The sequence below is a fragment of the Liolophura sinensis genome, chromosome 6, assembly GCF_032854445.1.
Source record: "Liolophura sinensis isolate JHLJ2023 chromosome 6, CUHK_Ljap_v2, whole genome shotgun sequence".
NCBI lineage: Eukaryota > Metazoa > Mollusca > Polyplacophora > Chitonida > Chitonidae > Liolophura > Liolophura sinensis.
Genome location: NC_088300.1, coordinates 19,795,610 through 19,939,788, shown reverse-complemented (window position 1 = coordinate 19,939,788; position 144,179 = coordinate 19,795,610). Strand labels below are relative to the sequence as shown.

General features: G+C 38.3%; 5 protein-coding genes across 10 annotated transcripts; 3 read left to right on the top strand and 2 right to left on the bottom strand.

Moving 5' to 3' along the window:
- The first annotated feature begins 20,924 nt into the window (after positions 1-20,924).
- Positions 20,925-28,477, top strand: LOC135468472 (protein dispatched homolog 1-like). The gene is made up of 4 exons (XM_064746752.1): positions 20,925-21,064; positions 23,618-23,738; positions 24,482-24,773; positions 25,400-28,477. The coding sequence occupies exons 1-4, from the start codon at positions 21,045-21,047 to the stop codon at positions 28,420-28,422; spliced, it is 3,456 nt and encodes a 1,151-aa protein (XP_064602822.1). The 5' UTR covers positions 20,925-21,044; the 3' UTR covers positions 28,423-28,477.
- A 19,713-nt stretch (positions 28,478-48,190) lies between these two features.
- Positions 48,191-69,204, bottom strand: LOC135466979 (kinesin-like protein KIF6). Its single transcript, XM_064744733.1, has 22 exons — positions 69,057-69,204; positions 64,027-64,136; positions 63,406-63,480; positions 62,797-62,839; positions 61,751-61,855; positions 61,276-61,385; positions 60,573-60,702; positions 60,163-60,281; positions 59,730-59,817; positions 58,431-58,574; positions 57,865-58,055; positions 57,353-57,458; positions 56,635-56,779; positions 54,906-55,187; positions 54,116-54,274; positions 52,863-52,913; positions 52,277-52,355; positions 51,923-52,061; positions 50,760-50,846; positions 49,856-49,998; positions 49,187-49,287; positions 48,191-48,204 (listed from the first exon to the last, which is right to left on the bottom strand). Exons 1-22 carry the CDS (start codon positions 69,114-69,116, stop codon positions 48,191-48,193), a joined length of 2,481 nt encoding a protein of 826 aa, XP_064600803.1. The 5' UTR covers positions 69,117-69,204.
- A 131-nt stretch (positions 69,205-69,335) lies between these two features.
- On the top strand, positions 69,336-107,840 carry LOC135466589 (disheveled-associated activator of morphogenesis 1-like). Of its 6 annotated transcripts, none has more exons than XM_064744146.1 (27): positions 69,336-69,429; positions 85,728-85,925; positions 91,081-91,170; positions 91,351-91,419; positions 92,246-92,334; positions 92,605-92,740; positions 93,159-93,356; positions 93,786-93,896; positions 94,258-94,361; positions 94,561-94,627; positions 95,890-96,007; positions 96,288-96,423; positions 96,537-96,663; positions 96,873-96,995; positions 97,868-98,111; positions 98,593-98,693; positions 99,184-99,228; positions 99,464-99,721; positions 100,475-100,581; positions 100,828-100,916; positions 101,481-101,695; positions 101,986-102,047; positions 102,366-102,426; positions 102,935-103,066; positions 103,752-103,922; positions 104,995-105,091; positions 105,687-107,840. In XM_064744146.1, exons 2-27 carry the CDS (start codon positions 85,767-85,769, stop codon positions 105,845-105,847), a joined length of 3,270 nt encoding a protein of 1,089 aa, XP_064600216.1. In that variant the 5' UTR covers positions 69,336-69,429; positions 85,728-85,766; the 3' UTR covers positions 105,848-107,840. The 6 variants fall into 6 exon arrangements, with proteins under 6 accessions (XP_064600216.1, XP_064600217.1, XP_064600220.1 ...); XM_064744147.1 differs by lacking the exon at positions 69,336-69,429 and adding an exon at positions 75,331-75,387; XM_064744150.1 differs by lacking the exon at positions 69,336-69,429 and adding an exon at positions 76,499-76,560.
- Positions 107,841-116,607: 8,767 nt separating this feature from the next.
- Positions 116,608-132,773, bottom strand: LOC135466249 (legumain-like). Its single transcript, XM_064743659.1, has 13 exons — positions 132,560-132,773; positions 125,963-126,060; positions 125,115-125,196; positions 124,549-124,634; positions 124,231-124,306; positions 122,625-122,687; positions 121,964-122,033; positions 121,501-121,619; positions 119,578-119,667; positions 119,296-119,388; positions 118,735-118,851; positions 118,212-118,376; positions 116,608-117,313 (listed from the first exon to the last, which is right to left on the bottom strand). Exons 1-13 carry the CDS (start codon positions 132,731-132,733, stop codon positions 117,206-117,208), a joined length of 1,341 nt encoding a protein of 446 aa, XP_064599729.1. The 5' UTR covers positions 132,734-132,773; the 3' UTR covers positions 116,608-117,205.
- Positions 132,774-132,923: 150 nt separating this feature from the next.
- On the top strand, positions 132,924-137,682 carry LOC135466250 (testis-expressed protein 30-like). Its single transcript, XM_064743660.1, has 4 exons — positions 132,924-135,152; positions 135,625-135,856; positions 136,274-136,325; positions 136,675-137,682. The coding sequence occupies exons 1-4, from the start codon at positions 135,136-135,138 to the stop codon at positions 137,316-137,318; spliced, it is 945 nt and encodes a 314-aa protein (XP_064599730.1). The 5' UTR covers positions 132,924-135,135; the 3' UTR covers positions 137,319-137,682.
- The last annotated feature ends 6,497 nt before the right edge of the window (positions 137,683-144,179 follow it).

The following is a 144,179-nucleotide window of genomic DNA, read 5'->3' as shown; positions in this document are numbered from 1 at the left end:
ACTGATGAAGATGACAAATAACATAAGGACCTGGACAATAAATCCATGGACACACCATTCGTCTGACTCCTGAAACTTGAATCGCTTACAATACGTTTCCCTTGTCCATAATTGTCATTTTTGGTGAAGGGATCAAAATGTATGACCATTCACTCATTTTTAAAAAGCTGGAAATAAAAATGATGACCTCAAATTCAACCCAGGTCATCTTTGAATCCTGCAAATAATCCTGATTTCAGAAGAGAAATGATTGGTATAACCTATTGCTTTCCATGTTATGTTGTAATGTTTCTGAATGGAAGTGAATACATTTCACACCTTTGAATCATATTGGATGACCTAAATATATGTTGAAGTCATCACTACAAAGAGCTGAGAAGATCAGACATTTTGTGCCTTGTAGTATATATACTGTGAAGAGTGAAAGTTGAATACATGTATCATTAATATCTAGAGTGCTTATATTGCCTGTTGAATTTGTCTGATAATTATTTGATTGATGCTCTGTACTACACATACTCTTGTGAAAATGCAACATTACATCTAAGTGCACATATTTGCACTGTGGTAATCTTCTGTGATGAAATACGATGGGGGATCAGTTGTAAATATTGATATGTATATATCCAGTTGTGAGCTTTGAGAGACAGATACATTAGTGTAATTATCATGATGTAGAGTGGTATACTGTGAGTTCATGTGTATCTGTTTTAATGTCCTGCCCTTGGGGAGTTGAGTCCAGAGGCTACTTACTCCTATCTCAACTCAGATGCTCTTTTTGCTTCTGCCACAGGGGACAATGTGTTGTAGTGATAATGCATCGATGAATTACACGTAAACCAGGGCTAGTCAAACAGGGGGAGATAGAACTATAGGAACTGCAGCATTACCACCTAATGTACTTTGTTACATGTAGAAGTCTCGACAATCCAGAATTGCTTCCACTAACCCTTAAACATTATTACATTTTAATGTTCCCAGTTGCAGCCATTTTCAGTGCAAATTTTGATTTATGGATTTATAGATCTGATTTGGTATTGTCATAAATAAATACATGTTATTTGTTGTATGGTGAAGAAATTCTGTTGGTGACAAGCATACATGTGGTATACTACATTTTACTCCTTATTGATTTCGGGGCATATATATGTGAAGATTTTGACAGGAAATTTCGGGAACTTTTGCAGAGATCACCATTTGCTCTCATACACTGTTCATATGCCTGTTTCAGATTTATTTGCATTACTTAGTATGTTAATCAACCTAATGTGCATAACTATCAGTATTTTTGTCACTACTGAAGTGATGTTGATAGGTTTTCAATTTCCCATGTTTAACTATAAGTGAGTCGCTAGGACTCGCAGGTGGCCAAATGAGTGGGTTCCCTGCAGAATAAGTGGATCTCGAATAAAACTTTTTTTCTTTGGAGTTAAACTTGTGTCCTCTCCGGTCGTACATGGGAAGGTCTGTTAGCAACCTGCGGATGGTCCTGGGTTTCCCCCGGACTCTGCTCAGTTTCCACCCACCATAATGCTGTCCGCCGTCGTATAAGTGAAACATTCTTGAGTACGGCGTAAAACACCAATCAAATAAATAAATAAATAAAAAAATAAATAAACTTGTGTGTGATTTTATCATTATAATACGGTAATTAATTGGATAGGTGAGGACTGAAACTGAACTGTGAATGTGAGATTTCTTCTGTGCCTGAAAGATGCCCTGTCAAGGCCATATCAAGAAAAAAGTTCTGTTCCGAAACTATGAAGGATGGTGACTGAATAGATGACTTGATTGCTACCTAGACCAGAAAATTTTCAGTTGTTCATTCTTCATACTGATAAATTTTTTCTTCAAATTTGAGATTAGGATTTATCGTTGGATGTGAAATCCAGAAATTGGTTGATTTCAAACCCTTATACAATGTTTTGCAGTTCGAAATATTTCTAGACAACAGTTTTGTATTTATGATATTATAGTTTATAAATAATACACGTCAATCGCTTAGGGATAGTTTGTATGTGAGTTATCACATTTACAGTGTTCAACAAGAGGTGAACACAGTGAATTTCCAAACAGGTCTTGTTTTAATATTTTTTCTGCATACTCTGGTGTGTCTCATTTGTGGTGTTCTTTGGCCTCCTAAACACTATTGGTAAATTTCCACAAAGATCTCAATAATTTGGCATTGTTCACTTGGTGCCACTCATACCTTGCCACTTACATTTATAGTCAGTATATGTAAATTTCCAGACAATGTACAAGTCAATTGGGAAATGTCATGGTTGACGGGGAAAAAGGTGTAAGTTTTGCAAGTCAGCAACATTTAATAATAGTGACACAAAATAAAATGTACCTATAGTATCTGTAAATATGAACTAGCAAATTTGACCCTGTCGGTTCATGGATATTTTTTACTTTAAGGTTCAGTTTGTTTACTTCTATGATTTCAGTAATGATTTGTTGTTCACATTGTGGCCTTACAAGGGGGAAGATCGGTGCGTCCCCTGGACACATTGATAGTGAAATTACTGCGCCCTTTCGGATTTTTTTTTTTTTTTTTTTTTTTCTTTTTTGCATCAGAGATGCAGATCAGACCTATCAACTTCACTGCCACTGTGTCTCAGAATGGACGAAATAAATGGAATTTTGCAGAAACATGAGTCCTTTGGCTTTTTTAGTCCTACAGATATATTAATTCATACATATTACTTAGCTTTATTCACACAACTGTTGTACTTTCATATCTCTGGTCCTGTTGAAAAGAAATTCATGAAGGTTTGCTAAAGCTGCATGAAATGTGCAAAGTAATTGATGCATAATGTGCTAAACAATAATCCCATAAACAATCAAAATGCGTAATTGTAGTAGCTGTTATAAGAGTGCTGGGCCACGCACAGTGGGCGTTAGTTTGAAAACCAAAAAAAAAAAAAAAATTGGAAACAAACATCATCTGAGTTTAATTCCTGAGAGTTGCACACATTTGCCTCCATGTTGCCTGTCTTTCCGGAGTCAAGTCTCATTTGACTAGAAAATCTGGGTATATTGTTCACAGATGGAGCTATTTTTCTCTTGATACTAGTCAAAAAACTTTTGACCTAATTTTTAGCAGTGTTTGGCTTCTTTGAGAGTCAAAAATATTTCCAGCGTATTGCCAAAAAATAAAAAAGAGAAGATGGTATGGGAAATGAAAACAGATTAAATATGAATTAGGTACATGTACATAATAATAAACAAAAATATTTTCTTCTGCTTCAAGTCTTGGTTTTCTTGCTAATGAAAGTTGGCGATAAATTACATGGAATTATTTCAACTGGGAAAATATTGCTTAAATTTATAAAGGTCTTGTGTAATCTGATGTTTTCCTTACACTTTACCATCCTTGGACTTGACTGTTTAAATCTTGACAGATTACTTTATCATGACGAGTGATAAATCAAGGCCAAGATTCACATATTATATTTGTAAAATTATGGCTCTTAAATCTTACATGCATTTAACTTAATAACAAGTACTTTAGAAATTATTGTGTGCTTACCATATTTCTATTTTGCATGTTTACAAAGTGATCTTTTACATCTCTCTGTCTCTGTGAAATCTTGATGTTGATAATCCCAAATAAGATAAATTGTTGCCATAAAAATAAACAGAAGATGAAGCTAGATAAGTTGCCCTTAAATAGGCAAGAGGGACCTCCGTGGCCCATAGGGTTAGCACACCAGCATGGTGCAGTAACCAGAAAGTCTCTCATCAATGCGGTCAGTGTGAGTTCAAGTCCAGCTCATGCTGGCTTTCTATCCGGTGTATGTGGGAAGGCCTTTAGCAACCTGCGGATGGTCGTGGGTTTCCCCCGGGCTCTTCCGGTTTTCTCCATAATGCTGGCCGCCATCGCATAAGTGAAACATTCTTGAGTACAGCGTAAAACACCAACCCAATAAATAAATATGTCATAACTATCGTAAGGTTGTAGAAATAAGGTACTTAAGAGCTCACAAGCTATGTGTGCATGTCAGTTTTTTGTCTCATACTGAGTAGGCCCTACTAGTAGATTTTTTATAAAGGCATAGTCGCAGTGAGTTCAGTTGCATTCATTTGGTACTTTTTGAACTGAAACATTTCACAATTAGTCTGTTCTATTTTTAGTCTTTCTATTGTCTTTTTATTTTGTTTATGGGATGCAGGTACATGCAGATATGCATGTCCTTGAGTTTCTTCCAGATGGTTTCTTTCTCCCATCATATCTATGTCTTATACATGTACCTAGCTACTGCACAAACATTATTGTTTCTTGTAAATGGCTGTATTATAATGTTAGTAAATCTTATCCTCCAAGCAGTGGTTTAAGTCTGCGTCTGTAGTTAAAAAAAAATTCCTCAACTGAAGCATGGGTGAATGGTTCAACCATATTCTATGTACACCTTATAAGGAGAGAAATATGATTTCAGTGGCTGAACGATTAATCTGCCAATTTGCCTGTAGCTTTCTGCTGAATTGACTGATGATGGCTTTGCGAAAACCAGCCCATGTGCATTGTTACGCATTGCTGCCCCATCCTGATGGGATGCTAACCCTTGACACAGCCTGTCCTGACTTCACAGCACCAAAAGCTTGCATCACAATATCAATCACTTGACCTCTGATATTTTCAAACCTGCTGAACTCTTTGGGGCTATTTATAGGGGGAATTTTTCCCCACTGAGCACAGCCAGTCCCACAAAAGCCTCGCATTAACTCAACCGGCCAGCCAATGATCCGGCACCTCAGCCACACAGCCGCGTCACTTTTACAGCAGTTCAGATTAAAACAAATACAGCTGATGGCAGGCCGGCATAAAGCCGAAGAATATTAACTCTTCCACAGTTCGAATGGCCTCCCTGGTCGACAGTGACTTGTGGCATAGGAACGGCTTCAAGGTGTTTGCTGCACGTAGCCACTGTACGTGACAGACCTGAATGGTGGCACTGAGGGGTGCGAGGAAGCGCTGTGAAGATGGGCGACATAGTGTCGTCAAGGGGATGGGTGCAAGGAGAGAGCTGCGTCATCAGGGACTCCTCCTTGGCAGGAATTATAATTGGAGAGTGGGCTCTATGGGATCCTCCAGAGCATCACTCCAACAGCTACAGCACCCCTCCATGACCATTACCCCTACCGTACCACCTCTTCACCAGACACTCACAGTGTTTGCCCCCAACCTCCACAAGATCTCTCCTATCTCAGTATTGAACATCTTGGTGTGATCTGTTTGTAGAACATTGGGGGTTGTACTCCACAGAAACAACCAGACATATCATGTTCGGTGCAGTCCATTATTGTAGTATACATGTGTCTTACCTGAATAGCACAGAAATTCTCCACTTACAAACCTGTACCTGACTAATTCTTGATCAAGGGTTGAAACACCAATCCAAATAGATACATGCCTATAAAAGCAGAGGAGGTTCAAAACACTGATATGTAAATATAGGACTTAATGAAAGGGACCGATAGGATCATTATGTCAGAATTGTCAAAGTTTTCCACTGGTTCGACCATGCCACTCAGTATTAATATTTCATTGCCTAAAGCTTTATTGGGGGAAACTAATATCCTGGTACAAGACGGCAGACAGCATTATGGTTTGAGGAAACCAGGCTTAAACTGAAAAATAATCCAAAGGCTGCTTGCAGACATTCCCACGTATATTGCTGGAACAGAAGCCGGATGTCTCTATAACTGAGATAATCACAACCAAATATTCAACTGGTGTCATTCATGTTGCAGATAGACAACCCCATTTACTGTTATATTGAAACTGATTTAAAAAAACTCTGGATGTTCAGAAATTATGTGTTCATATGTATGCAAAGCTTGGCTCTAAAGAACAGTATCTGATTAGTAACACTCTCGGATTGACGATTCTGTAAGGCTAATTAGAGCATAGAAAGCTGTTCTGTAGAAATCAGGAACTAGTGGATGTGTATCAGGTATGAGGTACATGTAGGTTGCGTTGGAGAACTTTTAGTGTTGAGGGAGTTGTTCATTTGTAGGTCTTCCATGGTTGACATGTCTCACTAATCCTGTTCAGAAATTTTGTAGTATAACCATATATTGTGACCAGGTATATCTTATCTGTAATATTTCGTTCCCTGGATGATATACCGGTTACATGTAAATGTATATTAAGTAATTAAGGATTATAGAATTTTGTGTCAGATTTCATATGAAACTTTGTTGAATGTTCCATTGAGGGCATTAGTTCCCTAAATGTCCATACATGTGTAAATTTCGTCCATGATTAACTTGCCCATTTTTCCTGATTCTGAGAGTTCTTTTGATTTTAGAAAGGTGTTTTGCTTGGAACATGGGATAATATTCTACTAGAGAGCTGTAGGTTTCAGCACCGAAAATAATATTTTGTGACATTTCTTTACCTCTGTATTTGGGGCAGATTTTTGTTCATTTAGGGTAATCATGGTAATCAGGATGTAATCAGCTAAGATAACAGCAATTTACATCAGATTTCCTGTGAAACTTTGTGATGAAAAGAGCTTAAGAGTTCAGCATAACAAAATTTTATGTGAGATTTCTTCTGAAACTCTTTGTGATGAAAAGGCCATTAAAGTAACAGAAATAACAGAATAATTTTGTCATTTAAGTTATCGAACTGTAGTTAATACACCATTAAAGTTCAGACGACTTGTCCTGAAATGTCCCTTGCTTAGGGGCTTTACCCACTTAAAGTAATGCACATGCATGTATTCTGAGATATATTAACCTCTGCTCTTTCAAATCCCAGCCCTGTCCACGTCAGTGGGTCTTTCGTAGTTGTGACAGGAGTGTCTTGTGAACCTGTGTAATAGGTCACCCAGACACTCGACTGTATAGCTAACCTACAGCAGGTGATATGTGGGTTATTAGGTCAGAGAGACAGAGATCTAACCATTTCCTGGAACAATTGGTGTGACAAGATGCATCGGCCTGTCTAATACAGGTCAGTGCAATCCAGTGCAAACCTTTACGCACACTATCTGATTCCATTAAGGAAAGTCCGAAGTGCACATAATAAAGCAATTCTTGGTTGCGTGATGAAATCTGTCATCTTTTTTTCTGCATCCAATAATGTTAAGTGTTGAAGTTGAATCAGAACACATGTGAGCTGAATCGTTGGAAATATTCCATGGAATTAAAAACAGCAAAGAAATCAGGGTTTACTTTCACGAAACTGCGTGAATGCATTTTTATCGTAAATGATCTTTCCTCGTAGGCAGTCATTTTTAAGGAAAAAAAGGGTTGTCGAGAAGGAATTTGCCAGGAAGTTGAGTGTAATTTGCCCAGATGTATTGTATATAAGCTGATCACGTAGGATTTGAGTAATCCACTCCCGTTACATGTACAAGTAGATGTGGACCATGACTTCCAAGTGTAACACATAGTCCTAAGATTCATCTGTCTTATACTTTTCAAATCAGTGGGATCTTATACATTTTGTTACTTGGCTTGGTAACTTTTCTGTACTGACTTGTACTGTACAGTAACTTGTCTCTACATTCTGTGTATCGGCTTTATGATGTGCATCTCTAAGCATGTTTAACATCACGAATTTCACAAGTAGTTAACTGATGATGGAGGGTATGGTGTTTCAGAGGTGAGCGCTATTGAGATGTAATAAGATGTGGAAATGAATGATCTACTGCGTCATTGACTTGCTATAGCCTAGGATTTTGAAAGTTCCAGTCCAAGATACATTTATTTTAGTTTTCTGTTTTTCTCGGGTTGTTCTAGGTTAACTCATTTTTAGCCAGCCCAAATTAAAATTTGCCTGTCAAAAGGCCGGATGGAGGAAATGTGGCTAACACCATGCTTAGATGTATGCTGTGCTTACATGTTGGGGTTGGGTTTGGGGGGTGGGGGTTGGTTGAACACAGATTGTCGATCTTTTGTGTAATATAACTGTCTGTTGTCGCCGTGCAGTACATGTATGTGACGGTGATTCAGTGTCTGATGAGCCCCCCCTGTCCACAGCATGCAGATAGGCAGTCTTACTTTGCTGATCACCCCTGGTACAGCCCATCTCTTCACGGGCCCAGCCTCTACTGTGTCGTGTTGGCTCACAGATATTGATCCAGGACGGTTATTATTAAACGTGGTGACGGCCCAGCAGCGACTGGTGTGAGGCGACCACAGCCCAAATTACCATTTACACAATTTATTAATATAGCATATTGGCACCAGAGCCATGTAACGAGACTGATCATTGTGGGATTAGGAAAACAGAGGACATCGTGTAGCCGCACGTCGGCAGAGCACGGCCAGCAAGACAACGTTAAAGTGTCCGGCAGACATGATGTCTACCACTTGTTGAGGCTGCGCGCTGCTAGTGACCATTGGCGTCGCCTGGCTGCGGCGTGACCGGTCACGGGCTCCTGTCAAATACAGCGGACTGCCAGATTAGCTGTCATATCTTGATGCGCATGGCACTCGCATACTGTAACAACTGAACACCTAGAGCAGGGGGTTAGACAGCACATCAAGGTGACACGTCACGTCAGCAGCAGCTAGTGTCACTGCCTGTACTTCTCTCCCCGCCTGTCACCTCCTCTCTCTTTCTAATCACCAGGTGAGATTCCAGGTAAGCATGACACCTGCCTAATTTTGCCAGCATTTCATCTGCCATAACCTACATATGTGGTTAAAGTCCGATTGTCTTATACTCATGTATTGCTGTTAGGTCTGAAGGTGTGAATGTGGAGTGGAATGTTCGGGCAGTGCTGAGTGTAATGCCACATGTACCTGCTGCTGATCCGTAGGTCAGAAACCATTGAGCTTTATTCAGCTTTACCTGTATAATGACAAAACAACAAAGACGTGCAATGGCTCCATCTTGGCTTGCTTGATTCCATTGTTTGAGTATCTTATAGTCGTGTACAAAGAGGATTTATCAATCATGTATCATTTTCCTGAGTTTTATCAACCATGTTTTCAGTTTTAAACTGTGGACATGTAAGCTGTGATACTGTCCATGTACATGTAGGTGTGGAGCTAAGACAAACCCATGTGTAGAGCATTGTAGATGTAAACATGTGTATTATCTAGTCTCTAGATGGCGTTAGCTCCGTATTAAACTGAGCACAATACATATAGGTATAAACTGTATGTACATGTAATAGACAGCAATATCAGACTGGTGTAAAATATGAACTGGTTATAGATCAGAATCTTGGCATAGTTTCCATGGTAACCTGTGGAAATGAAGACAATGTGGTATTGTGGAGACAGAGAGTGGCTGACAGGAGAGCTGTGACAATACCCTGAAGACAGTGGTGTGGAGGGTACATGTAGCTGTAGTGGACAGATGTGACCAAGGGTCACTGTCTGACTCTGGGTCAAGGAGGACATGGCTGATACATGTGCCCAAGGGTAGCTAGCCTAACCCACTCTGCAATGTATCTCTTCACAGACACAACACGTATATGCAAATCTGACCAAGGATCAGAGCAAACCTATATGCATGTAATGTTGCTGTCATTAGCTATTTTTGCTTGCATTCTTCTTTCTTTTCTGTTGTCAGAGTTGACCATTGGAACAGTGATTCCTCGTTGATGTTAAGATGACTGTCTAGTATCTAGACACACATTGAATTTAAGGATACAATTGTGCCTTTGAAGTTTCTTTGATTGTGGATGGTCTGTGTCAATGGAGGGAATGTTCATTGAGTATTGTTACATTAGAATAAGATATACTCTGTATAATTGTATGCTTATTTATATGTAGTGATTGGATTGTGTGTTAAAACTTGTCATTGAAAGGTTTGGACAGAATTTTATGCCTTGAAATAACATTTGAAGTGTCTATATTTTCTATAACGTGTTACCATGGCAATTGGATTCATCATTAATAGAGTAAGATAGCTGCATGGAGCAGGGCTGATGATGGAAGGGAAATGAATATGGTAGGGAAATGACTAAATTGTACAGCAAGCCTTTAATATAAAATGAGTGGACAAAATCAGGCAGAACCAAGAGGAAACCTGGTAAAGCAAAGAGAAAACCACACCATACCTCAGTTACATGTAGCCAACATGTTAGTGAGTGTTTAGCATGTGGATGTATTTTCCTTGCCAACTTAATGAAAAAACTGTACACTGTTCTGTAGATTTTCAACTATTAATTTGATCAAATGTTGAAAGTGTTGATAATTTATGATCATGTGGATTTATGTTGTGTTTCTTGTGTATGTCTAGAAAGACTAAGATTGTCCATTACTTTGTAACATGAACTACATGTAAGTGCTCTTGGAACGTTTTACATTATTGTGTAAAAGCGCGATATCCATGTGCCATCTGCTGGCCGAAGCAGTCAGACTTCAGAGCATTAAGTGCGTACTAAGAACATGTACACACTTGAAATTTCTTCGCGTGTTACAATGAGCCAGACAAAGTGCACTTTGCCTAAGTGGAAACAAAAGCATGGCCAATTGCATGTATCTTTTTGTCCTTGGTTAAAGTATTGTATAATGGATAATTCTTTTATGGTGATATAATGCATTAAAGTAAGCTTTAGTTTTAATTGCATCGTACGGAGGCTGTACCAGTGAATGTGCCGGTTATTTGTGCATTTATGTATTTTGTAAGTTGACACAAAAAAGCCATGATTCAGGTTTTAAAAAACAAAATTTTACAACAGTCTTGGCATAGTATCACTTTGAACTTGAAAAATTTGATAAATTAATTACTAATTGATTACCTTTTTCTCTACAGTGTTCATGCATGAATCAGAGTCTTAATATAAGTACAATTCCAACTGGTATTGGTACATGTATATACTGCAATACCCTTCCAACTGGTATGAACTGAGATTTTAATAGTCTGTAACTTGTTACAGGCCTTGAAATGCAGATTTAAGTGTTGCACTGTAGGTTCACATCTTAAAGAGCTTGCTACATGTACATGTATTCTCCCTCATTGGTGTACCTCCCACGCCTGTATTAATATCGCTGCCGTCTTTCAGTTCCATGGTGGATCTAAACCAATGAAAGATAATCAGATTTTCCCATCTGGCCACTTGTTATGAGTTGATAGTTATGAGCTTAAGACATACATAAATTTACATGTAAGCAGCCCTTGTCTCCTGCTGTATTAGAGCGTGGTGATAGATGAAGAAGCCAGAGAGACATGACCATGGCAATTTACAAGACACTTTTTGGATATCATCTCAAAGTACATGTATTTGTGGTCTCAAAGGATAAAGACAGCACCTGGCTAAAACATTTCAATCAAAAACAGGATTCTCAAGCTTTCTAAAATGTATCATGTTTATTATTTTAATGAGATTTCACCGAGTAACATGTAGAACAAAATGTCAATATTGCACAAATGTCCAGTTTGAATAGAGGCAGACATCTTGAGAATTTTATCCAATCAAGCACTTTGCTATCCGATCCTGCGGCCTAAGCTTGACGTAGCCTTTACCATTCACTCGATGAAATAACATATGGTAACACACCACTACTGCATAAGACATCATTTTCGGACCACCACAGATGTAAACTCAGTTGATTTACAAGCCATGTAATATTCAACAATGGTGTCACAAATTTTATCAGACAGAAGCATACAGTCATGGCCCAAACCGCATTCATCTCCCCAGTAGACCCAAGACTTACTTAGACACCGCTGTTCCAATTGTACAAATACATTTTGGTCATTCATTTTACCGTTCAGTCAACAGTTTCTAAATAACAAATATCAGAGTCAGCGAAAAATTCATTAGGGATGCCGAAGTGTTATTTGGAATGAGAAGACGGCATCTCAGCAGACAATGCTTAAAATTAATAATCTCTTATGATATAATTTTTTTTTAAGTTTATGAGAAATGAAGAATTTAAATTTTGCTCCGTTGTCTTTCTTGCGTACAAGGGATGATGTTTTTCTGTTTTCTTTTATGAAATGCAGTAAAATTATTGTAATGCTTTGTTCAAGCCAAGGTGCTTTCTCTAACATCCACAATAACTAGATCAGCACTGCTCTCGTCCTAAAAGCCACCACCACAAAAATGAAGCGTAACATTCAGCGACAGTCGAATGTCTAGATCAGCCTCAGTGGTGCCAAGATTTATTTCCGTTTGATTTAGAATTGAAATAATTTTGTAAATACACTGCTCCCACGAAATAACGGGCTCATCGGGACTCAAAAGATTCATATGTTATACTCAAATCCGCGCAAAATCGAATCCTGACAAGGGAGATAATTTGTAATGGCTGGAATAAAAAGAATTCTGAACAGGACTGGCGACAGTTGTACGGTATGATACCAAATGTACACAAGAATATGGGGTATAGGTGTTGATTGAGTTACCCGGTTTAATAACGCACTGACAGTTATAAACATTTTTGCATGTCTCGCGATGAAGTCTTGAAATAACGGAGCATTATCACATGTGAAGTGAATTACCATTGCATTTTCAGCGAAAATCAAGAGTCTGTTATCTTCGAGAAAGGCAAACACCATTCGGTGTTTTAATAAATGTACTGAAAACTAAATGCACCAAATGGACTGTACCACATACCTGGAGAATTCATAATTGTGCGCAGAATGTCACGCCGCCAAATTAACTAAACACATGTGCAACTGTTGAATTTCATCATTGAAGCTTTACGTTGTAGAAAAAAAAGGTAAACAACTTGGAATTCACGGCAGCATCATGTGGAGGGTTTAATAGCACCCAATAAGCGTGGAGGGAAGCAATTCAGCTGAAATCACGTTTGTTCCTAGGCTCCCGCTCTAGCATGTCTCACTGTTTACCCAGGTGTGGTAGGATTACGATTCTCAGCACAGTTTTTATTTATCATATTCGGAATTTACATTGATAAAAACTTGTTATAAACTCAGATCTGATGAAAAGTGATGCCTACTTGTGACAACTTTCTCTCATGAACATTTTGATACTGGTACGAGAAAAGAAAACAAAAATAGGGGACACAACACCATGTTAATTCAGATTTCACTGTGAATCGATCCAAAATTCAAGGGAGCAGCGTATGTAATAGGGGTCAAAATCACCAGCACAACTCCTCCAGAGGCTACGACCTGAACCAGGAATACCCCGGCTGTGCATCTGCAGGTTATTTAAACTGTAAATGATACAGCAGGCTTACTGTATTAACAGTTCAAGTAGTGGAAGAAATATCCTTCCAGTATGTCCAATTTCAGAGAAAGCTATTCATCACTTGGAATTTCGTCGCTGAAGTCCATAACAATTATCCGCCATAGGCTACTGCTTTGACAATAATACAGAAAATACCTTCAGCCTTAGAGAGCTGGAGTAATTTTGACATCACTTTGCTGTCATTAATGGAGACGCGCTGAAGCAGTGTGGAGACAAAGTTTCGCTAAACTTTACTGGGTTGAAAAAAATCTGAGAAAACATTTAATGCCAGTTTATGATACTTTGAATGGTAGTCGTTCAGTGGACATAAACGTTAGTCAGGTCCTGTCTTTCATTTTAAGCTCCATCAGTTAACATTTTCTGATGTTTTTGGGATCAGCATTTTGTTGCTTGGCATGTTAGGGGTGTGCTAGTGGTGTGCTAGGGGTAAGCCACTGTATAAGCTTCACCTTGGTTGGTACCATGCATGTCCATGTAAGGTGTACAAAGCTGCTGTCTCTTCATTGAAAAGCACGTTCAGTTTCCCTAGGATAATGAGCCATAACAGCTTTAGTGATGCTGTATATATAAAGAGAGGGCCCTCCGTGGCCAAAGTGGTTAGTATGCTAGCGTGGCGCAATAACCCAGAAACCTCTGACCAATTTGCTGGCTTTGAGTTTAAGATCCAGATCATGCTGGCTTCCTCTCTGTGGGAAGGTCTCTCATCAACCTGCGGATGTTTGTGGGATTCCTGGAGCCCTGTTTCCTCTCACTATAATGCTGGCCGAAGTCATATATAAGGGAATTATTCTTGGGTATGGCGTAAAGCACCACTCACATAAATAAATATATGAAGAGAGATTCGCACATATACTCCACCCAGTTTTTACTACATGTTCATGCTTGTTGTTGCTCCTCATATATTTAAATGTCATTATTCAATATTTGATCTGCAGATAGAGCTATTCATCAGAAAAACATAAGCTTGTATTAGCTCAGTGGTGTCTGCCAAGGGCATGTCAAGAAATCTGTCGAAGTGATAGTTATTCCTCCAAATCCAGTATGTTGATCGAGCGAGTAGCCGTCATCTCCTGGAGTTGCTTTATAATGATGGCTGGAATGGTCCGTATGCCTGTGCCTTTGTGTCAGTGTTGGTAGGACAGTGGTATTTCGTCTGGGTTGTGGTGTGGGGGTTGGGGAGGGAATGTTTAGATGATCACGGTCAGCTGATGGCTTGATCAGGTTAATCCGTATGTGATATGCCTCCAAACTGGCCTAGGTCCAATGCACTTGGCCGAGAGCATTCAGGCCAAACGGCACCAATTCAGAGTTGCAGTTTGCAGCAGCTCAATACGTCCAATTGATTAAGGCTAGTGGTTTGGCGGAGATGGGGTATTCATGAGACAACGCCCACGCTCAGCCTGCGTCTCATTACACTGCCTGCCCGGACCACAACAGGCCTTTTGTCTGCAGCCAACTGCTTTTGTACAAGTAACCAAAACATGGCAAACTATCACTAGTGTAGTGTCACTCTTTTCTTGATTAACTGTTGTGCTAATTAATGGCTTCCCTGTTTTCTTATCCTTGGTCCATGATTTTGACAGAAATCGTTGCTCTCTGTAGTTGTCCGTTGTCTGTCTGACACCAGTCACGTAGACATGTACATGTGCAAGATATTTGCATTTTTTTTTCTCTATCTGAAATACTGATCGAAAGCTCATCCAGCACTATTAAACCATAAATGTCAAAAAGACACCTCCTTAAAAAACAAAATCAATATGTTGTTATGGTGGCGAAAAAAAAAATCTTCTTAGCCAGTTCATGGAGATGTGAAGAAGCTGTATATATGTATATTACTTTTAAACAGGGGCTTCCAGTACATGGCATTTGCCTGTCTCTGTAGAGGCCATGGTTTCTTAACCCAGCCGATTGCGTGCCTCAATCTAGTTCTAGGTAATTCAACAAGAGATTTGTCAGGTATAGTGCAAGGTAAGATGAGCCCAGAGAACCCAGTTTCCTCTGTTCATAAATATGGCCACTGTCAAATAGCAAAGCATTTCTGAGAACAGTGTAAAAATTCAACATGTGACAACATATGGTCACTGCTCTGCATCAGACTTGTCTCCTTGTGAAATACATGTACATGCAGGAGAGATTGGCAGGTCAAAGTCCATGACCATAATGGCTCACCCAATTCCATTGTACCGCTTTGAAGAGTCACTTAACTCGTGAAAAAGCTAAGACATAGTCCAGATAAAGAATGTTTTCTTGTTCCTACAGACAAATGATGATTGCGAAGGCATGACCCAGTCTCCAACACAGGGTCATCCCCTCAGTCTCTCTTGACACCAGTAAAGGGGCTTAGGGTAATCTTCAGAAACAATTGAACCTCCATAGCTTTGCATTTTTGGACTGACATTCCATCTCCAAAGGTTGTCGGTTGTGAGGGACAGGCAGGAATTAAGTCCTGCTCTACCTGACTGAATGCAGAGGGCAGGGTTTAAAGACTTCGTTATGTGCTGCCCCGATGACCTAGTGAACATGACCCATCCCATCATTACAAAAGCTAAGGACGAACATATCCATTCTAAATTTCTCAGCAGTCCTGTTGTTTTTAAGATGCGGCTGCTTGAGACCTCATCTCATTGTTAACAAGGCAGGGGGATGGTTTGTGTCACACTTTTTGTATTGTCATGCATCAGTGAAAGCTATGTTGGAAAGTACTTCATAGAAATTTAATGGTGAAGAAGTTTGTGCTATGGCTTAATGCAGAAGCTCATAAGGGTGGGTGCAAGAACAAGGTTTATGTTCTGAACACTGAACATGTATCAGATGGTTGTGTTTACAAGGACATTGTACACATTTCAGATGGCTGTGTGTACTTGGTCATTGTACATGTATCGAATGACTGTGTCTACTTGGTCATTGTACATGTATCAGATGTCTGTGTCTACTTGATCATTGTACATGTATCAGATGGCTGTGTCTACTTGGTCATTGTACATGTATCAGATGGTTGTGTCTACTTGGTCATTGTACATGTATCAGATGGTTGTGTCTACTGGTCATTTTACCTGTATCAAATGGCTGTGTCTACTTGGTCATTTTACATGTATCAAATGGCTGTGTCTACTTGGTCATTTTACATGTATCAAATGGCTGTGTCTACTTGGTCATTTTACATGTATCAGATGGTTGTGTCTACTTGGTCATTTTACCTGTATCAGTTGGTTGTGTCTACTTGGTCATTGTACATGTATCAGATGGCTATGTTTACTTGGTCATTGTACATGTATCAGATGGGTGTGTCTACTGGTCATTTTACATGTATCAAATGGCTGTGTCTACTTGGTCATTTTACATGTATCAAATGGCTGTGTCTACTTGGTCATTTTACATGTATCAGATGGTTGTGTCTACTTGGTCATTGTACATGTATCAGTTGGTTGTGTCTACTTGGTCATTGTACATGTATCAGATGGGTGTGTCTACTTGGTCATTTTACCTGTATCAAATGGCTGTGTCTACTTGGTCATTGTACATGTATCAGATGGCTGTGTCTACTTGGTCATTGTACATGTATCAGATGGCTGTGTCTACTTGGTCATTTTACCTGTATCGAATGGCTGTGTCTACTTGGTCATTGTACATGTATCGAATGGCTGTGTCTACTTGGTCATTGTACATGTATCAGATGTCTGTGTCTACTTGGTCATTGTACATGTATCAGATGTCTGTGTCTACTTGGTCATTTTACCTGTATCGAATGGCTGTGTCTACTTGGTCATTGTACATGTATCGAATGGCTGTGTTTACTTGGTCATTTTACCTGTATCGAATGGCTGTGTCTACTTGGTCATTGTACAGGTATCGAATGGCTTTGTCTACTTGGTCATTGTACATGTATTAGATGTCTGTGTCTACTTGGTCATTGTATATGTATCAGATGTCTGTGTCTACTTGGGTATTGTACATGTATCAGATGGCTGTGTCTATTTGGTCATTTTACCTGTATGGAATGGCTGTGTCTATTTGGTCATTGTACATGTATCAGATGGCTGTGTCTACTTGTTCATTGTACATATATCAGATGGGTGTGTCTATTTGACCATAACACTTGTATCGATGTCTGTGTCTACTTGGTCATTGTACTTGTACAGAATGGCTGTGTCTATTTGGTCATTGTACATGTATCAGATGGCTATGTCTATTTGGTTATTGTACATGTATCAGATGTCTGTGTCTACTTGGTCATTGTACATGTATCAGATGTCTGTATCTACTTGTTCATTGTGCATGTGTCAGATGGCTGGGTCTGTTTGGTCATAGCACTTGTATCGATGACTGTGTCTACTTGGTCATTGTACATGTATCAGATGGCTGTGTCTATTTGGTCATTGTACATGTATCAGATGTCTGTGTCTGATCATTGTACATGTATCAGATGGCTGTGTCTATTTGATCATAACACTTGTATAGATGTCTGTGTCTACTTGGTCATTGTACTTGTACAGAATGGCTGTGTCTATTTGGTCATTTCACATGTATCAGATGTCAGTGTCTATTTGATCATAGCACTTGTATCATTTTGCATGTATCAGATGGCTATGTCTATTTGGTTATTGTACAGGTATCAATCCTTGTGCCTGCTTGGTCATTGCACTTATATTGGATGGCTCTGTCTATTTGGTCATTTCACATGTATCTGATGGCTTGACCTGTGATCTTGCAGTGCTTGACCCATGGCCTTGCAATGCTTGACCTGTGACCTTGCAATGAGGTTGCAGTGCTTGGCTTCTGAGATTGTTTTGCTTTATCTGTGACCTTGCAGTGCTTGGCCTGTGAGATTTTATTGCTTGACCTGTGAGATTGTAGTGCTTGACCTTTGAGGTTGCTGGGGTTGACCTGTGAAGGCACAGTTCTTGACCTGTGAGGCTGCAGGGCTTGACCTGTGAGGGCACAGTTCTTGACTTGTGAGATTGCACTGCTTGACCTCTGAGGTACCAGGGTTTGACCTATGAGGTCACAGGGCTTGACCCATGAGGCTTCAAGGCCTGATCTGTGAATATTGCAGTACTTGACCTGTGAGATTGCTGGGCTTGACCAGTGAGGCCACAGTTCTTGACTTGTGGGGTTGTGCTGTTTGACCTGTGAGTTGGTTGCACTGCTTGACCTCTGAGATCACAGGGCTTGACCAGGGTTTGACCTATGAGGTCGCAGGGCTTGACCAGCAAGGTTTCAAGGCCTGATCTGTGAATGTGCAGTACTTGACCTGTGAGGTTGCAGTGCTTGACCTATGTTGCAGTGTTTTTTCTGTGCTGTTGCAGTGCTTGATCTGTGAAGGTCATGTAGCGACAATTGGTCTGCAGCTTTATAATGTTCATAGCTACTTCATGTACATGTATAAACTTCCATCCCCTAAGAAAAGTTCACCAACAAAATAGGGTAAAAAATACTACATTGGTTGATCCCAGTTTACATACAAGAGCATAATATTACAAATTTATCTGATGGAATTGTGTCATGTTAAATAGGATGAATGGTAAATGGACATATCCCAGTTACCGTGTTCGAGTTGAGCTAATGGGCTGTCCACACAGTATGAACTGTTCTTTCATGTAACACAACCATTTATCTTCCCGTTAATTTACTTTCTCACTTTCCACAAATTGGATGACCTTCTCAATGCTCTAGCAAGCCGATTAAGCAAATTTCCTTTTGCTAAGTTGTAAATTATAGGGTTTAATTATATTGTAAGCCTGGAGGGAAAAAATTGACATTTACAAAGTGTGGAAGATGTGAACTTAATTGAAATGACGTCACAGCTAATAAACAACCACAAAGAAGTTAATGTGAGATTCTTCTGCTAGAATGATTTACAGGATGTCAGGCGATCTGCCTGATGGAAGTAGGTGAAGGGAAACATGTACTATTAGTCATAAATGTTGATAGGATGATTCCAAGCTTATGGAGTAATAATTTTTTTTTTCCTCTTTCCCCAGGTGTTGTCTACAGGGATACAATAATGGGTTCCATGCCACTGTATAGATTATGTTGCGTGCTGCTGAATATTTAGTGGATGAACTGAAAGAGATGTAACAATGGCGTCAAGAGTGCATGTCTGCCTTAGAAGTGGATATATCACTATACACTGAATCAAGAAATATGTAAAAGGTGTGTATTTGATTTATATTATTAAGGTGTACCTGGTACAGGTATGCATGAAGTGCCTTACCACAACCTCCATGTACAGGTGTGGTTGATGTTACAGATCATCATGAAATATTTAATAGATTTTAGATTTGAATCAGCTGTGGGGAAGTTTGTCATTAACTTTGAAATAGTCTTTGATCAACCCTGGGTGCTCCAGTTTCCTCCATATAAACAGACTAAAATCATGTGAGTGGACAATTCTTGAGTTATACAACAATTGATAGTGAATAAATGAATGAATGGATTTCAACCAGGAACAAGTTCTTCCTAAATTTATTTTCTAAATTTGACCTTAAGATAAGTTAGACTCACGACTGAGGAGAAATGCAGTTGTTTTCCCATGCTTTGTTGAGTTTGTGATGCTGCTAGAAAAACTTACTATCTTTGTATGAACACCAAAAGAACAAGTTTCTAATTTGTCTACCTTCCACTCAGTCACGTCTGTCAGCGTTAATCATGTTATTCATGCTATTCACAAATTACTCAATAAAATGTTACGTTGGTCTTGTTTGAGTGACCGATCACTGGGTACAAGTTGCCTGTTGTATTTGGCTTTGATTTTAATGTGTTCCGTCATCATGTTACACAAATGATATTGAGACATGTTTTCAAACTTGGGATTGGTTGTCAAACATGTGCATATAGCAATATATACATGGGCACGGCCATTTTTGCTGTCCAGTTGTCTGTACAATAACTTAGAACATTATGACCAATTGCCTTCAAAGCAGTCATGGCAGTGGACTTCTTGATGCATGGTTGACACTATCAAGTCGTTAACTGGAATTAGTTTCTGGCATATTTATAAAACAAAATTGTCACAGCGGCTGTCTTTGATTCCAATCCTCCAGAATGCTTTGACTCATTGGCTCTAAATTTAAGAATTGTTTTGACATCAGTGGGAGGATGGTTCGAATTTCTTCTTATTGATTGTCATAATAAAATATGTCTGCTACTGCCATGTTTGTTGCTATTAAACTTTCTATTAACTTCCTATTAAACTTTGTACAAACATTGTACAATCAATGAGATTCCTGTGACCAGTTAATGTCAGACTGTAATGGTACATGTGCAAGTACAACATCAAAGAATGACGGGGTGGGAGTTGGGGGGGGGGGGGGGGGATTGGTGCAGGGTGGAGAGCCTTTGTGGCCTGATGGTTAGCATACTAGAACAGTACTATGGCCAAGGAGCCTTTCACCAATTGGAGTCCAGCTTGTGCTGGCTTCCTCTCCAATCCAGTCATCAAGCTGCGGATGGTCGTGGGTTTCCCCCAGGCTCTGGCAGGTTCCCTCCCACCATAATACTGGTAACTGTCATATTTAAGCAAAATATTCTTGAGTAAGGGGTAAAATACTAATCAAAGAAATAAATAAATCAACGACTGAGACTTTCCAGGCATGCTGTTACATGTTTTTGTCCATGCAAGCTGTTTATCCCAATGGGATTGTGTGTGTTACACGCACTTTTTGTTTTCTTCTGATGTGAATGTCTGATGATTTGAGAGATACGTGTACAGACTGATTGATGTATGGGAAGACACCTACCCACTGATGGCAATGTTGTTGTTGTAGTGGTGTGTTGAGCGCAATAGCTGTGTGAACGTGTAGCTGTGGTTGGTCAGTGTTGGTCTGCAGTGGAGGATCAGAACTGACGGCTCTCCCTGGGTTCAGAACCAACCTCGACCCCTACAGAGCCCGCCAAGCCAAGACAATGACCTCTTCAACTTCAAGGTAAGCCAGCGCTCCGCACAACTGCATAGATGCCAGGAAAATTTGTTATTTTTGTTATTTGTTTACCAAGCCTAGTTGTGCATATTAGAAAACATAGAAAACAAGCATGACATCATATCACTTTGTAAAATTTTCATGTTTCCTTTATTTGTTGCCCCTTATCCAAAGTACTAGTATGGGGGAGCGTAGGGAATAAGTGGAAAACACATCTGACATGTGCACAGTATCTAAAATTATACTGCACATTGTTTTTTCTTATTTTAACTGATGTTGGATTGGCTTTTGAAACACAGATTTTTTAGTAGATGCTTTCAAGATACACTCAGTATCTTCAATTATGCTTTAAGTTTCTTTTCTGGCAATATTGATTGATGTTTTACCCTATTCCCAAGGATTTTTTCGTATGAGGCAACCTTCAGGTTAAAGGGTATTCAGCATGGTGCTGGAGTCCTGATAAAAGCTTTTCACCTTGCAAAGTACCATAGAGTACAGCCAACATCAAAACGGAAATCCCAACGCATTAGACCCACTCTACATAGAAGGTAGAAAGTCGAAAGACACCCTGTAGCAGCATGATATCTCGTACAGAGCTGATGCAGTATGCCCCCCATGCAATGCGCTCAGGAGTACATTTCTCGTGGAAATGTAGTGACCCATGTGTGCCTACAACGCTCCACGTATGGTCCAACTGCTCACGGGGCACACAGAAATCTGTTTTAAGTGGTATGTGGCCTACCAGAATGTCTATCATACATTTAGGTTATCGCTGACCATTATTCAGTTTCATTTTCACAGGTATATAATAATTTGAAAAAGAATATAAGAAAGGGACGAACATATGTTTAGAACTGCTGAAGAAACAATTAGTCTGCCCACCACCATGTAGATGACCTTGGAAAGTCCTTGCAATTTTAATGCACCAAGTTTCCATTTAATACGTACACATACAGCAGTGTATGAACGTATTCTTGTTCAAACTTCATTACGTAATCCTCAGGTTTTGTTTGAAATGAACCAAAAGTGAAAAATGAAATCTATGATACAAATGATGTGTGCAATTATTATTTTGTTGTCATTTTTTCAGGACTTTCTTATTACATCTGTTCATCAGAAAGGTGTATCCTGACTGCCACTGTGGCTCTACTAGAATAATGTCCCCCAAACATAACAGCAGATACCCGAGGCCGTGGTTGAAGCAGAATAATCCTGGAAAATCCTTGAAATTTTAATGCACCAAGTTTCCATTTAATGTGTACAAATGTAGCAATGTATGAACATATTCCCGTGAAACTTTGAATCTTGTACAAATTTTGTTAACTGGACCTCAGAATATGAGATTACATAAGATGAGTTTGAACAGCCGTAACCAAGATACACTTTTGTCTTTGACGAACATTAATTTTTTTTTTTTTTTTTTTTGTTAGTTTAGATGAGTTTGGAATTTTTAATTACATAGAACTGGAATGCTCACATTATTAGTTACGAGATGGTTCGGATATGTACATATCAAGAGACCGGCCCGGATAGTACAGTTGGTAGAGCGTCCGCTTCAGGAACGGTAATCCAGGATCAATTCTGGGTCGAGTCACACCTAAGACTTTAAAAGAGGAAGTTGTAACTTCCTCGCTTGGCATTCAGGATGAAGGGGATAGTGCAAAGACTGGTTGACCCATATCAGTATAATGGCTTGGGCGGGGCAGCTTACTTGCCTTCAGTTAGTCGTCTCAGTGAAGCAGCACTAGATAGAAGAGTGGAAATCAGTCCTGCGACAAGGAGGCACATTACATACACTCTAAGGATTCCTTCGTTGTCATATGACTGAAAAATTGTTGAGTCTGACGTTAAACCCCAAACACTCACTCACTCCACGTCAAGAAGAGTTTTAAGCTTGAAACACATCCTCTATACACTCAGACATCCACTATGGCGGTAAACCGTCTCGGTAATATAAGTTAACGGGGGAAGGGGGAAAACGAGGTAAAATCGAGAGAGACAGCCGATAGATAGTAGGTAGAAAACCTGATAACTTTTCATTTTGATCTGGGCTGTACTCTACATTATGATATAATGAGTATAATGAGAAACGAGATACAAGTATCTACAGATGACTCTTCTCCAGCCTTCATTATCCTCTACAAGATGACTGCTATGAAGTTTAATTCTGTAAGATGGGTCGGAAGTTGGAGGTCACGTGACCACCCTTTTTTGTGTCTACAACAAAATGGCAGCCCAGTGTTAAAGCATTGGGGAAAAAGCCACTTTTCGTCACTTTGCTAGTGACCAGTAAGGCTTAGTTGTACAAAATAACTTCACGAAAGCTCTGCAGAAATACTCAGGCTATCTGCAAGACTGAAAATTATATAAATCCAACAGATACAAGACAGCTGACAGCAATTCAAAATAGGCATTTTCCTATGCAATAACGTTGGGAGGACCGTTTTCTTCACCCACCCCGTGGACTCCAGCTTCCGATTCATTTTATAGAATACAGTTTATATCAAGACATGACACTTTAGGTCAGTTAATACGTAAAAAATGCTTTTGTGTTGGCAGCTACGCGAGGATACTAGCCCACTACCCGTATGTTGTCATTGCTGTAGTGTTTGTGGTTGTGGACCTGCCTCGTGGTCTCTATCACTGTGGGGGACAAACGGACTTCGAGGATCCCAGAGCTGTAAGCTAGTACTCGAGTATTTTTATCATGCACACGATAGAGTGTATTGCGCAATCCTTCATGATTTTACCAGTTATTCTATTTGTTTCTTCCAATATGTTCATATGCATGTGTATGAAAATTGGTATGTTCAGTTCATGGTGTCCAATTTTGTGTTTGAACTTACATGACTGAGTGTATTGTGTATTGATGTAAATATGTAAATCCGTGGCCTTAGCAGAGTAATTATGACTACAGTTATGTGAAAATAGAAACATAGATGAAAGTTCCAAATTCTAGTTACTACTCCTTGTATATAAGGAAGCTGTTTTATGACATTGGTAATGAAACATGCTGTGAAATAAGGTTAGGTGTCCAGAAATGTGTTTAAAGCAGTCAAAAAATCATTTTCCCTTCAAGTTAAGGATTTTTCAAATCACACATTTTGCTGGATTATGATTGGTTCTTTCATTTTATAGGCCACTTGAGTGAAGTCTGATGCATTTCTTATCAGACAAAAGTGTTATCATATTAAGGTCTTTACGGCTTTCTGAAAGTGCATATTTACATATCAATCTTTAGGTGAAGTACAATAAAACAGTTTTTGCACAAATCCCCTACCTTTTACAGGGGATACAGGTTTTTACTTAGCAGTCAGTGTTGTTAGTAATAAATGCAAGGTAATGGAAACAGTATTATCAAGTCACTCTTAAATGTCGCAAAATCACTAATTGCAAACTAAAAAGTAACACTTTAATCTGTAGGGATTTGAGTCGCGTGGAACAGAAATCAGCGATCGCCTTATAACCTACAACAACCTGCTGATGGACCTTGATAACCTGGTGACCTTGACCCCATACCCTTACCAGCAAAATGACAACATCAAACAGCGTACACGGCAAAACCAGCGCAAAGGAAATAAGGCCCGCAAGCGGAAGAAACAGCGTAATCGTCTGCAAGGTCAGAACAGCACCAATGATGAGGACGAAGAGGAGGATGACATGGCAAACAAATGGAACAACAACTTAGACAGAGGATTCTGCGCAGACACGCCTGGTACGATATTTGTTCAGTGTCATGACAAGTGAAATTCAGTACTGGTTCATGTCCTATGCAGATGAAGATCATATCTTTGTACAGGATCATGCAGGGTAGCACTAACCCAGTCAAACCTCTTATCACATCTTGGTAATGTGTTTCTGCAGTAACATTCACATTGAAATTCTGAATCAGTGCTTTCTCAGTTGACCATCACCTTATTCTGCCTGGTAATATCTTTGTACAGTAACATGCCCAGTGGTAGTGGGTCAATCAGAGTTACCCAGATTTCACTCTGTCTAGGTCGTGTCTCATGAAGCCAAACAATATCCAGTTTAATTAGATTTCAACTTCTCTGGACATGGTGGTACAGCCAGTAAGTCTTTGGGAGAAGCATAAAGAATGTATCAGAAGTGGAGGAAATGCTAATGGGTCAATTCTATAATTTAAACTAATTACCCTACAAGTGAAACATGATGGTAGGTAACTCACCAAATATGATTAACACCATGATCAAACTTTTTGGAGAATAAGTTTGCATTCAAAGTTGCAATAAGGTTGAAGAAATACATGTAGTGTATTATAAAGGAAATTTTAGATGACACTAATTTCGACTAACTAATCTTTATGTGTTTTTATTTCAGATGCTAACTATGCCAGAATTGTTTTCTCTGCTGTGAATGAAGAGAGCCTTTTTACCTTATCAAACATCCAGTCCATGTGCATTTTGGAAAACCGACTACAAAAGTCTTTCTCACGGCGGAAAATCAACCAAATCTGTGACAAGCTTGGACGGAAGTGCTGCCTAAGCTGGTCTCTAGGCAACTACATCGCACTTCTGAGCAACAAGACGTTTTGCGAGGATATTGTGCAATCAGATGTGGACAATGTAATGGAACTTTTGTTGTCATGTGCAGATTTTTACCACAGCGGCCAGCTGAACAAGCCATGTGAACCTGGAGCTGTCTGTGGGAATGCCTCATCACAGTGTGTCCAGCATCATGCTGTCTACTCCATTCTTCATTACCTTACAGACATTCACTTCCTGCGCCCTGATAGGGATAAATCCAAGCCTCCTCAACTCACTTTCTCTGTGACTTTTCTTCCCATCGCTAGGAGTATAGCTGCTGTGGACTTATACCGCCATTTAGAAGATCAGCAGAACCGTCATAGAAACGTTCACATCACAGGTGCCAATTTTGGGGTGAAATCTTTCCTGTTTGATCAGTACCTTATCGCAGATTCATTGTGGCTGATAGTGGCCGCCTGTGTCATCTTCATCACCATTTGGCTTTACTCTCTGTCCGTGTTCATCACAGTCATGGCAGTCTTGTCCGTGTTTTGGTCATTGCAAATCGCCTACTTCATGTACATGTTGGTGTTTGAGATTAAGTTTTTTCCATTCATGAACATGGTGACGGTGATAATCATGATCGGGATAGGTGCTGACGACGTCTTAATCTACTGCAAAGTCTGGCAACTGTCCAAGTCTGAGCGGAACAACGGAACCCTGGAGAAAATCATCACAGATACTCTTAGACATTCAACACTTTCCATGCTAGTCACAAGCCTTACGTCAGCTGCTGCTTTTTTTGCAAACTACGTCAGTAACATTACTGCTATTCGATGTTTTAGTGTGTTTGCAGGCACCGCCATGCTGGCCAATTATGTTTTCATGGTGACATGGATTCCAGCCACAATTGTTGTGTACGAGAAATGGTGCAACTGTTCTTTTTGCTATGGACCAGAATTTTATACCTCCAAGAGCGTAGTATGTGGCTATATATGTCAATTTCCTTACCGAGTGTACAACTCGTTTTCTGATTGGTCAAGGATATTGTTTGAAAAGCTATTACCATGTTTAGTGATTAAATTACGTTGTTTCTGGATCATTACCCTTGGATGCCTTGGAGTCTGTGGAATCATTGTGATATTTTACTATCCAAAGTTACAGTTGCCTTCTTCCAGAGAATTCCGGTTATTTGCAGGCGATAATTTGATGGAGGTATATGACTTTGAAATGGTTAAACAGTTTGACTTTGAAATAGCCAGAAGTGAAACTATGTCCCAGATGCCTATCAGGATCATTTGGGGCCTTCGTGCTGTTGACAATGGCAACCATCTTGAACCCAAGAATCAGGGTACACTACAATTTGATGGTCAGTTTAAGCTGAGCACACCCAAGGCTCAGCGTTGGCTGCTGGAATTCTGTCAGCGTTTTCGACGACAGGACTTTTACCAATTATCCCCAGGAATGCAGCTAACCAATTGTTTCCTGGAAAACTTCATTAAGTACATGGACAAGCCTTGTATGGGGAGCTCAGATGTTTGCTGTAAGGAAAATCCATTCCCGTATTCCGAGGATGTCTTGAACCGCTGTCTTAGCCACTACATTCCAAGTCTGATGGACATGCCGTGGGTCCACTACACCAGGCAGTCCCCGGGACCACGGTTCACCAATGGCAAAATCAGTGCCTTGATTGTAGAATTCACCAGTAACGTTCCCTTCTCGCTCTCTTATGACAAAATGAGTGAGTTTTACACCAGAGTAAACCGTTGGGCCACAGAGGAAATGATCAGTGCCCCAAAGGAAATGAATGGAGGTTGGTTTGTCAGTGATTTTGCCTTCTACGACCTTCAGAACAGCCTGGCCTATGGCACGCCGCTGGCCATTGGGGTCTCGGTGGCGGTGGCAGCGGTGGTCATATTCTTCACCACACTTAATGTGCTGATCAGCCTCTTCGCAGTACTCACCATTGCCTGTATCATATTTGCCACAATTGGTTCTCTAGTACTGCTGGGTTGGGAACTGAACGTCCTAGAGTCTGTAGTGATCACTATAGCCGTGGGCATGTCTGTGGATTACACTCTCCATTACGGGGTCGCATACCGCCTCTCTCCGGACCTTGACAGGGAAATGAGAGTGGTATGTTCTATAGGTCACACTGGGAGTGCCATAACCATGGCCTCTGTTACTACATTCCTGGCTGGGGCACTCATGCTACCCTCATCTGTCCTAGTCTACAAACAGTTCGGTACGTTTCTGATGTTGATGATGTCTATTAGCTGGATCTATTCCACGTTCTTTTTCCAGGCCTTGTTACGTAGTTTTGGACCACAGGGAGGCTTTGGCCAGTTTCATTGGCCGTCCCTGGACTGCTGCTCACCTTCTCATCGCGAACACGTCGACAAGACCATTTATGCCTTATCCGAGTCGACGCTGTCCAGCTCAAGCACGAGTTACCCAAACCACCCGACCAGTGAAAGCCACGAGTTGGAGCCCCTGACTGAAGGGCTTGACACAAGGCACCATCGTCATCACCACCACCATCATCAGCCTCAGCACCATTCTAACCGGCACCGCCAGCGCACATCTTATACTCGCACCCACACCCAGGATAGCCCCGTTCTTCCCAGACGAGAAGTCCATGTGACGTTTGAGACTCAGACACCCAACTTAAACAAGGAAGGTGTGTGTGACCTGGAGAACCACACCGGGAACAGAGAGCAGACATTGATCCTGGACCATTGCCCTGTTGCTGTCTTCACCACGCTTAACGGAGCCGACACGGAGTCTTGTGTCACACCCATCACAGCTGATGGTCTCATCAAAGCAGACAGTCTTCCTGTTAAAGACCTACCACTGGTAAAGCCTCAGTCTGCCTGATGATAGACATTTGTCACTCTTAGAATCCTTAGATATGATGTGCTGAAACCTCAATGTCAATCTTTTCTTAATGCTGCCTGTACATGATTTGTTGTAAATCTGTCTTTGGTAAAACCTCTATCTGATCAGGTGTGATACCAGCCTTTGTAGAGCAACTATTCAGTCTGATTTCTGCTGATGTTAAACTCTGCCTGTATGTGATTTGATGTGGGTCTGTCATTGGTAGATTCCTTTTCTGGCTGATTTGAGGTGCCACTTGATACAGCTGTCTCTGTCTGTTTCTCTGATCTGATGTGGGATCTGTCACTGACACAACCTACTTGTCTAATCTAAGGTAGGATCTGTCACTGATGGAGTCATCTATCTGATCTGAGGAGGGATCTATCACTCATGGAACCTCTGTCTGATCTGAGATGTATCACTGATGGAACCTCTAGCTGATCTGAAATGGGATCTGTCATTGATGGAGCCTCTGCCTGATCTGAGTTGGGATCTGTCATTGATGGAGTCATCTATCTGATCTGAGGAGGGATCTATCACTCATGGAACCTCTGTCTGATCTGAGTTGGGATCTGTCATTGATGGAGTCATCTATCTGATCTGAGGAGGGATCTATCACTCATGGAACCTCTGTCTGATCTGAGATGTATCACTGATGGAACCTCTAGCTGATCTGAAATGGGATCTGTCATTGATGGAGCCTCTGTCTGATCTGTGATTGGATCTGTCACTGATGGAGCTGCTAAGTAATGTGGAATATGTTACTGATGGTGCCTCTATCTGATGTGAGATATGTTACTGGTGGAGCCTACATGTCTGACCCTTAGGTGAGATCTGTCACTGATGGAGCTTCTAACTAATGTGGGATATGTTACTGATGGTGCCTCTATCTGATGTGAGATATGTTACTGATGGAGCCTACATGTCTAACCCTTAGGTGAGATCTGTATGTGATGGAGCCGACATGTCTAACCCTTAGGTGAGATCTGTATGTGATGGAGCCTCTATCTAATCTGGGATATGTTAGTGATGGGGCATACATGTCTAACCCTTAGGTGAGATCTGTGTCTGATGGAGCTGACATGTCTAACATACAGGGGATTGTGTAATATAAGCTGTTATCAATATGCCCTGGCTCTCAGCTGTGATACTCATGGCCTCAGCTGTGTCTGTGCTGTAAAATGCTTCACTATACCCACATTTGGTTGATGACAGACTTATCAAAGATTTTGTTACTAGTCCTGAACCAGCCTTACCAAATACATGTACCTTTGTCTTAACGAGCAGATAGATAGGCCATTTGGATAAGCTGCGTCATAATATGATTTACGCCATTTTCAAGGTCATCATAATATGCTTTCACAGAGGACAAACTGTGGTTTATATGCCTTTGTGCAGTGACATTTTTTTTCGGATATAATGTTCATGGTAGATATGAAGAGATGTCCACATTACTTATTTCTCATGATTTTATCGCATGCCGTTGAAGGGCTGCCGCTTTGTCATGATTGACTGCACTCTTAGGTGTATGACTGCTACATTTATATAACCCCATTACTGTGTTACATTTTTGTACAGTGTTGCAAGGAGATTAAATGCTACATTCAGGGACTTAAATCATGTAAAATCTTTTATCATGTACACATGTGCTGTACTTGACATTTCTTTTTTTTTTTTAAAAAAATGCAGGTGTATGTAAGCTGATGTAAATACTCAACTCGTTATACATTAACGTTCAGTGAAAAAGGTACATATCGACCATTGTCTACTTATTAATACTGAAAGTGACTATCAAGTGCAGCTATGATCATGCTGCTGGAGATACATATTTACTGTTATGATATGTAACTTTTATATTGTAGTCAAAAGACTAATATCTGCCCAATGAAGAATTGTCTGTGGATATACAGACACTAGTGAGTGTGAGCACATTCCTTTAATATCACAACGTGTACCCTCTGCCCTCTGATATTACCCTCAGCTTGCACTGGGTTGGCAAAGTGTATTGTGATATTGTTGATGTTCCAAGCACTGCACAATTTTCTCCATGGCCAGTTCTTGCGAGGAGGGTACTGTTGAAGCATAAATATCATGGCAACATATTTTCACAGTATGTGTGGTCATGATGGTTACTGTCTTTGTAAAACAGGTCAGATAGAGTTTTAAAGTTCACTTGCCTATACATTTCACAACAATTTTTCCCCAATAATGGTAGAGGGTGTGGCAGAGAGCAGAAGGCTACACATTTGTTTTTAGCATGACACAGCTCTATGTACTAAGAATTTGTAGTGAACCGTCATTTTATGTAAACAATCCATCAATACATGTATGATTTTTTCACCCTACCGTCAGTGCTGAATTGTCAAAGTAAATGTACAGGGACAAGAATTTTTAGCTGATCTGTTGATTTTAACGAAGTCAGGATTTACAAAGTATTTAATCTTCGACCAAGATAGGTATTTAAAAAAATCTGTCAAGTTTTTCTGATTTTCTCATTAATATAGATACAGACACAAATATAGATACCAAATGAGAATGTTCACAATCAGATACATGTAAATTGTGAGAAGATAGATGTATGGAGCTCTGAATTGTAATCTGAAGCCTCAGTACTGTGGAGAGATGAATAAGATCTTCTGGGTATACGCAGTGAACAGTTAATACTGAACTACCATAAATATTCCTTGTGTAACCACAGCATCCATCTTGTGCCAGATCAGCGTATCACCATGCTTCCAGGTCATTTCCTGGTAGAAACTGTCCATCCGATATAACTTCATAGGTACATTTCTATTGATTCAAAGGCCACAAATACAGTCTTCAAAAGAAAATCGTAAATTTCAGTGGATCAGCTGTCTAGGTATCTACCAATCAAATAAGATCATGAAATTCAAATTTCAAATTGTGAAGCATATGATGTTACTTCAAAACTACTTTATAGTGCACCTGTATGAAATAAAAATGTACTGTGAGGTGGGGGAGGGGCGCAAATCAGAGGGTTGCAGTTGCCACCCATTGTACAAAGATAGCCAATCATCAGTAGCAATTTGCATATCAAAGACCAAGAAAGTTTTTTTTTACCTCATAGCTCAACATTTACTCAGCCATTCACAGGGTTGCAGTTGCTACCCGTAGTACATAGATTGGCAAATGCAGTTCACGATTTGCATATCAGAGACCTCTGCGGTAAATTTGTGCACGAAATCCCCCCAGTGTCTTTTACTTTTCTACAATCTTCACACATACGATAAACAGTCATAGATGTGACAGTATAATAATTTTGGCCTTTCTTGTTGATTTAATGTCAACATTTTAGTCGTCATATGACTGAAAAATTGTTGAGTACGACGTTAAATCCCAAGCACTCACTCAAGATTTTAGCTCTAAATAATCAGAGAATAATATCTGTGTATGACAATATCAATCACGCTACTTTATCTTGGTTTAAAGGTCAATGTTTGAACGTATCACATGACTCGAACATTATACAGTTTTATGAACTGCTCATTTAGGTGAGCTATCTGTGTTCCCTGAATGCCTTGTTGGGGAAAGCAAGATGGCCATCTAAATGTACAATGTTAGGTTTGTAATATGAACAAACCAGAAGGGTTGGTCCTATATTGTAGGATGTCCTATATTGTAGGATGTGAAGTCCCAAACCACAGTCTCCTTATTTTTTTTTTTTTTGTAGCTTTGTTATCATAACAAGAAGAAAGTAAGTAATATCTGTGAATCCATATCACTTGTTACATATAATGATTTTTGTTGTGCTTTACAGAGATAAGCAGTGGTTGGGGTGTTGAACACGTTTATCAAGGGACATAACTGTACTTGTTAAACTTCTAAAATAACCCAAGGTGTTACCCCCTTGAATAATATGACCGGCTTGATATCAAACTTGACACCCCGTGTTAAAATCGTGCTTTCTGCCATCGAAATTAATCTCAGTATAGTCGCATATTTTTACTCATTTTATGTGTTGCTTATCTTTTGTGCATGGTTAGAATTGTGATGCTACATGTAGCAGTTTAGTTGTTCATGAGCAGCAAAATGTAGCAGCTTAGCAGCTAAAAGGAGATTTGTCATGTTGGGAATGGTTAGTAAGGTGCAGATTATAGACAGCTGAAGATACCGAAGCTATTAGGAAGGACAGCAAGTTCAAGAAACAATGTTTTTCATTGGTGGAGAGTTGACTTTCAGATGTTTAGTGCTTTGATACTTGCCCTTATCTAATGGTATTATCTCAACAACTAATGTGCATGTAGCCAATCATGTTATGAGCTTGTTCCAAAAATTTGAATATTTCTTGTGCCTGTTTCTGACTTTTATCCTGTCCCTTGATGCAGACTTGTTCAAGTCTTGTGATCTAAGTTTTGCCCATAAAGAATCAAACATACATCTAATTGGGGACCATTTTGATATTTTATTTTATATTATCAGTTTGACAAAACCAAGGTAAATCACATGTCTCTGCATGTCATAAGTAGGCCATAGTTTTCCCCTTCTCTTTTTTACAGTTACACTGTTGTGGTAAGGTGAGGGGTAATTGTTTTTTGCTTTTTGGGGGTTTTTTTTCTGTCTTTATAAATAACTCTGAAAGCCAATTAAAGTCTGTGATGAAATCTTTACCAAAGGTACTCTGTTACCATCTTTGGTAAGTGTATCAACAACCATGTACAGTTGATGTAAATCTCATGCCTCCATCTCCTGATAACATTATATATATTGTTTTTACTGGAACTGTAACAATTTTAACCATGTTATACTGGCTGATGAAGATGATGTATATTGTTAATGTAATATGAAGCTTTACTTTTTATTGTTACTTCATTATATCAGTGTTTCAAGTATATTAAAACAAGACTTTTTGTTCATTTGTCACTGTGTTGAGGTTGAATCCTTGTCCATGAGAGTATTTTAGAACTACAATACCTCTTTTGCGTGTGAGCTGTGGTTAAGGTGTAAGTGTGTTCTAAGGCACTTGCATGGGTGTCAGTCAAAGTTAATTTATGCAAAGCTGAGTGGTTTGTTCACAGGAAGTTTTCTGAAAGATGAAGCGTTCTTGCAGCTTCCTGGTTTGTGTTCTTCGTCTATTGTAGAGTTGTAAGGAAAGGTCTTCTTTGCTCACCGGGTTGATTCTACACTCCACAAGAATTTTTCACTTACATAATTGCAGTCAGTTATAAAAGACGGAGAAAACCAGAGTTTAACCTTATGCAAATGAAGTCCATTATTTCAAGTGACCAGATCTTGAGTAGTTGAGGATTAGCGAATGTTATTAAGTGGTTTACCCCCATGCCAACATTAGAAATGGGTTTTCGAGCTACACTGTTTAAAACAGTGACCTCTCTGCATGTGTGCTTTTCTATCACCAATTGTATTATTCAACCTGTGTTCTAAAAATTTGTGACGAGTATAGGAAGAAGACAATTGCGAGTGCAAGACGGTGTGAACAGTCCCATGAGCCTGGCGATTTTCATCATGGTCCTACAAACTTTGAAAGCGGAAGAATGTAGAAACCATGTTTTGAAAATATGGACTAGAATTACACAGTTAGGTTGTACTGAAATCAAGAATAGTACAAATGGCTTCATTGACTGGTTTGAGTCAAATGTTAGGTTGAGAACAATAAATGGGCATGTGAAATCAGCACGATCAGAAAAATGGTCGTTTCTGAAAAACAAAAGCAAATGCCATCATCTTCATCTCGTGCAATGTACTCCTCAACTGCTTTCGGCATTCTTAACCAATTAAAGAGCTCCACTGGTCATACCGTATACCGTCTCGGAGTAATGAGGTATACATCTGCACGCCAACCTCCCAGCGAAATAGTAAAATATTTCGTGCATGACCAGTGAAAACATCTGCTATCTGTGACGGAAATACTCACTTGTGCTATAGCCTTGTTTTCAATTCTGACTATCGCCACGATATGGCTGAAATATTGCCGATGTGGCGCTAAGCCATAATCATTCATTCATTCAATTCTGACTATCACGTGTCGCGGTCCTGGTTTTACTCCCTGTGCAGTTGGCCTATAGTCTGTCATGTTATGAGGAGCTAAGACAACAGAAATATGATCTGATGGAATACCATGTGCCCATGACGTGTGCCCATGAGAATTTGCAGATACATCATATTTATTGATGCACAATCCAGCTACTTACATCCATGTATGGTAACGCAGAGGTATCAAGCCTCAGGATCACAAAGCGTGATTTTTGTTTTATACTAAGTCTAAGGTGATTAATAATACCACAAGTTTAGACTAAGTCAGCGACAGCTTCGTAACCCTCAGGCCTACTGAGTTTCATTGGCGCACTCCTATATGTACGTCCATTGAAGACCACTCGTGTGCCACCAAACTAGGGGGAAAATCTGTATACTCTACTGTATTGTTTTTCATCAACTTTCCGTAGGTCAGCGTTCGGGTTTATCCCAACCCACAAAGCTGATCGTCATCGTATACGATGCCCTGTTGAATAAACCGAAGATCACACGTTAACGAAAGAGGTGCAGCGTGTTTAAATCATGGCCCACGGAGCTAAATGCGGCGTTTCTTTAGAACAGTTTCCAAATATCTGTCGTGGTGCGGTCTGCGTGGTTCTTATCGACGTTTACACCCATACACCTGATCAATCATGTAATAAAATACCAGTGAGGCTGAAAATGCCAATAAAATAAAAACACCTGTTGTCTAACCGTCACGCTAAAAAATATAAGTTTATCCAATGTAATGCCCCACCGCCGTGTTGATAACCTTTTGATGAGACAACCCTCTTGTGTGTTTGATTGGAGTTCGCCGTTCCTTTCATCAGTATTTCGGCCATGTCACGGCGGTGTCTCCACGTGTAGCAGAGTGGACACAATTTTTTTGATAGGTGTTTTACGTCGACCACGAGAATATTTCACTTATACATGTACGACGGCGGCTAGCACTATGATGGAAGGAAACCGTCCATAGCCCGGGGAAAACCCACGACCATCCACAGGTTTTTGGAAGAATTGGACACAATGCCGATATAGTGCTGCCTCACTGGAACGCCATGCCAAAAACATCAGGCATGATGTCCTACCCAGTCGCGTTAGATATTGACACCGAGCCGACAGGTACTTGGTCAAATGTGTTGAGCGTCAAGTGAGGTGTAGTTCTAGTTGTTATGAATTTCACTTCTCCATGCATTAAGCCTAGATGGCTCAACTCGGAACGATATGCATGTATGCTTGTGATTTTACGTTGTAGTTTACAATTTTTCAGTCACATGACGACGAGGAGTCATTAGGTGCGTGTACATATACTGGAGTACCATGCCAGACATGAAACTCGGAAGTGAACAACTGATATAAATAAACCGATAAGGGGAGAGAGGTTACGCTACAGCGCAGCCGGTTCAACCGTCTGTGACTTCGGGTTTTAAAATTTACTTTACAACTGATACAAGTTTATTTGGTGATATAAAAAAGAATATTACAATTTTTACTTTGAAAAATTTACTTAGGGGCAATCGGTTTCCATCATGTGTGGGAAATTGCACGCCTATAACGTGGAGGGAAAACTTTTCTTCATATAGACTTTTCTGGTAGTGGGTCGTGGCCGAGTTGTCAAGGTGCCATCCCTCCAGTGTCTAGGAACTCCAGACAGAGAATTTCTCACTGTTGGTGGGGCCTGAATGAGTGGTCGATGACAACCGTGAAGCTATTTATGCACTCTAACGTTCACTGAAGGTCATTTGTAGGATATGCTTATCTGTACATCACCTGTGGGAAAGTTCGTCATCAGCAACAACGGCCTACAACGGGATTTCCGGGTATCTCCACCGATGGAATTGACCGCCTTCGTTTTTACAGAATTTCTGCTGGATGAGCTCCCCAGTGGGACAGATTATAGCGGTCAATGTTTTCCTGCTGTGCATGCAGGCTTACATATGCGCAAAACCTATTTCTGGTCCAAAATTTGACTGTGAAGGCAACCTAGAGAAAACGGTAACTCCGGATAGATGTTCAAGCCTAGTGTGAACTTAACTCCAAGGCAATTTTAAAAACAAAACTGAAATACATTTATTAGCCCAAAAGGCCAAATGTATGATAGTCGAAAAGTTTATTTTCATATGGAAGCACAGTGTGACTTAAGAAACTATCCCATTGCTGTTGAGATCAAATGTTGCAGCGTGTGAAGTCATCACGTTCAGAAGACGTGTCTCACAGAAGCATAAAATAAAACTGAGTTGATCCACCCTGATTATAAGGCTGCAAGTCTTTTGGGTCCTGAAAATAGCAAACACAAGATACATAATCAGAACAAAAACTGTTGGGGACAATGAAAAATTTCTCTCACTGGTTTTCATTTCTAAAAGGAAATTGGTTTTCATGCCATCTGCTTCTTGTCTATCAAAGCCCTTCAGCATATCTATAGTACCCCATGTATTATTGTGTAAGGAATTTCCCAGTGTAATTTATCGTACATTATTTAGAGTACGGTAATGCCAGATAACCAGCATTAATGTCTGATATGACGAGAATCCCCGATGTGATCTTATATTATTAGAAGTCCTGTATTTATTTATTACATCATTAGAAGTGCTGTATTGCCAGATAACCAACATTTATGTCCGATATGACAAATATCCCAGATGTGATCTTACATCAATAAGAGTGCGTATTATCACCATACCTTGCAGTTTTGATGTCTTTCTTTATATGCTGTGATGGGTTTCTATGCCATAATGGGTGTCCATGCCATGATGGGTTTCCCAATGTGATATTACATTGTAAGGGGTGGCCATATTACCAACTTTTGAGCATTGGTGAATATATATGTGTATGGGACATGGTGGTTTTCTGGGAAAAGACTTTACCTGGCATAAACTCCGGCTGTACATAGTCCCTCATGGCTGTACTCACAAAGTTATCATCTGAAAACAAAGCATACAATACATGCCTTAGACTATGCTACACATGATGATCTGATAGGCTAGAGTAGTGTCCTGTTCGCTGATATATCTGGGTTATTACGTATTTTACCATTTTTGTTGGTTGGCAGACTGGACACGTGTCACAGAAATAATCACTGATTTACCCATAAATTATGTAGAGCCACGTCGATATAAACACAAGATGTTATTAAAGAATGTCCAACCACCCGTAAAACTTTTCACTCTAAAAAAGTAAAGGGATACAAACAGGTTGTTGCTCTTGTGCGCTACGCGGTAGTGAAACTTACTTCCGGTGTTGTCCATGTGGAAGAAGTGGGAGTTGGACCAGTGTTTGGGCAGACGGTCACACTGCTCTATACGTCTCTGCTGAGTGTCAGTGAATCTGTGCACATAGGAAAACAGAATCCGGTGATGTATCTGATACAAACTCTGGACCTTTTCCATAAGCAGTGTGGTTAAATACTCCACATGCATGCAACATAACTGAAAACATAAATTTGGTACAAATAATTGTGTTTTAAAAACAAAGGCGACTGAAATACCATGAGCGTCGCGGTTGAAGGTTTCTTTAAAGAAACTAAGTTTCCTGCAAATTCACTTTACCTTCTATTGGCTACATGTTTGAAGTCACTTTTCATCACGGACAAGTCGAATGCTGGCTCAATGTTTGACCTCTGATATCCGCACCATCTGGTGACAGGTTCTCCCATGCTAGGTTTGTATGCATCATTGGCGAACATGTCTTGTGTATTTTTACTGGCATCCAAATGGGCGAATTTCTCTTTGGAGATCTTTTCTATTTTACCAGCCGGAGGTACGCCTTGGTCATTCTTGGGCAGACCTGTGAACTGTAGTTTTGTTTCTGTCGCCTTTACTGGCAGGCTGTTGTCTCCGATGGTGAAGTGGGTGGATTTACCCTCCGCCACCCGTTCCTTACACTGAGTCTTTGACAGATGCCGGCGTTCACAAGCACTTGAGCCATACATGAAGGCACCGAAAAAGTTATCCTGTAAATTGTGCGAGTTTGTAAGTTCATATACATGAGGCATATTGAAAACCAAAAGATTCAGCATCAAACCATTTTCCTGGTTTAATGAATTAAAGGCAAAGAAAACATTAAAACAAAATATACGCTCGTACACCAAACTGTCCATGACAGTGGTTCAATTTATATTTTTGGAATTTTTCCAACGGAGTAAAATGGTTTTAAAAGAGGGTACTGTGACGTCCAATTTTTTTGCTTGAAATAGTTCGTTCTAAAGTCCATTCGGCGAATGAGTTCATAGATTTATTTATATATGCAGTCTAAATGATGAATGATGAAATCTAGCACTCGTGTGTTACCAGACTGACATACCTCACATTAATTAATGTTTTCTTTGCCTTTAAGACACATTAATTTAGAGAGATCACATCGTTTTAATACGCTGCTTCTCGGGATGGAGTTGTCCGGAAGTTTGGGTCTGAGAAATGAATAGGAAATTTCATAAACATCCGCCAACTCTGTACATTATATTGAACCATTGCCTCTATAAGAATTCCTTCACCATATAAATCGTGTGCATAACGGAGAAAACGGTTAAATTTTGACAGATATCCAGGCAGTCAACGATTATCGTGAATGAATTCACCAAATATTCATCATGTTGTGTCCACATATCCAGTCTGACTTATTATTAAGTCTTGCTTGATAGAAGTCCTGGGGCATGACCAGTGTTGCCATACCGTAGCTTCTGAGTTCTCCTTGTTAGAAGCTGTGTAGGGTAGTGCTGGGTCTGTCCGGAGATAATCCCAGTGTGCCCTAGTGGCTCTCCTGGGGGCCATGGCTTTGAAGGTAGACGGGGGTCCTCTATAGTTGTCATGCGCCACTGTAGAGACAGAAAACGTAACGCACTTCTACAACTTCTAAGCTTGAACTACGATAATAGTATAATTATTAGATGTTCAGCAGATTTTAAGTATGTGGATGCTTTTTGATCTCTTATAATGGACTATACTTATACAGTGGGACCACTGGGCAGTGTTTATGCTCTCAAAAACTAATCTGTTAAATTTAATGTCTGAAGATAGGATATTAGCTTGAATATGAAGAAACATTTTGTTGTGATGATAAAATACATTCTGGCGTCACTCAAAGTTAAATTGGAGTTTTCAGGCTTTCATGGTTTTCATGGTGTCTAGTGTTGTTGACAACAAGCGATGTAACTCACGAGACGACTGACGATCCTGCGCGTGCCTAGTGACATCTTCTGCCAGGATGGCGTTGTCCGTGACGTCATTTTTCATGCCAAAAGCCACAATCTGGAAAAAGAGGAGAAGAGATAAATGTTACAATGAGCTTCAAATTACGTGCATGTATGTTACAAGTAACAATTAACGCGGCATGGGTCTTTTGTGTTATAATCGTCAAAATAACAACCAATAACTACATGCACATGGCATGCCATATGAATTTATTACAAATACAAGAATTATTTTCATCGTGTCATAGAGTCCTTAAAATATGAAATGGCCGAAATGAAATGAAATATATACACCATTACGGTAGCCTTGAAACAAATATGCAGTTTAAATTAGTGTTACCGGTTTATTATGAGTGACGTGATAATTCCACAGACCTTATTTGGTAAAGCTGGCTGGTAGGAGAAATCCACCTGGGCTGAGGTACTCCCGGTGGGGCCAAACTCTGGGTCAAACTGCATTATCTGTTATAATGCCAAAAGAGCAGCCATAACCATCAAGTAAAAGTTGAATTCACATGGACAAGAATAAAACACGAAAAACGGTAACTCTGCGCAAAATGTACACCGTATAAATAAGCCAAAATAAATCTCACTGCGCATTTACTCTTGTCCACCCTGTACGTCTGTGAACTTTCTACTCTGCATTACTCACATTATTGGCTGAGGGAGTTTCCTTAACCATTGGTGGTCGCAAACCCGAAGACCCTGACACGAAATCCTTGTTATACACTGTCGCCATTGTCTCCGTATCGGAACCAAACTGTGGGGTAGAACAAAGGTATGCGAGTAACATTGTATTATCTAGTATTATCGGAATGGTCAATAAAGCTTGTTTCTCCCAAAGAGGTACCGTTTCTCGGGCAATGGCAACTGCTTGGGCCCTGTTCTGCTGTAATATGTGAGTATACTGCGTTATATACCAGTAGAGTTTGTCCAGCAATCATCATCGCAAAGGCGTGAATGGACAATACATCACACAGCTTGGACCTGAATTACTTTAAGCGGAAAATGTTCACCATTACTTCAATGGTCATTCTGAGAACCATACATCGCTGATAGCCTATAGGTCACCACTTATGAATAGCTTAATTATTAACCACATAGCCGTAATCGTAGAACGACCACTTTCAATTTAAAGAGTTTGGTTATATGATGTAGCCTGTGCAGTTTCGCAACAATATCTACCCATTATTTCTGACTATTGTGTTATTGTAGATAGGTTGACTGATTCCATATGGCTTGTGAAGCTATCTTCGCCAACGATATATCTGGTAGATGACAAGAGTCTAATCCCATGAAAATAGGTTTGTTCCAAGCCATTGCCTAAGGAAGGTATTGTGTTTTACCTGGAAATGAACATTCTCCTGGTATGACCTCTCTTGTTTTGCATCTGAAAAAAAAGTGTCTGTTGTGAAAGTAAATACATGGCCAATTATATCTGGTGCATATGTATGTTTGATAAAAGCTTGCACACTAAAAGCAGAAAGGCAATTACAGCAGATGTGCACATCCAAAAAGACAATGAAACTTTTATAACGCTGATTGATTTTCACTATTTTAATTCCCCTCTTACCTGAGAACACTCGAGGAACTACTGTCTGTCGCGCATATTCAATCAGCTTGTTCCCTGTCCCGTCCCTACCCTGAGATGACTTGGGACTGTCTGTAGAGAGATCGCTGTGGATAGAAACACAGCAAATATATAGTTTATAATAAAATAAATGGAACTTGTCATAAAATCACTTTTGGGTTTCATTCTAAAACACAATGCTTATACCGTTTATCAAAATGGCAACAAAAAAATCCCTGAAAATTGTCAAATCACGTATAGATTTCATTCAAAAGCGCAATACTGATGCATTTCAGGTATTACAGTCCGCTCACAATCTTGGCAAGTGGCTTGTCCTAACTGCAATTTCATGAAATTAAATTTTCAGACCTTAATGTTTACACTTTGAAATAATAATTCCCATCCATTTCAGTAGTTCCGTTCCAAAGATCCCACCTCTAACTATACAACACTTGGCTCTATATCTCTGACTTACTGTCAGTCTACTTACCCGAATCTAACCGTTTTCTTCACTTCATTTAAACCCACGGGTTTAGTTCTCGGACCGTAACCAATCGTGTTGGTCGATGTAAAATCTCCAGCTGAGGAGTCATAATGTGAAAATCATTTATTGTGATGACTGGCATGGAACTAATGCTGGGTTCCGCAAGAGAGTGTTCCTAGTTTACACGTAGACATATATAGTCGACATTAGTTCCTGTTCACCGGCACTGGTGTTTATATTAAGGATACACCAAAAACAATATATGCGTTATTACTACATTTAAATCAATAAATCAGAAATGAATTTAAAGTAACATAGAACAGTGTGGAATGATTCGCTAGATGGTATTTGTTAAATAGTTTGCCTCGTGCATGCAAGTGACTGCACTAGCTTGTACTATATGCGATTGTTTTCTATCCCCGGCGATAAGTTTTAGAACAGGCCAAGGTTTATCTATGAACCCTCCCCTTACCTATGCCATTGTAATCGCCGGCCCTGAACACGTGTGACGTTGTCCCTTCTTTCTTCATCTCTCGTGACTTCTCCATGACGTCACTGACTTCTCCGGCTAGGTAGTCGAGACCTTCCCGGCGCGTTGCTGAGGTCGCTCGTCCATACATCCTGCAGTTCTCACTCAGATACCTAAAAATGCAAACCAAATGCCCCTTCCAACATAAGCTGAACCCTTACGTAAGTGTACCTAAGCGGAGCATAAGTCATGCTAACAATTATATAGGCCTACTTTAGTGTAGAGCAATTTGTGAACTTGGAACTTCTCGAAGAGTTTGTATAGAATATAGTTGGCCACATCCAAAAATGATTTTTGTTGTCAACAACGAACCTCTACCTATACCAAACGCAACTCCAAGAACAGTTATTTAAAAAAGTGATTCACGGAATTTTGATAAAGTGGCCCTTGAAGTTTGACTTACCCGGCATCTTCAGTGCCTAGCAGGACATGGGTATTTTTCTGAGCTCCCTGTGTCTCCACATTCAGGGGTTTCTCCAGTTTAGCCGCGTTTATCCTGGGAAACTCGGGTCCCTTCAGGCCTTCATTCTGAAAACAAACATAATATTCCTTTCTCTGATTCTATAAAATCGCCCAAAAAACAAAGCTTAACTATATACATTTATTTTATCTGTTTTAATTTTTCTTGGTTCCATACAGGTTGCGTGCAGAAATGGACCGATCTCAAAAAAACTATAGGTCTAATACATTTTCTTGTAACTTAATGCGGAAATCACGCCATCTTAGTTTTAAACAGCACATCCAAGGCTTTTAATGGAACAAGCTAAATTCAAATAATAACCACAATTATAGGTAAGATTTCACTTCTTTGAACTGAATTAGATGCAGTTATATGCATAAATTCTAGGATTGTTTTATGCATCATATTGATAATCCTGAACGCCAATGATGTGAAAAGTTCTGACTTGTCTACTCAATAAAATGAGCTAATTCCAATATTAAATATAGAGTATTTAGACGTCGTCAAAACAAATTAAGAAAAATGAATGCAGTTTTTGACCTAGTATTATATGTTTTTCCATTGCTTGTGCCTCTATTCAGAGTGGCCCAGTGGTGCATCAAGAATATGAAAGATCACGGGACACTTTCCTGCGAGAAATGGGAAACGTTATAACTGTAAATGTTTATGTGCGATAGCACATGTATTTGTATACTCCGCCACCCTTACCATAAGCCCGATGGACCGGTACTCTGTTTCTCCAGTGGCCACCTGTCGGCGGTACTGTGGAGCCATGTCCTGAGGGAAGGGAGAAAACACAGAATTACAAAGAAGGTATACTGTATAGTTATGATGGCAAACTACGAGAAATTACCGCTCAATTGTCAGACATATTTTAGTACAGATATTAACATAAAACATGTCTTCTAGTAAAATTGTACTTATATATAGTTATAGTTTATAGTATGTATTGTGATATTATATGCTGTCCAGTTTACAAAGTGTGGACAGTATATAATTTATATTCAATAGGGCTTTTTTTCAGATTTATTTACTTACCGGCCAGTTGACGACTCGGTTACATTCCAGTATCTTTGCCTATAAAATAAACTGTTTTTCTTTACATTGGTCATTTATATAACTACTGTTACTATGCATTTAGCATTTACACATCATTACATATACATAGGCATAATAACTATTACTCGGGCACCAAGTTATAGAAAATGAGACAATTAAACACGATTCATAAATAAAGAATTGAAACAATTTACTATAGACGCATTGTGTTGGGTTTCAAGACTGGTTTGGAAGATTTTCTAATGAACAGAAATTAAGTATAAATTAGATTTATTCACGTTGTTGTTTGATGTCATACTGAAGAATTTTTCCCTCATGCCATGTCGGTCAGCTTCACGAGTTTCTCGTTCCAGCCGGAATACACCCAACATACATATGACTAAAACTATGATCAGATTTTTTAATAATAACTTCTTCGTAATATGCTCACCTTCTCAGCGTTTTTCTTGTCGAAGTCACCTTTGGTTGATGACAGCTTGTACGTGCTCTCTGGAATCTTTTCTTTGGCATGTTCCATATTGAAGTGGTGATCAAACTGTGAGAAACATAAATATCATTGGAAAATGAATTTAAGTTCAGGCAGTGTTTTTTTCATGCATTATAACCAAATTCCAACACAGTATACCTTGTCTTTATATTTCATAAAATATGAGTGTATATTTAACAAAATATTATTTATGAACAGAAAGTTTTAGGAAATGCTGCATCTTTAGAGATGATCGTGCTTTGGGCATTTTATGTTCAACCGCGATGAATACACACCTATATTGATAACGATAATGTAAAGTCAATCACTACATACCTGATTGATCTGGCTCACTTGAGACCGATAACCCAGATCTGGTACTGCCGACTGAAATCGACAAATTCCAATATTTAAGTTAGGTGGCAAATTTTGGGTGGACGTGAATCTTCTATTGGGTTGGACAAGCAACACATGGTGCATGGTTTCAGAGAAATGGACAAACAAAATCGATGACCTTCGTATTGGAACTCGGCACTTTTTGATAAAGGGATTAGGGATCGGAATGATCGATATTGTCAAAATGCCCAAGAACAGCTCTGGCCGCCACGCATAGGTTTCCTCCCGATTTGTCATCGAACTGGTAATAAATTCTTGCGCCGTTCGCAGGAAGTTGCGTGTACATACAAAGGCTGCGTTTAAACTTTCGTGACATGTTTTTAGTGCACACATATCGCCATGTGTGAGTTAATTACGTGAATCTGCATACAGCATATGGGCCATACTTTCACAGTTTGCGAGACAGGGGTCTCTGATCCCCTAAATGATTGTCACACGTATATCTGGGATATTAATTCACGAGTCACATGGTCATGAATGTACTCTTTAAGGTGACATCAACACTGGCGTGTAGATCTGAGATCTGTTTTATTCTTCCCAGCGTATAACTTTCAGAAATACAACATGAAAACTAAGCTGGGGACATACCCAACCTATCTCAGAGCTAACTGACTACGAATGTATAATATTGAGATGATTATACCTGCACATGATACCTGTCTCCAACAATAAATGAAACTTAAGAAAGATTAGGGCTTAATTCAACTTCGGCAATATTGCAGCCTTGGCGAGAACATGTCTCCCAAGATTGTCAATTCATTATTTTTAGACGAGTGCCACCAAAATTGTGAATGTTCAACCTAAATGTTGCCCTGATTAATCATACAAACAGTCGGACAACCATAAACTCCATAACAAAGGACAGCCTTGCCTTCTGGACGTTATTAAAAATGGGAAAGGGTATGGATAACTTTTCTTATCGTTCTACTAATTGCATAACCACTCATGGTGTTGACCAGTTCCATGGTTTAATGGCTACAGTTACTAATGTCCACCAGTCAATGCAGAAACAGGCACAAAATGTCGTCTTAAAATGATGGCCTCTTTGTTTAGTTTGAAAAATACTATCTTCCCAAATTCATTTTAAGTTCATCTCTCTATTGTTTTAAGTTTCAGACTGCCTATACTTGCCAAGAAATCCCTAGAAAGTGTGGTCATCCATACGTCTCCTTTCAAATTCTTGTTGGTAAAATTGTATTCTCCGTCCTGGAAAATGTTAGTTCTTTGGAGAACTTTCTTGATGGCTTCTGCTTGTTTCGTTCTTTCTGGTCCATAGAATTTTGTGCCATTTTGCGGTATAGAATTGTTATGGATTACGGTTGCCATTTTTTCAAACCAATCCGTTTCGTTTCGTGTATATGTCTTGCCTGGCGTAACGTTACAACCGTAGTGACCAGGGGTAGACTTTCGGTAAGTCACTAGTCGTGTTGATAATCCGATTAACCCTAAATAATTCACGTGCAACAAAAGTTTATGGCAAGTCCTGGCCAAACACAGGTGAACACGTTACGTATGGGGGACGTTCAGTTCAGTGATTAAGCAGATGTCCAAAGAATTTTCAACCAATCGTGCGCCCAGTGCCTATCTCCATGACTACCCATCAACCAATCACGACAGCATAATACAGGTATGACCATCTATCACGCAGCGCAGCTAAGGTACATAATCCACCGTAATCTACTTACAACGGTACTTCTGAGGTATAGTTCGTACGTGCGTAGATGTCTTTAGCAATAACATAAATACGGGACATTCAATGATCACAGCAAACAGCCAGGTTGCTGCTGGAAAATCACTTTTAACAAGATGAAACTTTAATAAGACTGAATTAAAATAGTGAAACACAAATGCCAACACAAAATCATGGTGTGATAAACTGTACATGTATTTAAAATTTTAAAAGATTTATCATATATACTTTGTACAAGAGATTTATCATATATACTTTGTACAAATCATACAAGATTTCTAAGTACGGGTAGATTCGTGTCCCAAATATGGTGCATATTAATGGACGGCGCTCTCTGCGCGTTCATAACATGGATCGCATATACATCGATCAGAATGGTAAGAAGCAACTTTAAACAAAGTAAATACTTTTGCGGCTTGATTTTCACGTGGTATGTATATCATGTAACATTAGCTATTTTATAGGTTTAGTTACATACGACATTACATGAACAGATTATTATTTTTACCATCAAATCATGGTTTTATATATGGCCATAAAGCCCAACTTACATTCTGAGCATTTTCAGAAAGAAAAATTTTTACAGTTTTTAAAGGTCGCTCTGATGATCATTACTTCATTTTTTGCTTTTCTCGTCCTCTAACGGTGGTGAGATTAGTGATTGGATAAAATCATCGCCACTTGCCCAAATCATGGTCCCTCCTGATGCGAGGATAAAAATAGATATATACCCTTTAGAAATAGTAATCACAGACAACTACAGGCCACGTGTTATACGTGAGTGGACAAAAACAAAAAATGTATATATACGTAAACTTCACTGTGGTAGATGGATTACCAACATTACAAATACATCACAATCAAAATAAAATGATTATGTGGTGCACGGAATTCAAATACCGGTATATATAGTGTACGCATGACACATGACCTTCAGTCTATGTCCTAAGTAAATGCGGGGGTAAAGACACCCACAAACACTTGAGTCTAAGATGGTGGGGGAAGGGAACGCATTTTTGTCTAAGACAAGACTATATATTTACACTGATCATATACAATCAAGACGTGGAACCTGAACTCAGATATACATGAGTAACTACTGAACAAACAGATCTGACATTTATCTCACATTTCACTAACTGTATTATGGTATACATGTATTCACAATGACTTTGTATGTATCATACAAAAATTGTGGTAAGAGGAAACTGGCAGAGCCCAAGGGAAACCCACAACCATCCACAGGTTACGAACAGGCCTTTCCACGTTCGACCGACAGGAAGCCAGTATAAGCTGAATTTGAACTCACAGAAATCACACTGGTGAGAGACTCCTGTGTCATTCTGCCGTGCTAGCACACTAATTACTCGGCCAGAAATGGAGGCCCCAGGAATGGTTGGTGGCAATAGAGAATTGAAGTGAATACACTTAGAGCATAATTAATGTTTAGCATGAAGCTGAAGGCTATTTCAATGATATCATGGCGGACAGATTTAATGGATGCAAGAAAACACCCCATGCACCAGACATGAGTGACATACCTCTGGACATAAGAATTCAATGTAATACTGTTAAGAAACAATAATCACAGACACCTACGCACCATGCACTTGTGATACAGGATTGGACAACAGAATATGGTAAATAAAATGTACAATGTGCCTAGTAAACATTTTACAGGTAAAATGATCAATTAAAAGCAAACTGTATTGCAGACACCTGGTGACGAAATAAAATAAATACAATATACAACAAAAACAAAGTTCAGCTTTATCACAAATATTCATTTGGGATTACTTTCACAAAACCTTTCCTGGCCAGATTTCGTGTAACTTTTTTGTAAATGATGTTGTCTGTTGTTATGGTTTATAGGATGACACAGTTTAATGAATCAATGACAATGGCTTAACATCACCTCAGCAATATTACACACATTGTTTATGGGGAAATTTCTGAAACAAAAAAAAAATTTAAGTTCTGTGAAAGTAGTCCCTGATATGGACGGACTGCAATATGTAGTACCGGTATACAGATAAGATGCAAGTTCTGAGATGAATCTCACAGAAAAAATAGTGCATACATATACCAAGTGGCCGAATTGGTGGGTTGATGATGAAACAAACACTTCACTATCAACCTTCTGTTCGGAACCATAATAACTAACAGGGCGTTACAAACTTTCACATTACATGTATATGCAAATCAATGATATTCTACCAGTAACATCTTCATCATAGCGCATGTGGTAATAATACATATATGCATTATTCTTTCACCTGATACAAATATACCATTCAAATCTACTGGAATTATTTCCACCTTATTTGCAAACATAAGGCAATTCTACAATATGTGCAGTTGTTAAATTAATTTCATGAGTTATGTCATATTGTGACATAAGGTTACGACTATACCCAACAACAAAAACAATCTTTTTCCACCTACATTTCAGAACAGGTACATACAATCTGCTTAGTGCTGAAAACTATAGCGTGTTTTTATTGAGAAGACGGGATCACTGCATTCTTTCCATACACTTCTGTGCACAGATAAACTGTTTTACATGATTTATTATAGCACCTCTAGCAAATGGTCAACTTCTGATTTTTCCAAAGGATGAACTCTTCATTCCAGAATCCATGTCACAGTGTTCATCACCTTGGTCCTTGTGCTGAGGAACAAAGAGGAAGAGACATGTAAATAATAGTGTGCATAACAACAAAATTAGCAGTCACTTTATATTTACCATCACCACACTGTAAGGTCTATTTATTTATACAGTGTATGAGAGTTTTACATTAAATATATTGAATGTAAGAAAGACATGGCTGTTTCAGAACAACCACAAGAGGCAGATTTAACATAATGCCCATAGCAAGTATTACAAGACATTATACCTGTAAGTGAATATTTCCACAGCTGTCAACAACTTACCTTGTTTGATTATGTTCTCCCTGGCACGTACAAATGCCATGATGTCAGCATCTGCTTTAGCATCTCCTGTCAGTGGAATGTTTCTTCTGCTGGAAGACGGCCTAGAAGATTAACAATACAGCAGATGAATCGTCTTTATGTCTTGTTAGTATGAGGCAAATATATCAACCTCACAAAACCTAACCAATTAATAATGATAATAATTTGCTTTACATCACCGTGCATCACAAAACTTAAATGGTCAATACTGAATTCTTCAGCCATAGTTTTTACGTCTTTCGGGTAGGCAGTAACAATAACAAGCATACAAAGCCTAACCAGTCACTACTCTCTGCTCTGCAATACTTTTCATGCCCTAAGTAACCTTAGCAAGTTCACAAATAGTAAGAAAGTCACTTTGAAAATCGAAGTCATATTATTAGTCTGTATTTCGGTCACTATGTTTATATAACACAGGAAATAACATAGTGACCAAACTACAGACTTCAACATCATAGTTACTTTCTTTCTATTGTATTTCAAGTTCACAAAGCTTAGCCAGTCACTTCACAAAGCCTAACTAGTCCCTGCTGATTGCTCAGCAATACTTTTCATGCTTTATTTCCAACAAAGCTTAACCAGTAAATATTGCAACCAGCACTGATGGGTAACAGTGAAAACCAGGCAAACCTGTTGTGTGTTGATGTGAGATTGTTTGTGGAGTTGACCATGTCGTAGTTTGGCTGGGTTCTCCCAATTCCTGGTACAGGCGGTTTGGATGTGAATTTTGACCAGCCGTTACCTGGCTGCTCTCCCCTGCTGGCTAAAGAGGACTGCAACAAGAGAGACATGAGCTGACTATCTAGGGTTTGCAAACAGCTGATACATCTGACATGATACACAAGACTGATTTTTGACTAGACAGAAAATCTGACGATGGCATAATAAATGTTAAAGTATAAAATTAATTTTCATTAATTACATTACTCATCTAGGCTACCCTCATCTTTACTGCTGACAGCAACTCTGGTTTCCTCCACACATAAAGACTGACCTTGTCTTGAAAATGAAATATTTTCAAGTATGGTGTAAAATAAATTTATCAAATAAATACTAACTGATTTGTGCAGTCTTAATAAAACTTGCACATAAACGTCATAACATCTGGCATTTTAATGTAAGAGCATAAACCAAGTAGGTACAGCAGTCATGTACATGTACACACATGTCTCCTCACCACACAAATTCATGTATTTATTTATTTATTTGATACGCGTTTTATGCTGTACTCACGAATATTTTACTTATACCACGGCCAGCATTATGGTGGGGAGAGGAAACCGGGCAGAACATGGGGGAAATCCGCGACCATTCGCAGTTCAATGTCAGATCTTCTCGTATGGCCATAGAGGAAGTCAGTATGAGCTAGACTTGAACTCCCACTCAGTTGGTTGGAGGCTTCTGGGTCATTGTGCCATGCTCTTGTGCTAACCCCCTCGGCCACAAAGGCCCCTGAATTTATCCAAATAGTACTAATGACGGACATACATTTTACATGTTCACAAGGAGATCTCTCTTTGTCACATGTTCTCACCTGTGAGGAGGATGTGGACAAAACACCCCTGGTAGAGGGAGTGACAGGTGGGGTTTTCCACGCTGATCTGGCGGGTTGTGAACCATTCTGAAATCACGTTAACAAACACAATATACATATGCATGTAGGTTTGAGTCTCTTCCTGCACAGGGGAATCTAATAGACAAACCATAGTACTCTAACCAGTACCACCCACTGGTTATTTCTCCCCATGAGAATAAGCATCTCCCAAACCAAACCAACATCTCTCAAATTGAAAAAGCATCTCCCAAACCAAACATGCATGTGTCAAACCAAAGAAATGTCCAAGAGATAAGCATCAACAAAACCAAATAAACATCCCCCAGATTAAGCCAAGTTAAAGAAGCAACTTTCCAAATTAAACAGAGGGCACTTTTTGGCAACTAAAAACAGGTGAGGTAATTAACCATACTGGGAAAATGGCTGACAATATTAACCAGTTGATCAGTCTACTCCAACTAGCTGCTTCTTTCTCCGGTTCTTTCTTTGGATAGGGAGATGCTTAATTGGTAGATGCTTATTTTGTTCCGGAGCTGCTTATTTAGTTTTCTTTCTTAAGCTAGGGAGATGCTTATTTGGTTTGGCAGAAGCTTATTTGGTTTTGAAGATGCCTGTTTGGTAGATGCTTGTTTGCTTAGGGAGATGCTTATTTAGTTTTGAAGATGCTTGTTTGGTAGATGCTTGCTGGCTTAGGGAGATGCTTATTTGGTTTTGGAGATACTTGTTTGGTAGATGCTTGTTTGCTTAGGGAGACGCTTATTTAGTTTTCTTTCTTTAGTTAGGGAAATGCTTATTTGGTTTTGAAGATGCTTGTTTAGTAAATGTTTATTTGGTTTGAGAGATGCTTATTCAGTTTGGGAGATGCTTGTTTGGTTTAGAGGCAGATATGGCCGTAGATGCCTAATTAGTTTGGGAGATGTTGGTTTAGCTTAGCTTATTTCATTTGGGTGACGTATTTTTGGCAGTGTTCGTCTCCCATATTGAACTTTTTTTCTGTTCAGTTTCTCATAGATAAGTAAAAATCCTTGGCAGAATTAATAAATATACATAGTTATAAAGTAACTTCTGATTCTTTGCTAAAAGACCAACCACATGAGGTTTTATCCACATGTTGTATGTCTGCCATGGATGACATCACTTACCTGTGCTGACATATTCACCTGGTCTGCCCACCATAACTCAAAGTCTTTCATGAGTTTCACCTTCGATTTCTCCAGCAGGTGCTGCAAATGTTCAATTTCTGTTTTCAAAGTCCTTAACTCATTGAAAGTTTCTTTGTACCTGTGAAGAAAGGAAAATATCTTGCTATCAAATTTTGCTGCTGTGCATAATCACACTTTCTCATTTCAATTTCAAGGTTAACTTCTTGACTTAAATTATTACCACTGTTACATTATTACATGTTATTATTACATTACAAAATTTATATGAGAAAGACATCTCTGGCTATATCCAGTAGTGTCTATCATATCTACCAGAAGTCATAACTGCTATACCTAGCTTTTTCCTCCTCAATTTTGTCCCTCAATCTTTGTTCTGTCTCATCTGGCCCACTCTGATTCACATCCCTCAGTCCTGTCCAATAAATCATCCAAATAATGTAAATTCCATTAAGCAAGCCAACTCACTCACAGAAGTCATTTATAAGGTGTATCAGGTTTTGGAGTTCCCCTGATTACCAACCATGACACAGTACTTAAATATCAAGACACACCTGACTTACCCTTAGGTATGCTGAATTCATCTACATATACACTTACATACAATAGTGATGGTGCAGATATCATTTGATTTATAACTGTCCCATCAAATTGACTCTTGGATTTAATTTTCTTAGCTGAGTGAAAGGTGTATCCTTCTCTCTGAATTACATGTGCATGTCAAGAAAACTCCCTTCCCAGTGTGAGTGAAGGAGATCACTACCCAACAGATGTTCATTTGAAATTACTTACAACTGCCACAGCCCTATGATGGGTTGGTGTTACAAGAAAGTATACACATTTTTACCTGTCATGAGTGGCATGCGGAGCATTTTAATATATGTAACAATCTGTGTTCATCATGGAGTAGAATCAATTTTACCTTGCATTGCTTGAGTCATCCTATACTGTTCAATCTGCCCCTTAATATGATCTGTAATATAACAGAGAATGGCTGTGTGACTTCCAAAAATAGGTAGATATACATATATATATACATATATTGTACTAGAACCATAAACCTGTCACCACTGACTATACAGTAAATGATGAATATGAATATTCATGTCCCACACTATGTTTGTAACTCATGCCAATGTACACAGGGGGCCTCCGTGGCTCAGTTGGTTAGCGCGCAATGACCCAGGAGCCTCTCACCAATGCGGTCGCTGTGAGTTCGAGACCAGCTCATGCGCTCTTCCTATTCGGCCGTACCTGGTGAGGCCTTCCAGCAACCTGCAGATGGTTGTGGGTTTCCCCCGGGCTCTGCCTGGTTTCCTCCCATCATAATGGGATAAGTGAAATATTCTTGAGTACGGCGTAAAACACCACACAAATAAATAAATAAAACAATGCACACAGAACCAGTAACTCACTGACAATTGCCTCCCCTGGTTCACACATTCTCCAACACTCTTGCCCTACACTATGTTTGTAGCTCATGCCAATGTACACAGAACCAGTAACTCAATGACAATTGCCTCGCCTGGTTCACACATTCTCCAACACTCTTGCCCTACACTATGTTTGTAGTTCATGCCAATGTACACAGAACCAGTAACTCACTGACAATTGCCTCGCCTGGTTCACACATTCTCCCACACTCTTGCCCTACACTATGTTTGTAGCTCATTCCAATGTACACAGAACCAGTAACTCACTGACAATTGCCTCCCCTGGTTCACATATTCCCTCACACTCTTGCCCTACGCTATGTTTGTAGCTCATGCCAATGTACACAGAACCAGTAACTCAATGACAATTGCCTCGCCTGGTTCACACATTCTCCAACACTCTTGCCCTACACTATGTTTGTAGCTCATGCCAATGTACACAGAACCAGTAACTCAATGACAATTGCCTCGCCTGGTTCACACATTCTCCAACACTCTTGCCCTACACTATGTTTGTAGCTCATGCCAATGTACACAGAACCAGTAACTCACTGACAATTGCCTCCCCTGGTTCACACATTCTCCAACACTCTTGCCCTACACTATGTTTGTAGCTCATGCCAATGTACACAGAATCAGTAACTCACTGACAATTGCCTCGCCTGGTTCACACATTCTCCAACACTCTTGCTCTACACTATGTTTGTAGCTCCTGCGTATGTACACAGAACCAGTAACTCACTGATATTTGCCCTCGCCTGGTTTACTTGTTCTCCCATTCTCTTGGCCTCCTGGTAGCGTAGTTTTAACACCCTCTTCTGGTCCTCTATTGTATGGTTTTCTCTATAATCTCGACGGAAGATTTCAAAGGCCTCTTGACGACCCATTGACATATTTCCCACTGAACAAAAACAAAAAAAAAAAAAAACAACATAATGAACCACAACATTTTTTATCTTGCATCAGACAAAATACTCCGCTTTTCATTGAACAACAACGGTCACAAGGGGTACACATATATTCTCAAGTCCTACAGACGATGTCAAATGTTCAGTAGGTTAACTCCCTTTGCAGGGTTGTAAATACAATGGTCACATCGCTGCAGCAATTCTCCTATACAGCTTTTGCACTGAACTGATGGGTCTTTGCAGGATAAATTCATTACACTGTTACTCAGTGATACGATTCAGAAATATATAGCGTCCCTAACCATCATAATATGAGGATTACTGACATAATATATTTGAATATCATATGACTGAGTAAAGGTGTAGCTTATAATATCAATATATATTTAGAAACATATAAATTTACCAATAAAGACAGACTGGACAGATATAAAAGTAATGTCAGAAGTAATTTGGAGAAATGTTGGAGAAATCTCAACATGGCTTAGTTTGCCTGACAATAAGTCTCTTTTATACGTGTACAATACGGTCTGATATAAAATGAAGAAAAAATCATACTTCAGCCATTTTTGAGGGTTAATTGTCACTGAGTTAGGTAGACATTACAGATGTTTCTGGACTCACATATCTTGTACTGTGTGTGGTTATACTTCTGTTCATCAGCCTTCTCTTTCTCACTGACCCTCATGTCTCGATCACTGCGCCGTCGACTGTCACTCGCAGGCCGCCGGCTTTGATGATCTGACTCCTCAGAATGACCTCTGACCTGATGACTTGATTCACCATTAATTGGCTGATTGACTGAGCTTATTAGGGATCTGTGATTTGATTGGCCGGCCTTTTCCAACATCGTCATAGCATCTGAGGCGCGTTTCTTCTCTTTCTTTAACATTCCCACTAGGATGTCTGTAGACACTAGTTAAAGAAACCTATATGTCCAGGATCACATGTTTATGTTTGTCTTGTTTTCTTTATTAACAATGATAACAATGATAACAATGTTAACAAAACAGAACAACATGAGGGTATAAAATTAAATTCATACTTTCTTTTTCAGATAATTTTCATTTTAGTAACTTTCTCTAAATATGTTGACTTCTCCTGAATGGTTTTCATCAAAACTTTCATGCATCTTAAAGAATGTGACTATGACTGGCACAGTCTAATTTCCAAAAATCAAACATAAAACTGACATTTGGTACCCAGGGTTCGGCCCAGGAAATACTGAGTGGTGGGCACCAATTTGTGAATAAGCAAAGCGAATGAACGAGCGAGCACGCACGTGAGGAGTGGGGTATGCAAGGGGGTGGGGAGATACTCCCGATATCAAATGTTGAAATCACAAAAGGAAAGCTTTTTGGGTAATGTGTGTTGATATAAATGAATACAAAGTATTGTACTGCATACCAGAGCCAATCAAATAACATATAATGAGCCCAGTATCTTCACCAGTTTGACTACCTGTTGTCGCTTGTCTTTATCATAGAAAATGCCATTTGGAACACTAGCGCTATATGTAGTTGGAGGGGCAAACTGGTGAAGTGACATTACATGGTGAGCTGTGTGTGTACATCAGCAGAAATGTAGGATGCAAAATACTGTATACTGTACAGTGTAGACTAGAGTGTAAATTCAGTGTTGTAGTTGTTTTCTGGGTACTCTGGCATTGCCTACATTTAAGTTTGCAATGCATTTTATGGCAATTCCTGACAAGTGCTTTCTTTTTTTTTCTTTTCTTAACTGACACTGGGCTTGTTTCTGTTGTTTGGATTGCTTTCCTACGAGAAAAGAACTGTGAGTAGGCTGTCTTGTCATGGTTTGTTATTTACGTCTGCATTTGCTGCTGTGAACGGACACTAAACACATACATCACAATAAGGACAGTCTAGTTTGGTTGGTTAGATCCTCAGGAATCTCTGCTTACTGAAGGCAGTGTCGTGAACATCTGCACGTGCCACTTTTCGGCATTGTTTACCACAATTGTAATCACTAGCGCCAGTGTGATCGCTTACGGTAGAATCAATTGTAAAATCTATTTTGCCTTCCATAAATTATGAATAAAGTTATCTTGATTTTGGAGGGCGGGGCATATCAAGATTTCAAGTCTGACACTGGGCGCACAATTTTAGAGTCGGGCAGGCCCGCCCATCGCCCCAACCAAGGGCAGAGCCCTCGGTATCACTAAAACAGCTACATCGCCACAATGGGAAATAATATCCCCTTTTGATCACTGGATCAATAGATGTCAATATTTGTTAAAGAAATCCTAGTTCCTGAAAGTCCCCTCTCTTCTTAGTTCTAGTAAACACTGTTACTCTCAAACTGGATGATGTACAAAATAACAAAAGGATACTGATTTCGTTATCTCTCTGCAGCACCAGATCCTTGAGCTTGCTGACTTCTGCATTGCTGTATGGACCGGTGTCCTCTTGGACCTGATGGCCATTGGTCAGGGATATGTCAGAGGAGCTTGGGGACGGTTTCTCCAGAACTGCTTTCTGTGAACACATGATATTTCTACATTACACATGCAAATTGTCATAAGCTTCCACCTTACAATACGCCACAGTACAGATCCCAACTCCCATCACTAATTCTTGGATAATGATGATCAAAGATTTGCCAAAGGGATACTGTTGATGAATTTATATTATACAGTTATGTTTAGGACATTAAAATAAAGCCGGTTTCCACATTTGTTGAAAACAATATTTTGACAACACAAAAGACTATTAACTTTAACAGTGGAACCATCAAACTTTACAAACATGTATCACCATACAAACGTGCAAGGTATTGTTTATTCCTTCCAAATGAGACTTAATTTTCGAAAGAGTTAGTTTACACAGCTCCTAAATACTTTACTATCGATCCCCATCCTTATGACTAAACAACAATCATTATGTCACTTTTGTTTATTTATTTGATCGGAAATTTACAGCGTAGTCAAGAATATTTGGCTTAAACGATGGTTGCTAACATTATCATGGGAGGAAACCAGATAGAGGCCGAGGAAAACCCACAGCCATCTGCAAGTTGCTGGCAGTCCTTCCCACGTATGATTATGTCACCTTTAAGAGCTTGTAGCAGTGTTGAATCTTCCTCATGTCTGCTCCCACATTGATGACAGTGTCTACATCTGGGTCACTGAGGAATGTCTGTACAATCTCTTGACATCTGACATGACAAACAGACAAGTCATTATTACACTAGCCTTCAGAAAAATATCAGCTGTGAAATTAACAAGATTCAAATGAATACACACAATCTTGCACTACAAACATAGGGACAATACTCCTGTCATATCTGTCAAAGATGAAGAATATGCCACTGCTAACCTGTGCACAAAAGACACATGGACATGGAGAAAATGAAACGGCAGAAATAGCACAATCTCTTTCAAAGAGGTACATCTAATAACAGGTTCTAAACACAATAAGTTCTGCGCACAGATGACAACTTACAGAAACCTCACACACAATTTTTTCGTAACTGTTTAAGATTCTTGACTGGAATATGTGGCTTGTAATTAGCATGTTAAATGTGAATGTTTGGAAAAAGCAGATGGACTATTTTAATCAACCTTTGCAATTCTTCAGTTGTTAGTTCATCTGTCCTCTGCTCTCCTGTTGCCATGGCGAGCTCCTCTTTAAGCTGCTGGATCTCTCTCTTCAGTTTGGCAATCATCAGTTTGGGGTCAAGCTCTTCATTAAGTATAGCTTCATTCTTAATCAGAGCCACACGCTGCGCAAACCGACATGTGGAAATGGATTCCTGCAGAAGAAGGATATTTATAGTAACATGCTAAACTATAGGCCTACAGAGGGTGTTTGATACGGGCACATTTCTTATACCGTGAAGAAAAGAGCCTAGACAATTACACTGGACATTGCCTCAAAACACCCACAACTTAAGGCCCTATTATATTAGGAAGTTCTTGCCACAATATGGTTGAAATTGTGGCAGAGAAAATTTTCATGACCTACATTTATCCAAAGAATGTACTGGAAAATGTTTTAACACAGAAGTTAATAGCATAACTTTGTGAACTCTTTCTAAAATACACAACTAGGAGACCATGGATAGGGCTCCAGTGGTAAACATTCCTAACAAATTATGTGCATCCAAAGTTGTCTCCCCTCGACTTACATCAATGTTCTTTTTCTCCACCGAGCATGTGGCTATCATGGTGGTCATACAGTTGCCCCCAAGGCTGTCCCGCAGCACAGACGTCATCATAGAGTTACGATAGGGGATGTGCTGACGGCTCTTGTCTGCCAGACTGATGATCACCTGACAACAAGGGAAAAGGTCAATATGTAATAGCAGAAAAACCACATGTATGCGTCAGTCAGATATAATGTCACATCATTAGTAACTTTTATGACATGTAATGGCAGTCATCTTAACAAGCTGACCCATTGCTGTAACTAAATATAACTTGTATATATATGTATATGTCTTGCTTTGTGTTATGGAAACTTTAAACATTACACTCAGGACTGGGGTTTAAAGATGTACTAAATCCACTGTTTATGAAGACAGTCTACGTTGCACCAAATAGACATCTGTCACCTTAAAACATTTGCATACAAAGTCATTGTCAGCACTGGTACATCCATCAGGTATGGTTATTTGCATTAGGCTGATTTACATGTACATGTAAATGTACAGGCCACTAAACTGGAAAAGGGCAATCATTTTATAAATCAACATAACCATGGACAATGCACAATCAATCAGCATTACCATGGACTATGAACAATAATGGACTATGAACAATAATCAGACAAAACTTATAGTAACAGTTGACGAAAACCAAATACTCAACAATTAAAGGTATTCGGAGAAGAAGCCAATATCACATGAAAGAACATGAAACATATTTGCAAATATGATCTTTAATATGATCTTGTGTTTTGATTTTTCCTTTCAGGAGAGAATTTTTTTGTATGGTAGGTATTTGGGACCACCTCTTGATGTATATCGTCTCTGTATATTAATGTTCTAAATAATACAAAATTCTGGCACAAATATATTTATTAAACATGCATTACATCCGTCTTTAGAACATTATTACAATGTAGAGCTGATCCCAAATACCCACCATACAAAAATTACTTTCAGGTGTCATTTCTCTTTAAAACAAAAAAAAAAAAATTATACTGATGATCATATTTACTGCTAACTTTTCACATTTTTTCATCTGAACTCTACGTCATTTTTATGTTTTCAACAGCTTAAGCTTCAAGGACACTCACAACCAGCCCCTAAAATGTTTATTCTTTCCACACACCCAAAGCATGGCAATTCTATTTACAAACTCAAGTCTGTCTTTTTTACTCAACATTTGTGTCCTCTGATGGCTGTGAGTAATCAAAATATATCATCTGTTAACTGGATACTTTTACTTGCTGGGTTTGGAAATTGGCCTGGCACCCAACTCACCTGTTCCAGGAAATGAAGAGAGAGGTTGATATACTTGGCTTCTGTCAGCAGCACACCATTCACTCCAGTCTTAGATACACGCTCCGATCTGAAAATAATTTAAGCACGACAAAGTGAATGTGTACGTGCTTTGTTTACCCCTGTGAAGGAACTTTCACGTTAAAAGGCTGAACAGTGTTCTCTATCTTTTAACACATATGCCTCGACCCCTTTTTGTGTTTATTAATATCAAAAAGCACATCAACATATGAGTGGTTCAGACCAGCTCACTGAAATGCAAACAAAATTGTAAAAGTCCCAAATCTGTAATTTGATAAAAAACAAGGCAATGCTCTTTAAGAAAGTGTGTATGAAAGTTGCACTGCATTCGCAAGGGGAATAACAATATCACAATGTTCTGAATGTATCAATTTACAGAGTTATCTTTCCTTACCCTGCCAGGTCCACTAGGTGGAGTTTGGATCGCCGTATGGTTGCTGAGCCGGTCTCTCTGGACATGATGTGAATGGTGAAGATACAGTGAGATCGTGTGGATGCCTGGTTCATCGGTGTCTGATAACAGAAACATCACATCAACTGATTTACTTCCAGTAGTTCAATCCACTATATACATGCATATACATGCTGTCCATATAAACACGATACCAATGCTCCAATTTGTCACCATTCCTATTCAGGCTCAGATTATTTTAATCATATTTTTGCCCACATAAATGTATTATGGTAAATGCCAATTTCAGAATAAAAAGGAATATACGGTAATGGTGGGTTTCTCTTTTCACTCTATACAATGGAGCACTCAATGACAAGACAACTGGAATCTGATACTGCCTAGGTACTCGCCTCGGCTATCATTCTGTTTGTGTCTCCCAAGAAAAGCAGGTTGAGGGCTTCCTCCTCATTATTAGCCGGGTGCACAGACAAGTTCTTCAGGTGGATGTTCTGATCAGAGTCCTCCAGTAATGACACTTTACTGAAAACAAGACAATGATTAACACAAAAGAAAAAGAAAGCTACGACTTGAGGTTAAGATATTCATTATTTACTGATACTGGAGTTTTGAGATATGACATAACAACAACAGGCAGATGTGATGTTATCACTTTACAGCATGGTAGGATCAATTTGTACAATCTAACTTAGGGGTGGAATACAGAAGACAGAAAACTAATTACACAATATTAGATAGATCTTATGATGTATGCACTTAGCTGGGTTTTGGTTACCAACATTACAAATATACTGATATTCTGACAGTAATTTGATCACAACATTATCACTGCCATGTTATAAGACAGGCAAATACGCCTACTGTGCCATAAAGTGGCAACATCATTTTGCACTGGGACATTGCACTCTGCTGTCGTAATGACGTAACTCTAAAACTGTACATTAAAAGGATTATTAAAATCTGGAACACTATTATTGTGTCTGCTGTTAATCTGCTGAAATGTTTCACACCATTGTGCATCTTTCTGATTCTCCATAAATATTCCTTTTTCTCATCAAACAACTAGTAAGAAACCATCAAGGGTAATTAACTCACGGTAAATCTTCCAGTTTGGCAGCCTCATGTTTTGGATCCAACAGGTCATAACCACTTTCATTATAGATCTCCAGATAGGACACATGCAAGCTGAACTCTTTATCAGGATTCTGATGGTAGGAAACATGGATAAATATTAGCAGGTACAAGTATTTGGGTATTTTGGAAGCCTGCAGACTAAAAATGATATATTCAAAGCAACTTTAACAATACATGTAAGAAGAGAAACATGTATGTTGTTGTGGCATTTCACACAATTACCAAACCTTATCACAGAATAATTCCCATAATCCTGTTGGAATTGCATTAATTATCAAATAGTTTGCGTAAAACATCACATATGTTGGAGGAAGAAAACTATTTCAACAAAAGTTATTGCTTATTACAAGGTAACAGACAAGTCAGTCAGCCTTACCAGAACAAAATTATACATATATGTAATTTTAATGTGGACAGCATCATTATTTTAACATACCTGCTCATACTGCTCAAATATATAGGAAAGAGTCCTGGGGATAATGCCTCTGTCAATGTACCGCTCTGCTCCTCCTGTGATGGTAAATGTCTTCCCACTACCAGTCTGAAGCAGAAACATGTATGAACTGCTTATGCGAATCCTCTAAGAGATAAGTCTTTATAAACTTAAACTGTAAGATGGTTTCAGGTTAATATAATTTATGTTCACAGATATATATTGTAATTCAAGCTTCACCGGTTGTAGCGATACTTGTATATCTCACAAATAAATGCTGTGCTAGCACTACCGATCGCCATTTGCACATTTTGCGAACATAATTTCAGTTTTGCAAAATTATTTTCCGATAACGTTGCCACCATGGCTAAGCAGGTACCATACTACCATGTTGCAAAACTACTTTGTTTCAGAGGCATTTTCCTCTTTATTCAGAATTGTGTCGGGACTGCGACTTTCGCACTGTCGATCATCAAACTGAAAGCTACAAAAGTTCAGTCTGTACTTGTTAATGCATGCACTTCGTATTCAGGGAAAATAACCTAGGAAAAGCATCCGGCCTGTGTATGTTAACATGTACATGTGTGTGTATTGAGTTGCTCCCCTTTACACGAGCGACACCACATGTAGTCCTTGAGCAGGAAATGTGGAAAATGTTGTCTTAAAGTGGCGAACTCTTTTGATGGGATAGTAGAGACTGGGGCTATAAATATTAACATCACATTTTATTATTTATTTCACTGGTGTTTCGTGCTGTAGGAAGATCTAATTTGTATGATGACGGCCAGCTTTATGGTGGGGAAAATCTACTCCGATATACAGGCATGCCTCCACAGAGGCAGTCAGTCTGAGCTTGAGGAACTCACAGCGACCGCACCTTTTATTTATTTTTTTTGAATGATTCTCTGCTTTGCTTTGAGTTTGTAAGTTGCGAATTTTGTTATGACTATATAATTGTCAAAATGGCTAAAAAAGTTTTGAATAGTTAGCCACATAGTTGGCGAAAGGGAAAAAAAGGCTAGCGTAAGCACAGATCAGAAAGCACTCACCTGTCCATATGCAAATATGGTTCCATTGTAGCCTTCCAGCACACTGAAATATAAAACAACATGTGTGTCAGAAATCTATTACTCTACACCTCTGAAGGAATAAGACATACATGAAACAACAATTTTTGCTTGTGGGAATTATTAACCACCGAAAATTTTACATGTACTTCTACTGTCAGAAATTTCTGCCCACTTGAGATCACACAGATAGAATATATTAACCATCTAAAAATGTTACATAGACTTCTACTGTAAAAAAGAAAATTTCTGCCCAATATAGATAACACAAATGGTATTTATTTCATTAGCATTTTATATCACACTGAAGAATATTTCATCTAAAATGAGGAAAGTGAGATTTATGGTAGGAATAATTGGAAAGAAGCAGAGAAAAATCACAGCACCTCGATAGGCATCCCCCTGACATACCTTCTAACTAAAAACCCGAGCCAAATGACCAGGAGTTTGAACCAGTATACTCTGCCAACTCTGATAATAAGATTGTGTGGCAGAGGTCAAGAAATGAACAATACTAGCCCTTGATATAAAAGTAAGTAAAGTAAGAAGGCTTAATCTTAATTAATAAAGCAGGACCCAGGAGAGACTTACTTGTCAATCACAGGCCTGGCTACAGCTTCAAACACATCCTCTTGTTTAGTTTTCTGATCAAACACTTGCTGGAACCTGCATGGGACATGCCATACTCATGATACATAATACACATCACACATTATATACAAAATATTTATTTATTTGACTGGTGTTTTGACTGTGTACTCAAGAATATTTCCCTTAGACGACGGCGGCCAGCATTATAGTGGGAGGAAACTGGGCAGAGCCCGGGGGGAAACAGGTTGCTGTCAGACCTTCCCATGTAGATCCAGAGAGGAAGCCTGCATGAACTGGGCTTGAACTCAGCGACTGCATTGGTGACAGGCTACTGGGTCATAGTGCTGCTATTTACATATATACATCAAATTAAGACACTTTCAAATCAGAACTTCCACAGAAATTGTACATGTACAATGTATTATCATTGTCGTCATATACCACAATGTGATGAGAATAAACCTTACTGCTCAGTGTGAATATCTATACAGTAAGCATGTGTAATGCGCTACATGTATAGTAGTCTTTTATAAATTCTACCAAACTCATAAAGTCATTAAGAAAATAATTTGGTAAAATGCTAACCAATATTGTAGTTATAAAAATGCACGCATGCCACACCTGAAATTGTAGTTTTCCTTCTTGTTATTAATAAATCCATCAGCCAATTCTTTGGGGACGTTGAAGCTCAGTCGTGGGTGACCCTCCTCATCATCGTCCACTGAGTACGGCTGAAAAACAGGTACACGCATGTTAACGGCAGATCAAACTAGCTGCAGTGTTAGTCCAAAACTGCTATCCCGATTAAAACTGCTTAGTTCTACAACTGATAGATGGTAGACAACATCTGTGTTATTTTCACTACAGTTAAAGAGTCAATTCATAGTTTCTTTAATTAACACACTAACAGATGGCCAAGGAGTTCATATATAAACATATATGTACACAGTAGTGTGTAACTAGATGTAATGGCAATGTTTCACATTCACAGTCTAATTAGCCAGCATCATTAATAATTAACTAAAAGGTAAATTAACTGAACAAACTACTTTGAAAGGTATCTCCAACCACCAGCTTATCACACTGATACATCACTGGTAAAAAGCCAACAACTTTTCCTTCTGGATTCATAAATTGTGCATTGCGAGAGAAACTGTTACAAAGTAAAAAAATTTTCAAGTCTCAAGAACAATTTTTTCATTACTGTCTGCTAATATAATGATCCGTGCATAAGCAATAATAAAGATCTTGTCATTCTTTCAAAATAATATTTGAACGTAAAAAAGATAACTTAATCTAGGTTGCCATATTTAAGCTGAGGTTTGACTATTTTAATCAAATTCTTCCAAGTGACATGGTGGTGATCAGTTATGTCAGTAAATGTCATAAAATATCACTTTTGGAGCTGAAGCTTAGATTTCTCCAGTAGGATATCACCCTATCATCCAAACAATCCCCAAAAAACCTTCATAGAACTCTTAGAATCAGGCAAAATGTACAACTTTGTCACGGGCAAAACTTTAGGTCATTTATCGTAAACCTGATAGGAGAGCTTAAATCATAAACAAAATGGCCTACAGAAATTATGCAATCTTCCCAAATCTTTCCCCACAATCAATGTGCTGATGTACTGTTGGGAGAGTGCTGTCTGGATCACATCCACTGACATTTAAAACGATACAAAGGTAATACATGTATTACTGGATGTCATTTAGAAAATGGTTTTAGTAAAATACTATCATTATTTGAGATTGCAATTTCAAGGTACAGTACAGATCTTAGAGCCAACACTGCTACATCACACATATTTTTGGTTCGACACAAGCTGTGATCTGTTTTGTACGTTGTCTGCTTTAGTCAGTTTCGTACATGTATGCATGGACATCTTACATGTATTCGCCGTGCTTTACTCAGCAGAAAGCAACACGCTGTCATGTCTAACATCTTGTTGTTATTTATTGATATGATTGGTGTTTCATGCTATACTCAGGAATATTTCACAACAGCAGCCAGCATTATGGCGGGAGGAAAATGGGCTTTGAACACATGATCATCCACATGCTGCTGGCATACCATTCCATGTACGACTAGAGGGCGCCAGCATGAGCTGGCCTTGAACTCACAGCGATCACATGGGTGAAAGGCTCCTGTGTAACTGTGCTGCATAAGCACTCTATAACCAGTTGACCACAGTAAGCCATAAAATGTGAATCAGTATAATAAAACAGCTATTGCATGTTGTAGAGAGGAAAATCAGGATTTCAGGCTCTCAACAGTTGATTCTGCCTCACAATGTTGCAGTCAATAATATGCAATAATTATAATTGTAATTTAGAATGTATTATTTCTAGTCATTTTTTATTATACCTAGATATACATGATGATGTACAGCATTTAGTCCAAAGTTTAATTGTACAACCTTGTTATTTATTGTGTGATATCTCATTTAAAACAGAAAATTCTGCATAACAGTAACTGTAAATTTTGGTTTACTGAAAAGTATATAAGTATATACACACACACACACACACATATATATATATATGTGATGTCACGAATAACACTGATAGACTTGAGAAGCTTACAATTACATATATGGCCTTAGCCTACCTTAATTATATTTACCTTGTCTCTAGGCTAGGGTCCTCCAGCAATGGATATTTAATGTCAGAAACAAGGTTATTTGGTCAAAATAAATTTATTTTAAAGTAGATCTCAGTGCTGCGTCTTCTAAACTGATGGTTTGATACCACCTAAATCAATTCCAATAAGTTAAAACACTGAAAACGGAAGAAAAATGGCCGAATTTGGTGATCATCCATCAGAAAATCTACTCCATTATGATCGAGCCACCATTGACCTTACGACGTCACAGCAGTACATTTGCTGCACGCATCTGAGTCTTCGCTAACTGTACAACACGGAGAACAGGAGACAAGCGCTATACATTTACAGCCAATTTTAAGATTATTCCATTCCAAGTGTGACTTGCGACTCCAATAACACAAGGCAGGATACTGTAAAGTTAAATACATGAACTAAAAATGCCACAGATTGAAAAATATGGACCAGATCTCATTAAAAATGCACTTTGATTTACGGGGAACTCGATCCTAGTCGCATGAGCTATACCTTCTGAAAGAAAAGGCCAAAGGACGAGCCTTGTAAATATCCTCCCAAAAAACAAACAAAAAAGAAGACGTCCAAATTTTCGCTCCAAGACTGTAAAAGTTGAGTAGCTACTTGCATGTTTGAAACATCCTACTAAGACACAAACTGTGGGGAGCCACTAGCCTTTGCCCTACAATGGCCATGAGGCTCAGTTCACACCTCACCCACAAGTCACTGTGTGTGCCATACTTTGATGCCCGTAATGTGAATCTAGACAAAATTTAAATTAGCATTCCTATGTGTTAATAATAGCAGTTTCCCTTCAATAGAATTCAACCTTTATCTTCTTTTGCAGGTGATACTTTTTTGAGACATAAAACATTAGCTCCATTGTTACTTTCACAGACAGTCGTCGTCACTGCAACTCACAATTCGCTGGCCGGACCCCATGGTTCCTCGTTTCGCAGCCAGTATCACTTGATTTGGCTATAAAAATTTATAGTGGACTACGAAACCGTGCCAAATTCTCCTCCACAGATACTACCATAATTCAATGGTAGTTTAAATGGAACTAGTTCACCTAAGATATTTTTAAATGCAATTTACAGACTAACATAGTATAAAAATTGTGTCAGGGGAAAATTTAGTGTGAAAATAAAGTCGTTTGGGTTCTCCTTCAAGGCCTCATTAGTTTAACTCTGCTTTTCTTGATCACTCAAATTATGGATATTAAGTGGTATTGGGTCATTTTGGAAATGTGCCCATAAGCAGATTTCTATAGTTTTTCTTTTCTCTTAGTGATTTGTTAAGTTACTGGAATTATTTTTGCAGTGGAATTCGCTTTGGAATTCTGTTATTTATAGTACATGTACTATGGAGTCCAGCAACCCCAAGTGGCTATTTTAGCTCCTCTCTTTGCACTGGGCTGGTGGAGTTTTATAGTCACAGTGGTAACCCGCGGTAAATTATAAAATGTTTCACCCCAGCGGCCCAGCCTAAGTCCTTTCTAAGCGATGTCTAAAGTCTAAAACAGGTGTCAATTGTGGCTCTTACCTCTCAGCTTGGCCGAACACTCAACACCTCACCTATATTCAACTGGGTAATGACATGCCGGACCAAAACCAAGAAATGATACTTAAATGGAATATTATTACAAACTTGTGTGTGGCGGGTTCTCTGACTAAGTACACGGTTTTCACGTACATGAGTGTTGGGCGAATGGAGCATGCTCTCAGTTTTAAAAAAATCTACACTCCATTTGTGCTCATGACTTAATTGTTTTCTCTTCTTTTCATTTCGAGGTGATATTCAGACATGTCAGTAGTTTATTTAGATCACACCAAGCATTAGATCATCTAGAAACTTAAAATTTTGACATTCATCATAACACTAAGTCCACCTGTCAACAAACATGCCACAGATTTCAAACTCCCATCTCCTTCTCACTTATGACAATCTATCTCACCTCCTCAGCTCATTTATACGTAACTTTATGGTGGAATCCCTGAATTTACTATCCTCACCTATGAAACTAATTAACTCACTGCGTGGTGGTCAAATTCACTGCTAGAGCTTCAGCACTACTAGGTGTCTCTCCATCTCCAGCCACTTTTAAGTGTCACATGACCTACTTCTCGGTTTGAAATGCAACTGAGTCTTGGCATTAAAATCAGCAAAAAAACAGGTATATTTCGACTGCCATTTGCAAGAACAACTTCAACATTCTTAATTCAATCCAAAAAGGCATAAAAAAGAACTATTTTTAGAGCAGGTAAATTTGGGCTCCATCAGTGACCTCATTGAAATCAGTCCCATTGAGTTGGAGGTCGCAGATGTGCAGTGATTTGTTTGAGAGACGACGATGGACTACAGTCTGTTACAATGAATGTCAGAGTTTTAAACTAGCACACTGAGTCCATCTAGACGGACTAACTAAGCATTAACTAGCACACGTCACAATGTAAGGTTACCGTGTGTCGGGTTAAAAACAGGATGCACTGTAATACACATAGGCATAGGGTCAAACATGTAATCTAATCCAAATATGTGGTATATGTGCAAGCGCCCCCAGGCAGAAAACTCCAGAGAACTTGTATCTCTCATATGCCCTACTGTGTATCTAATATTTCTGAACCCACTACAGTCAGTTTAATCAGACTAGTACAATATAGGCCTACATCTTTCTACGACACATTTTTATTTCTATGAATGTTTATTCCTAAACATTTCTTCTGCATATCACTTTGATAAATGACAAAAATAACAAAATGTTATAAATGACAACAGTTTGGGCCTGTCACTAGGTTTCGAATGGTCTGAAGATGGTCGAATTCGTATTCAGACGGTATAGCTAATGGTCTCTGAAACCCTAGTTTAAAGTTAACAGAATGACATGTTTTGAAATCTCAAAATGTCACAGCTCAACACATTACTCTGATGGATACTGTCAGGTATAGATGCTGGCTCTATCACCAGCAAGATTGTCAATGTGGACGAATGTGTGCGAATGTCAACTTAGCTGTCACAAAACAGTTACTTACGCCGGTCTTTGCACGTGTAGGTTTGACACGAGCGAATATTTGGATTGTGCTCTTCACCATATTTCACAAATTGTCTTGGATTTTCCCAAGGTTCTTTGTAACATCGAAATTATCCTCTAAACATATCACAACATATCATTTGTTTACACCTTTCTCCGCCATCATGTCAAAAATGTCAAGCACTGCAGTTCCGAACAATTCAGGCGTCCATTGGTTGAAATCCTTCCCAAAGGTTCGGCAGTATTCGCCTGACTTCCGGTCACACTCGGGAAAGATCGTAGCTGAGCAAAATTGACATGCGGACGAAATTATGATGATACAGACGATATATGTCATCTGCGGCCGTGGGCAGTGAAAAAGGATTGCAAAACCGGTAAGACGCCTTTTGTTATTCTTTCTGACTGTGTGATAAAATGTACATACCTGAATAGCTTGCGGCCAGGCACTCACGTCTTTATTGAGCAGATTCCTTAGGATTTATCGTCCATAAGCTTTCAGGTAGAAGGCGTGTGTAAACGCCGTGTGATGAGGCTGGATGTACCCCTCCACGCACGCGACCTCAGCGTAAGCGATGGAGTGTATGCCAGATACTTATATTTCTGTGTCACAGTTTTATACCTTGCCACTCATGACTGTTTCTGATTTTCAAAGTTCAAACTGATTGAAAATTGTAACCTAACGCTTGCTATATCAATGATCTTGATTACCGTAGGCTTCCTAAACCGTGCAGTACCGCCACAAAATATGTGTCAGTTTAAAAGTCCCTCGTGATAATGTATGGTGTCAAATATTATCTCATTTTCAATGATTAAATTGCTTTTTCTGATGATGTTAAATCAGATTTTTGGATGCAACAGTTTATTTAACATAATGAAATCATTCCTGTCCTTGTCAACACAAGTACTTTCTGATTGTTTTACCTCTGGCTTAATATACATCCAGCGTTAGGTCAGTGAGAAAAGAATCGACCGATCAACCTGTGTATAACTACCATAAAAATTAAGCTACATTTTTTTACTAAAATTCATTTAAAACCGTTATTGACTGTTAACCTCTGGTATATTACATGTTAATTACGCATTCTTCATCTCAGATGAATGGTATAGTACTTTCCCTGAAGTTTGTATATCTATATTAGACTTTCGGTAATTTTTTTTTTTTTTTGTATGAAATGTGTATGATATGCCAATGCAATCTTTTCCACTCTTACAGCATTCCAGAAGTGAAGTGGTTAACTATTTTGTTATGACAATTAGTTTACTTCAGTTGTGTACAGACAGAGTTTGTGTATGTTCAGCAGGATGTATAGGTCTATCATTACCCATCCTATTTACAGTAGTTATTATGTCACGCATTCATGTAATATTGACCTGGTTCCCACGGAACTCAAGTCAAAAGGTTTGACACTGTTAAATTGTTTGAAGTCAACTTAGTACATGCAGACGTTTTAATACTTCACTGCTTTGCGTTCTATGTACAAGGATTCACAATGAACACCATAGTAAATGTGTAAGTTTGACAATGTTTACATGTTTACACGCTGAATTTTAACATACACTTTTTGCACTAACTTTCAGTAGTTTAACTGGTTGGTATCTAGTTGTAGGCCTACAGACCAGACTTAACCATGACTCTTAGTCCTGAGAATGCTGGTCATCACATTTATACCTGTGTGTGTGTGTACATTTACCTGGTGATAAGCTAAGGGTCTTATGACAGATGTGTTTTGTTGTTGTCATCCCTTTGTAGCTACTGATTACAGGTATGTAGCTGTTTGGCACTATAGTATGTAATGGTATTTTGTACTTGCCTTATCTGTCAGGTATCATGTGGAAAAATAGCCTTAATCATATTGCTGACCTTGAGTTTGATAGGGATGGACTGACCACTCCCAGGCAGGCCAATGACCACTGATTTAGTGGTGGAGTATGACTAACAGCTCCAGCTAAAGCAGCTTATGCTGCAGATTGCTATTAGCCAATGCAGACTTTGATCAAATCAGCCCTGGCATGAGTAATTTCCTTGTTGTGACCTCGTTATGTTCACACTTCACCTGGCACGGCAGTTTTGTTTTCTTGATTTAGTGTTTCCTGAAGCTTGAACATATGAACAGGTCTATGTAAGACATTAAATGTGGTGCAGATGTGTTTATTCAAGGCAAAAAAGTAATAAATCAGATGTCATTGTTGAAAACAAGAGTGATTTGGTGTAAAAAATCTTCGAAGAATGAGCAGTACTTAGTCTATGTTTTATATGCATAGATCTACAAATTTGTGCAGTGCTAATTTATATGTATTTTATACTGTACTTTACATCAAGCCACATGCACGTTATATGAGACAGGAAGTTTTCATTAAATGTACATGTAAGTCCTAAGTTTATTTCCTCACCTGGAAAGAATAAGGCTGAGTAATGATTGATTTGATCTGTGATTTCATCTGTTAATGATTCTGACACTTAATTATGACAGGTCCCTCATGTACTGTATATGTTTGATGACTGTATTGTTCTTCTCACACTGGAAATCTGAATTTGTTTTACTTTCTTGCATTTACTTTTTTATCGATTTGAGTGTGCGACAGGAGATATTTACATGAGGCCACCTGCTGATTGTATGCATACTAATTGAAGAATCTGCCCTACCTCACGGAAATGTACATGTATACTTGTTATTTGGTAAGGTGCTCGTAAAGCTCTCCATACACCTGAGCACGCATTCATGTACCTACAGGAACTCAAGTTGAATGATCGCTGCTGTTAATTACATGGAAGTCACTGTTATGTGCATCAGATAAACATCTTAATGAAGTGAATATTGGATTAACATTTAGGATTAAAGAAGCCTTTGTCAAGTCCATAAGTGATAGGTAAAAATGGTGGGAGTTGTCTGTTAATAATTATATCAAACACTGCTGTCTTGTGTGAATGTGACTTACAAATTGATGTCAGGACTCAACAAATTAAAGGCAGTTATTGTGAGTGTTTGAGATGTGCCTGAGGCAGTACACATCATCTTATGGGGGCATGATTCTCTGGCTTGACTTTAATCCAAGTGACCAGCATACCTTTCTCCCGTGAATGTCTGGGATGATTTTGTTCACAGCTTCTAAGGTCATTTCAGATAATGTGTGAGTGATATGCATGACTGCTTGACCCTCATGTTTCATAAGGTAAGATTTTCAAACTGTAGGGTTGTGTTTGTATCTTTATTATCAGAAAGTCTTTGCTTTGTTTGTTCTATAATGTATACTGCTATAAGTAATGTTCGAAAAAGTCATCAATGTCGTACATACAAATATGAGGAATCCTTTACCTTATTTCACTTTTTCACGACACAACTTACACGTACATAATGTCAGTATTGACCAAAGCATTTCATTTTGTTGAACTGGAACAGTTAATTGCCCTCCTAAAGTATAAGGCTTGTGTTTACAATGAACACAGTGTGTTATATACATGTATGCATGATGCATGTAAATAAGTTTTTTTCTGATTGTTGTATGAGATGAGAATACTGCCACTTTTTACAGTCAGGTACATGTACCAGGGTGTACTGCATCACTTAAATTACTGAGTAATTTATGTAATGCTAGACATGTAAATGTAGTAGTGCATGCCCAGATATTGTAGTTTACTATACATTTACTATACATGTTCATTTCTAACATGTATTGCTCATAGAACTTGTTTAATTTCTTGTTCTAAGTGATTTAACACAGCAGTTCAACATCATTGAAAAACAACACACACTTTTTTCTGTTGGTAAAGTTACATGTTCATGAACACATATGGTGTAGATGTTGTAATATCATCTCAACCAGGCTGACATCTTGTAATGTCATTAGTTAAATGCTCTGATTGTTTTATAACCTAGGGCTAAATATCATGGGCCTGCTGTTGAATTGAATCTTCTTCCGGTAAATTGTTTTAATGTGAAGTGTTTTATCTTATATTAGCGCTCTTGTTGGTAATCTGAAATGCAGCAAGTCTGTAATTGGATGGCTAATTTCAGTGATAATGTCAGAGTGTTTTTTGTAAATGTGCTTTTCCTTGTTGCTGCGGTTTTGTTTTTTTATTTGTCTCTTATTTCCAACTCGTGTCATCACACTACATAAATGGATTTCTTCTTTATTTGGAAAGAGCCTTCATTAATCCATCATTTACATGTCATTTCTGTGCTGTCTGACAAAAGAACAAAGTTCTTGCATACGCATAGAAAACACACATGTGTCCTAAATATGTAGATTTTCCTGGATTAACACTAAAGCAAGAAGTTGTGACACATACTATAATGTGTTGTGTACCATTCCTACTAAGTTAACCTTGATCACACCAAATGTTGAAGTAAGAATGTGCTGGTAAAGAAATTACTGGCTGTACATGTACTCAATGTATTATCTTGAATTCCGCAGCAGTGATTCAGTTTAGTAAAATTTACACTACATGTGCTGTAGTTTGTCTCCTTTCTTTCAGATCAAGAGTTTATTTGAAGCATTTGTGAAAGCAAGGGATATTGATTTATACTTTTGTTCCCCTGACTGAACTGCACCAAATACTGCTGGATTTTGATAATTGTTACTGTGCAGGTGTATATTTCTTTTATTCTGATGAGTTATTGGTTACTGGTTTCCAGTTTTGATCAAGGTTTCAGATTCATTTTTTGGCCAAGTTCAAGTTTCAAAAGCCTGTTTTGTCCATGCATTTTCAGTATTTAACATGGGATGTATGTTTCCCATGAACCAGAAAACAATGGTACAGTACATGCACTGTATAAATAAAATTTTACTGAAACTCTGATGTTGCACTTCTGCCTCGTCTAAAGCATTTCCTTGTGAATCTGACATGTGTTTTGTGAGGCATACATGCCTATATCAGTAGCATGGTGTGAATGAGTTACTGATGAGGCAGCCAGTCGAGTGTTGTTCCTACAGAAATACCAGTCTGCCTGCCAGTACTAATATTGTTGAGAGCCCATGGAGTAATAGCCAGGGCTCTCCCAGTTCATTAGTAGGGGAAGGGAGGTTATGTAACACCCCTAGTCCAGGAATGCACAGGCTGCTGCCTGCTGGGTCTGCCAACTGTCAGTGTACATTTCTCAACATCTGTTGTGTTTGGCATAAATATCGCCAGAATCTGTCAGAATGTTACAGTGATATGATGTCAGAATTTTAGAATCCCACATTCTGCGAGTCATGTAATCTGTTGAAGAGTCACAGATGAATTGTTTTTCTTAACGAAATGCAGCAAATTCAAGTAGAGCTGCATATAATATGCTTGTAAGCCAGACTGGTGTTGTGGGTAGATTTTTAGCGTATTTACAGTGTCATTGATGCTGTAATGCCAGATACTTGAGGTATGTAAGCAGGCTGTTCTGATCCTCCCTAACCATGGTAATCTAGAGCTACTTTCAGGTAGATTCCAACCTTTTCTCTCCAGTGTCTAAATGTCATAATGTGTCCTGACAATTACATGCACACGTACAATGTATTTGTGCATGTCTCTAGCTGTGTAGAGCTGAGTGTGCGGTGAAAACCTCTTAGTTACTGTGCCACTAAAATCTGTTAGCAATTTGGTACTAAGGAGACAGTAAAGATGGAATTTTGATATTAATTAACAAGACACTTTTTTCTTGTCATTCACAGTGTGTACATGGTTGTAAAAGGTGCTTGGCTACTGCACAAACTGCAGAATGAATTAAATGAGAGACGTTCTTAAAACAAATTATGTACATTGTACATGTAACTCATGTATATTACATTATAGCATGTACAGATATAAATATGTCATGAACCACTATATTCAGTGTATTTCTTCATATATTATTAGAAATTTTATAAAAAAAAAAACAAGGTCGAGTTGTACATGCAGTGGCTCTTTCATGCAAGTTAATCATGAACAGGTACAAATGTACATGTGTATAGGCTACAGTTTCTTACTTTCACTGTCCGTATGCATCTACAAAAAGTTGCTAACAAAACAGTAATATTGCTCATGGGTAAAATTGGGTTTTGAGAAAATGCATTCATTCTGGAAAGATGTTTTATTGGGCATTTATTAGGAAGTAATTGGGCCTGATTCTGTAAGGCTGAAGATGGTTGTTATTCAGTGCTCAGTGGTGTTTGCTTACCTGACAATAGCTGACACACTTGCGCTGTGTGTCCATTGACAGTCAGCTGAACCTTGGGATCCTGTCTTTTTGTGTGCAAGCATGTCAAGTGGTAGATTTCAGAAATTTACAGTGTGAATGTCTCTTCACTCTGCCTGTTGGCCCATACAGGTAATGTCAACTCCCTGGTGTACATTTCAGGTACTTGATACAGCATTCAGAAAGGTACATGTATCTTCATATTTTATCTTGAGAAAAGACTATCATATAATATTAAATGTCGGAATAGTAAACATTGAACTGTATATACGTCTAATGTGTAACGCATACAATGTAGCTGTGATGAGGATTTCACAATATGACGCAGCTTAGTGGACGGAATGAGGGCAAAAAGTTTTGCTCACATCATTATACGATGAATATGAAATTGCCAATCTGGTTTGTATTTCCTATGTTTGGTTAATTTTATATGTTCATAGTTAAAAAAAAACTGCAGGAATGTCGATCTATTTAATTGGGTGAGACTGAAAATTTACAGAAACAAAAAATCTTGGTTGTGTAGTGAATTTTAATCATTGAAAAAGTGGTTTCACAATCTGAACATCGTAAAAAGAAAGCATAATGTGTTACATGTAAATTCACTCTGTCCATGAAGTTGTTTTTGTAGGGTAATTGACAATCATGGCTCTAGAAGTTGATGAATTTGTTTTTTGCTCCAGTACTGACAAAAAAATGGAAATAAAACCCAGGGGCCTGAAGTGCTGTTGTATATAGTGTGATATAATTAAGAGATTTATATGCACTGTACACTTACATGTATGAACCTGATAGCCTGTTGTATACCCACTTGACAAAAGGAACTTACAATTCCTGGATTTCACGTGTCTTCATGCTGCTCTGGACATCCTGCTGTAATAAAGCTACATAAACAGGTTCAGGTCCTGTTCTACATGTACAGGTGCACATTTAATATAGGGTTTTCTTTTTTCAGTACATGTATTTTGTTGATTGACACTGTTGCAGTGCTCAACAGAGAGGGACTTGTAAAAAAAAATTCAGGTCATTTTAGTTTTTGGCCTATGATTTTGAAATGTGCTTGTATCTCCAGTTCATGTACAGCTACACATATACCTGTTTTTGTATATATTATACCCCCGATTTTGAGGGACGAAGCTCTGTTAGTGTGACGTCAGTGTTTTTTTTTTTCTCCTTTCTTGTGTGCAATTTGTATCACGGTTAAGTGCCTTTCTGCTGAAAGTTAAGGTAATTAAATACATTAGTTATAGTACTTAATTGTGGTGTCAAAACTATTGCACTGGTACATCTGGGGAAACATGTTATACTTTGTGTGCCTGGACACAGTAATGGCAGCTGGCATAGCTTGACCATCTGACCAAGGTAAGGATTTATGTAGACATTACCCGAGGGTGAGGACATCATTATAGGTTCCTGTGCGATTGATCTTTTAGGTCAACTAATCAATAAGCCAGCTAACTCCAGTGTTGGCTGTAAAAGTGATCACCTGTGCTCATTTTGCAGGTTCATGTACATTAAGGTCTTTTTCAGATAATGCTGATGGCAACGAACACATTGTGGATTCAAACCTGTCCTCCTGACAGAATTTGAAGATCCCTCTCTTATAGGTTTTGGGAACTTAACAGCAAGCATTCGACAACTCACAGAGGTCATTTGACCAGTCTGTCGTTTGTTGAAGACAACTTCCACTGGTCAGTTTGCATATTATCTCTATGTGGGAAAGTTTGTCAATGACCAGCCAGAGTTCAGTGGTTTTCCCTGGGCAAACCAGCCTCCCCTACCCATAAACTACCTGCTGTCACATAAGAGAAAAATCCTTGAGTATGGCATTAAGTAACAATGAAATAAAAAAAATAAATTGAAGATGATAATGCAGTTAGTTAAGGTGCAGACCTGTGGCGGAAGTTGTCTTCAGGTATGGTCATGCTGTGGAGACAGCTGTTGACCACAAGTCATTCAAGCCATTGACCAGACAAAACAAACATGATCACACAGCCACATGACAATGCTCTGTCCACTCACATCAATTTGTGGATTTTTGTCAAGTTGTTGCCAGCTGTGGATTTGCTCATGTAGGGATGTTGACAGAGGTTTGCCGGTGTTGACTGTTACATGTATGAACAGTTGTAACTGTGCAGAACTGTAACATGGTTTGCACATTTGTCCTACAGAAGACAAACACCTTATCCGTCGCCCCCCCCCCACACGCATACATTCCATAATGAGATCGCCCATGACCTGGTGGGGGAATTTTGAGGTGAGACTGGACTTAATTGTAATGGGTCAAAACCACATTTTACACAGGTTACTTTTTTCTAAATCTTGTGTAAAATGTGACTAGTCAGAGTTGCATTTTACTTCAACGATTATTGCATGATTAAAATGAATGTAGACATGAATGAGTTCCACCGTCAACCTGGAAATCGGAAACAATCATGAACAGGTACAGTAATCACTAATGCGACATGCCTGGACTATGAAATCTATAAAGGCTGTAGAGTGGAACTGTATATTGTATTGAGGGGCAGTCGATGGGATAAAAATTCATTGGTTTTGAAGTTCCCAATAGCTGGATATATGTGTGTATAGAAAAGAAGATAAAAAGCGAACGTAGCATGGCATCTATGTTTGTATTCTCAGGTGTTGGTGTATTTTTATTGCACTGAATTCACTTCTCCATTATCCTGTTAACAGCAAAATTGGATTTTGGTGTGAAACAGTTGTGGGTATTTAAATATAGAAAACAGCGTATCATGGCCGTGGACAGGGAATTGATAGAATTCCCTCTGTCACTGCTCATAGTTACATGTAGTTGTGTAAGTACGTGTTGTCTTGCATTTGTTAAAGATCCCTTGTTTTCCCTTGTGTGGTGTGGGAATTTTTATGTGGGAAAGTTGGTAGGTAACTTTTTAAAGGTTGCTGGGTTATCCTGTGCAAACCTTTGGTTTCCTCTATCGATGTAAATGCTTCAAAATTTTGAGTACTGATTTGGTGTTAAATGAAAATCAACCAATCAGTCAACTATTATAGAGTTAGTATAGTCTGTATGTATACTATATACATTATGCAGTGGGCACTCCAGTGAGTCAGGCATCGCACAGCGACATCTGTCCATCCTTAGACTGATATAACCACATGTAACTGACCAATCATAGCTCTTCAGTGCAGACAAGATAGCATGTCAGTCTTCCATACATGACCAGATGACCAGAGGAATGGTCAGTGGCTGCGGACAATGACCGCTGCCTAGTGTGGAGGTAGCGACAGATTTATGTATAGACTGCAGACATCAGCAGAATTCCTGTAGTTTATTCTGACGTGATGGACACATCCCAGCAGTAATACTCACAAGGCTTCTGAATTATTGAGAGTTCTATCACCTATATAGGGAGGTGTGTCATGCCTGATATCAGAACACACAGCCTTGTGTATAGATATATCAGAGTGCATACTTGTGGAAAATCAAGCTGGAGCCTCTGTACAACCTAGAACATCTTACCACATTAAGCTAGCTGAGTTTATTTGAAGCTTGGTTATCTTGTAGCCATGATTTAACTCCCGGGGCACCGCAGATGAATGGTTTAGTCAATTACAGCAGGTTAATGTTCACTTGTTCAGTGACCTCCAGAGAGTCAAGGATGTGGAAGAAAGTGAAATATTAAATCTGTCCTGTAATTAAATTTATTGATTCTGCATGACTGATTCCTGAAGGTTTTGTTGTTGCTCTGCATGTAAATCTTGCTTGTCTCTGTCAGATCAGAGAGATGGTGTAGATCTGTTTGTGAGGCGGTCAGTGGGTCATGTGTATTGATTATTTCTAGACTGATTTTGTCTTAAGAGGGTAACTAAGGAGATTTCCTCAGTGTTTCTTTGTTTGGTTCATGTAGTTGCATACATTAAAATGTGCCTGAGTATTAGTATTTTGTGAGATGGTAGTGCCATGTATGTATATCTTTTCTGATAACATTTTTTTCAGCGGGTCACCCAGCCTTAATTGTTTGATGACAATCACTATAAAGGAGAATGAGTGCACAAAATCTTGATCCTGATCAAACAGCTTGCCAGATTAGCTAAGGATAACTTAGTTTGAACTGACTTGCATATGTACATGTATCATGGTACTTACATGTCAAGGACAGCCACACACATGTACATGGTACTTACATGTCAAGGATAGCTCACACATGTACATGGTACTTATATGTCAAGGATAGCTCACACACATGTACATGTATCGTACTTATATGTCAAGGACAGCCACACATATGTACATGTATCATGGTATTTATTTGTCAAGGATAGCTCACACACTTGTACATGTGTAATGGTACTTAATGTCAAGGACAGCCACACACATGTACGTACTGTGCATGAAGCTGACTTACTGTCATGTTGTTTCAGCTATATCTTCCTCCATGAGGACTTGTAGTCCATTTTCCATATATGGTACTCTACATACACTGGTACGACTGTACATGTATGTCTCTGTTAATCAAGCCTTTTGACAGCCCTGTATAACCATTATTTTCTATTGTTTGGATTAATCTCTAGCGTATTACAAGATAATCGTTAGTTCAAATCTGGAACCCATTAATTTGTCCATGAGTCCCTGCAGTATATATGTCAAAACTTCTTGTAAACTTGGTGTGTTTGACTTTGCTGGGGTTCTTTGTGTGGTTTGTGAACTGAGTAGTAGTGTGACCATTTTTACTTATCCTGTACTATAGTGTACTGATACAAGTTACGGGACTTTGTCAGCTTTAGGGTTGTTGGTAACCTGAGCACAGCCCAGCATAGGCTACTAATTAAAATCGTCAAAATGGTAAAGTCATTTAGAAAAAATGAGAAATCTTTGTTCAGGACGATGTGTCAAGCTGGTTTCCACTTCATCTTGTCATGTGGGTGGGAAATTCCAGCAGGCGTGTGTGTGTGTGTGTGTGTGTGTGTGGACTGATTTGGTAATGAGAAACACACCACTTCCCTATTTGTCTTCAGCACACGTGTCATCGTGACTTTTGATATATCAGGAAATAAAGAACCTAGAACAAAGCGTTACTCATCTCGGGTTTCTACATTGTGACATCCTCTTCACTGATATAAGGAAGATCACCAGCCAGATATGTTCACCGTTAGAGTGAGAGGTCGGTTTTATGTGCATGTTGATGTTATAACAATATAGGGCTATACTGTTTGATATCTGGTTTTAACATTAGGTAAGGCTGTGATGTTGGGATCAGTGATCAGAACACACTGTAGATGTATGTGTAACAAACATCCTGCTAATCACCCTGTCAAAGCCCACTGAAGCAGCAATAGGTTAGAAGACTTATTATGATTATTTTTTTTTTTTTTTTTTTTTTTTTGTCAAGAAATTATCACAGAAGTTGAAATTATCATAAAGTATTGACACTGACAATTGTTCCTCTGTGTGCACAATTTTTCCAAAATCCTGTGATGTATATGATTCCCACCTTTGCTTGTACAGGTACATGTATATGTGTAAGGCCAGGGATGGCTGTTAAGATGTGTACATGACGTACCGATGTACCAGTTATCAGTGTTGAGATGCAACATGCTGATGGTCGTGTTTCCCCGGGGCTCGATTCGATTTCATCCCACCATAATGTGTGCTGCCTTCATACATGTGAAATATTTCTTGAATATGGTGTAAAACACCAATCAGATAAATAAATAAATTAATGCTGATGTAGAAGCCAATTGAACTCGGTGTAGTGTCAAAACAGTGTGGGCATGAATTATGTACTTGTTTGTAGGCTGTGTTTCAATCAGCAATTATACATGTAGTGATCAGGTAAAGGCAGTCATTGTTGAACTCTGACTCCTTTGCCAACTTGCCTTGTTTGTGAAAGGTTAGGCCCTTAGTAAGGGCCTTTTTTTAGGAGAAGAGTGGTAGGGGTTTGGGGGTACGGAGAGACAGTGCCTCAGTAGGGTCAGTCAGGTAAGGTCAGCAGGCCTGTCAATCAACTTGTCTTAACTCCTCACAGCAGAAATGTTCAAACACCTCCAGGAACTTTAAAAGCATGAAAGCCTTTAAAAAAAAGAAGCAAGAAAACCAATTAATTTATCTGGAGTTACATATTTACTATTCACACTAATTTGTCATGAAAGTATCAAATTTAAATAGTATATGATATTTACCCTTTTGATAGAAGTGTTTCATGACATTGTATGACTTCTTACACCAAGGAAAGTAAAACTGTGGAGTGATTTGAAATGTTGAGATTTTTTGGAGGTTTACATCCCCTTGTGCTTGACCAGTCTGACTGTCAGCTGTCCATCAGTTTACACTGGGCTCAGTATGGCCTCCTGGAGGATCAGTCTGTAGACTTGGGGCCACAGCTGGGTGAACTGGAATCCTGCTAGACTTCTCAACAGACACTGGTCAGGCAATAATGTTAAGGTTTACTGTACTGCATTTACATCTACATGTACTACATGTGAAAGTTCTGTAGTAAATTATTTATATTCAGGTGCAGAAAAATGTTTGTATATTTTTTTTAGAGTGCATGAATTGACATCTGGGCAAAGCTATCAGACTGATCATTCAATTTGACAGTCAGTTTAACTGCAGTGTAGTCTAGAGTAGAACATCAACACTTACCAGTGATGATCAACCTTTCAGCTTTCCTGATAAATGCTGATAAATTAACATGCTGTCAGGCAATGTGTTTCAACTCAAAATTCTTGCTGCCAAAAAAGTATTTGGAACTGAGAGAAATGTGACATTAACTTTGAGCGATGTTTGTTGGCTTGGGTTAAAAGCTGTACTATCAACCAGCTAGTGGTTGGGGGAGGTGGGAGGTGGACTCCCTGGCCAGTGATTAACCCTCCTGCACAGAGCAATGACCTAGAAGCCTCTCACCAATGCGGTTGCTGTGAATTCAAGTCCAGAGTAGTATGGTGTGGTGTATGTGTATTTGTGCTGATTACATGGGCATCATTCATGTGTACATTAACAAATATAATATGCCTGTAAACACAAGTGTACATTACATGTATTGTATGAAGTGTATAGATATAAATGCATACAGCTTTTCAGAAGGCCGTAGTAAGCTGAAATGTATTAACGTCAGTGAATGCCATATCCTGTCTGTATTGTTTTTTAGGCATTTGAATGTAATCTCTTCATACTGAAAGCTTTTTGGCATCTGAATTTTTAGAGGAATTAGTTGAGTTGGCAAACTGTAAATATTAACAAATTAATGTTGACAGGGTTTTGTTGATGAGAAGCAGTTGTGAGAGGAGTGCCAAGGTCAGTGGAAATATGCAGGCTTTGTACACATACATGTACTTGGTCTGTTCTACACCTCTTCCCTCACCTCTATCTCCCATACATGTTATTATACATTACATCTTGAATAACAAGCCACACAGAAACCAGAATTTTCACTTTGTTATACATGTGAACTGTACTGTTGCTTACCTTATGTTTTCTTACCTGTGGGTTTCCTCACTCAGTGCTTTTCACCTGGAGTTTTTTTTCATTTGACATATTTTGCTTGATTATCATAATTCATCTATTAAGAGTTTACTGTGAAATTTGATTAATTTCGTATTAGAAAATAACATCAGTGGTATCTTTTTAAGGTCTTGATGTCCGTCTGAAAGTGTCTTTTTAGAGACTTTTTAGAAACTTTACATGTTTTTGTCCAGATGTAGTTTAATGACAGGAAAAAATGTGGTTAGCATACAATCGGCTTAACAAAAAAAATGTATTGTGTGACATTTTATCCTATCATTTTAGCTTTAAGTTCACCTTTACACGAGCACATGCTATTGTTTTTCACATGCTTATTATGTAGTCTACATTATATGTATATTATTGATATGAATAAGCTTCCCAAACAAACTGTTTGTAAAAATATTACTCATATCCATCCAAAAAAATATTGTTACACTTTCAGATGTTAATCTGTGTTGGCTTGGTGGAAACCTTAAGTGGTTTTGCATTTCATATGTTAGCAGTGTTGTGTAACCAGCAGAGCATGATGCTGGGGGGCTTTTGTGATAATCTCTTCTGTAATACGAACACTGTCCCATAACAGATGTCCTGTGGCTCTCATTTGTTGTGGTAATGCCATGACCTGAATGGAGCCAGGAGGCAGCCATGCATGAAAACCGGTATACCAAAGCTCTGAATGACTGGAGATTAAGATGTACGAGTGGGACCACTGGCTGGATATTATCATAAAGAAGGAAGTTAATGCACGTGTGCTGTGAATGACAGGTATTGTACAGGTGTAGAGAGAGGCGAGTGTGTTGATGGCCCAGTCTGTCTAACACAGGTGTGAGGGGATGAACCTATGGCTATGTCTCTGTGTCAGCCAGGCTCTGATTACGGTGTATGAAGCAATATATAAGGACATTTTAGCTTCCTTAGGTAGGTGAGTTCTCATCAGGGACTGGTACATTGTACTTGTGGATGCATTAACTGAGGTGGACTGAAAACACAGGTATTGTTGGATTTTGTTATACTGTGCCTGCAAATATACATGTAGTTACATTTGGATTTGATTTTGTAATTTTTATATGTATAAACCTCAGCATAAACTTTGTCTTCACATGTGTACATGTATGAGCTTGTAGGCCTGATTGGTACATGTAATGGACATTGGGTACATATACAAAATTTGAAGTGGTCTTAGTTGATCAGATTTAGAAAGAGACCATATGTGTTTTACAAGAGACTTGCAAGTCTGGCTAGCACACTTTATACATGTTGTATAGTGACCTCTATACAGCAAGCACACTTTATACATCTTGTATAGTAACCTCTTACAGGTGTGGCTAGAGCTGACTCTGGAACTGTGACAGCATGTACACGTATCCCTTGGTTGTATTCCTTCACACAGCTTCCATGCCTCAAGGTACTGCGAGAATGCCACTTCTGAAGGCTGGTTATCTCATCAGCCAGATCTGATTCTGTGTGTACACCACACTGTATATTATATGGATTTCCTCTCCCTTCTCTCTCCCTAGTATAAGATTGGGCGGCTATATCACAGTTGGTATTAATTGTGCTAGACCTGCACATCCAATCTGGGCTACCTGTACAGTTGACATTTGATTCTGATTGTGTTAATTTATCCTGGTTGAGTGCCAAATATCAATACATGGGAAAATCATTGTTACATGTATAAGGCATTCCTACAATACTGTATGTGTACATTGTACATCAGTTCTACTGTTTGATGAGCTTATGAACTAGTGATATAACTAGAGCATCCCCTGGACATAGATATTCTTGGATGATACAGAATGTATATAGAACATTGTACATACATGTGTATGGTGTGGTTAGATTAACATATACATTTACATTTATGGGGTATGGTATACATACATTTACATGTATGGGGTATGGTATACATACATTTACATGTATGGGGTATGGTATACATACATGTACATGTATGGGGTATGGTATACATACATTTACATGTATGGGGTATGGTATACATACATGTACATGTATGGGGTATGGTATACATACATTTACATGTATGGGGTATGGTATACATACATGTACATGTATGGGGTATGGTATACATACATTTACATTTATGGGGTATGGTGCACATACATGTATTAACACAGCCCTGTGTAGATTACACTGTATGTGATGATTGTCCAATTAGTGGTTTAAAATAATCGTCTAAACGTTTAGATACCTTGGTTTCAGCTAAAATCTAAAATCCATCACATTTTTGTTATTTATACATATATATGCCTAGATCTGCAGATTTAGTTTCAATCCAGTGTTACAAATTGCAACCTATCACCAAACATACATAAAATATAAGCATGCACATATATTGCTGGTATATAATTCAGCACATGTAGCAGTAGGCTTAGCAGCCCCTTGTGTGTAAACATATACATACTCATCCACATATTTAAGTAGCCTTTTTATTACAGATTTTAATGTAGATGTATTTTAAGTAATGAGAATGAATCATGAGGAAGTCCATCATACCCATGTATATACATTGCAGATGCTGGGGGTAGCCCCAAACTGTGTAAGAGTCATTTTTCACATGCCTATGTCCATCTGTAATAGACTCGTGCACTATTGTACATGTTATTCATCATGCTCTATAAATGTATCTACATGTGTTAACATGGCTAATCTTTCAGCGCCCATGTACTTATTACATATTCACATATCCTCATGCTGTTCAGCTACCTTCTCATACACTGTGTACAGACATATGTTACATTGTCAAAATTTGTTTTCATCTTTTCATTAGCAATGTTGTCATGTATGTTAGACTTTACACACGAAGCATTCAGTACTTTTATTTGTGGGGAACAGTTTTGTTTATAGTTGACTTTGTCTAAAATTTGTGTCATGTGTTTGTTGTTGAATGTTTTTTTGAATGAAGCACAAAAGCTTCAATGAGCATATATAATTACTGTTACCATTTCAGTACAAGTGTTGGCCTACAGTTTTGAGAAAAAAGCCATCCTGTATATACGTGTATATGATGTGTGTTGTGTACTTTCAGCCTGTCCCTCTGAGATGTCACTGAGCTAAGTGGGAGAAGATGCCAGGTAAGCCAGGCTTGTGTTGGTGTTTCGGGGGCAGTCGCCCGCCAGAGATCACGTACGATGTGGATATTGGCATGCCCCTCAAACCCATGGCCGTAGATCTGCCTATGCCCACCAACGAGGGAGAACTGGATGCCAAATTCTCAGAACTTGTGGTAAGTCTTCCAAGTTTTGGTTTGTCAAGCTATTAACCTTGCTATTATTTACTATTTACAGTAAAACAGTTAATCCATGTCCTACAGATACATGTACATGAATTTTTATACCCATGCGGACAAGGAACACCTTACTTTGAACACATCAAATTGAATACATTAGTCCATACAAGTACATGGAGGTTGCACAACATTTATACATGAGTTCTGCTTGTATAATCTATGTATATGATCCATGCATGAGATTGCATACATGTACATGTATGAGTGTTTCTTGTCAGTTTATTTTTAGGGTATTTAATAAAGATGGTAATTTTGTAATGAACTGTCCCATGAACGGAAGAGAACTAAACTTATTATGGCTGGTCTCTTCCTGTTCAAGATTATAACCTAAATCACTTAACTTCTGTAAAGCACTTTGAATGTATTAACTTGCAGGATGTGCTAGTTAATTAGTATTGTAACCTGATGTAACAAAAAAAAATGTGTGTCAGTGCATGACCTAATTTAAAGACCAACTTCATGAATGGGTTCATTTTCACTATTCTAAACCCCTTACTGCACATACGTTGTATACATATACATCAGTTCATGTAAATATTTAGCCATACATTGAGAAGTATTAAACTACTTGAATATTCATTATCAAGCTGCAGTTCCAGCATGTTTAATGAGAATGCACAAACCATGCGTGGCATGTACCTCATCAGACAGAACATGTGCATATGGGACTCAATACATATTTATATGGTTTAAATATTTTAAAGACACATGGAATATGAGAGTTACAGGTTTCATGGGAATTCAGCAGTATTATACGGGAGTTTTAAGTATACATTTACAATAATATGAAACTAGCATGCAGAATGATATCATCTTTTAAATGGTGCTACCTTGATCTGAGAAAAGACAAATGGTATTTAAATTGTGCAGAGCACATATAATATAGTGAACTTTTAAAATGCTTATTATGATCATTATAGATGTGAATGCAATATTGAATTCTAGCATACCTCCAAAAACTTTAACACTAATAGCAATGGTGGGCGAAGTGTGCTCAAATTGACAATCTATACACAGTTGCCGTCCTTGTCATGGGAGATGGGACGGTTCCATTTCTCTAATAAAATAGGACGGCTGGGTTGTGCTGTCAGAATGCATGTTTTCTTCAAGATTTGACAGCTATTATTTTCCGAAGACAAAGGCAAAATGGATTTACGTATAATTGGTCAGGCAGTTAGATTTAAAGGGGAATTATTTACTGTTACCAACATCATGTGGGCAATAGGCACTTATCCCATGTATGAGATATAAAGAGGTGGCATCAGACAACAAGCATCTAGGTAATGTATCTGGATAAGCGCAGCATGGACATTGATGCGTTTTTTCAACGTTCTCTTACTTGTAACCCCTCCAAAAGTAGCAGATTGCTGGTATTACAAGCAAGCGATGGGAGAGAACAGCTTGTGCTCGATGATGGCAGAGATCTCCCATGATGCAGTGCTTAGTCGGTACAGAACTCAGTTGGCGGTACACAAACCACTGTCTCCGCGCCACTTCAGCCACTGTTCTGAGCCACGCTGGTGTTGGAATACAGGGGATAATGTCCGTGTCTGGCCACTGGAATGAGTCCAGGCGTGGACTTGTCCAAAATCATAACAAAACAACTTAAATCGTTACATATTAACAAAAAGAGGAGAGCAGTTGTTTAGAGTGTTTTTAACACCAGAGGCCTGCGACCCCTTGTTCTCAAGCTCATGTCTGCTGTGCATTATCTTGGTGGTTTGAGCAAGACAATCTGTGTTTTATTTCTTAATTAAAACATAACTGTATACACTGAACATGTATGAAGTGTGATGAGGACATTAGTGTTCTCTTTCTTTTTTTTCCTTGATGAATAACAATCACATTTATATTTTCCAATACTTTTGTAGGGTACATGCACAGTACATGCAGATGTATCTTTGTTGGTAATAGATACTTGTACATGCATTTAGGTTTACGGATCTGTTCCCCCAAAGCCAATTTTGTCAAAATGTAAAATTTGAACTGCTGTATTTCTGCAGTCTTTTTGCTTCTGTTTGTCACAAATTGGACTTCTTATTTCATACATGTAACTACTTTATGCAACATATGGAAGTTTTAAATTTTTGACATTTAATGATCGAAAGTGGCTTTGTGCATTTTGTTCCCAGAATAAAACCACAAGCCCTTTGTACACATTCAAGAGACGCAGAATCAGCCCTAAATGGCTGAATGGGTAGAGGTACACAGATAATTTTGTGATGTTATGATTGTAGTTTAGGTGCAAAACTTAACCCACATGTCTACAAGTGTTAATAAGCAAGTGTATATTGTTGTGACAATGTTGTGACATTGCGAGCAGAACCTGTCTCAGTGATAATGCTGATTCTCTGAAAGCTTTATAATTCCTGGGCCTATTCTTGTACGTCTCGACATATTTGCAAACCAATTAACATTTCTTGAAACTGATCTATATTGATGCCATCCATATCTCTTATCTCTATCTACTTCACAGCGTACTCTATAGAGAGATGTAAATACTGATACATTGTATAAAGTTTTCTATAAACTGATAATACACGTCCACTCAGATCTGTCGATATTGATGACTAGGAATGATTTTGGAATAGTGGGTCAGCTTATTAAAAAACAAAAACATGAAGTCGTTTAATATTCAGGGATAAAGCTATTTTTGTCATCTAAGCAAAACAATTGTGCATTGTTTTTTCTGTGTATAAATACCAGGCTGATGATGAAAATATGAACACCTAGGGTAAATCATGGGGCAATTCTAGAAAGCATGCCAAACCTGTCTGTATAAATGAAATCTGTACGTGTGTATGCTATCATGTAGGAATACACATTTGTATTACAGCCTGTTTCATCTCTTCTTACCTGTAGTCTAAAACCTGGACTCAACAGTATCATTTCAGCTTTACATTTAATTTAATTTTTTATTTGATTAGTATTCATATTAAAATTCCTTTGTGGTAATTAATTGTACTTAATTAATTACAGTGGTGTGTTTGAAGCTCTTTGCCTTCCTGCTGTATTGGTATATAAATGTATCTGTGTTTGAAGTCTATTGAAGTACATGTATATAGATATTTAGAGATCAGAAATTAACAGTATCACCTTACATCTTTGTGGAACATTTCTATCAGCCAGTAGATATCAGCGGGACAGGCTTGTATCTGCTGTGATGTGTGAACCTATCCCGATGATAATAAATTCATCACAGATTTTATCAGGCCTAGCACATAACTATGCCATGCCTCCAGGCTGTTTAAAACCTGTGTTATTTTTAAAGTGGCTGCTGTGTTGACAGGGTGTTAATCTGTCATTGGCCTGTGGTTATCAAGTCAATCTAAACACAAGATAGAGGCTACTTGTAAAACTGAATTGGAGCGTTATTTTCGAAGTGATGGATCTACATGTAGTTGTTGGCCAGAATAAGTGTTTATATCTGTCAACACATCATCAAACATGCATGTAGATGTCTATTTAGATCCTGTCATGTGAAAGCAGGCAATTGAGGATGCTCGGGAAAACGAAATTAAACATTGAAGTTTAATTAAAATTAATAGTTTCTGAAAGATCAGAGGAAGTAACTTAATATTCCTAGTTTTAAGAGAGGAGAGTTGCTCATCAGTGGTGCAGGTACGTTGTAGGCCTACACATGAAGTTATATGAATTAGGCACTTATTGTTATCTTTAAGGTGCCTCCATGGCCAAGGTGGTTAGCACGCCATCACGGCGCAATGACCCAGGAGCCTCTCACTAATGCTGTCGCAGTGAGTCCAGCTCGTCCTGGCTTCCCCTCTGGCCGTATGTGGGTAGGCCTGCCAGCATCATTCAGATCTTAGTGGGTTTCCCCTGGGCTGTGCCTGGTTTCCTCCTAGCGTAATTCTTACTGCTGTAGCATAAGTGAAATATTCTTGAGTACCACGTAAAACACCAATCACATAAGTCAAATAAATATTTATGCCTTTAAGCATACACGAGAAGGTTCATTTACTATGAAACAAAGAATATGGTTTCAAGGAAAATGATATACCAAAACAGTGATAATTTTTGTCTTCTATATTTGAGGCATATTTTATATTTCTTAACAACCTTTATATTTTATGCATATTTTCCATCAGTGCTCGGAAAAATTCAGAAATGAGGTCCTTGATTAAGGTACTTGAAACACGAAATACGGTGACGAGCTTAGCACTCCCAATTCGTGACCTTCCTCCAACAAAGTTGTGTTGATAGTTATCACTGTTGACATCACCACAGCAGACTACTTAAGTTGGAGAATGACCCACGGCTGAGGCCTCAGCATTACTGTAGTTAAAACCATTTTTACACCCCATTTCTTGTATTTTTATGTTTGGCTACATCCTAAACTCCATATATAAGGATATAGAAGACAATCCTCAAGACTCATTACACTGATAAAGAATAAAGATATCCTCCCCCCACCCCGCCCACCCAACCGACCAGCCTGGATAGCACAGTTGGTAGAGCGTCCGCTTCGGGACTGGTAGATCCAGGATCAATCCTTGGTCGAGTCACACCTAAGACTTTAAAAGAGGAAGTTGTAACTTCCTCGCTTGGCGTTCAGCATGACTGGTTGACCCGTATCAGTATAATGGCTCGGGCGGTGCGGCTTACTTGCCTTCGGTAAGGCTTCTCAGTGATGCAGCACTAAATAAAAATCCGTCCTGCAACAAGGAGGCACATTACACGTGCATGCACCCTAACGATTCCTTCGTCGTCATATGACTGAAAAATTGTTGAGTACGACGTTAAACCCCAAGCACTCACTCGCACTCCTCCCCCCCACCCAACCCCAACACCCCCCCCCCCCAAAAATACAATCTTTTAGAAATTGGTTCTTATCGGTTGTACATGTATTTTATTGAGAGCACATCTTTGATAAACTGTGAGAACATTTCAGAGACGTTAATTAGACATTAACTTATGATGATTGTTGTAATGAGTGATGTCTCCTGCGAAACTTGTACCAGTATTTTTTTTGCTTGTTATACTTGTACATAATGATCACAGAGCAATGATTGTAAGCATTTTTGCAGGGTACCAGTTATGTTTGGCAATTACACACGTACATTACTGTTTGCAGGCAGAACTTGGGCTGGACAAACCTCACCGAGATGCTCTCTTCAATCTGCCTCCAGAGAAGAAATGGCAGATCTACTGCAGTCGCAAAAAGGTACTTGTATGCCAAGATGAATTAGCACCTAAGGGTTGGTCATGAACCAAGAAGCATTTCACACTATCAGTGATGTCACCAGATAGCATTTGGTTAAGTTTTTATTAGGATATTTGTGACAATGATCTATATGCCCCCCACAATCCTTCCTCTCATGTCTGGTGGTTGTTTGTATTCCAGGACCAAGATGACCCGACCAAAACTGCCTGGCCTGACTACTACATAGAGAGGATCAACACCATGTCGTCTGTGAGTGAAATAGACTTGTATACTGTACACCATTAAAATGCTGTAGACAGATACGTGTGGATAAAAAGCACAGATTCACTTTATTTCACTAGGTGAACACATAACCGTCACTATTGAACTAGAAGTTATTATTTACTGTATCTATCCAAGAACTCAGAAGTTTATGAATAAAATGAAGTAAAAAAGCTGAACTGAAAGTAATTTAGCAAGTGATTCCTGCATGCCCACTTTGGTACACCTTGCCCTGTGCTCAGTCTGAAGAGTATCGACAATAAATTAAAACAAACACTTAATCTGTTTAACTGCCTGTATGCATGCTCAGTTGGTAAGCATGCTAATGCAGGGTAATGACCCAGGAGCCGCTCACCAATGCGGTCGCTGTGAGCTCAAGTCCAGCTCATGCTGGCTTCCTCTCCTGCCGTACGTGGGGAAGGTCAGCAGCAACATGCAGGTGGTTGAGGGTTTCCCCAGGGCTTTGCACGGTTTCCTCCCACCATAATGCTGGCCGCCATCATAAAAGTGAACTATTCTTAAGTACATCATAAAACACCGGTCAAATGAATAAATAAATACTTTGTCTGACCTTCCACAAAATGCCTTTAACAGAGAATTACGTGAAAATTTACAGGGATGGTTTTCACCTCATTCTCTATGGAAAGCACATTAGTGAGTAGTGTCAAATCAGAATGTTTTAATATACATGTATATCCAGTTGACCAGATTTAATGCTCTGTGCAATCCACTCTGCCTGAAAGGCTTAATACATTTTATTCCTGATTTAGAAATTAAAGTTTGTTTATTGTTTAACTTTTTATTTTTTCCTCAGGTATTCTTCAGTTTTAATGATGATGAGGTGAAATTAAGAACAACTTTAGTGGACAATCTGAAAACTGCTCTCAGGACCCAACCAATGAGGTTTGTGATCTGACCTGTTTTAAAGCTCATCTAGCTGTAGCAGTATTGCTTTCTCACATATTTTTCATTTTGTTTGATTCTGAAGACTTCTCCTTTCAGATATGATGAGCATTTTTTCATGGAGAATATTCATTTAAAAATGTTAAAATTTTCATGAAAGTATCTTAAATCAAAGCATAAAGTCTCATTTGAGTGATTAAATGATTGAAATATTTACTTTTATTTTTAAGAATAATTTATATAATGGGCTTCTTACCTTTCTCCTTGCAGCTTTGTATTACGGTTCATTGAGCTAGATGGTTTACAATGTCTGCTGGACTTCCTCAGTAACATGGACCAAGAAACCACCCAGAATTCCATTCACACCTCTGTCATAGGCTGCATTAAGGCACTTATGAACAATCAGGTTTGTGGTCTTTTTTATTTGTAAGAAAATACCTTTTAAGACAACAGTGCGTGGGGAAAATAGGAATTTTTTGTGTTCTCAATTCATAATGCAGTCAAGATACATGTATGGCTGAAATACTGCCTTTATTCTTTCATTTCATAATGCAGGCTTTGTGTCATTGGATTGCATTATTCAACTCCAAAAGACTAATAACAGATTCATAAAATATACCATCGGGGAAGAAATGCATATAGTACATATACGTGCTCGTCCAGAAGAGCCTGTTCTTCCAATGTGTTTGAGCTGTAAAAATGTCTCTTATTCACTATCTTCTTGCTTATAGAATATATAGTTATAGAATATTATACAATCATTGCCCATTTATTCCATTTTATGGTTCATGACGCTTGATTTGTTTTACCTTTTCCTGCTCCAGGAAGGAAGAGCTCACGTCTTGGCCCATCCTGATGGAATCAACATCATTGCTCAGAGTCTCACGTCAGAAAATGTCAAAACCAAAATAGCTGCCCTGGAGATTCTTGGTGCTGTCTGTCTCATCCCTGGAGGACACAAGAAAGTTCTGGAGGCCATGCTACATTACCAGAAATACACCTGTGAACGAACACGATTCCAGGTAAGATATTGCAAGAAATGGACCTCTTAAAACAAAAACGGGAACATGTTCACATAAGATATTGTGAGAAACATACTTAAGAATCAAGACAATTCTTGCTAATAATTTGTCATATGCTGTTTTTATAGAGAATGGACAATGTAGTGTGCCTTAATTAATTTCAAAGTAGACACCTATTTACCCAAACATTGGAGCCTATGTTAAATGTTTATTATAAGGTCTTTTGCTGCTTTATATGATCAATTGCAGACATTAACAAATGCTGTTACTGTTAGTTTTGTCAGAACTGTAAAACTAATTAAACTCTGCTAATCACTGTAAAGGTTTAATTGAAGTTTTACATAGCCATTGCTGTCATAAAGGGAGATAAGTCTGATCTTTACCCATGCAATTCTGTTATTGCTAACTGGTTTTTTGTGTCTTTTACAGAGCCTGGTGAACATGCTGGACTGTAGTGTGGGTAAATACAGAGAGGAGGTGGGGCTGAAGACTGCCATCATGTTCTTTCTCAACGCGGCTTTACGATACGGACCAGGCCAGGTAAGGAAAGGGTCAGCAGAGAGCAAAACATAAAGCCACAAATAATCTGTGTCTCTCTGTTTTTTTTTTTTTTTTTTTTTTCCCAATTTCATTTTAAAAACCATAATTGTTTCCTTTAATAAATTGTTTTCCTGTAATATGCTCTCACCAAAGTACATGTATGGCTGAAACACTGGCAATGTAGAGTTCAGTACTAATCATTCATTCATTCTGTCAACCTCTACCTTTAACTTAAATTTAAGTACATTTTATGCACACTTCATGAATTTGTATACTGGATGACAAAATTTTGTGCAGAATTCACTTTGGTATACCATATGTGGAATTCTTGTGTTACATGTATGTACTAATATTGTTTCAGACCTATTTAGAATTTCGTATCCACTTACGGTATGAGCTGCTAATGTTGGGAATCCAGCCTGTTATAGACAAGCTAAGGACTCATGAGAATGCAACACTCGATCGGTAAGCTACCCCTTTTTTTCTTTCAACATCCAGGAAAATCTATGATGAAAAGCTTTGTGTGCTCATTTTATATTCCAGTGATTTTTTAAGTCATTTGTTAAAATAGTAAATATTAACTATTCCTTCATAGATGTGCTCTGATAGAAAGTTAGCATGGAATAAGTAGAAATGAAATTGTTGTGCTTTTCTCCATTCGCAGACATTTAGATTTCTTTGAGATGGTGCGAAATGAGGATGAGAAAGAACTTGCCAAAAGATTTGAATGTGTAAGTATTTCCATGTTGTCATGAATGCAGACATTGTGGGAATACGAGATAGTACATTCCACTTTCCATGTTGTCATGAATGCAGACATTGTGGGAATACCAGAGAGTACATTCCACTTTCCATGTTGTCATGAATGCAGACATTGTGGGAATACCAGATAGTACATTGCACTTTCCATGTTGTCATGAATGCAGACATTGTGGGAATACCAGATAGTACATTGCACTTTCCATGTTGTCATGAATGCAGACATTGTGGGAATGCCAGATAGTACATTGCACTTTCCATGTTGTCATGAATGCAGACATTGTGGGAATGCCAGATAGTACATTGCACTTCCCATGTTGTCATGAATGCAGACATTGTGGGAATACCAGATAGTACACTCCACTTTCCATGTTGTCATGAATGCAGACATTGTGGGAATGCCAGATAGTACATTCTACTTTCCATGTTGTCACGAATGCAGACATTGTGGGAATACCAGATAGTACATTCTACTTTCCATGTTGTCATGAATGCAGACATTGTGGGAATACCAGATAGTACATTGCACTTTCCATGTTGTCATGAATGCAGACATTGTGGGAATACGAGATAGTACATTCCACTTTCCATGTTGTCATGAATGCAGACATTGTGGGAATACCAGAGAGTACATTCCACTTTCCATGTTGTCATGAATGCAGACATTGTGGGAATACCAGATAGTACATTGCACTTTCCATGTTGTCATGAATGCAGACATTGTGGGAATACCAGATAGTACATTGCACTTTCCATGTTGTCATGAATGCAGACATTGTGGGAATGCCAGATAGTACATTGCACTTTCCATGTTGTCATGAATGCAGACATTGTGGGAATACCAGATAGTACACTCCACTTTCCATGTTGTCATGAATGCAGACATTGTGGGAATGCCAGATAGTACATTCTACTTTCCATGTTGTCACGAATGCAGACATTGTGGGAATACCAGATAGTACATTCTACTTTCCATGTTGTCATGAATGCAGACATTGTGGGAATACCAGATAGTACATTGCACTTTCCATGTTGTCATGAATGCAGACATTGTGGGAATACCAAATAGTACATTGCACTTTCCATGTTGTCATGAATGCAAACATTGTGAGACTTTTATTTCTGTAATTTTTTAAATCACATTGAACATAATTAAATAAAGCGTTACATAAATTCTCATCTCAAAAACAAATGAAGGCTGTTTATTAATGTTTTGTCTATTTTGCTTTACTAGTCACATGTGGATACAAAGAGCGCAACCAACATGTTTGAGCTTCTGCGTAAGAAGCTGGCCTTCTCTGTAGCGTACCCCAATCTGTTGTCAGTTCTACAGCACATGCTTCTTTTGCCTTGTAAGTATGGAAGTGATGGCAGACTTTTATACCAAGACAATTTCATTATTCAGTACTCAGTTAAAACAAGTCAAGCAAAACTTTAAAAACCCTAGTTTTATTTTCCTCCTATAAAATCCAACTTGACTTTATTTTTTTCCATTTTTGTATGATATTTAAATCAAGACTTAAAGAAATTTTAAAACAGATTTGATCATTTAAAAACTATGAAATACCATCTGTGCTCACTACATTGGGATAAAGTAATTAAGATGTTTTTTCTTATACTTTTGTTTTTCAGACGGAAATGGTAACAACTCCTTGTCTCTTTGGCTGCTGCTTGATCGTATTGTCCAGCAGATTACCCTTCAACAGAAAAATGGGGAAAATCCCGACTGTGCCCCACTGGAAATTAATGTGAAGCAAATTATAAGGCAGTAAGTATTTACAGGTTGAGAACAGTTGCAGGTTGATAAAGACAATTTATCCTTATACATTATGTTATCACTGGCGGAATACAGTGTTTGTATGGCGTTCATTTTATTTGTAGATTGTCACAAGAAGGGGAGATAAAGGCCACACAACAGAAGTTGCGAGAAGTTGAAAAAATTTGTGATGATCTCAAATCCAAGCTCACTAAAAAAGAGAGGGAATGTGAAATCAGAACTCAGGAAAAGGTAACTGGAAATTAACTACATATTATAATTGATGCATTAAACAACATTTTTATTTATCCTGGATGATCTGCTAACAGTTTTAAACAGCCAAATCAACATCCAAGAGTAATTATGTCTTGGATTTTTCAATATCAGTGGCAGCAATAATATATATAGTATGTAAGTATCAGCTCCCTAATTATCAGGCGTTTTCTGTATTTGTGTTTTAGGAGGAATTGTTCTCAACAGTGAACAAAATGAAGACCAAACTGGACAAGGAAGTCTCCTTGCATCAGGAGACAAAAAGTCAAGTGACAGGGTTAACCAGTGAGATAGCAGAGCTTAGAGCAGCTGTAAGTGGAAGATTTTTTCATGCCAGTTGTTAGGAGTGGCTAGGGAGTAGTTTGAAATTATACTTTTATAGTTTTTTTAGTCAGTGCAAAACTGTACCCAAAACTATTTTTCTGCATTATTTTAGAATTTTTGATATGCCATAAAAATCATTTAAAGTGGAATACAAAATGGTGGCCTTTTCAGAACACATCTAAGTGATGTGACATTGACATGACAGTGATGTGATATCATATCACTTTATCCATAAAGCTTTGCCTTTCTTGTGTACGGAACTTTTTGAGCTATTTTCTTTAAAATCATCTCAGGTAAACTACCTGAGGATCATTCTAATAAGCATTAATGGATTCTTGTGCATTCAAAATAAATTGATAAGCCTTTGGGACATATGGTTTCAAGAGCCCCAAAAAGAAAATAAAAAGAAAATATGATATTTCTTCATAAGGAGAAATGTCAAAAATGTTTTGTGGAATTTCTGGACACATTTCGGTGTTACTGTTCATTTGAGGCACACATTATTTTGACTTCTTGTACACTTTAAGATGTGCTGATCATTCAAAAATTCTTGAAAAAAGAGGATTTCTGGAAAATTTAATCATGGATTTGTTCATTTTTTCTGAACAAAAAAGATAAAGGAATGTAAAATGTTTTGGTACTAGAATTGCAGGACACATAGACGATACTGCCCAAACTGATCGTGATTATCCTGGGTGGTACAAGCTGATCGTGATTTTCCTGGGTGGTACAAACTGATCATGATTTTCCTGGGTGGTACCCAGTACCAGGTTATCTCTTGATGACAGTTATTCCTCAGCTGTGTCTGATCAGTACAGGGCTATGTATATATGACTTTTGTGTTGTTATTACTTCTTAGCTGGAGCTAGAGAGAGCAGAGCGCGGTAAACTACAGCACCTCATTAACACAGGCAGTTTACCTGATGATGCTAAGATGGGTTTCTCCACCCACACCAGTATGTCAGTGTCTGACAAGGGGTCTTGCCCTCCCCCACCACCCTTGTTCCTAGGTGTGCCAGCTCCACCACCACCGCCTGGAGGCGGTGTCCCACCTCCACCACCACCTCTTCCTAATGGGGCCCCACCAGCACCAGCCCCGCCAGGTAAGCAGGCATCGTACAACTGTTCCTTTCCAATGTTTTCGATAATTTTTATTTGTGCTGATTTGGTCTGAAATACTTTTTATGTTGTATTAAGTGAAAATAATTCATTCCTCTTCTATTTAGAAATATTATGTTTAAGCATAGGTCTTTTTTATGCATTGATAGAAATTTGTACTAATCAGTCAGCATAATGCAATGAAACCCTTGTACCCCTTTAAGGTGTAGCAGATTATGACCTTCCAGATGGGTAAACTTTATACAAGATTCTCCAATAAAAACTCATTTTAGCAAATACATTTTATTACATTTAAAGTAAATTGCCATTCCTTGCTATGGTTATTTTTTAGGCATTATTAATTGAATGTAATAACAATTTTGAAACAGTGTTATATTTTGAGCAGGTTTCTACCATCAATTCAGACTAAATCAACAAGATACCAAGATATTTTATGAATAAATGCAGAGTTGCTTCCCTTGACAGGTGCTCCTGGAGCTCCAGGACTGTGTTCACCTCCACTACAGAAGAACATTCCCAAACCTTCTCATCCTCTCAAATCATTCAATTGGTCCAAACTTCCTGAGGTAAGTATAAAATCTTGGCAATACCAAGACATTTAGTTAAATTTTATATCTGATAGTGTTCAGATGGATCTGAACATGTAGATTTGATAAAGATTTAGGTGTGAAAAACTAGCACAGCCTTGATAACTGTACACAAAAATAACTACAACATTGAGAAAGTGTTAGAGATCTTTCGTAAGTAAATAAATTTGATGCATGATAATCAAATTTCCAAAAACTCTACATCTGAACAACTAAATCTTTATCAAATTTTGGTTTCTTAGCAGTTGAGCACGTATATGTATTTTTATATTTAAATACCTTTCCTTTCCAGGTATGTTAGATGTAATATTATATCTGTTATATAACTTAGTCTTATCATATGATGTATTTCAGGTAATTAGTGTTTTATAATCGTGATTTAACCTGAGAGTCTAAATTAAAAAAAAAAAATCAATCTGTGTATACTTTGAGTTTTTTTTATATAGTTTCTCAATGTTTGCTGTTTCAGAATAAACTAGTAGGGACAGTGTGGCGTGATATGGAGGATGAAAAGGTATTAAATTTACCTGTATGTTTATATGCATCAGTTCTCTGGTAAAACTTCCTGTCTTAAATTACATACCTTCATGTCATTTTTCTATTCTTAAATTATTCTCATTTGCACATGTACGGAATGATGTCAGATTTTCATGATTTATATTATACTTGCTGTACTGTACAAGTTGTACATGTATATCTTACTTGCTGTACTGTTCCATCTGTAAATTTTACTTGCTATATTGTTACAGCTGTATAAGGTGCTTGACCTTGAAGAATTTGAGAAGACATTTTCTGCATACCAGAGGAAGTTGAATGAAACTGCTGGAGATGATGATGATCTGAAAAATGTTAATAAAAAGGCAAAGGAGTTGTCTGTGATTGATGGAAGGCGGGCTCAAAACTGTACAATCCTCCTGTCCAAACTAAAACTATCCAATGCAGAGCTGGCCCGGGCTGTGCTCAACATGGATGCCCAGGAGGATTTGCCCAAAGATATGGTGGAACAGGTGAGCTGATTAGACATGTGTTTTGTACTCGATCAGGTGCTTGTAAACTTGTCAATCCGGGTGAGCTGATTATACAGGTCTTCAGTAACAGAACAGTTGACCACAAACAGGCATTTGATACCTGGACAGGTAAAATTGCTATACTTTATCGATACCTGAACAGATAAAATATTGGATATCGGATTAATATATGGGAACAGGTTAAAGTATATCTTACAGGCGACCGGTCTGATACTTGATCAGCTGAAATGGTCATGCATGTCTTGATGTAAAATTATGATACAAGTTTTTGACACTTGATCAGGTACATCTGAAATTGTCATACATTAGACACGAGCATAATGACCATACATTTCTTTGATTCCTGAACATCTAAAATTGTCATATAGGTCTTTCATTCTTGATCAGGTAAAGTGGCCGTGCAAATGTTACATACATGATACATGATCAAGTAATACTGCCATAATGGTATCTGGTAACTGTAAAGCATATTGTTAAAAAAAAGTTTAATCATACAGGCGCATGTGACAGATCTGAACAGGTGAACCTTGTGATACAATATTTATCAGGCTTATTCCGGAACTATTCATAGTAACTAAATGGGTGAAGGAAATGTGGAATCAAGTAGTACATGTATGTTAATTTAGCTTTGGTTACCATAATCTTTGCTTAATACAAAACCAGTCTCAGTTTTGATCATATCATACCTGTGCTGATGAGCGTTTTATCTTTACCTCTGTATTTCATCCTCAGCTGCTGAAGTTTGTCCCCACGGTGGAGGAGACCCAGCTGTTGGCAGAGCATGGGAATGACATGGACAGTATGGCCCGAGCCGACAAATTCCTGTACGAGATGAGCAAGTAAGACCAACTATAACTCAGCTGCCTCTGTTATTAATGTCTGCCAAGATAAAGTACTTACGATATCATTTTCTTCCAGCCTTTCATTACCCAGGAGCATTTATTCTGTTTTGTGTTTTTCTGTAAAGTTTTTTTTTGCCTTCTTTGGTTTTCTTTATCTTTTCATCTGTTTGTTGCAGTGTGAATAAATGCAATATTTTTATCTGAACTAAGTAAATTGACAGTCTGTTCTGTTCTGTTTTTCAGAATCACTCATTATGAACAGAGGTTAAAAGCTCTTCATTTCAAAAAGAAATTCCCCGAGAGGATGTGTGACCTAAAGCCAAAAATTGAAGGTAAGTGAGCATTTGATTAAATTCCTTCTAATCTTCTGAAACATACATCCCTCATCTGCTGAAGTGAGATCATCTGTTAAAGTATAAGCTAGGCTGTCCAGTCTGTACTCAGAGTACACGTGCATGTATGGTAGAATTAATATCGTCACATTGATCCTGAAGTCAGTCAAGCTTTAGCAAGCTAAGCCTAGGGCAACATAAATCCAACTGTTGCAATTCCTGGCTAGGCCACAACAGTTTTAATGTAATAGATTTTACTGGTGATATAAATCTTTTATCACTGTTGGAGGAGAGTATAGAAATAAAGTCCTCTAATTTGTGAAAAATGTGGACTATCCTTGGCAAGACATGTTTTACATGATCCAAAGCCTTCAAGAGCAGGAAAATCAGAAAATCATCGTGATCGAGCAAAACAAAAAGGTAGATTTTTAGTTCTATTTTTATTCCATTTTTTTTTTTATTCCAACAGTGTTGGCTCGCCCATAAAATATAATTACAGTAGGTGTCTCCGTAGTTGTGATGAATTGTACATGTGTTATTATAATGTGTTTTTCTCCACAACAGCTGTGTTTGAGGCCTCCAAGCAGGTAATACGTAGTAAACAGTTAAAGAAGCTGCTGGAGATCGTGCTCGCCTTCGGTAATTTCATGAATCGTGGCCAGAGAGGAAATGCTGGAGGATTCAAACTCAGCAGTCTCAACAAAATCATAGACACGAAATCCAGTTTGAACCGCAGTGTAACTTTACTCAACTATTTACTGGAGACCCTAGAAAAGAAGGTATGTGTGGTTTAAATCTCTTGTGTCTCACTATTTATTAAACACCAAAGCAAAAACAGCAAAAGTGTTCAAAAAAAATACTCCTTCACATGTCTGGTAGAAATATTTTTACAAAAATTATTGGGCAGTAGGCAAATATTAGAACCTGTCTGATTATTGGTTACTTTGGTGGCTTCTGGAACTAATTAGAAAATCAATTTTGTTTTATTAAGAGATATTGTTACTATATCTGATATCAGGACTTTCCATAGCTACTGAGGTTTCCACCTGTACTGTTGTTGTTGTTTCAGTTCCCAGATGTCCTAAAATTAGATCAGGAATTAGCCCAGGTGCGAGTAGCTGCAAAGGTCAAGTAAGTGATACTTTACCAATTCTTTTAGCTATCCATTGTTTAGTAACTGGCTAAATCCTGTAGGTTTAACTCTGCCTTGGTTTCTACACTGATCTTAAGTGTAATATGGAAGTACTAGCTGTGTTAATCAGATATAACAGTCTAAGAAAGTAATCCTTTTGGGAGGAAATTTCCTCGGGGTAATTGAACAACATGAAGTAAATGACATGAAGTGTGTGAATTTAACATAAAACTATGTTACTTTTGAGATTCTTAGATATATGCCTGTGTTGATTATCACATAGAAAGCAGAAATACAAATGTTGTTGTTACTTACAGTTTTAAGGAGTTGGATAAAGACATCAGCATGATACGGTCAGGTTTACGAGAGATAGAGAAGGTGAGTTGTGGTGTGTCCTGGGCCTGTTTACTCATTCACGACAGGAAATTTGACTGAAACTTATCTCACTCTGCAAAATTTTGACTGTCGAGCTACATTTATATTTTCAAACCTGTTATTTCATGGAATATTTCATGAAAGATATGATTACCCTGCTGTATTACATTGGTGTCAGATGTTGTGCACGCTAATGCAGACTGCCGCCATATAAGTGAAATATTCTTGAAAACGTCGTAAAACACCAGTCATATAAGCATATGAACTCAAATGTTGTGAAGCTGTACCTGATTTACAGTAAATAACATTTAACTACATGTACTGTTCATGTAATTTTTCCCCAGGTATAATTACCAGCTTTTCTGTACTTTGCTACAGTTTGTACAGCAGGTGAAAAAGACCATGATTTACTGTGCATGTATATTTTACTTGTTCCATATGGTTTGAGGACAGTGTGATAGCTGAGAGCTCTGTCAGTATGGGGTATTACCCTTGTGTCTTGATGTTTCAGGAGATCACATTTTTGGATAACAGGCCTAAGGAACGAGGGGACAAGTTTGTCAGTGTGATGGGTGACTTTGTCACGCTAGCCTCTTACAACTTCTCTGAAATTGAGGAGGCTTACACAGAAATGAAACACAAGGTTTGCTATTTACGTGGCTTTTACAAGTACCCTAATTTGTCAACATTTTTCCATATGAAAGGGCAGCTTTCAGTAAGATTTATGCACCTTTTAATTTGCTTTTAGAGATTAATTACATCAGATTGGTTGACTAATTACAGAACTTCACAAAAAGTTTAACTTTATCAGTCCACACTGCATAGTGCCATCCGAATATGCTTGAATAAACACCTTGCAATCTTGTGAAAAGGTTGAAGAATTACATTATACATACTTGAATGTTTATCATTCTCTTAAGATTGGATCACAGGATACTTGTGGAATTCGTGTACTTTCTTACCAACATGTTGATGTGTAAAATAAAAAGATATTAGGAGAGATATCAAAACTTGGATATAAGGTTATTACTTATACCTGGACATGTAGAATTACATTTGAATTATCTGAGTACAGTACGTGGAAGGCCCTGTCACAAACCTGTGGATGGTTGTGGGTTTCCTCTGGGCTCTGCATGGTTTCCTCCCACCATAATGCTGGTCGCTGTGGTATAGGGGAAATATTTTTGAGTACGGCATAAAACACCAACTAAATAAATAAATAAAAAAATATCATATTAGTATTAACTGTAATCAACTGTGGGACATATTTAGAATAAGGGAAAGTCATTCTTTGTGTTAACATTGTTACTCTTCATCGTGCCTTCCAGTTTGAGACAGTGACAAAAGCGTATGGAGAGGATCCAGTCTCTAGCGAACCCGATGAGTTCTTTGGGATTTTCGACACTTTCTTGACATCTTTCGCAGAAGCCAAGCGTGAAAATGAGCGAATTAAGAAACAGCGTGAAGAGGAGGCTAAAAGAGCTCGTTTGGAAGAACAGGTGATTTCTTTGATAACATTGTCTAATAGTCAGTTGGATATAATTATAACAATAATGATAGGTATATATATATATAACAGATTGAATCTGTGTGCTGTTTGAAGTGCAGTTGTTGTTTTCTTGGGTCTCATATTTTAATCAGGTTTGTTAGTCCTTAGGTAATGTTTTCCACGTGAAGATGTTCATTTTCTTTTGGCATGAAAGTAAATAAGCAATGTTGTTGTTATTCATTTTTGTGATCCTTTAAATAAACAGAGTGTTAAGGACAGTGCTGTTTTCTCTCATTGATGTTCTGTTCAGTCGAAAACTTCAGTTGCTTATACTTAATTTGTTATAAATGAAGTATAAGCAAGTGAAGTTTTTGACTTTTAATTGGTTGATTTTGGCTCCCTAGAACTCAGCAATACACTACATGGTGTTTTGAATCAATGTAGATTGAATAATTCCACTGAATGTGACATAAATGGTGAAGACGTGGAATGTTTGTCAGTTAGCACTGCAGATGACTGCAGATGTTAGAACCTGTTTGATCATATATTAACTTTATTAATGATCTTTAACACATTTTGAGTGTGACTTTATGTGTAGTGTTGTTCTTTTTCCATGCTATTGGGGACAATTTTTTTTTGGCATAAAAACATTGCAAGAAATTTAAATACATTATTAACATCGCCTATAATACTATGGAATTTGTCAAGAACTAATTACCCTGTTGTACAAATTTGGTGAAAAATCATATGTAAATATATGTGTTATATGGCTATATATGATGTATAACTTTACATAATTTATTCCCAGCTAACCACCATTCTGTACTGTAATTTGTGGAGAAAGGTGATTGGTTGGTAAAAAATTACATGAAATTTTAGATGATTTGAATACGGTAAATATGGCTGCAGTGGCATTAAGCCATAATCATTATTGCATATCCACGTTGTTTTGACCAACTTTGAGTTGCTGTTAGTATACAGATACTGTTTATTTCTTATATCTGTGTGTGTAGCATGGTAGTGATTGTGTGTGGTTAACCTGTACTACCACATCTAACCAGCTAACAATGTAACATTTCCAGCTGCGCAAAGAAAAGGAGAAACAGAAGTTATTGAGGAGAGGAGGTGGAGATACGAAAAACGGGAAATGTACTAATGGTGTGGCATCTCAAGATTCAGGTCTGAGACTTATATCTGTATCGGCTCTGGCAGTAAGGGATATATAAGCACAGAAAAATGTCAGAACATTCAACATATCTTCACATGCATTTTGGTACCAAGAAACGTTTGGTTGAAGAATTCTGTAGCATTTTGTAACTTTAAATATCTGTTTGTTGTTTAATTTTTTTGAGAATTTACTAAAATGGAATAGATTTATATTATACATGTACGTCACACAATCAGAACAATACAATACATGATGCATTTCTGCATCATTTAGCCAGTTATCCTCTCTACACACAGTTCTAGTAACTGTAACTTGAGGGACTGTGCTTGAATTTGTGATTTAATTAGAGGTCTCTTGTCTGTCACCAATATCGAATACACATTGAGGAACTGCTTCTGCTAGTGAAAAATGTGTGTTGCAAGTCGGAAAGTTAATCAGTTACTTTCCAAATGCAGATGGTTTATTAGTTTAGATACTTCTTCCATTCATGAAATCCACCCCATTGGTAAAGTTAAATATTTTAGCCCAATCAGTCATTTCAGTAAGGCAACATCTATAAACAGATTTGTAGTTCTGTGTCCTAATACTATGTATTTTCTGTTACAGGTGAATTTGATGAGTTAATCTCAGCTCTGAGAACAGGCGATGTGTTTGGGGAAGATATAGCGAAGATGAAGAGAGTTAGACGCAGGGGTGCTCAGTCCACAGATATGTCTCGGGAACGGACTGGCAATAGCACTAGTAGCAACGGCACCAGCAAGCCATGATTCTAACAAGTCTTTCACCCACAAACAGAGTTTACTGTGTGATTACAATTGTGACTTTTTTGTCTCTTCTTCAACTATCACACAGCCATATTTGATATATGGGAATGCAGGCGATCAAGAAGAGCTATATGTACACCAGGGGAGCTAATCATGTTCTCACTTGAACCACACAGGCATGAGCCTGCTTTGAAACTTACATGTTGCCGTAGTCTTTTGTGGAACTGCTTATGTCAGTTTGGAACTTATTTATTTTTTTGATATAAATACTCGTAGATCAGATTCTAACATCAGAAAATCCTAATGCCATCAGTACAATTAAATGATATGTAAAAGCATCACTAACATTTCAGTATTCTCTCAACCAATTATGAATGTTGTTAATGTGGAAGATTTGGTTAGTTTTGGAAAATTTCAGCTTACAGGTTAAATTGTTTTCTGGCATTCCAATTTTTTGTTCTCACTGTCAGACTTGAACCACAAAGCTGTAAAGCATTAACAAAGCTTAAAATTAGTGCTTCAGCTATAACTGCTCAAAACTACCTGTAAATTTTAAAGGGAGCTCACTTCACCACTCCTTTTAGCCCAAGGCCATTTCATAAGCATGACTAATGCCTGCTTGGCAAGTTATTTCTTATTTGCTTGAAACATATCGATATATCTGTTGAGTGTCTTGGTGTAAGCTGGGACTTATATAACATTTATTATATCTTTTATATTAGTCCCAGGTGTGACTTATTCCTTGCTAAATTGTATGTGCTGGGTATGAATTTGGTGTCCAGAACAAAACCACACAAATACACAATTATTATACAAAATATGGATGATGCAAAATACCCTCATTTAGAACAGGAATGTAAGGGCAGATAACTGAGGGTATGATAAGAAATTTCCCAAATCTCAATGAAGTGGTAAATGTCTTTTACTCATTCCAGGGGGATGTGGTGGTGCCAGAAAAATGGTGTCATTAAACATTTCTTAAGTCATACAGTTCATAAATTCAGAAAATAATGTACAGTAGCACACAAAGATGACAAAGTTACATATTCAGTGGGTCTAATATGGCAAAGCTGAAAGCGGTAGAGAAGGTTGGAGGGAAACTGAAATTTTTAGATACTGATACAATTACATGTAAATGTAAAGAATTTAATCAGTACCATCCTCCACCCATAAAACTGGCCACTGTTGAAAATTCTATCCAAACCTTTGGGGAATTGGAGAAGGATGTCATAGGCTGATCACAGTTGGCAGTTTCAGATTTCTAGACTTAGAACAGCCCCAAGGTCTTGTGACGTGTGGTATTGGTCATTGTCTGGGAGCATACACTATGGACGGCTTAAATTAAGCAAGTTGATCGGGATGATGATGATTTATAATTGTGCAGTTTGATTGTGCAATGGTTATGGTACGGTATGGAATGTGCCAATTAGACAAGCTCCCTGGTTGACACCCACTACATGTATGATTTTATTGCTTGTGTTAAAATCAATGGAATCTTTGGCTGATCAGCGTTTGTACATGTTGAACATGTCTAGTTTTTCTTGGATAGATTTCTCATTATTGAGAATTTTTGCTGATTTAGCATGTTAGTGTAAAAGTAAATAATAGTTCATCATTGATACCCGCCATTACATATCTAGTCATTATTTATTTACAGCTAAATATCCCGTAAGTATTCATCTGTTGATAGTAAAACTATCATTGAAGTTCCCCGCACTTAAGTGGTTGTGTACATCATATTAATGACCCAGTGTTTGACGTGCAGCTGCTACTTTATGAATGATTAACCGTTACATGTATTTCACTCTTTGTTTATTATTTTCAACCTTTCTAGTCTCATACGAAATGATATTTGAAGAGATGCAGGTTTTTCTTTTCAACCATTTTTCCTTTCCTCAAAGTGCTTTCACAATGTTGTTATTTTCTGAAGGACAAAAATTATGTGTAGTTTGTTGGAATATGTATAGAACCTTTGCAAATGTGTTATTTCATCAGTAAGTACCAATGCACAGGCTTTTCTAGAGGGTCTTTTTTTTTTTGGACTTCACAAAATGTTACTCCATTACCACCAATTAAAATGAAGCAGTGTAATAGATAAGCAGGTAACAAACCTGTGTAAAGGGAAGTATGATGCAGCTATAAACTTATACATATACTCTGTATGAAGTACATGTAATAATCAGTGTCTGCCAATGCTATACACTTAGCCAATACATGGGTTTACATATTGTATATGTATATTTGAAGCAGGCCATTATAATTCCTTATATTTACAGTTAAATATTTTATACCCATGTATGAATATGTGCATTAATTAGAGAGCAAGCAACGTTGTATTATCAGTTGCTTTGATAGCTTTAACTGAACTAATTCCTTTGCGTACATACAATCATTAATTATCAGATATTGTATATGGTAGCCTATAGATGTTTCTAGTTGTATATTGTGTACAAAACTGCATTAGAACACCCACAACAGATTACAGACATTGAATAATAGTTGCTAAAAGATGCTCAAATTTGTTAATTATTTCTGCAATTTTGACTTTTGTTGCCATTCGTTTTTTCACCAGAGAATATACTACCACCGTACCTTGAGGAAAGCTGAACAGTAAAACAATAGCTACATTTCTGCCGTTTAATATTTTCATTATATTGACAATATGGACAAATCCAGACTATGGAATACTCAGTTATATTATCCCACCAGTAGAGATGGTGTATGTTTATATTTTTGTAACCATTTTGCATTATACACAATTATGTATTCTACATCTACATGTACTATAGGGTTGTATTTATTTTAAACAGATTTTTTTTCCTAATATTTTACATTTGTTGTATTTATTTTATAGCTATGTCCAAGTCTGACATTGCTCTCTAAGTGGAACAAACCAATTCACATTCATGTTTTGTTTGATGTTATGCTTTTCCAAAACATGCACTTGGTCTGAATCAAAACCAATAACTTTTTTTTCCAAAGAGTGCAGTGTCCTTTTGGTGGGCTACATAGTTGTAAGAAATCTTTTGTTATCATAAACTCTGAACATCTCTAAAATAACACCAATATTAGGGGAAGATGTGTATTGCTTTGCCAAATAATTTTTTTATTTACATTTAATTCTAAATTGAAATAGGTTTCTTGTGTTCATCTGCAATATTTGAGCTTGGCATGACAACATACCTGTGAAATGCAATAGATAAATGTTCATGCATTTCTGTTTTCACTTCTATCCAATGGTACTATGTATGTGTGTGAAGTCTTGGGTTAGTTTGTGATCAAATGGTTGAAGAGCCTTTGCTTTGCTATGAGGGATATTTTCAGTCTATTATCTGGGCATATTTGATGGGGGATGACGGATGGTGATTTTGTTATGTGTACATATTTTATATTTATCATATCACAGTTGTACACTGCTTATTTTTCTCTCTAAATGACAGAACATCATATATTAGTGAACGTTTAGATGTATAACTGCGTCAATAGTGCAATCTGATTTAAGACACGCCTTAATAATTTGCTTCTTGCAGTTTATAAGGCGACACCCAACAACTCCATTGTCCTTCAGTAAGAGGGTTTACACATTTGTTGTGTCAGGCATGGCAACAGCTAATTCTGAAATCAGCTGAACATCAGCAGGGGGTCTGTGGCCCCCAGCCGCCGGGACCAGGTCTTTGGGGTTCGGGGAGTGAGAAAGCACTAGAGAGCATTTAATACAAGATTAATAACGACAAAAATAAAGGATAAAAGTGTATTTTTACCTGCCACACAACAGAAAATAAAGTATTCAGCCATGTTGAATACATGTATGTCATAATAAAACACTGCATTTCATTAACGGTAATGTCCCATCACATGTAATTTCTGACATACTTCTTGGAACAGTGTCTACTTTTTCCTTTTTTTGGCTTGTAATGCAGTTAATCTTTCAATGGCTTTCCTCTTCTGTTGCTGAGCAACCTTCTCCAAAGTCTTTATCCCTTTTCTAACAACTGTACTGGGAGGGACCACCTTTTCAGCAGATTTGATGTTTTTTAGTCTGTTCTGTTTTAATGTCTTCTGTTCCTCCCACAGCCTCTTCTGTTCCTCGGCTGCTGCCCTCATGTTGATACACAATGATTTGTCCACTTTGGTGTGTTTCACATCTGTCTTGGCAAAAAGTTTGATGGCAGTGGTGTTCCTGGCCTTAAGTGCATACTTTACAGTTTGGAATGCATTAAATGTGTTAACATTCATTCTTGATGACCGGGGATCAATTATGTCACCCATAAGGTTGAAAGATGATTCCACCATGGGTCCATGGAAACATGTTAATGCTGTTTTGGCAAGTTTACAAAGGGCTGGATACTTATTCGCTTCGTCCAAGGCTGCCCACCACTGATCAACGTCGTGGACACTTCTGTCAATTAGACTTGTTAGGCTCAAGTCTACATTGTACCTGGAATCTATGAGCTTCAAGTGACACACTAGATTGTTCTTCATCTGTAAGGAAAGGTCTCAAGCTCTCACCTAAATATTTGAGACATTTAACAGTTTCACTGTGGCCTCTTGCTGATGGGTCAATAGCAGAAATTGACCGAAGAAGCTTGCTATCAAGAGGTAGTTTTTTCTGCAAATGCTGAGCACATGCAACATAAGCTGCAGAAACTTGCTTCAGAAACTCTGTTACTGTTGTGTCCTTTGGGTGACTACTCTTAATGATTTCTTCCACATTACTTCCAACAAACATGTCCTTGATATTGACAAACAGGTTACCATCATTCAAATTTAGCACTTTCAACTGAGCTGCAGATTTCCCAGCGATGACTTCAGCTTTTACAAAGCATGCCAGAAAATCGGAGAATAATTGCTCCTGTTTGTTGTGTAACACATGAATCATGGGTGTATTTGTTTGAAGGAGGCAGGTGAATTCTTTCAGCATACCCAGGACTGCAGAATATAATGACATGATTAAATGGGTCTTTTTGGACTGGAACAAGACTTTTTCAATAATCCTGCGCTTTCTCTCCTTACCATCTGCCGTAGTTTTCTTCTGCGCAAGCTCTGCCCAAATTTCGTCTAATCTATTTAAGCCATCAGCTGTCAATTTTTGTTGGTCCACAATTCCATTTACAGGTTCCTGGTACAGTTTTTTATCGTCTTCCTTAAGGAACCCATAGTAGAATACAGCAAAGGCATCCATCATGACTAGGTTGGCCAAGCTTGTGTCATAACAAGAAAGCCACCTGTGAGGAATAAACTTCTTTGGCATGGTGAATGGTGTATCAAGCATTTCACATATTTCACTGAAAAGCTGTCTTAGATCTGTACTCCACACCAAATCATTATGTAAGTCGTTGGCTAGACCTTCAACCCATCCTTCAAAAGGGGAACAGAATTTCTTGCACGCATTATGTACATGATGACAAGAATCCCCGTCAATATCAAGCAAGTTAGGAGCTCTCTCTCTCCGAATTTGAACTTCCAGACCATTCTTAGAACCCCGCATCACGTTGCACGAATCCATCAAAATGGAGACTAAATTTTTCCATGGTAATTTCATGTCAGTGAAAAGGGAATCAAGAGTAGCAAGAATGCTCTTAGTGTCAACCTTGAAGACTTCAACTGATCGAAGATGTTCAACCACAACTTTCTTCTGTTCCACGCTGAAATAACTGGCTAATACAGCTAACATCCTTTTGTCACTGTTAGATGTGCTTTCGTCAATATTGAGACTGAAAGGCTGAGACTGTAATGCACTGGCTGTATCTTCTGAAAAAGTCTTTCCCAGGCCATGTGTCAGTTTGTATCCTGCAGTCTTTCGTTCCAATTTAACACAACTCAGGGCTCTCGGGTCCTTTGCAAGTTCACAGGCTGTTTGGACAATCACTGGCACGAGGCTCAAGGGCAAGCTGTGTTCTGCTAGAACAGAGAGGACCAGAGCCTGAAAAAACAATAATTAAAATTTTAATTTAAGAAATAATTTAATATGTACATAATATCTTTAGTTCCATAGATCTCTCTCTGTCAAAAAACAATGATATTTGTGTGTGTCTAGGTCAAATTAATACAACAAAATGATCCCACAAGAGACGATCCAAGCAGATCTTTAATATTGCTCAGCTAATCATTATACAATCACTACTTATTAATGCGAAGGGGGTGGGGGTGTAGTCTAGATATACCTCTAAGCTGTTGTATAAATTTAAATTATTTCAAGAAGTCAAAGAGAGACTTTAAATCAGGAAGACAGCAATTGATTAATTATAGGCAGACAGCAATCGACTGTAAAATGAACTCTCTAGGGAATATCAAGGAGTTTCTAGAAGCCATAGATTTACTACCTGAAGATCCTGACAAACAATATATGCAGCAGAATGGCCTCCTTTTCTACAATAGCACTCTACAAACTAACCAAGTCCGATAGTAATGATTATGAGTAATAAATTTGAAGCAAATGAAGTAGAGCGTGCACTACACCAGTATAGGGCATGTAAGTCTCGTCGGAATTCTTTGCACTTCTGGGTACCCTTGCTGCGTATAGGCATGCGTCCCCGAATTATGCGTTCGAACATGACGCCTGCTTGCGACGTGATAATGTAACCACGTCACCAAGCGAGCATGAACGTCACTAAGACGTTGGTTTCAGTGTCAGAGGTACCCGGAAATTGTGAAATCTCGCTCATTTTCATCGAGACTTACATACCCAATTATAAAGCAAAGCCATATCCAAATTAATAGCATTAAATATGAAGCTAGCACTACAGTTAGTGTTGCAGTAGACTATTAGAAATCCTTCACCAAAACCATCAGGAAAAGTGCAAGGGCAGAGATTTATTAGGACCAAAAGACTTACTTCTGACCGCTGTCAAAAAAGGAAAAAAATAAAATATTTTTGATTTTGTTGCAAATAGGTTAATTAATATTAAGCATGAATGTATATAAAAATAAAATAAAGATGAAGTAATGAAATTAAGGTTGTGATTACATTAAACAAAGGCTGTCAATTAAATCAAACATTCATGCCGACAATACTGTGAATATTGAAAATCAGACAATCAAATAGTTTTTCCAAACATAAAAAAGGTAAAGAGGCAGTCAATATAAGTTTACCTCAGAATGAACTTGTCTATCAGCAATTGGGGTGAGTGGCTCCGACTCCGAGTCCCGCTTCTCGGTAGGTTTTGCAAGCGTCCCCCATCGTGTAGCATCAGTCACAGCGCTCTTTTTTGTGAACGCTGATCCCAGCGAATAATTCGAACGCCGAATTGACATATTCTCAGCGTGTTTTGAAACTTTCATGGCATGGTTTGTCAATGCAACGCATCCCCTAGAGCCGTAGTTGATGATGTCGTTGCAGTAGGTGCAGAGTGCTTTACCAGGGATGTCGCACTTTTTCACAAAGTTTGACAACTTCTCTGTTACGTCTTCGAAATTCTTTCCGATTTTTACTCGAACTGTAACGCTTCTGTCAAGCCACTCCCATCTAAATTTGTTGCGAACAGTCTTATCAATTTCTCGGACAGCCGATTCCTGGTCTCTTGTCAAAGTTTTCGCCATTTTCGATTTGTAACATAGCGCGAAATTGAATAGAACAGATCGAGTGATTGGCTGGAGGAATGACCCCTGAACCAATGAAAACAGCCGTTTCAAACCCAACCCAAGGCTTCTTAAAATAGAAGGATACAACAGAGCGCTCTCTGACAGTACGCACCAACCGTGCCTAGAATGCACGGACCGATGAAGTTACGGTACATTACCCACCCTATTTTTTTAATTTTTTTTTTAGCGAAATTTAACGTTTTAGAAAAATGGCCCTCTAGAATTTTTAAAAACGGCGGAAATCCGCCGATCGGCGGAGAATTGCCATGCCTGTTGTGTTCATTGCTGAATCAGTGACTTGTTTTTTCTTCAATGATTTTATCACTGTAATCTTGTATGTAAGTGTATAGTTTTATGTTGTTGTGTTTGATTTATGTTGTTTTCTTTGTATACAGATGTACTAAATAGAGTGCAGCTGAATTTCGACGAGAAAGGCCTTGCATGTAACACTATTATCAAGGCTTCAGACATTTTCACACTGAATCTTCACAGAAATAATGAAATAAATCAAAATATGTATTAAACAAGTCAGTTTAGTTTTTATTGACAAGTTTTAGTTTCATTGTTGTGTAGTCTTTACCCGAATAATGTTTTACAAGGTTTAGGTGACGTGAACCCAGTATTGGTGATACCATTTTATCTCTTTCTGGCCATTTCAAAATAAAAAATATCAAAAAATTAAAATATCAACTGTCACTAGGGTTCCACATTTTCCTACAAACCCAAATTTACAGAGTGCAAAAGGTGTAAGCAGCAGGCTGCACAGACTGTCCACTGCTGTCACTGTGGGTTGAGTCACACCTAAGACTTTAAAAGAGGAAGTTTAAGTTCCTCGCTTGGCGTTCAGCAGGAAGGGGGATGGTGCAACGACTGTTTGACCCGTATCAGTATAATGGCTCGGGCTGGGCGGCTTACTTGCCTTCGTTAAGTCGTCTCAGTGAAGCAGCACTATATTAAAGAGCAATGGAAATCTGTCCTGCTACAAAGAGGCACATTACATACACCCTAAGGATTCCTTCTTCGACACATGACTGAAAAATTGTTGAGTACGACATTAAACCTCAAGCATTTACTCACTATACATTGTAGCTGCCTACCCTGGCTACTCTGGCCATTTAAACCAGAAGTAATGATTGTGACATAATTAATATTAATTCAGCCACATTTATACTTCAGAACTTTGGCCCGAGGATCATGAAGCTCTTTTGAACTGAGGTCAGACTTTGTTTTAAGTTGCGGCATTATTTGTAATCTTATATTTGAACATTAACGCAAATTTTCAATTTTGCCATTAATGTCTTAAGACACAAGTCTAAATATTAAAATATAAAATTTCTAAGATGAGCCACAATTTTAGAGCATTACACTGTTTAAAGTTAAGACAAAGTATAAGACAGCTTTGTGATTGTGGGCATGACCTACACGTATACAATAAACATTTGTTGATTTTGCAGCAATTCCTTCATGGATATTACACATAGACAAATGGGAACATAGCTGACTGAATCCGTTACAGTGGAAGTCACACACCCTAAATACACTTTTCACTGACAGTTAAGTGTTACACTGCTTTAAAAAATATAGACAAAGCTGATCACAACACTGGATTTTATTCCATTTACAATCTTTCTGTTACCTGTATTATCGGCTGTATGCTGACGGATTGTAAACATGAACAACTGAAAGTTGTCATAGAAATTTATTTGATTGAAAACGAATGATCAGAGCATTGCAAAGCTTGATGTAGGTGTTTACAATGTTGAATATCTGAACTCCTAAAAACACACCATGTTCATGACAAATTCTTCACAACTTTTATAAAAATGTCCATCAGTTCAGAATATGCTCAGGTGACAAATATGGCACATAGCAGCAAAAATATCTGTAGCAAAGCATGGTAAATATACACAGTTTAGAGGAAACATTTCCCAAAAGTGCAATAAAGTATACACAGAATCTGTCTGCAAAGGGCCAACTGCATGGATTAAGGCTCTTGCAGTTACATGTAAGAGACCTGTACATACTCATAATATTTAATCAAATTGTTGACATTGAAAACTTTTACATGTTTACATTTCCTAAAGCAATTTAACTAACATGAATGCACAAAGTTGAAGAGAAGTAAAGTCTCAAAATACATGTATGAAAACATTTAAATAGGAAGGAAACATAATTTGGAACATGCCCATGTTGCGATGAGCGCAATTTTCATAAAAAATGTCTAGCTAACAACAAATGGTCAAATAACTAAACAAGTCAACTGTTTACATCAATTTTGCCCCTTCGAACAAAAACAAGAAATAATATTTTTTTTTACTTCGCAGCTACATTGTACTTAATCATAGTAAGTACATGTACATATCACTGATAAATTTTTTTATTTGATGGGTGTTGTTTTTGTTCACCATCTGTAAACTACAACAGCCTCCACAGATGCGTCTGGTACACACTGATGAACATATCAGAGCACACTGGCCACTCCGTCATTAATATATAGGTATAATAAAAACATTTTGGAGAAACTGATGAATAAATTATCCATCAGGATATTAATAAGCCAATATCTAAATATGCTGTAAAAACATTCAGCTGTTGATGCCATACAGAACCGGATGTTATAACCACATACATTGCTAAGAGTTTCTATTATTATCATAAAGAAAAGATGTTCAACTGAGTAAGTGTTAATGACTATAAATGTTTTGGAGCTGATGATTCATTTGAAAATTACGTTTCAATTAGCACATCTACCGTCTGACCAAAACTGGTCAGGAAAATAGCTTTAAAACAGTTTCACACGCAGTGGAGCACATGTATATACTGAGACTTATTTCATACAGAAGCCCTGGTTATTAACTCGGAATGTCAATTACACGAAAAAGCAACCCCGATTTTTACTTGAGAGAAGGGAAATTGCTGACTCTATAAAACAGAACCCACAAAAATTCATCTCAATATTAAGTTCCATGTAAATGCGATCATAATATAAAGTTTGAAGGCGACCATTTGGTTCTTGGGTTAGAGTGGCAGCCAGAGCGCACTTATGATCTGCGACAGTCAAAAAACAGGAAAATGTCAATAGGAAAAGTCCACTGGCAACATGCAATAAGCATGGTTCAAAATTTAGTGTGCCTGCCTTTTGTGTGTGTGTGTATATATATATATATATATATATATATATATATAAGGTTTGAGAAGGTTGCAATTTTCTTTTTAAATTCATCTTGAAATATTACTACTAGATGAACAACATGGTACATGGTACATGTATCATGAACATCACAGATAATTACTGCTTTATACAACAACAACAACAATCAATGGGCATTCCTGAGATCAAGTCTCAAAGACATTACTAACAACTATTTATACCCAAACCATCTACTTTTATTGGACAATTACACCAAAAATTTCGTACAACTCTATATACGTAAGGTATATGTATAAAATATCAGCATATAAAATGTTTACAAAAGAAAAAATCACACAATTTTACATTAGCTGTAAATGTATTTTATAGATGGCAATAAAATGGTTTCTGTTCAGGAAACACACAGCACTTTATGTGACACAGGATGGGTCTGGAAAATGGATGTCATTGTTACAATTTTGTTCTTGTATACCTATAATAATCCTCAATATGTGAAAATCAATGTATAATACAATGTGTACATGTATCACAGCTCCTGGTCACAACTCTTAAGCTCATGCATCAATCACCTGTCCAAAACACCGCTGACCCAGGGTGTGTTTACTTCCCAACCGTCTCTGTCATCCATTCTACATGTCCAGACACACCTTCTGAATGGCTTCCACAATGGTCTGGATGGCAATCTTTTCCTCACACAGGTTCACCAGCTTGTACATGTGACGGAGAGCATAATCATTCTGAATGAGAGAAAAATGGGTTATGTCATTGACATTCCACTACTTGAGTTATCTCCCCTCATTCCTCACAATATAACACACGGTCCTTTGTCAAAAATTATTTCTTTGTGTATTTGGGACTTAACAATGCCTTTCAACACTGTTTTGGTTACATCATGATGCTGTCTCGTAGCAGACCCAATTAATTGTGCTGCCTCCATGTAATACGTACGGGGGGAAAGTCTGCTGATGGTTGTGGGTTTCCCCCGGGCTCAGCCAGGTTTCCTAACAACATAATGCTGGTCGCCGTCATATAAGTGAAATATTCTAGAGTACGCCGTAAAACACCAATCAAATAAACAAATAAATAAATCAATGAAATGCCATGCCAAAACACAAGACCACCTAGTGACATTAACAGTGACATTTATTATACTTTCACTGGGGTAATCAATACTTGGTTGGCCTACTGCTGGTACTCCATGCAAGGTACATGTATTACCTAATTAACAACTTTAACGTCTCAGAACAAAATTACTCCACTTAGGATTGAACCCTGAATCATTTACGAAGTAGATGCTCCTCTGTTACGCCACCGTAGCTGGTATCAGGAAATGTTTAGTGCTGCCTATTTGTGTATCATTCTGCTTGATTGTTACTGAAGTGACCATGAGGTTTATCACAACTGATGGACCATCCACAGATAACAAATACACAAAGTCTCCCACAGCATAAACCACTCAGTCCAAGCATGTCATATGGACTAGATTTCCTAACCTCACTGGGAGCTTACTCAAGACCTCTTTTCATTCATTATTTTTTCCTGTGTTATATATTTTTATCATTATTCAGAGACACAAATTTAATGTTCAGACTGATATAATACTGCCAATAACAATACCATCCACTGACAACTCACCTGAGGTAGGTGAAAACATGTGCGAGAGAATTCCTCCACTACAGGCTCATAACAGTCGTAGCTACGGAGGGGATGACGCATCCCCAGAACGCGTGTGGCCTGGGTGTGATGGGTGGTGGACAGACCCACTACGTGCTTCACTGTGTCACGCACACGCTGCCTCATCTGGAAACAGTCACACAGTCATGCAGTCTGAAGTAATTCCTCTTTTATAAGGGGAATCGCATGCAAATTACATCTTGAGAGCTGATTTAGCTTTTATCAGATTACAACCTATTCACTGAAATTATCAACCACCTAAAATTTTTGAATCTGGGTCTGGGCAGTCTAAACATCTGGGGAAACAAACAATCACCAAATTCCCACATAGTGAAGCGCAATCATGAAGTATTATTTTTTGACATGATGCATTAGACAACAATTTGTGCACTGATTAGGCTGACAGCAAGCCAATTAACTTTCAAGACTGTACAAAAGGAGAAAAAGGCCACTGTGTATATTGTGAGAAGATATATGTACATACAGCTTCCAATTCCAGGATTTCGTCTGTCAGTTTAATGCGCTCTTCTTTGGACTCAGAATCGGCCAGTCGGTTACGCAAAATCATCAAAGGTACATCTTCTGATGGCACTGCATTAAGCTGAAAAATATCCAGTCAGCAATACAATACATTAGTGACACTAATAAAAATTTGGACCTTTAGTATCACAGATGGCCGAATTTTATAATTTTTATTACTATTCAGAAAACAGAAAATGTAAGAAAAATTCCTTCTATCTTGGCTGTCTGCTATTCTACAGATTTATGGGTTGAGACAACAAGGCAGATTGTGCAAGAGATCACTGAATATATTACAAAGAGAATGTCACACACTGTAGAAATGTTTCCTTCAATGATCAAATCCTACTATCTGTCAAGAATGAATGACGTTTTAATGCAATGCTCAAGAGTTTTTCAGTTTTTCAAGATGGTGGTCAGGTTCATGTGTGGAAGAAACCCAAGTACGCAGAATGAATCTCAGAAGGCCAGGCGGCTGATAGTCGTCACCAGCCAACATTTTAATCATCTGATGAGAAAAACTTACCGGCACAGGCTGATATACAATTGGTTCAGGAGCAATGAAAACCCCTGACTTCATGTTTCCTTGATATTCTGCCACATCATCATCACCAATCGTCTGCAAATTAACACGAATACACTGGATAAAAAGTCATATGAGAAACCATTTTATGCATACAGCCACAACAGAGAATTCACAAATGGCTAAAAGACGAAGGTAGGAAGTGAAACTGTTAACACATACGTCACAGATGAAATCCAAGTTAACTACTTGTATAAGGCTTTAAATTAATTTGTATAAACATACCAAATCTCCATACTCCATCACATGACTGGTGTTTGTTTCCTTTTTCACAATCTTGAACTGTTTACTCAATGTCTCCACCTTAAGATTCTCCTGTAATACAAAGCATTATATACTTCAATGATTAAGGTGATAATCCGATGACTACATATTCCCGTGCATCAGGGATTCATACGCATTGATTTTAGACCCCAATATTCAGTGATAAATTTCAATTAAAAACTGAAAATTGGGATAAAAAACACTCAATTCTGTGTTTTTCTGGTACATGTACTCAAAATTTTTGATAAAAACTGAAATGCATTCGAAAATATATGCGTAGTGATGAGCGCTCGACTTCAATCACTAATGGCTGCATCTGTGACAAGCCGAAGTGGTCATGCATGTACTGTATGCATTGTAAATAAATCAAAATTAGGCTTTAAATATATTCAAACTATGGTGATAAAGTTTAGTGGGTAGAAAACGAAGTGGGAGTACAGTCTGATCAATCTTTGGTATGCCAGGAAAGTGAAAGAAAAGTAGATACAACACATGCTGCCAAGTTATGAACTGTATACAACAACGCAATGGCTGTTTGACAACTGCGCAATATTAGCGGTTTCTGACTGGCTACAGAGGACAATTAAAACCAAAAACAACCCAAAACTAATCGTGTTTCTTGACAGCGTGAATGATTGGATAATACTGAGTTTGTATGTATTACATACTAATAACCCATCCTCTGTTGTTTTAATCTCTGATCCAGATTACCAGGATTAGTGACACCACAGGAAACAACAGAGGATTATAGCCACAAGTGATAATACCTGTTTGAAGTGCTTGAGTCATTTCGGCCATATTATAACTCGGAAAATTAAAAACTTTTACGATCTTTGTTTCAGTAGGCCTATTTCCTTGGTTAATCACGCGACAAATAATTCCCATGAACCCATCTTTGAACCAAATCCACAAAAATAAATTCCAGCAAATAATAAACACTTTACAGTATATACCTCTGATCAGGATAAGCCTTGTCTTTTGTCTTTGTAGGCCTATAAGTTTTTTTTTTATGTAGGACTAATATTTGTTAGTTCCGTTCTTTCGTTAATATTTATAACTAACAGCTGAACATGTATGGTTTATAACTGTTTTACTCATGTTAACTTTCGATATAATGGTTGTTAGTTCCTTTCTTTCCTTTAATATAACAACCAACAAACGAACATGCATCCCCATGGTTTATAACTGTGTTATTATATACAGTTTACTTCTGATCAGGATAATACTGTGAAGTACTTAATTTTTTCATGGAACTAATTTTCGCAGTCAATAATTTACCGTGAAAAATAATTCCAGCAAAAAAATATCCAATACTGAATCCATCCCCCATTGTTTTAATCTCTGATCCCGATCACGAGGATTATCAACATGGCAGGAAACAAAGGAGGATTAAAGCCACTCATGATGACAACTGTCTGACGAGTTTTCTCTTAAATACGCAAAAATTAATTCTTTCAAAAATATTTTTGGAGAAAATGCGCGAAAATAAATTCCAGTGAATAATACATACTTAACAGTATACTTGTAATAGTATATGTATGTACCAACAATGATCAGAATGAACCTCAAATGAAATCAAACTGTCTCTCTCTCTCCTATATATATACAGACATATACCAGTATTTCATATATACTCTTCACGTTTATAAAATTACCGATCAGAATTAAACACAATACCAGCGGACCAGTGGGTGTTTAAAATATAAATAAACTCAATCTGGATCAGAAAAAAAACTAAAAAAATATTTTGAGTTTTCGCTTGTAAAAATTTGGACATCTATGAGCCCCATGCATCCTTACATCAAGTTAATAATACAGGTACATGTATATCAAAGTGTAACATGAAAGTTGACACAGGGTCAAGAAGACAAGAGAAAGTCTAACCTGGTCAGAGTCCTCCATCCATTTAACACTGTACACATCTCCCAGGTAAGTGTCTCTCTTCCTGTCGTAGTAACAGGCGTATGAGGACTCGTCAGGGTTGGCAGCAGTTGTAGCAAATACTGTCAAAACAAACACCAAATATCAAATGTGTATACCAAATCCAGAGGTGGAGATAGGCAGATATTAAACTTCTGATTATGTGCTGAAAACACTGTAACATGTTCATGTTGATGTCTTTGTTGTAATTGTTGTTTTTCTGATCTCTTATTTTCACTTTTCCAGTGATATGGAGATCCAAACAAAAATATAAAAAAACTATAGATTGAATGATTGAAGAAACATGAAGAACATGTACAGCCTAGAGGTTCAAGCATAAAGTATGACATACACATACAAACTTATCTTTGTTTTTTTTTTATCACTTGTTTTTCTTTAAATGGAAAATGGAATTATCTTTATTTACCATTAAGATCTTTGGGCAGAAGGTTGTCAAACATTGAACCAGATTCACATGCTTCCACATAGAACACCATCTGTCAGGGGAGAGAAATATCAATGTAAAAATGCATGTGCACTGTCTGAACACACAATTATTTTCTTCCGTTTATTCCACAAGTCTTCTTTCATTCATTTCATTTGTGTGTTCTATGTACTTGGGAATACATCTTACTTAGACAAGAGCACTGAATTTTACTGGTGGAGATATCACTACACATAAACATACATGTAGCACGATAACTGACCACACACTCCACTCAGCAATAGCTATAACAAGTCACTGAAAGTTCAAACATACAAGATTAAGGCGACAACAATTTTATTTTAAGTGGAATAAAAATAAAACTGAAAACCAACCATTTTATTTTACCCTATTTTTCAGTTTTACTTTATATCCACCTTTGAAAAAGATTCATTCTGCCCATAAAACAAAAATATGAATTGGTTTGGCCTAATGGTCATGGAATATACTGATCAGCCCGAGGAACAGGCAAAACTAGTACCTGTACCAAGTCAACACATATACCTGTAACTCCATATTTCCATAAACACCTGTCTAGCTTATCATCCTAGAGTCTTTTTTTCCTTCTAAAAATTCCATTGTTAAATTACAGTATTTACATTACCTTAGCAAACTTGTTTGCTGATGCCATAGACTTGATCACCCGGTTCAGTTTGGCAGCATGAAGCTGGAAGCGGAAAAAAATCCATGTTTTAGTTGGCCTCACCATACACAAAGCTCTCAAATATCAACACAACCGCTACATGGTAATCGGTAATTTATTACCGTTGCATGCCACACACTCAAAAAACTTTGTAAATCTGTTCTTTATTTACCTTATTCAGAATTCTAACCCATCTGCCAAATGCATACTACACAGAGAATAGAGACGACAACTGCATTTATCGGACCGCAAATGTAGTCATGTTTTTCACACGATCCATCACTGTTGTCGAAGAATAATGACATAGCCTTCAGCAGGTTTTGTTCCAATTGCAGGGAGGATAAGTTGGTGCAGCACACAATTTAAACTTATGAAATCAATCTATATGACGTCATGAACATGAAGCCGTGCAATCTATATGTAGGTCAACACGTTAAAAGTTGAGGGCGGGGTTACTTACTCTACACGTGCTGACAGATCTATGTACACTTAGCAACTACAAAGTATAAACAGCGAAAATCAACAGCAATTCTATGTATATATGTTAATTTCTTTCTTTCAATTTTCTGTCAATATTTTGACGATCATGTCCGGTCAGAAATGTCTTTATCATTTTATGTGGCAAATAAAAAAGCCTTTTCCAGTGTCGACACTAAAACCCTTCCTCTTTTTCCAATGGTTGTAAAGCACACTGGGCACATGATTATCTGGTGACAGAAGCAAATAAGTCTTGGAAATATCTATTGCCTCGATGTTGTCAGTGACAGCAGAAAGCAGTTGAGCTAGCCGAGAGTCCGTACCTGAACGGTGGTAACATCCTCCGTATGTGTAGACAGTTCACCCAGTGCATTCACTGCTGCTGACTGCCATAGTTTCGCGCATACCGCTTGTCACCTTGTTAGCTACATATCCCAATCCCTTCTTAGTTTAATTTCCACATCTCAATACTCCCGACTGAAATCTTCACGAGAAGTCTTTACTTTAAGGAATGTCAGAAACTCATCCAACAGTAAGCGTGGACATATCACGTGCGATATGCGGTATTCTCATTGGTTCTCCACTTGAGGAGCCTGTTGTTGTTTACAGTGGACTCTTCCACAAAGCGATCAACGTAATCAAAATAAAGGGGTGAATAGGTATCAGTTTGAAAATCGAAAGAGAACAAAAATTGAAAATAAGTGTAAAATACACGTGAACTGGGGATATGTTAGAATAGAAATAATGGCTTCATTCACTGCATATATACTGTGATAACTGCAGTAAAACAGGAAAAGGACTTCCTTCTTCACCACAGTTATCACGGCATATACACAGTGAAGGAAGTCATTATTTCTTAAGTAATGCCTTAAGGAAACAGCATTAATAAATATTAATTAAAATTTGGTGAAAATGTAACAGGTCTCTAAAGACATAACTAGAAATGATCACATGCTTGGTCAAGCAGAAGGGAAAATCCACCCATAGCAAAGAGAAATCTAACACAGATTGTCGAACTGGAAATGCATGTTTTATTAATCTACATGTGCATTTCTGGTATTTTTATGAAGCCTACTATTCTTGCACTCACCATCTCATTTGGGAAGGCTAAGATGCCTGGAGCACCATGGTCCACAAAGTTCACAAAGATGTGGTCATTGGGGCCACTGAAACATGATAAATACATTTCATAGTTGATAGGTATTAAACAGTACTTCACTGCACAAAGTTTTGCTGGTGTGATAAATTATGTCATTTCTTGAATCACTTTTGCTTTTGGTCTGGACAGAAGAGTTTTCTTCGCTGAATCTGTTAAGCTCAGACAAAAGATCTTGGAAAATCCCCATGATACATGTATTTAACAATAAAATAAAACAAAATGTTTTTGTTATAGCACTCCTGTGAGTACCTGTTGATGACTTTTCCAGAGCCTTTGCCCTGTACACCTTCCTGGTCACCTTGAAGCACTGAGAGGAACACTGACGGTGTAACATCCTGTCAATAAACAGTGGAAAACTTCATGGGTATCAACACCATATGGTGGAATGGCAGTTTAGTGTTTTGGCTTCAATCTGACAATGCATTTAGAGTTTACTGTTTACTTCCCCAACTTTTAAGCATTAGACTATGATTCGCTAGTAGATATATAAGAATGACAGTGCTACTAAGACACCTGACTGTTGCACGAATGTACATTGTTAGTCATTGCTTCATGCGCTTTTACATATATGTCTCAAAATACATGTGCATTACATATTTTAATCCAACTTTAATTTGGCATACATCTACTTGTATCAAGTAGTTAAGGTGTGCAATGTTAAGGAAATTATCCTACCGCACTAAATATGTCATGTTACGATGAACCAACACATCTAACAGAACACAAATCTTCTGGACTATTCACACATGAATTATGCTTTAAACAGTATTGTCAGCATCAGTGGATGAAGCATCTGTGCCAGGTATAAATCTTACATCTCCAGTATAGTCCTTAGGCACACCATGGTACACATCTGTCCCATTGGGGCGGTTGATGATGATACCAGGGGTAGGGTTTCTACAAGTAACCAGCAAAGATACATGATTAAAACGTTCAAACCTTAGTAGAAAAATTAGAACAATTATCCAGGTATTCTTTAGAGCACATCAACCACAACTTTTATCTTACACAGAGAAGTCATCATTTTTTCAACGAGGGTATAAAAATGGAAATGAAACTGAAAACTCTTCTAACTGGAAAATACTGAAAAACAGGAAAATCATAAAAATATGAAAAAGGGACAAAAATACTAATTTGGATTTTCAATTATATTTTCATTCCATTTTTTTTTAAATTTTTTTTTTTAGTATTGGCTCAGCTGTAAAGCATAAAATTAGTGTACCATTAGTTACACATAAAAAAATGTATTGTGACGTAAGAAGAAACAAGTAATCAGAGAGTTCAGACTTATCCTAAAGTCAAAGGTCTACTGAAAAATGAATCATTATTGCTGTCAAAACATATATAAAAGAGCTTTTTGTATATGTATAAATGACAATACTTTGAAATATAGTGTACCGGGAGTGGTTTTTAACAGTGTACACCTCAGCATGCTTACAGCTGGGTGAATTATTATCATTATTATTATTAATACACATATTTTTTGACCTGGAAATATTAAATCTTGTCTGGAGAGTAAACTATTGTGTATGAGTCCATTGCTTCAATCAACCATTGCTATCTGTCCTGAAAGAGAAGCTAGCAGTGAAAAAGTTTAATATCCACATATGTGTATTACGTGTAGTAAAAAGTCAGACCCTGGTTTTAGTGCACCAGTACTCACTGCTCATTGTTAGCTATGTCATCATACATCATGACCACAATCCTCTCATCCGGGATGCCATTTCTGTGCAGGATCTGATAGGCATGGCAGGCATCAGCCTAAGGAAAAATACATAAACACACATTTTAACACAACACAACTTTTAATTCCATGATCCAATTACAAAATATTTGGACTTCTTTACAGCAAAACAGAACAGGTGACACTTCAATCACATTTCTGGGATGTGTTTTGCTTTCATGTCTTTGTTCTTATGTAATAATACACAATAATTAATAATACAGTATAATAACTTTCTGAGGATTGTACAATTCTTTCTTCTTTTGAAATCTTACACAATAATTTATAGCACAGTGCAATAACTTCCTGAGGATTGTACAATTTCCTTGTTCTTTTGAAATCTTACACAATAATTTATAGCACAGTACAATAACATCCTGAGGATTGTACAGTTTCATGTTCTTTTGAAATCTTACACAATCATTTATAGCACAGTACAATAACTTCCTGAGGATTGTACAATTTCTTTCTTCTTTTGAAATCTTACACAATAATTTATAGCACAGTATAATAACTTCCTGAGCAATGTACAATTTCCTTGTTCTTTTGAAATCTTACACAATCATTTATAGCACAATACAATAACATCCTGAGGATTGTACAGTTTATTTGTTCTTTTGAAATCTTACACAATAATTTATAGCACAGTACAATAACATCCTGAGGATTGTACAGTTTCATGTTCTTTTGAAATCTTCCACAATAATTTATAGCACAGTACAATAACTTCCTGAGGATTGTACAATTTCCTTGTTCTTTTGAAATCTTACACAATAATTTATAGCACAGTACAATAACATCCTGAGGATTGTACAGTTTCATGTTCTTTTGAAATCTTCCACAATAATTTATAGCACAGTACAATAACTTCCTGAGGATTGTACAATTTCCTTGTTCTTTTGAAATCTTACACAATAATTTATAGCACAGTACAATAACATCCTGAGGATTGTACAGTTTCATGTTCTTTTGAAATCTTCCACAATAATTTATAGCACAGTACAATAACTTCCTGAGGATTGTACAATTTCCTTGTTCTTTTGAAATCTTACACAATAATTTATAGCACAGTACAATAACATCCTGAGGATTGTACAGTTTCTTTGTTCTTTTGAAATCTTACACAATGATTTATAGCACAGTACAATAACATCCTGAGGATTGTACAGTTTCTTTGTTCTTTTGAAATCTTACACAATAATTTATAGCACAGTACAATAACATCCTGAGGATTGTACAGTTTCTTTGTTCTTTTCAAATCTTACACAATAATTTATAGCACAGTACAATAACATCCTGAGGATTGTACAATTTAGCAAAGCACATTCAGTTGTCATGGGAACACAGAACATGCAAACATGTCATAAATCAGGCCCTCCTGGTTAAAGTCTAGCTCATCACCGATCAATAAGGTTGTTTACCAAAATTTAGGATCAAGAACTGAAAATAATTACACTGACTCATAACAAAAGTTTTGATTTACATGTATTAAGAAAAAGCGTACACTATGGGACTATATAGACAATAAAGTTAATGAATAGATAAATGTATGCATGTGTCCATAACAAAGACTGTGTCAGTCATATGCCTGGATGGTAACAGCCAGCATGATCACTCAGAGTAGTGCTGAGTGTCAGCATCAGATTGGTACACAACACCAGTGACAGCTGTGCTTGGTACTAGCCTTAATTCAGGTTCACGTGTGAACTAGCAGTAAAATCAGCAGTAAAATTAATATGCACACTGATCTTGTCACCTGTTAACGCTAAACTCAGTATCATAGCACATGACCTGTATGTATTTGTCACCTGTTAATGCTAACCTCGGTATCATAGCACATGACCTGTATGTATTTGTCACCTGTTAGCGCTAAACTCGGTATCATAGCACATGACCTGTATGTATTTGTCACCTGTTAGCGCTAAACTCGGTATCATAGCACATGACCTGTTTGTATGTACAGAATGATGATTAGTGCCACAGTTAGCGTCTTTGTCGGTTAAGTCTGCATCACAATTTTGTTAACAGTACATGTATGTTTGTACACACATAAGGAGTGTCACTCACCTCCATGTATCTTCACCATCTCTGTACTTATATATGTATATAACCTGTATATGATGATGACTTCCAGCATGTGTAAAGTACAGAAATCTGTACCTAACTTTCCATGAAAATTAAAGCAATAAAAACTCTACATTTACTAATCAAAATAAAAAGGTCTGTATTAAACTATTAAATTATTGCCTTTCAGTAAATATCAGACTTGTATGTGTGCTATTCGTAAATAGTTAAACCCAGTTTGAAATTGTGCACAACAGAGAAAGGTAATTATTTGGACTATTCTAAAATAATACCAAAGTCCAATTGATATTTTGCCAAAAATCTCCAGTGCAGCCCCTTGAGGAAAAACCTATTTTTTGCATATTCTATATGCATGATTAATGTGATTATATCTAGTGTCTAAGCATTCTGATTCTGGGAATTGTAATGGATAACAGGAAGTGATGGAAATAAGGGGAGATAACTTAGAGGTAGCCTTGGCTGAACTAATTACTATCACTTCACACCTTTTCCTCCTAGCTGCAAATTACTCACATAATCAATAATTTACCTCAGGCATTATATCGGTAATCCTGCATGTCTGTAAATATCCAAAAGTATGTATGTATTTGGAGTAAGCATAAAGACCATTTCAAATAATTATTCTTAAATAAATCAAAATTTTAGAACTTGGAGTATGGTAAATCAAACTAAAGGTGTGATGATGAAGCAGTATTTGAGTTCCTAAGGATATATCTGTGCCATAAATGTGTAGCAAGTCACAATGTATTAAAGTGTTTGTGTGATCTCAGGTCAAAGGTTATCCTGTGATACTACTTCAGGTTTACAGTGAAGCATTCAGTATCAGCCTCTCAAACCTCCACCTATTGACAGTGATGACATGTGTCAAGTGATTGTCACATGATAGCTACATGTATTTCCTTCTACCATAGATTCACTAATAATCATGATCCTGATTTCAGATAGATATCCACATCTGCACCACTTATGATAAATTTGCTATGTAAAGGTATTTCAACACATGGTCTGACCATTGAAATCACATGGTACACATGATAGGTGTGTGTAGTGTCTGTCACACTCTTGACTTCATCATCCTCATGTTTCAAAATTCCAGATGACAGAGGACACCAAAAATAAGATTTCTCACCAATTACAGTTCCAACTTTAGGATTTAACAATGATTTGGTCTAGTTTCTAAGACCTTTTTCAATTTAAACATAAATATCAAGTCGCAATGAAGTCCTTGTTTTTTTAGAGTTACACTACTTGTACACTATTCATTGTAAAATTAAAATTTATCAGCGGTACTACACAAATTTTTACAAAGATGTCAGACAACCATCAATGAGAAGTGCATGAAATTTTGGTCATGTTCACAGTTTCTAACTGTATATATGAAATTCGGTTTTATGCGTGGTGGAAACCAGCATGCCCAGGGTAAACCTTTAGCCAGTTTCCCAGGTCTCACAATACAAGTAATGATTTACATTCAATACTTGAGGAAGAGATAACAGGTCTTCAAAGAAAACTGAACACTTCTTGATACATGCATACTACTGAACAATGAGAGCAAAGGAATCCACACACTCCGTCAAAAAAGGCGGACATAAATGCCTCAAATACAAATTTTCTAAATTGAAGTGTTCCAAGAATCAGGAAACTTTACCTGACCTCACCATCCCTAATCCTTTGTTTCAGTTACTTACTGGCATTTTTTTAAACCTAATGAAAACAAAGAATTTTTCAAGATACATTTCACATGGGACATACAACTGAGCGAGTGACGAAGTCATTTGTACCTAAACGCAGCCTCAAGAAATGCTTCATTTACTTCATGGGCAGAGGGATCCAAGCCTGGCACAAACCACTGGCCTAAGGCAAGTAATGGTGTGGCATTTAAGTTTGAGAGATGCATGTTCATCTTAAACCAATAAACAAGCCTGAGTATGCATAACAAACCTGTAGCTCACATGTACATGTACATAAAACCTATACATCATATGCTATTAGCCTGATACACAAAGACAAAATTACTATCAAATTCCTAATTATACATGTACATGGGAGTTTAACACCAAGTTTCATGTCACAGGCATTGGGAATACATGTGGCATTATTTTACAATATGCTGATGCATTTAACAGATACACAATACTTAAATGTCATTGTTGAAATAGAAACTACTAGAAACTAATGCTATTACATAATGTACATGAAGCTATAGCAGAAACTTGACACTATTCTAATGCTGTATGTGTCTACAGAGAAAATAGCCTAAATTGTCAAGATTACAAAATACAGTGTTCCTAGATACTTGGCATTTAACTAAGCACATATATATATATAAACACATGTACAGAACATGCACTGCATCTAAAACAATTTAGGAATGAATAAATGATTTAGGCTTAATAATTAAGGAAGATTAGCCATCACAAGGAAGTTAGGCCTTGAGACAAAAATTGAATGTGTAACATCAAAACCCTTTTTTCTACCTAGGGCAATCAACTTTCTTGGAAAACAACGTGTGAGATAAAGCTGTACAGGACAGTATGTACAAGTATATAACTTAAATGCAAGCCCTTAGGAAATTTAACTGTGTTAATTACTTCAGCAGACATGTGACCACACGGAGAAGCTATGGCCACGCATACATGTATGATCCTGTTCCAGCCAAGAAGGGGGCGTGTTTCTGTCTCTCAAGTCAGCACACCATCCCTACAGCAGGTGATATACACGTAACATGGCAGCATATCCTTCAAGGATTCAACCACAGTGCCTCCACAGTTCACTTGGCTAAAGGTTGTTATGTAAAATAATAATATACCGATTTTGTGATATAATGCCTACACATAAACACCATGGTTGATGGTAGATTTGTACAGATAAAAACCTGTGTTTTTATCAAAAAGGTAAAATCATCAGCTGTAAGATGCAAGAATTTTGTTTAGTTAATGTAATTCTTTTTATGATATTAATTATTGAACATTAAATTTAGAAACATTCTGTACCACCTATACATGTAAATAATGATGGTTATCTTCATTTCATACTTTTCACTCATAAAAATAAGTCACATCCTGATTGGACAATAAAGAAAGTTTGTTTAAATTAGAATAGCACAATCAAGGCTATCCAAACACAGTAAACATGAATCCTCTAAAGAAAAGATTTTGACCAATACATCACAAACGTTCAAGAACACTTTCAGTTTTTCATATACCCGTTGCTTTTCTCCAGTGATAATAAACTCAGGTAATATAGGCTAATCCAGGCTGACATTACACAGGAGTGAGTGAGCGAGTGCTTGGGGTTTAACGTTGCACTTAACAATTTTTCAGTCATATGACGACACAGGAATCCTTTGAGTGCATGTAATGTGCCTCCTTGTTGCAGGACGCATTTCCACTGCTCTTTAATCTGGTGCTGCTTCACTGAGATGCCTAACTGAAGGCCGAGTCATTATACTGATACAGGTCAACCAGCTGTTGCACTATCCCCTTCACGCTGACCGCCAAGCGAGGAAGTTACAACTTCCTCTTTTAAGGTCTTAGGTGTGACTTGACCCAGGATTGACCACTCCCAAACTGGGAGTTCTAACAATAGCTGTGTTATCGAGGAAAGGTACATGTACAACACTCAAGAAATTTACAACATCCTGGTATAATTAAAATCCAAGCGAACCAAGTGAGAGCTTGGTTTGAACATTACAGCTGAACACCACATATATAGCTGCTTGACTGCTTTTACTTTAACCAAAATATGCACGTACTCTATATCGGTAAACTGTGATTCTATCGGTAAGCTTTTCGCACAAGGCCGGTAATACGCCTTCTCACTACCCTGTTTCATCTACTGGATGGGACAGTTGCGGGAACGACACTCACTAGAAACATCCCAGTTCTCTTGATATATTAACTGCCAGAGCAGGTACCTGGTTGCAACAGTCATCTTTAAATGCACCTCATCTTGGATGCATCAAAACCCCAGATTTGTACAGGCAGGGATGGATTTAGTGTTATGATTAAAACTGGAATTTTAAAATAGCACACCGAGTCCATCCACGTGGATTGCGCCTGGCCAGGCGTCAAAGAACTCACCAATTTATCGAAAGGATCGCGTAGTGAGATATCCTCAGGCAACGATGGTTGCATGTTTTACGGTTAGGACTCCAGTCTACTGTCCATTTTGGCACACACTGATCAACCATATAACTTACTCCTAATAGATGCAAAAGTTCGTTTTCTTGCCAAGTACTGTAGGAATATACAAATATGATAATTCACACGCTCCCAGGCTATATATACTATGGCAGGAGCTGTATTGTGCATGTCAGTCCTTGATTAATCTACCTACAGCATTTTCCAACACTTTGGTCTATATTTATGTTTGTACATAAACATAGCCGCATAGAGCTATTTCGAAAATAATGTTTTCCTTCTTACTTTCTTTTTTTTTTTTTTTTTTTACCTGATGTCTGTAGTTATACCAGCCATTTGAACCTGCAACTATCACTGCCCAGTGCACGCCCTCTGAATCGTCCTTCACTTGGATCTCTTCTAACTGTTCAAATTTAAACACCGTTTCAATCTTAGCAGCATATGCCGCCGCTAAGCTGACTAAAACCAAACAGATCGTCTTCATCTTGCTCAAGTCGCTGTTGTCTTCTTCGATGACCCAGAAGTGTCTGTCGTCACGAGGGCACACATCACTGTTTACAGCCGCGTCACAAATCACGTGCTGCAAACGCTCCGACCAATAAAAGAGTCTTTAAGGTGGTAAGGGCAAAAACAAATTAAATGGGTTGTTTTGGTAAAGAGGTGAATTATTTCGAATTACCAAAGCAAAAACATGCTACTGTTTCCGTGTCAAATGGTGATAAGGAAATGGTGATTGAAATTGACATAAAATTCCGCCCTTGGAGGTCAAGGGCTGCACAGCAGAAAGCTGTGGACAGAGTGCGGGAAATAAGAAGCATGTGAAGTCGGTACAGTTACAGATGGCACCATACTGTATGTGTACATATTTGTTGATGGCTCCTTAGCGGTAGAACCATAAGGAAATAAGGAGTTACTTACTCGTGGCTTAGATTTATTAATGCTTGCATCTTTGTGAAAAATGCTGAATGTCCATCTAGCGTCTGCCTGACCATCCGTTCGTAGCCGTAGGACGATCTAGCTGTTTTGATCATTAATTTCTTGTGAATGCATTTCGTACAGGTCTCTGCCATCGCTTTCAACGAATTTTCTCCAAATATCCTGTTGTATTACATGTAAATTAATTTACATAGTGGTCATCAGTTTTTTCCAGAGTCCTTTATCAATTCTAGTTGCAGAATGTAACTTAATGTATCGACTAACTTGGGTGAGTCACGGGGAAAAACTGCTTTTAACGTGCCGGATCAACAGTAAGCCTCATTTACCACATCTTCACACGCGCATCTTCCCTAGTGTAAACTGATGTCAAAAGAGTGATCCCCATAATCAACTATAGCCTGTTTTGAGTCTCGCCGAACCAAAAACGATCCATGACAACCGCCCAAATTCACAAATAAATACATTTTCAGACGCTACACCCACTGTGGCAAGGCAGAATCTATTAGCGCCATCTGATGATGGGGCGTGAACCAGCCAAATGGACGACTAGATTTGCTTAGTGTTACTATAATGATTGCCATAGGTATTATATCCCTTTAACAACCACTGGTAGATCCAGGATCAATCCTTGATCGAGTCACACCTAAGACTTTAAAAGAGGAAGTTGTAACTTCCTCGCTTGGCATTCAGCATGAAGGGGATAGTGCAACGACTGGTTGACCCGTATCAGTATAATGGCTCGGGCGGGGCGGCTTACTTGCCTTCGGTAAGTCGTCTCAGTGAAGCAGCACTGAATAAAAGAGCGGTGGAAATCCGTCCTGCAACAAGGAGGCACATTACATTATATATGCACCCTAAGGATTCCTTCGTCGTCATATGACTGAAAAATTGTTGAGTACGACGTTAAACCCCAAGCACTCACTCACTCACTTCTTTAACAACCTTATTTTTTTCTGCGTTCACATCGATCGCATGACTTGTATGTACGACTATCAGAACGAGATGGCGGTCACAGTGAGTGTAGTGTTTGAAAATGCACCTCCCCAATCCCCCACCCCGGTCAAGAAAGTTGGGGGGGGGGGGAGATGAAGGGATTATATACTGGAATTACCCTCTCTCCTTCTGTCTGGAAGTCTGTCTGTCTTATCATGATTTTCTCCATGCATCTCCCTATCCACTGTGCCGATTTTTATGCAACTTAACATACATCTTGCCTATCATCTGAACTTTTGCATGCTTAGGTTAAATGGCAATGCACAAGTTCACGCAGTGCACAAGTGAGAGCTAGGTTTGAACATTACATTATACGTGGCACCATGTGGTGTTTTAATGTTCAACCCTAGCTCTCACTTGGTTGGCTTGGATTTTAACTATACCAGGATGTTGTAAATTTCTTGAGTGTTGTACATGTACCTTTCCTGTGTAATATCAGTCTGGATTAACCTATATCACCGGAGTTCATTATCGCTGGAGAAAAGCGACGGGTACATGAAGAACTGAAAGTTTTGTGATGTATTGGTGAAAATTTTTTTTTTAGAGGATTCATGTTTACTGTGTATATATAGCCTTGATTGTGCTATTTAAACACCCTTTCTTCATTGTCCAATCAGAATATCACTTATTTTTATGAGAAAAAGGAAATAAGAAGTATATACATGGTACAAAATGTTTCTAAATTTAACGTTCAATAATTAATATCTTAAAAAGAGTAGTACACAAATAAAGTCAATGGAGATTTCTCTTCTTAGCAGAAATAAATCACATGAAATTGTCAGAAAACAAAGCATGAAACCTTCTGTCCTGTTCACGATATCACCTTGATTTGAATATAGCTGATATTGATTTTTTTCACATGCAATGCATTTTTTTTCAAACTTCTTGCGGGTATTTTTTAATTCTTAATGATTTTCTAATCCAATAGAAGACATAGTAAGCTGGAAAGAGGACAGTATGGCAACTGAAATCAGGTACAATTGACATCTAATTTATATGTTGAATCTGGAACAAACTTATACACTTATGTGTTTATATTCAAGTGTGCTAAAAGCAATTAAATAAATGTTCTTAAGTTGGGTCAATAGCAGTATCTTTGATTATATTCAGATGTTTTGACTATATATGTGTCAGTGACAGGATTATCGTGCAGTATTACTAATTACACTTTCCTGTACGTGGTAAGTTCTGTCAGCAACCTGCAGATGGTTGTGGGTTGCCCCCGGGCTCTGCCCTGTTTTTTCCGTCCGTAATGCTGACCGCCGTCATATAGGTGAAATACTGTTGAGTATGGCATATAACACCAATCAGATAAAATAAATAAAGGATGCATTTCTGAATATACGTAATATACCCATACTTAATACTTAAAGTCTGCTTTCTAAGTGACATCTATTCCAATCTTATACATCTGTTATTTCTGTGTTTCTCACTGTCTAATGTCAGGTTGTTGACCCTGGTGCTGGATGGAGGTGAACTGCAAGCATGTCTGAGCATACCTCTGCAGATCAGACCAGAGTATGGCATGCTGCTTACACATGGGGCAGGTGGATCAATGGATTCAGCAGAGTTACCTGCCCTTGCCTCCCATCTGGCCAGTCATGGTTTAATATGCCTGAGGTTCACATGCAAGGGACTGAACCTTAATTACAGAGTTAAAATGTACCAGCAAGTTTTGGTGAGAATTTTTACATTTCTTTGCAGTTTTGCAGTAGTTAGATGTCAAGTCTTCTATTAACTTGAATTTTATGCTGGTATATTTTTGTCTTTAAGACTTGACCTCTTTCCTACAAAAATATACAGGATGCTGTCATCTGTAGGACATACACGTATGTAACCTAAAAGGGCAAACTTGAGGTTCAATCCTATGTCAGTGTGCATATAAGACTTTAAAATCAGCAGTCCTTTAACATGAGTTTTCTTGTGTTTTCTCAGCAGTTGTCGAAGAGTATGTGACAGATGGGACAGCCATGACATCTTCAGGCTTTGATCTGACTTATATGTATCATTGATTTAGAAAGCTCCGCATAATCATTCAACTTTTATAATACTGTTATATGCAGATTGTATTTCTGAGATTGCGTCTATCTTTCAGGAAAAATTTCAGTCTGTAATAGAGTTTCCTTTGAAAGGCATATTTCTGGCAGGTGAGTGAAATGTTAGTGTTTTGTTTTTGACATGGAAAGTTGGTTTTGATTTTTATTAACATGGATGTGGTGAGCATAATTATATGTGGTGACAAAAATTTTATTAAAGCCAGTGTAAAAAGTCAGGTTAATGAAATAGGTACATGTGATAGCAGGTTGATTGTAGTTTTGTGCTTTGCCATTTGATGTTGGTTTTGGATATTTTTCTCTTTTTGTGTTATTTTAGAGGATATCGTTTTTTTTCTCAAAAACCATTTTCCTTCCTGTTTGGACATGTGCTTGCCATGAATTGGCAGAAATACAGCAGGTGTTGCATACAGCCATTATCTAAATCTGTTTATTCATTCAGGTCGATCTATGGGCTCCAGAGCTGCTGTGATGGTGGCTAATAACAGTAAAGGGACACAACTCTACACATTAATTAAGGGTGTGATTTGCCTGTCTTACCCTCTGATTGGCTCTGGTAAGGGTGACCTCCGTGATGCTCCACTGTTACAGCTTAATCACCCCAGCCTCTTTGTGAGTGGAGACAGAGACCCAATGTGTCCGAAGGAGAAGATGTTGAGCACCCTAAGACAATGTGACAAAACACACAGCATTCATTGGATCCAGGGAGCAGGACACGGGTTTAGTGATACAAAGGGTATGAGAGTTTTAGAGACTATCCAGGCTGTGTGTGACCAGGTGGGGAGCTGGTGTGGCCAGATCTGTTCAGGTCACCTTGACACAGTGGCACCAGTAGGATGTGAAGGAGAACACCCATTGGTCAGCCTGGAAGCTGAGCAGTCATGTGACATGAAGGAAAGAGATGGTCGACAGGAAAGAAAACGTGGACAGAAGTCTAGCAGAAAGTTTTCAGTCTCCTCCAGTGAATCATCTTGCAGGAGAAACAAAACTGAGGCTGGCAGTGATTCCACAAAGCACAAAAAGATGAAATGTTCAGCTGATCCAGCAGTAACCAATAGACTGAGATCTAGAGCAAGGACAAAGTAATGCACTCCGCTTACATTGACCTTGACCGTCTGTATTTAAATTTGTCTTACAGTGTTATTTTTTGTCATGGTGTTGCATAGTTTGTGTATTAATCATCATTGAAACGAAAAGTTTTAAAAATTAGCCGATGGCTTGTGATGGCGTTTTGAAAACCAGTGTGGTAGAAATCGTAGAAGTATTCATGATGGCTTTTTTTTCTTTCTTTCTTTTTTTAAGTGATTGTGTTCTCTTACCTGAAATATGATATACATATACAGTTTTTCAGAACTAATGATGAAAGAAATGCACCATAAACCTACATTCATGGTGGATGTTTTATTACAGCTGCATTCATTGAGGTTATTTGAAATCAGTGTTTGTATTTTGTTGGCTGTCAAATATACAGTAGAAGTTTTTAAAAACTTTTTATTCTAATAGTGAATAGTATATGCATACATGTGTATATATATTTGTATACATATAGTATACTGTGACTGGGTGAAACTCCAGGTCTGGTTTGGTACGAGTGAAGGGATACATATCATTGACTGTAGTGCGGTGTCAGTATAGTGTGACTGGATGGAACTCCAGGTCTGGTGTCCACAGGTCTGGTTTGGTACGAGTGAGAGGATTCTTATTACTGACTGTAGTGAGATGTCAGTATAGTGTGACTGGGTGGAACTCCAGATCTGGTGTCCACAGGTCTGGTTTGGTACGAGTGAGAGGATACATATCACTGACTGTAGTGTGGTGTCAGTATAGTGTGACTGGGTGGAACTCCAGATCTGGTGTCCACAGGTCTGGTTTGGTACGAGTGAGAGGATTCTTATTACTGACTGTAGTGAGATGTCAGCATAGTGTGACTGGGTGGAACTCCAGATCTGGTGTCCACAGGTCTGGTTTGGTACGAGTGAGAGGATACATATCACTGACTGTAGTGTGGTGTCAGTATAGTGTGACTGGGTGGAACTCCAGGTCTGGTGTCCACAGGTCTGGTTTGGTACGAGTGAGAGGATTCTTATTACTGACTGTAGTGAGATGTCAGTATAGTGTGACTGGGTGGAACTCCAGGTCTGGTGTCCACAGGTCTGGTTTGGTACGAGTGAGAGGATACATATCACTGACTGTAGTGTGGTGTCAGTATAGTGTGACTGGGTGGAACTCCAGGTCTGGTGTCCACATTTCAGATTTGGTACAAGTGAGAGGATACATATCACTGACTGTAGTGCGGTGTCAGTATAGTGTGACTGGGTGGAATTCCAGATCTGGTGTCCACAGGTCTGGTTTGGTACAAGTGAGAGGATACATATCACTGACTTTAGTTGGGTTTCAGTATACTGTGACTGGATGGAACTCTAGGTCTGGTGTCCACAGGTCAGATTTGGTACAAGTGAGAGGATACATATCACTGACTGTAGTTGGGCGTCAGTATACTGTGACTGGATGGAACTCTAGGTCTGCTGTCCACAGGTCAGATTTGGTACAAGTGAGAGGATACATATCACTGACTGTAGTTGGGCGTCAGTATACTGTGAGTGGGTGGAACTCCAGGTCTGGTGTCCACAGGTCAGATTTGGTACGAGTGAGAGGATACATATCACTGACTGTAGTTGGGCGTCAGTATAGTGTGACTGGGTGGAACTCCAGGTCTGGTGTCCACAGGTCAGATTTGGTACGAGTGAGAGGATACATATCACTGACTGTAGTTGGGTTTCAGTACACTGTGACTGGATGGAACTCCAGGTCTGGTGTCCACAGGTATGATTTGGTACAAGTGAGAGGATACATATCACTGACTGTAGTGTGGTTTCAGTACACTGTGACTGGATGGAACTCTAGGTCTGGTGTCCACAGGTCAGATTTGGTACAAGTGAGAGGATACATATCACTGACTGTAGTTGGGCGTCAGTATACTGTGAGTGGGTGGAACTCCAGGTCTGGTGCCTGCAGGTCAGATTTGGTACGAGTGAGAGGATACATATCACTGACTGTAGTTGGCCGTCAGTATACTGTGAGTGGGTGGAACTCCAGGTCTGGTGTCCACAGGTCAGATTTGGTACGAGTGAGGGGATACATATCACTGACTGTAGTGTGGTTTCAGTATAGTGTGACTGGGGGGAACTCCAGGTCTGGTGTCCACAGGTCTGCTTTGGTACAAGTGAAGGGATACATATCACTGACTGTAGTTGGGTGTCAGTACACTGTGACTGGATGGAACTCTAGGTCTGGTGTCCACAGGTCAGATTTGGTACGAGTGAGAGGATACATATCACTGACTGTAGTTGGGCGTCAGTATAGTGTGAGTGGGTGGAACTCCAGGTCTGGTGTCCACAGGTCAGATTTGGTACGAGTGAGGGGATACATATCACTGACTGTAGTTGGGTGTCAGTATATTGTGACTGGATGGAACTCCAGGTCTGGTGTCCACAGGTCTGGTTTGGTAAGAGTGAGAGGATACATATCACTGACTGTAGTGCGGTGTCAGTATAGTGTGACTGGGTGGAATTCCAGATCTGGTGTCCACAGGTCAGATTTGGTACGAGTGAGAGGATACATATCACTGACTGTAGTGTGGTGTCCGTATAGTGTGACTGGGTGGAACTCCAGGTCTGCTGTCCACAGGTCAGATTTGGTACGAGTGAGAGGATACATATCATTGACTGTAGTTGTGTGTCAGTATAGTGTGACTGGGTGGAACTCCAGGTCTGGTGTCCGCAGGTCTGGTTTGGTAAGAGTGAGAGGATTCATATCACTGACTGTAGTGGGATGTCAGTATAGTGTGACTGGGTGGAACTCCAGGTCTAGTTTGGTATGAGTAAAGGGATACATATCATTGACTGTAGTTGTGTGTCAGTATAGTGTGACTGGGTGGAACTCCAGGTCTGGTGTCCGCAGGTCTGGTTTGGTAAGAGTGAGAGGATTCATATCACTGACTGTAGTGGGATGTCAGTATAGTGTGACTGGGTGGAACTCCAGGTCTGGTTTGGTATGAGTAAAGGGATACATATCATTGACTGTGGTGTGGTGTCCGTATAGTGTGACTGGGTGGAACTCCAGGTCTGCTGTCCACAGGTCTGATTTGGTACGAGTGAGGGGATACATATCACTGACTGTAGTGGGGTGTCAGTATAGTGTGACTGGGTGGAACTCCAGGTCTAGTTTGGTATGAGTAAATGGATACATATCATTGACTGTAGTGTGGTGTCAGTTTAGTGTAACTGGGTGGAACTCCAAGCCTTGTATCCGCAGGTCTGAATTGGTACAGATGATGGGATACATATCGGCAGACCACAGGGTATACCAGCTGTAAACCAAAATGGAAAAGAAAATGAAGAAGTACTGGTGTATAAAATACGAAATTAAGACCGATTGGTACAAAAAGAAGCAGCCAACAGTTTGCAAAGATGGTGGAAAGTTATGAGGAAGGTTCTAAGCGAAGGAATGAAATCTGTATCCAAATCCCGCTTATGCTCACAGGTCTGACTTCACAAATGAGTGAATACAGCATACCGACCCCAGTCATAGTGTGTTGTCAGTATACACTGAATTTGCCATCAGATAATAGGCCTTGTGTAAAATGACATTTGTATTTAATATATGTTAACTTTAATTGCCCTTTCTCTAACGTTTATGGGGCAATATTGATTTTTATTATGCAAAGGGCCAAAGACAATGACTAAAATCTAAGAGCTGTCCCTTGGAGACTGCTGTTTACAAGAAGACTGGTAGCGAAATCGCATCAGGGAATGGCTAAACACCGATGGATTACTTCATGTTTAACGCTGTGCGAAAGAATATTTCACTTTTATATGCCAGGTTCAGTTTTATGCGTGTGGGGAGTAAACAATGGACCTTCTAACTTAAATCGTTGCTGACTGGCTGGTGTGAGAGATAGGCAAGTCCAGGCTATGCCTTGCGAGCTGAATTTTAGGATATGGTGCAATTATTCAAGCGTGACTAAGGCAGCAAGATGTAACCCAGGAAACCCTATCTTCATCTCAGCCAATCAGCATCGTTTCTGTGTGCCTTTAAAGCCGGAGAATTTTGGAAGACGGTGATGATAAAACTATCTTACCTCCCTATATTCACATAATGCCACAATTTATGCGTCGGACGACTTTTCTGTAAATGAATATAATTGGGCTCGCAGAACTCCCTAGTGGGCTCACAATTTTAGGCGATTTGTGAAAAACAAATAGCATGGGCAAGAATTTATTTCATGGGTAGGGGGTTCTTGTTGGTAAGAACAGAGGTATGGTCGGCAATAATCTGACACCAGGTGCGTGGAAAATGGTACACAGTGTTGTGGCAAAAATGCACATCCACATTATTTTGTGTAACAGCGGTACATAAAATGTGTAATTCATCCACTGACTGGTGTATATATGTGTGTATCGCTGATACACATTCCATTGTGGATGTGCAAATTTGTACACAATAGGTTTGGAGAGTAGTGTGATGCAAAATCTCCTCAATCTCCGATTTTCCGCTCGATATGATAAGCAGTGTACAAAGCTGATAGGCAATCGGCCATCAGGAAATTGACATTGATCTCTCACTCGTGAAGTGGATGCTGCTGTCTGCTGGATTTCACATCATGGGATTATTCACACCTGTGTCACTATGGATCCTGTTATTTCCTCAAAGCGCTGTGCGTCACTCAGGTTTAAACTTGCCGTTGGTCACCGGTTCAGTAGCTACTCCACTGATTGTTCACAACTTTAGGTGATACCATGCAGTCGAATGGTAAGAAGGTGACATTTGTCTGTTCAAACATATTCGGCTGACTCAGGCGCCCGGTAACAACGTGATTTTGATTGCACATGTTGGTGTGGCACCAGATACCCGCTAACAACGTGACATTGTTCGGTTCACATGATGGAATGGGGCAGACGCCCGGTAGAAACGTGACATTGTCCACATGCTGAGATGGTACAGACACCCGGTAACGACGTGACACGGATGACATTGGTTGTTCACATGCAGGTCAGGGAGACACAGACACCTAGTAACAACGTGATATTGATTTTTCACATAATGGGATGGTGCAGACGCGCGGTAACAATTACGTGACATTCGTTGTTCACGTGTTGGAATGGTACAAACTAAACTCCCGGTAACAACGTGACATGGATTGTTCACATATTTGAATGATGCGTACAATGGGATGATTCTATGACCGACTAAGTGTATTTTCATGCACTCCTCACCGAAATGTCTCGAGAACCGTTTCATGTATCGTTATAAAATTTGGAGCCCGTGTTTTATCTTCGGATCATTAGAAAGGGTATTGAAAATGCCTCCTTGCATGTGATCAGAATTCATATTTTTCTTGATACCGCAGTATCTCCAAAACTGCTTTGCTAAATTCATTGAAACTTCACACATGCATGGATTCCATTGGTCGCCAAATGTACATGTGTGTGTTAGAGCGTGCATGGTCGGCACATATGATCTTGAACCTACTTTTTCTTCATTGCTGGTGGCTCCTGTATAAAAGTATTAATAGATTGTGGGCGGGCGACCTGTACTTTTTCATGCTGGTAATCAAATTTCACATGTAACGCATCTCTAAAACTTCTATATTAAATATTCAATGAAACTTTAGACATCAAAAAACACTTGTACGCTCCCTTGACTGCATTACATTGTGTCCGAAACACTGACCTCTTGGTCTACTTTTCCATGGTAGATTTGATATTTTGATATCTTTACATTACATCTTGATAATGACTTTCCACCTTGGTGGTAAGTTTTTCACCCAGGTTACAGATCTGTTTGAAATCACTCAGGTAAAGGGAAAAGGTTTTGTTTCGCCCAGATGGAAAGGACCTTTTCCCCGACGTGGAACCTTTTCACCGAAACATAAGAATTAAGTTAATAAGCTGAAAACGGTGGACGACCGTACAGATTACACTACTAGCAGAAGAACCATTTGATCAGGGGAAGTGGGTACACTATAGACCACAAACTGCATTTATTCAATACACTACTTCAAATTATAATTACGCCTCTGAGAGGATTTGTTAATAGAATCCACAAAATCAATTCCTCCATAGACCTAAATACATGTATATATATTAAGCCATTGTCTGCAAATGGTCATCGCTTTTCTTACTGGAATTCTAATACTTTTAGAATAATGAAAATGCAGGCTTTTCCATCTGTTTCAAGATAACATATAGCGACAAACTCACTTTTATTACCTTGAGTAATGTCACTTGAAATAGAACTGCCGTCCATTCATACAGATCTGGCTCTTCATCCATACAGAAACCTCTGTTGAGTCGTATGTCATCTTAGTAGAAGACAGCCGTCAGACATTGCTCTCAAGTATATCTCTTCGTCCATTCTACTCCCTCTATATATCAAGGGAGAGTAGTTATATATGCAATTATCTGTATACATATGGTGTGCATTAAAGCTATATTGGAAGTCTACGGGCTGCTTTGATTGTGATTTGTAGCAGGATCAAATCAGCATAAAAGAGTATAGGAAATGATGACTACTTATGTATCCCCACCTGTGCAACGAGATTGGGATGTTTTATTATTGTCTCAGTAGATTTTGAAACATCACTGGGTACATGTGAAAGACTTTCCAAGCCAAAACGGCAGTGACGTGTTAAGGCCTTCGAATCGCCTCCTCACTCAGACGATCGATCTAATAGCTGCTGTATAATGCATTAAGTTCGGCTTTCAAACCCAATCTCTTGACGACTTATTTACTGTGTCAAAGACAGTTTGTTTGATTTTACGACCCACAGGCATAAATTCATATTTGCTAAGCAGGTAAGGAACGGAAAACGTGACAATGAGCATAGCAGCAAACGTCAGGTACACGTAACTATAGCGTCTTCCAGACAGATGCTATACCTGTATA

Coding starts and splice junctions, on each gene's coding strand:
- LOC135468472 (XM_064746752.1), top strand. CDS start 21,045: ATGACCTCTTCAACTTCAAG. Junction 23,739..24,481: donor ACTTCGAGGATCCCAGAGCT/GTAAGCTAGTAC, acceptor TTTAATCTGTAG/GGATTTGAGTCGCGTGGAAC. Junction 24,774..25,399: donor ATTCTGCGCAGACACGCCTG/GTACGATATTTG, acceptor TTTTTATTTCAG/ATGCTAACTATGCCAGAATT.
- LOC135466979 (XM_064744733.1), bottom strand. CDS start 69,116: ATGGTGAAGAGCACAATCCAAATATTCGCTCGTGTCAAACCTACACGT. Junction 60,703..61,275: donor GCCAAACTGGAAGATTTACC/GTGAGTTAATTA, acceptor TCTTGTTTTCAG/TAAAGTGTCATTACTGGAGG. Junction 60,282..60,572: donor CAAACAGAATGATAGCCGAG/GCGAGTACCTAG, acceptor TTCTGTTATCAG/ACACCGATGAACCAGGCATC.
- LOC135466589 (XM_064744146.1), top strand. CDS start 85,767: ATGCCAGGTAAGCCAGGCTTGTGTTGGTGTTTCGGGGGCAGTCGCCCG. Junction 94,628..95,889: donor TTGCCAAAAGATTTGAATGT/GTAAGTATTTCC, acceptor TTGCTTTACTAG/TCACATGTGGATACAAAGAG. Junction 98,112..98,592: donor ACCAGCACCAGCCCCGCCAG/GTAAGCAGGCAT, acceptor TTCCCTTGACAG/GTGCTCCTGGAGCTCCAGGA.
- LOC135466249 (XM_064743659.1), bottom strand. CDS start 132,733: ATGAAGACGATCTGTTTGGTTTTAGTCAGCTTAGCGGCGGCATATGCT. Junction 122,034..122,624: donor CAGCAAACAAGTTTGCTAAG/GTAATGTAAATA, acceptor CTCCCCTGACAG/ATGGTGTTCTATGTGGAAGC. Junction 118,377..118,734: donor AAATCCTGGAATTGGAAGCT/GTATGTACATAT, acceptor GACTGTTTCCAG/ATGAGGCAGCGTGTGCGTGA.
- LOC135466250 (XM_064743660.1), top strand. Junction 135,857..136,273: donor AAATGTACCAGCAAGTTTTG/GTGAGAATTTTT, acceptor TCTATCTTTCAG/GAAAAATTTCAGTCTGTAAT. Junction 136,326..136,674: donor GAAAGGCATATTTCTGGCAG/GTGAGTGAAATG, acceptor TTATTCATTCAG/GTCGATCTATGGGCTCCAGA.